Below are 144179 nucleotides of genomic sequence, written 5' to 3'. Positions count from 1 at the left end.
TTTGACCATTTGTAAAGGGTTTTATTCTATATCTTTTCCATGCAGTTGTTTTCAATTCTTGAAAACAATTTTAAAGTACCTGGAAATTTAAACCTCGATCATAATTTGAAAAGACAAGTATCACACTGCTGTATTTAAAATGGACAACCCACAAGGACCTCCTGTACAGTACAGGGAACTCTGCTCAGTGTTTTGTGGAGTCCGGATAGGAGGGGGGTTTGGGGGTGAATGGGCACATGTATGTGAATGACTGAGTCCCTTTGCTGTCCACCTGAAACTATCACAACGCTGTTCATCAGCTCTACTCTAATACGAAATACAAAGTTAAATAAGAAAAGACAAGTACCTAAATATTGACTATGTAAATATTCAAATAAGTGCCATTCATATGGGCAGTAAAATAAGTCAGCATGCTTGGGCATTTTAATGGGTTCCCACATGCTCTCTGAATGATTCAAACTGTCTTGTTAAACAGGCAGATTACAACAGATTTTCAAAAGGGAACACACCGCAAAGTCACAAAACTCTTCTTAACCCTGTGATTTGAACAAGCAGAATCATTTCACAAATGCTGAGACTGTATTCCCAAACACATTCCAGAATGACCTTGGAAATTCAGTGCAATGAATATATTATTTTTGGAGTTTGGGGGAAAGACTTAAAGATAGTTACCAGGGGCCGGGGGAGATAAGAGAGATATTATTTAAGGATACAAATGTGTAGGAATTCCCCAATGGTCCAGTGGTTAGGGGGCTTCCCTGCTGGTTCAGATGGCAAAGAATCCACCTGAAATGCAGGAGACCCAGGTTCCATCCCCGGGTTGGGAAGATTCCCTGGAGAAGGGAATGGCTACCCTCTTTAGGGATCTTCCCTGTAGCTCAGATGGTAAAGAATCTGTTTGCAATGCAGGAGACCCAGGTTCGATCCCTGGGTCGGGAAGATCCTCTGGAGAAGGGAATGGCAATCCACTCCAGTATTCTTGCCTGGAGAATCCCATGGACAGAGGAGTCTGGCGGGCCACAGTTCATGGGGTTGCAAAGAGTCGGACACGACTGAGCGACTAACACCACCACTACTCTCCGCTCTAGTACTCTTGCCTGGAGAATCCCATGGACAAAGGAGCCTTGCGGGCTACAGTCCTTGGGGGCGCAGAGTCAGACACAACTGAATGACTGACACTTTCACTTATTTTTTTCACTTTCCAGTGGTTACGACTTGGCACTTTCACTGCAGGAAGCCCAGGTTGAATCCCTGGTAGGGGAACTAAGATCCCACAGGCCTCCTAGAGTGGCCAAAATAATAATAATAATAATAAAAATTTGCAACTAGTATATAAGTAAGTCCTGGAGATCTAATGCACAGTGTGATGATTATAAATAACAATGTTAATAGTTCAGTCATGTCTGACAACAAATATTTTATTAGAAACATCAAATTTGCTCAGAGACTATATTGTAAATATTCTCACCACAAAAAAAAAGAAATAACTATGTGATGCCATAGAGGTGTCAACTGACACTACAGTGGCAATCGTATTACAATATATATATGGATCAAATCAACATGTTACGCAACTGAAACTTACACAATGTCACATGTCAAATATGTTTCAATTAAGAAAGAAAAAAATCGCACATTTATTTATTTTTTTTTTAATCACTGAGACAGAAGCCATGTGAAAAAGAGAGTTCAACTCCAAAGACTGGACCTAAAATTAAAATTTGTTTTCAATTGCCACCACATTAAATGTATCCATATACACACTTTCCAAATAAACACTCAAAATGAAAGATTGTGAAGGAGCGCTCCATGGACCAATCAAACATCAGCCTTATCGAAAGCAGTTGATTTGTCTGTAAAGACGGAGCTCTCCATGGGAAGTTCCACCAAAGGCTGGAACAAACCGGGCCATTTCGGTAAAAATCGTTGCTGTTCAGTCGCTCAGTCATGTACGACTCTTTGCGACCCCATGGACTACAGCACGCCAGGCCTCCCTGTCCATCACCATCTCCCAGAGTTTGCTTACACTCGTGTCCATTGAGTCAGTGATGCCATCCAACCGTCTCATCCTCTGTCGTCCCCTTCTCCTCCTGCCTTCAATTTGGTAAAAAAATAAAAAGTGATAAACCCACCTGGGAACGATCAAACAGGCTGTGACTTTGCAGGACTAGCAGATGGTCCCCAAAAGGTCACTGCAACCTTTCCCATCTCAGTGAGTGGCAGCTGTGACTTAGGCCAAAACCTGGGAGGCATCTTCCTCTCTCTCTCTAACCCTGCATCCAATCTGTCGGCAAATCCTAAACTTGAAAGCGTATCTCTCTCCTTTGGCACCAGACTGCCTCCATCATGGGTTGCATGCACGCTCCCCGGAAAGGCCTGTCCCAGTTGGTTCTGTCCCCCTGTCACAGGGTCCCCACCTGGCTGAAGCTGACGCCTGAGGTCATGAAGGAGCAGACCTACAAACTGGTCAAGAAGAGCCTGACTCCCTCACGAATCGGGGTGGTCCTCAGAGACTCACATGCTGTTACACAGTACATTCTGTGACAGGCAATAAAATCTTGAGAATTCTTAAGTCTAAAGGACTTGCTCCTGATTTTCCTGAGGATCTCTACCATTTAATTAAGAAAGCCGTTGCGGTTTGAAAGCATCTTGAGAGGAAAAGAAAGGATAAAGATGCTCAATTGCATCTGATTCTGATTGACAGCCCCATTCACTGGTGGGCTGGATATTACAAGACCAAACAAGTCCTTCCCCTCAACCGGAAATACACATCTGCAGCATTTGGCTTGATTGCATAAACTTGTCTGTTGTACTCAAGCAATAAAACTAGAAAGAAAGGGATTTCCCAGGTGGCTCAGTGGTAAAGAATTTGCCTGCCAATGCAGGAGATACGGATTCGATTCCTGGGCCAGGAAGATGCCTCAGAGCTACTAAGCCCAAGCACTACAATTACTGAGCCCATGTGCCACAAGCCTGAACACCCTAGAGTGTAGGCTCCACCACAAAAGAAGCTCCCACAGCGAGGAGCCTTCACACCACAACTGGACTGTCACCTCGCCTAGCAGCAACTAGAGAAAAGTCTGCACAGTAACAAAGACCCAGCACAGCCATAAATAAAATTATTTTTTAAAGGACTAGGAAAAAAAAATGAAAGAAAATATATCCAGAATATGACCACTTCTCACACCTCTATCTGGGCCACCACGGTGTGATGTCTGGATTCTTCCCGAAGCCTGCCCCTGGTCTCCTGACCCCTTCTTACCTATGATATCAGGGATTATTTGTGAGAAAAAATTAATAAGTGAACAAATGATCATGGAAGCAAAACAAGAACTGAAGAGGAATATTCCAAGAATCCTTCCAGTCCCCCTCCCCACGTCCTCCTCTCACCATGAAAAGTAAATAAATAAATAAAGGTGATCTGGGAGAAGAAGGAACCATAATCTTGAGAAAGAGTGGACTTTTCCCCAAAAATTAGATTAACAGTAAACAATAAATGTAGACACTGACTGAGATCTTCTATGTCCCAAGCACCATGAGAATAGCTTTCCCTGCCTCTTCTTGCTTCTTGAAACCAACCCTAGGAGGTACTCACATCTCCTTTTGTGAGTGTCCAACTTTAGTCTTTGGTAACTCTTCTGCCACCAACTGCAACACAGTTCTAGCACGACTAGCCAGTCACTTCCCCATCCCGGCCCACTGCACCCCAAGTTAAAGTCTGGGTCCTCCACAGGACAGCCCTTCCCTCACACCCTGGCCACACTCCTGGGGGGGGTCCCAGGCTATCCACACTTCTGATGACTGGCTACAAATTCAGAGCTTCCCACAACCCCTCGAGTTTAGTAATTCCCCAGGAGGACTCACAGGACCCAGGAAGGTGCTCTACTTACAATCACTGTTTTATTATAAAAGAGCCAGGCCAGGCCCAGCCAAGTGAATGCTCACATAGGCAAAGGTCTGAGAAGTCCAGATGCAGAGCTTCTGTGGTCCTCCCTGTGGTCCTCCCTGTGGTCCTCCCTGTGGACGCAGGCACGCCACCCTCCTGGAACGTCAATGAGATCGCCAGCCACCAAGCTCCATCCAGCCTCAAAGTCCAGAGTTTTTCACCGGAATCTCATTACGTCAGCCTGATAGACTGACTCATTGCCCATGTGGGCAATCAATCTCCCACCTCCCTCCCTCTCTCCCTCTCCCTCCCCACCCCTACCCCTGCCAAGGTCAGACCGACCAGACCCCAACTCTCATCACATGATTGGTCTTTCTTGTGTCCTATCCTTGGGTCATCATAACTCTTAGTATAAACTCAGGTGTGATCCAAGAGGCTCATGAGTAACAAAGGCTCTCCTGTCACCTGGGAAATTCCAAAGATTTAGAGACTCCTTCTTATGAACTAAAAATGAAAGCCAGCCAAACACTTTATTATACAACAGGGTTGTTGTTGTTTAGTCACTAAGTCGTGACCAACTCTTTGCCACACTATGGACTGTAGATAGCTAGGCTCCTCTGTCCATGGGATTCTCCAGGTAAGAACACTGGAGTGGGTTGCCATTTCCTTCTCCAGGGGATCTTCCTGACCCCAATATCAAACTGGTGTCTTCTGCATTGGCAGGCGTATTCTTTACCACTGAGCTACCAGAGAGGCCCCTTGTCTACAACAGGAGTGTCACCTGAATTCTCTTTCAAGGCCCCATTCAGCTGGCAGAAAGGCACCTCAGTCCACTTCCTGGGTAAATTTCCTCCAGGAGCCATTCCTATCTGGGGAGGAGGAGGCTCCTAGGGCCCCCAGGTGACAGGAAAGGAGGGTGCATCTGGGCTTTTGTCACCTCTGCTCCAGCTGCCGGATCATGTAGCCCTTGGCCTTCCAGGGGACATTGTGAGGCTTCTAAAGCAGGGACCACCTATATGCCTGCTGACACCCACAATCTCATTTCTCTCTGGGCACTTGCTGCCTCTGCTAGAATCTGGAGCACGTAGCCAAGCCCCTGTCCTCGTCCAGCCCATAGACCTTTCTCTTAAGACCCATCTGGATTCAGCCAGTGGGGAAGAGGGGTAGAGGACCCTTTTTCTCTCAGGGACCGCAAATATTCATGCACTCACTTCTCCTATTATCCTTTCCCTACAGCCACGAGCATCCTTTTCTAATTCAGAAGCAAGGGGTCTGGGTTCTTACATCATTATCCCTCTCCTAGATCTGAGAGCTACAGCTGCATCAGTTCCATTCCTCACCAAGGATTGGCTTTTGAAACCCAAAGGCCTGTTTTTCATTAGACATCACAGTAGGAAGTTCCTGAAAGCCTATTTGTACCATGGAATCTGCCCCGGAGGAGCAGAAACTGCTTCTGATGCAGAGAGAGACCTAGAGGACGAGAGCCATATGAGGTGGTTCCACGCTGTCCCCAGGCTTCCCTGGTGGCTCAAATGATAAAGAACCTGCCTGCACTAAAGGAGGCCTGGGTTGCATCCCTGGGTTGGGAAGACCACCTGGAGAAAGGAATGGCTACCCATTCCCATATTCTTGCCTGGAGCATTCCATGGACAGAGGAACATGGTGGGCTGCAGTCCATGGAGTCCCAAAGAGTTGGACATGACTGAGTGACCAACACACACACACACACACACACACACACACACTCTTCCCAGGTCAGTGTGATCCACTCCAGTTTTTCTGTGAACTTATCTTTATACTGACCACTGCTAAAATGTACTTAGTCCTCTCTTTTGTTGTTGCTGCTATTCAGCTGCTAAGTTATGCCCGACTCTTTGTGACCCCATGAACTATAGCTTGCCAGGCTCCCCTGTCCTCCACTATTTCCTGGAGTTTGCTCAGATTCATGTTCATTGAGTCAGTGATGCTATCCAACCATCTCATCCTCTGCCACAGCCTTCTCCTCTCTTTCAGTTCAGTTCAGTTGTCGCTCAGTCGTGTCCAACTCCGTGACCCCATGGACTGCAGCATGCCAGGCCTCCCTGTCCATCACCAACTCCTGGAGTTTACTCAGACTCATGTCCATCAAGTCAGTGATGCCATCCAACCACCTCATCCTCTGTCATCCCCTTCTCCTCCCACCTTTACCAGCATCAGGGTCTTTTCCAATGAGTCAGCTCTTCGCATCAGGTGGTCAAAGCATTGGAGTTTCGGCTTCAGCATCAGTCCTTCCAATGAACACCCAGGACTGATCTCCTTTAGGATGGACTGGCTGGATCTCCTTGCAGTCCAAGGGACTCCCAAGAGTCTTCTCCAACACCACAGTTCAAAAGCATCAATTCTTCGGTGCTCAGCTTTCTTCACAGTCCAACTCTCACATCCATACATGACCAGTGGAAAAACCATAGCCTTGACTAGACGGACCTTTGTTGGCAAAGTAATGTCTCTGCTTTTAATATGCTATCTAGGCTGGTCATAACTTTCCTGCCAAGCAAACATCTCTTAGTTTCATGGCTGCAGTCACCATCTGCAGTGACTTTGGAGCCCCAAAAATAAAGTCTGCCACTGTTTCCACTGTTTCCCCATCTATTTCCTCTCTTGAAAGACTAATTTTTTTAACTTTTTTATTTTGTATTGGGGTATAGCCGATTAACATACAGTGTTGGCTATTAATAGTTTTGGGGGAACAGTGAAGGGCCTGAGCCGTATAGATACAGGTATCCATTCTCCCCAAACTCCTCTCCCATCCAGACTGCCGCACAACATTGAGCAGAGTTCCCTGTGCTATATAGCTGGTCCTTGTTCGTTATCCAGTTTAAATACAGCAGTGTGTACATGTCCATCCCAAACTCCCTAACTATGCCTCCCCCCTCCCCAGCCTTCTCTTCTCCCGGCAACCATAAGCTCGTTCTTGAAACCTGTGAGTCTGTTTCTGTTTGTAAAGACTAATATTTTTACACACTTTACATTTTCCAAAGTACTTTCTCCTACCTCGCCTTACCTTGTGAGGTAGCAACTAACTGGTCATCTCCAATGAGAAAATGTGCTCCGGGTCTCAAGTGGCACGTGGAAATGCGCTGAGTTGCAAAAAGCTGCCAGCCGCATCGTGCACTAGCCGAGTGATCAACTCAGTAACTTGCTGAATTGACAGATAATGTATGGAAGTCTTCATCTCCCTGTAGATTCACTAGAGTTCCGTTCCAGTCTTTTCACTGCAGTTAATCCGTTGGCCCAGCACAGCTGTATGTTGGCCCTGCTGCGGCTTCGTGTTTCTGGGTCAAGCACTTGCCCATCACGTTTTTACATATGAACGTGTGAGTTCGGCCCTGTGTATGAGTTTCCCTGTCCTCTCTGTCTGCAGACGGACGTCCTGCCCCTAGTGTGTCTCTGCTTTCGGTGGAGAAGCCAAAATCTGTTCAGACCCAGACTGAGGAATCTATTTCCCAGTTTCTGCAAAGAGTTTTTCTGTGAATTAATTTTCTGACAACTGAACTGGAGCCCCAATAACCAGCAGGACCAGGAGAACTTGAAGGCAAAATGCGATGCTGTTTGGTGCGGAGGATGGGGGATAAACTAGGAGTTTGAAATTAGCATATACAGACTGCTCTATACAAAACAGATAATCAACAAGGACCTACTATATAACATGGGGAACTCTACTCAATACTCTGTAATGACCTATATGGTAAATGAACCTGAAAAAGAATGGATGTATGTATATGCATAATTGAATCACTTTGCTATATACCTAAAATGAACATGATATTGTAAATCAACTATATTCCAAGATAAAATGAAAATAAAATTTCAGAAGAAGAAAAAAAAAGTGCTATGCTGTGGTCCTCTGATCCTGTCGCCTCTGTTGAGCTTACATGGTGTGAGCCCCTGGCTATGCATTGCGGTGCTCATTCAACCTTCATGTTCTGGCCTGTGTGGCCTCCGTAGGGGTTCTGGAACCTCCGATTCAGCCTTGGGCATCACCCCAGGCAGGCCTGCTCTGAGCCTTCCTGTATTTGCACTCCATCTCCCAGCACCACTGGACAAGCCATTGGGTGCCTAATAAAGGGCCTGCCCTGATGATGAATAATGGTGACGTGATGGCGATGGTGATGGTCACAACTGGGAGAAGCTAATGGAGTTAGGCAGGGGATGTGAAACAAAATGGAGAAGGCAATGGCACCCCATTCCAGTACTCTTGCCTCGAAAATCCCATGGACAGAGGAGCCTGGTAGGCTGCAGTCCATGAGGTCACGAAGAGTCGGACACAACAGAGCGACTTCACTTTCACTTTTCACTTTCATGCACTAGAGAAGGAAATGGCAACCCACTCCAGTGTTCTTGCCTGGAGAATCCCAGGGATGGTGGAGCCTGGTGGACTGCCGTCTCTGGGGTCGCACAGAGTCGGACACGACTGAAGCGACTTAGCAGCAGCAGCAGTGAAGCCAAACAGCAAGGCCTCCTGATGCTGAAATTCACACACCTGTTGACTCCTACCTAGGGTGGCATAGAAAAAACCCTCCCAGGAGACAGCCCATCTCTTTATGTCTGTAGAAGAGTATTTTGGAAAGAGTTTCCCAAAAGTGTGCTTCCAGACTCAGGGTACATGAAAGGGATGAGTATATGCCCCTTTTTAAAAAAAGCTGCTTCTAATAACGATTCATCAGAAATCTATAGGAATGAGAGGGTTGTCACTATAGTGCATTTAAGATGGCCATCCTCTCTTCCTGCGCCTCCATTGAGGGGTGGAGTCTATTTCAGCTTCTCCCATTGACTCTGAGCTGGTCTTAAGAGCGGCATTGACCAATAACACAGGGGCGGAGTCACCTGGCACCCATTCCGGGTCCTTTGCTCTCGCTGCTCATCTGCTATGTCATAAGGCGGAGTCCTGGATGGTGAGGCCGTGTAGAGAGAGGACAGGGGGATGAGTGGGTATTTTGGACATTTCAGCCTCAACTGGATGCAGCCACATATATGATCCGATCTGACATTGCCTGGAGCAGAGTAGCCTGCTAAGCCCCTTCTCAGCTCTTAAACCATAGAACCCAGGGAACTAGTATGTTGTTATTGTTTGAAGCCAGCCACTAAATTTTGGGGTGATGTGCTGCACAGAAATACGTCACATGACAACAGGACACTAAAAGAATCCATTGCAAACTCTGCAGAATCAGTGCCTCTAGAGGAACTCCATTAAAAAGCCCTTCCAGTCAGGCCTGGTCCATCTTAGGGACAGATGTGAAGAGCAGTGCAGTCAGAGGAACCTTGGTTCTGGTTGAACTAATTGCCCCTCGGACTCCTAGCCAGGCCCAAGCATTCCCCGGGTATGCACTCAAATATTTATGGTGGCCGGCATATGATATGGATGAATGGAGTGGGTGGAGTGTTTGCAAATCAGTTACACAGGAATGAATATTCTTCACTTCCAAAAGGACCAATGTCTTCGCCCATTTTTCTTGAAAGAGACAGCTTTCCCTGGGTATTCTGTTGTCACTTCTGCTAACGGCATGCATGTTCAGTCACGGAGTTGTGTCCAACCCTTTGCAACCCCTTGGACTGCAACCTGCCAGGCTTCTCTGTCCATGGGGTTTCCCAGGCAAGAATACTGGAGTGGGTTGCCGTTTTCTCCTCCAGGGGATCTTCCTGACCCAACGATGGAATCTGTGTCTCCTGCATTGCAAGTAGATTCTTTACTACTGAGCCACCTGGGAAGCGCAGATCCTGCTAGAGACATATCTCTACCATCAGACAAACAACAGTTCAAGGGCGACTACAAATGACAAATGACCCTGGCTTCAGGCTCAGGGAGGTAATGGGGTGGTGGTGTAGTGGTTACTGTGGTATGCTGCCCAGATGCCCTACGGGATGAACACACTGCTCGGACTGTGGATGCTGGTGGCGCTCTGCAAAGTCATTCTCTGGGAACTGTCCTCAGCTGAAAACTGCCATTTTGCCCAAGGTCACACCCCTTCCTGGGGATAGCCCATGTCCAGGGATGGTCAAAGTGGGATATAAAGTTCTGCCTCCATTCTCTTGAGACACGACAGGCCTGAAAGACCATCTTACCTCCTCCTCTGGGACGGGCCGAGACCTTGGTTGTGACTGATTCACCTCACTGTTATTCAGTTTCTCCAACCAATCCTTTCTCCTTCCTGCCATTACCAGTAACGATCCAGAGTTGTTGTTATCTGTTTGTGACCCCATGGACGATAGCCCACCAGGTTCTTCTGTCTGTGGGATTTCCCAGGCAAGAATACTGGAGGGTTGCCATTACCCTCTCCAGGGGATCTTCCTGAATCAGGGATCAAACCTGCCTCTCTTGCATTGGCATGGGGATTCTTTACCACTGCGCCACATGGGGCGCCCATGTTCTTGAGACCACTCTCCAAAATAATCCTGACTACAAATCCCCCTCTCAGTTGGTTACCCAGGGAGTCCCACTGAAGACAGGTGGAGACTAGAATGAACAGAAGTGGGCAGCTTTCAATGACTTCAGCCATTCTTCCCTGTAAAAAGAGGTTCCAAATATATTTGAGAAACAAGCAGTTAGACAAGATTAAGCGAACACCTTTAAGACTTTTCAGAGTCTTTCACATTAATATAATTTTAAAGTTTCTAAGGAGATTTCCTGTTTCATGTTAAGCAAAATTAATTGATCAGTTTGGTTCAATTCATTCATTTAGTCATGTCCAAATTTTTGCAACCCCATGGACTGCAGCATGCCAGGCCTCCCTGCCCATCACCAACTCCTGGAGGCTACTCAAACTCAATGTCCATTGAGTCAGTGATGCCATCCAACCATCTCATCCTCTGTCGTCCCCTTCTCCTCCTGCCCTCAATGTTTCCCAGCATCAGGGTCTTTTCCAATACGTCAGCTCTTTGCATCAGGTGGCCAAAGTATTGGAGTTGCAGCTTCAGCATCAGTCCTTCCAATGAATTTTCAGGACTGATTTCCATTAGGATGGACTGGTTGGATCTCCTTGCAGTCCAAGGGACTCTCACGAGTCTTCTCCAACACCACAGTTCAAGAGCATCAATTCTTTGGTGTTCAGTTTTCTCTATGGTCTACCTCTCACATTCATACATGACCACTGGAAAAACCATAGCCTTGACTAGATGGACCTTTGTTGGCAAAGTATTGTCTCTGCTTTTTAATATGCTGTCTAGGTTGGTCATAACTTTCCTTCTAAAGAGCAAGCATCTTTTAATTTCATGGCTGCAGTCACCATCTGCACTGATTTAGGAGCCCAAGAAAATAAAGTCTGTCACTGTTTTCATTGTTTCCCCATCTATTTGCCATGAAGTGATGGGACCAGATGACATGACCTTCATTTTTCTTAATGTTGAGCTTTAAGCCAACTTTTTCCACTCTCCTCTTTCACTTTCATCAAGAGGCTCTCTAGTTCCTTTTCACTTTCTGCCATAAGGGTGGTATCATCTGCGTATCTGAGGTTACTGATATTTCTCCCAGCAATCTTGATTCCAGCTTGTGTTTCATCCAGCCTGGCATTCCACATGATGTACTCTGCATATAAGTTAAATAAGCAGGTGACAATATACAGCCTTGATGTACTCCTTTCCCAATTTGGAACCAGTCTGCTGTTCCATGTCCAGTTCTAACTGTTGCTTCTTGACCTGCATACACATTTCTCAGGAGGTAGGTAAAGTGGTCTGGTGTTCCCATCTCTTTAAGAATTTTCCACAGTTTGTTGTGATGTACACAGTCAAAGGCTTTGGTGTAGTCAATAAAGCAGAAGTAGATGTTTTTCTGGAACTCTTACTTTTTCGATGATCCAACAGGTGTTGGCAATTTGATCTCTGGTTTCTCTGCCTTTTCTAAATCCAGTTTGAACATCTAGAAGTTCATGGTTCACATATTTTTGAAGCCTGGCTTGCAGAATTTTGAGCATTACTTTGCTAGCATGTGAGATGAGTGCAATTTTTCAGTAGTTGAAGTATTCTTTGGCATTGTCTTTCTTTGGGATTGGAGTGAAAACAGCTTTTCCAGTCCTGTGGCCACTGCTGACTTTTCCAAATTTGCTGGCATATTGAGTGCAGCACTTTCACAGCATCATCTTTTAGGATTTGAAATAGCTCCACTGGAATTCCATCACCTCCACTAGCTTTGTTCATAGTGATGCTTTCTAAGACCCACTTGACTTCGCATTCCAGGATGTCTGGCTCTAGGTGAGTGATCACACCACTGTGGTTATCTGGGTCATGAAAATGTTTTTTGTATAGTTCTTCTGGGTATTCTCACCACTTAATATCTTCTGCTTCTGTTAGGTCTATACCATTTTTGTCCTTTATTACGCCCCTCTTTGCATGAACTATTCCCTTGATATCTCTAATTTTCTTGAAGAGATCTCTAGTCTTTCCCATTCTACTGTTTTCCTCTATTTCTTTGCACTGATCACTGAGGAAGGCTTTCTTATCTCTCCTTGCTATTCTTTGAAACTCTGCATTCAAATGAGTATATCTTTCCTTTTCTCCTTGGCCTTTCCCTTCTCTTCTTTTCTCAGCTATTTGTAAGGCCTCCTCAGACAACCATCTTGCCTTTTTGCATTTCTTTTTCTTGGGGATGGTCTTGATCACTGCCTCCTGTACAATGTCATGAACCTCCATCCATAGTTCTTTAGGCACTCTGTCTATCAGATCTAATTCCTTGGATCTATTTGTCACTTCCACTGTATAATCATAAGGGATTTGATTTAGGTCATACCTGAATGGTCTAGTGGTTTTCTCTACTTTCTTCAATTTAAGTCTGAATTTGGCAATAAGGAGTTCATGGTATGAGCCACTATCAGCTCCTGGTCTTATTTTTGCTGACCGTATAGAGCTTCTCCATCTTTGGCTGCAAAAAAATATAACCAATCTGATTTCAGTATTGACCATCTGGTGATGTCCACGTGTAGAGTCTTCTCTTGTGTTTGCTATGACTGGTGCATTCTCTTGGCAAAACTCTGTCAGTCTTTGCCCTGCTTCATTTTGTACTCCAAGGCCAAAAATGCCTGTTATTCCAGGTATCTCTTGACTTTCTACTTTTGCATTCTAGTCCCCTGTGATGAAAAGGACATCTTTTTGGGGTGTGAGTTCTAGAAGGTCTTGCAGGTCTTCATAGAACTGTTCAATTTCAGCTTCTTCAGCTTTACTGGTTGGAGCATAGACTTGGATTACTGTGATATTGAATGGTTTGCCTTGGAAATGAACAGAGATCATTCTGTCATTTTTGAGATTGCACCCAAGTACTGTATTTTGGACTCTTTTGTTGACTACTAGAGCTACTCCATTTCTTCTAAGGGATTCTTGCCCACGGTAGTAGATATAATGGTCATCTGAACTAAATTTGCCCAATCCAGTCCATTTTAGTTTACTGATTCCTAAAATGTCAACGTTCACTCTTGCCATCTCCTGCTTGACCACTTCTAATTTACCTTGATTCCTGGACCTGACATTCTAGGTTCCTATGCGATATTGCTCTTTACAGCATCGGACTTTACTTCTATCACCAGTCATATCCACAACTGGGCATTGTTTTTGCTTTGGCTCCGTATCTTCATGCTTTATTTCTCCACTCTTCTCCAGTAGCATATTGGGCACCTACCAGCCTGAGGAGATCATCTTTCAGTGTCATATCTTTTTGCCTTTTCATACTGTTCATGGGGTTCTCAAGGCAGAATACTGAAGTGGTTTGCCATTCTCTTCTCCAGTGGACCACGTTTTGTAAGAACTCTCCACCATGACCTGTCTGTCTTAGGTGGCCCTACACAGCATGGCTCATAGGTTCATTGAATTAGACAAGGCTGTGGTCCATGTGATCAGTTTGATTAGTTTTCTGTGACTGTGGTTTTCATTCTGTCCACCTTCTGACAGAATAAGGTTTATGGAAGCTTCCTGATGGGAGAGACTGACTGTAGGGGAAACTGGGTCTTGTTTTGATGTGCAGGGCCATGCTCAGTAAGTCTTTAATCCAATTTTTTGTTGATGATCAGGGCTGTGTTCCCTCCCTGTTGTTTGAACAACAGCAACAATTGATTAATTAATTGATCTGCTCAATTAATTGATGAAAGAGCCTCTTTTTCATGCATATCATCACTGAACCAGGTCTTGCAAGGTTTCAAGAAAAGTAATAAATCTAGAAGTTTATGTGAAATCTTGTAATATTTAAATGCCAACTTGTTTTTTCATTATCTCATTTGCAATCTCTGAATTCAAGTCTCTACACCAAAGACCATAAGATGTAATTATGAAATATAGCCAACTCCTTGAACTCAGTACGTGAAATCTAGAATCCGTCTGCAATGCAGGAGACTCAGGTTCTTTTTTTTTTTTTTCTGTGGCCCTGAAAAGGGCCTTTAGTTTTTCTAAACGTTTCAAGCTACTTTGCTCAACCACCAAAACCGTAAAGGGTACGGCCCTGACGTTTGAGCGCGTAGACCACATCCATGGCGGTAACAGTCTTGCGCTTAGCGTGCTCCATATAGGTGACCGCGTCCCGGATCACATTTTCCAGAAACACTTTCAGCACCCTACGAGTCTCTTCGTAGATAAGACCAGAGATACGTTTGACGCCTCCATGACGAGCCAGACGCCGGATAGCTGGCTTAGTAATACCCTGAATGTTGTCCCGCAAGACTTTGCGATGGCGCTTAGCACCCCCCTTGCCAAGGCCTTTGCCACCCTTCCCACGACCAGACATGGTTGCTGTCGCAATGAGACTCAGGTTCTATCCCTGGGCTAGGAAGATCCCTTGGAGAAGGGAAAGGCTACCCACTCCAGTATTCTGGCCTGGAGAATTCCATGAACTGCATAGTCCATAAGGTCACAAACAGTTGGACATGACTGAGCAACTTTCACTTTGCTTCGCTTCCCATCCAACCTCTTGAACTCAGTAAGCACAATCTACATACTCCTACATTTCACATTATCTCCTCAAATTCTCAGATGATTGATCAGATGTAAAAAGGGATAGTAATAGGGTTGACCTTTAGGTAGGTTAGCAATTTCATTGTACATCCACTGTTATTATGGACTAATGTTTGTGTCCCTGCTGCCCTGTAGAATTTGTAAGTTGTTGCCCTAAACCCTGATGTGATGGTATTTGGAGGTGGGACCTTTGGAAAGTGACTGGGGTTAAAAAAGTCATGAGGGTGAGGCCCTCATGATGGAATTAGTGCCCTTATAAGAAAAGGAAGAGACACCAGAGAGCTTGTTCTCTCTCCCCACTTGAGCTCACACACAAAGAAGAGAGTCATAGGAGTATGTAACAAGATGGTAGTCCCCTGTAAGTCAAGGAAGGAGACCTCAGGATGAAACTCATCTTGCCAGCACCTTGATCTTGGACTCCTCAGTTTCTAGAATAATGACAAATACATTTCTATTGTTTAAACTACTCAGCCTTTGGTATTTTGTTATAGAAACCCAAGCAGACCAAGAATTGCCTGTCATTATTCTTCATAAGGATGAGGTTATTAGATATCAAATAATATCACCAACTCAATGGACATGAATCTGAGCAAACTTGGGGAGAGAGTGGAGGACAGAGGAGCGTGGCGTGCTGCAGTCCATGTGGTCACAAAGAGTCATATACATGACTTAATGACTAAACAACAACAGTTCTGCATAATTACACTGTATCATGTAAATCCTGGGTCATTTACCCTCTTTGCACACACTGGAAATTCCTGTATCAGAATCTGAGGTGGGTCATCAGGCACAGCTCCTACCTACAGGGTGAAGACACTCCAGCTACTCAGCCTCACCATCCCGCCCGCTTGCCTTGTACTGGTTATTTGAATAGAAAGTCATGCCTTCAAGTCTGAGTGGAACAGAAATGATTGTCCTTGTGAGCCTTTCCCAAGTTGCAGATTGACATGCAAAATAAATATTGCCATTGCTTTCAGCCTCTAGGTTCTGGAGTGATAGCTTACACAGGAACAGACGCCCAGAACAAGAACTCCACAGACAGGAGCATAGCACACAGTGCATTGCAGGGGTGCTGCAGTGGAGGCCTGCGCCACTCCTGCTGGGCAGAGACCCCCAAAGTTCATATCGGGGACACTGGAGCATAGCACACAGTGCATTGCAGGGGTGCTGCAGTGGAGGCCTGCGCCACTCCTGCTGGGCAGAGACCCCCAAAGTTCATATCGGGGACACTGGACACCGCATTCAGTGCTAGAAACTCTGCCAGGGCTGCCCCCAAGGGTCCATGCAGATCACACTTCTTGGTGTCGGGCTGGTCCTGAATCAAACTTCAAGTTGGGACGTTTGATTGGTGGGGCCAGGTCTCAGGTGGCAACGAGAGGCTGGGAAAGCAAGTGTCTGGGTGCTTCCTGGAGGAGGAGCAGACTCAGGGGATGGAGACATCTCCAAACAAGGAGAGGATGCTCAAAAGAGCCCAGGGCCAGAGCGCTCCTGTGGGCACCTCACCCGGAGGCCGTGGCCAGGGACTTAATATGCCTGTGATCTGACACTGTCAAACCAGAGGACCACCACCTCGCAGAACTCTCCCTCAGGGTGAAAAACATGTGTGAGGGTCTGAGCACGAGCCTGGCACAAAGTCAGTGTGCTACAGGTGAGGCTGTCAGAGAGCTGGCGTTATTAGCAGACCCAGGAGACTGTAGCTGATCGAACTCTGTAATTCTCACACTCCCTGTATCAGAATAGCTGTAGGGCTTGTAACTAAGCAGATTCTCAGGCTCTCCCTGGGACTGACTAAATCAGTATGAGGCCGGAGAACTAACATTTTAACCCCTTCTCCAGATGATTCCCTGATGTAGTTAGGCCTTCTCTCCCCAGCATTTGTTCATCCATGCATCCATTTATTCAACCACCAACTCCCAACAGTAAGCTCTAGGCTGTGCGAACAGGACTAGACAGATTTCCAGAAAGTGGGGGTCTGACTGCAAGGTGGATGGTAAGCATGGCTGGTGGAGAGAACAGGTGCTGTGGGAGGAGATGGGGGGGTGGGCGTGCCTCCCACCCTGTGCCTGCTTCTCACGCTTCCCCTGCAGGAAAGACCACCTCTGGCAGCCATGTCCCGGTTCATATCCAGCCACCCCTAAGGCCTGCCTCAGCCCCACGCCAAATTCTTGGGACAAGCATCTGCTGGGCTCACCTGATTGAGGTGTCCTCCTGGGGCTGCAGGAAGTCCACCCTTCTGACCCAGCACCCTGTCATGTCGGAGGAAGAAATCCGCAGATGCGCGACCCATGTAGGTCATCAAGGCCTTTACTCCAAGGTGTGCTCCAGGCACTGTTGTGGCCAGACAAGGAAGAAGGGAAGGTGAGCAGGTGGCTACTGACCAGCTGTGTGACCTCAGCCAAGTTTCCTAACCGCTCTGGTCTCAATGTCTCTTCTCTAGAATGGGATTACTAGTGAAAAAGTGAAGTCTCTCAGCTGTGTCCGACTCTTTGTGACCCAGGCCAGAATACTGGATTGGGTAGCCTTTCCCTTCTCCAGGGATCTTCCCAACCCAGGAATCGTACTGAGGTCTGGTATCTAGTTTGTAGTTGTAGTTTGTAGTTTGTGTTGTGAGGATTAGACAGACTAATGGATACAGTTGACAACCATACTTGCTCACTGAGGGTCATCATTTTGTAAATTATCTCCTTCATCGCTCTGTTTAGTGATACTCTTTCCTTCGTGGCTATTATCACTGTATGACCTAATGATATACATTTGTTCCTTTGCTTGTTTGCTCTCTGCCCTCCTTGGACTGTAAAGTCAATGCAGGCAGAAGTTTATTCTGTTATCACTGAATCCTCAGCACCTAGCACGTGTCAAGCACTTGGTAAACGTTTGCTGAGCAAATTATTGAAGAGGCTGATAATGTCATAGTTAAGATAGGGCTTCAAATAACACTAAGACAAAACAGAATACAGACTTGTGGACTCAGGGCGGGGACGGGAAGGTGGGATGAATGGACAGAGTAGCGTGGAAACATATCCACGACCATATGTGAAAGAGAGAGCCAGTGGGAATTTGTTGTATGACTCAGGGAGCTCAAACTGGTGCTCCATGACTACCTAGAGGGGTGGGATAGGGTGGGAGGTGGGAGGGAGACTAAGAGGAAAAGGACATGTATACCTACGATTGATTCCTGTTGATGAATGGCAGAAACCAACACAGTATTGTAAAACAATTATCCTTCAATTAAAAAATAAATAATAATCCAGAATGCAGGGAGGCTCATGGGAGAGAAACACAAGCTACAGGGTTTCCAGGGCAAGAGAAATAAATCACGTCAACTGAGAATTCTAGGAAAGGCTTTGCAGAAGGGGCATCTTGGGGGAGGTGGATCCCAAAGGGGACAGAGGGTCCCAGGGGATGAAGATGTGCTAGGAGGTCTGACTGGAAGGGGAATTAATAACAGCAAAATCAAGGGAAGGAAAGCCAGAGAAGGCTTAGGAAATGGCCAGGGGTGTCCTTGGGCTGGTCCTCAGGGGCTGGGTGAGGCTGAGGTCACAGAGGCCAGTTGCCACAGTGAGTGGAGATCTGACACAAGAGTCCAGTCGTGTGCTCCGAAGGGTAGAGATGTCCTCTGGGTCCCAGTGCAGGCGCTGTCTGGACCCGACCCTTCCTGTGTGCGCCTGCGAGTTCAGAATAACGATCCATGGCGCCACGGCCACGGCTGAAAAGATCCCAGTAGCTTTTAGTCTTTTCCACTTTTAAGAATGTAAAAAGAGCAGAAGTTGGGTTTTCAGTTCTGATTTCTAAACCACAGAATACATCCCACCTTTAAAGCAATGAAATTGTGAGTTGCTCAGTCGTGTTAGGCTCTTACGACCCCATGGACCGTAGCCCGTCAGGCTCCTCTGTCCATGGGATTCTCCAGGCCAGAATACTGGAGTGGGTTGCCATTCCTTTCTCGAGGGGATCTTTTTAACCCAGGGATCAAACCCACGTCTCCCACATTGCAGGCAGATTCTTTACCGCCTGAGCCACCGAACCTGCCTGTAGAGCAAAGAGGCTCCCCCCAAATTATTCAGCACTGGAACCGAAAAGCACACTTCCAAAATGCCCAGTATGGTTGTTCACCCACACAGAGAGTTTCAAGTTCTACTTGACCAGTCGGAGGAAACTGCCTCCTCAAAGGAACGTGTGAGGGACAGAGTGGGAATGACTCGCATGTGTGTTTTCTCCTACGTCTGAGGGGGAAAACTCAAATCTGTCACTTCTGAGCATATTCACCCAAAGGGACTCTGCATTGTCTGTTTAGAAGGCAATACCAGTACCAGCTTCCTTGCCAACGAACTGATATTCTGACGAGTAGGGTACAAAAAGTATGCCCTTTCCATCAGTGTGTTTAATACCACAGATGCAGTGAAAGTTAAAACAATTACCTACGAATGACTGTGTATGTTTCTGTCATCTAATTAGGTAATCTGCCCAGGTGTTTAGCACCAAGGCCTCTATGCTTTAATTGGAAAAAGTCAAGGACAGAAACTAATTAGCAGCATTAAACCAAACCAGAAGTCTAATGACATTAACCACCAATCACCATTGCAATTGGGAGTCTTTATTGTAAAACATTTTCAAAGTGGGGGAAGGGGGAAAGAGAATGTATTTTTGAACTTTAGAATATTGACTTCTAACCACCAGTTCCTGTTGACTTTGATCCACTCACTCAAAGAAACGGAAAGAATCATGATTACGGAAAAGGCAGTATGGAATAAGTGAATGAGTACCCCTTCCATACTTTTTTTTTTTGGCAAGAAAAAATTAAATACTATTTTAAACTCAATAGCCCCCAGTTCTGTTTATTCATCCTTACCTCCTTCCTGGAGTCCCCTCCAAATAATAGATGATTATCTACCTTCACCTGGAACTTTCAGAGGGCACAAAGAATTTTATGACCTTAACCTCTAAAATTTCCCTTTCGTTCTAGTTTCTATTTCAAATCGAGAGAGGAAAATAACCAAATTCCATCAGAAGAATCCCTAATTTCAAAGTGGCTAATGGATTATTGGGTTTGTAGAAAGAACCACCGGGTTGCTATTATTATGGCCTTTTTCTGTTCATATCTTTGGCTCTTTTCCAGAATGTTTCATTTCTTGTAATGTTTTTTAAGAGAAATGGCAGTTTGAAAACACAGGTAGGGTCAGAGGAGAGTTTTGTTTGGGGTTTTGTTTTATCAGCTAATATAAAATGACATTAGTACTCTGATATCTTAAGTGATTAATTAGATAAAAAGCAAAATGAAAAGGCCCAATCTGAGACGAGGCTGAAGACAAATGAAGCCTGCTCCAAGGATTAGGAAAGTCAAACAGGACCCTACTGTGTTGGAAGGAGTGCATTCTCCTGTTGCTCCTCTGCCCCGCTCTGACCTGGGTTTCGTGACTCTTGCCAGCCAAATCCCTCCCAGTGAGCGCTGACTAACTCAGACTTGGGCCCCGCCAGGAAAAGGAACTTGGACCGTCATTCTGAGACCCACTTCTCCTCTGATTCTCTGTTCCCCATTCCCCACCATCTCTACCCCCACTCCCCCAAACTCCTCCCCAAACTCCCCCTAAATAGAACAAAAGTTAAAGAAGAAGAAGAAAAAAAACTAACTTTTCAATGAATAAAATCTAGGGATGTACATAATTCAGTATCTACCTTTTGGAGGAAAAAAAAATTTTTTTTTTTTTTTTTTAAGTTTTCAACTGCTTTCGCTCTAGAATGAAAATTGACTCTGCTTCGTGAAAACATCCCTGTGTCCCAAGCACTGGCCCTCTAGAGGCTGCGGCTTAGAAACCAGGGTATAAATAAAAGCTGTGTATAAGGTAGTGCTGCGGCCGAGCAGTTGCCTTGGGAGGTGCTGCTGCTTTGGTTTGGGGTTTTTATGTTATTGTTGTTGTTGTTTTGTTTTGTTTTCATTCTCTCTTTGTTTGACACATGCCAGGTTTTTCCAAGCTAGCTACCAAACACAGCTCACGCTGAAGGGTTAAAATAATGGGGTCATTATTGGACTATTCCCGAGAAACGGCCAGAAGAGACGCACAGCCGACTGGCTGCAGCTGCTAGGCGGCCCAATTGCCATCCACAAGGGGACTGGCTTATTGCTATATCACCATCTCCCACCTTGACAAAAAAGAAAAAAAACACACCCATTTCATTTGGACTGTGTACTAAGAATAATTGCCACCAATATTGATTGGCCCTTGGGGACCCAGCTGAATTTAAAAATTGCAGACTGTGAAATCCCAGCTGATATAGCCTCGTGGAGCTTGCTGCTTATTTGTGACATGTTCCTATGTTTAAACTTACCCACAAAAACTGTGAAATTAATATCCTCACGTTGAGTACAATATGGTGACACACCCAGCTGACATGCGCAGCTATTTTTGTTCCTATTGTTTTCATGCTGGCTTCTGTCTGTAAACACAGCAGACCTTTCTGATGATGAAGCATAAGTCCATTTGTTTCCTGGAGTCTCCTTTTCCGACCATTTTCAGGGGTTGGGCCAACACGTGAAGTTTTTCAGTTTCTTTGGCTGCACGTTTCGCTGTAATGAGTCAACGCAGCAGGGTCTCCCGGTGGCCTCTGGCCTGGGGTGAACTGACTGCTCTGGCCCCATTCAGCTTCTCCTTGGCTATGCCTACCTCTAGCACAGGCAGCTTGAAGCTAGACATTCCTGTTAAAAGCAGGGGGGAAGATGTGTTAGTTTGCCTAAATCCACGTAATGAAGGATGACTACGTAGACTTGCACGTACATGGATTGCAAGCTTCAAATATGTCAAGGATGGAAATTTCAAATGTTTCTGAAATGAGTCACAACTAAAAATGAAAAGTTAATCCTACGTATCCTTCCTTCTTACGTCATGAAGATGTACACTTTCAACCAAGCAAAACAAATAAACAACTCTGATGGTGAAATTTTCAGGGCGCCACGGATTGTTACTTCGACATAAATAAAAGCAGCAGAGAACGTGGGCACTCTGTTTTTCTCTGTCTAGAAGCTCTTTGTGTCGTGTGTTATTATCGGAGTTACTGCAAAATTTCATTTTTCTTCGTTGCCATTCCAGTCTCCTTCCTTCCTCATGTAATATACAAATTAAACAAGAAATTTTAAAGAATGTGGGCAATACCATTTTTTTCTAAAAATACATGTAGAAAAAAGAACTGGAAAGAGGTACCCTAAAATTCACAAAGTTCCTCCCTGTCTGGTGTGATTATTATTGTCTTCTTTTTGCTTATCTCTATGTCCTCAATTCCCCACAATATATATGCATCGATATTATACTAAGCAAAGAATTATTTTAAAATATATAACTGCTACAAATAGCATGACTTCTACAGTTAGTGTGCAAATTATATAAAGTTTCTCTTCTAAGCTACTTAATGTGAAAACTATATTCATCAACCAAAAAAAAAACCCCAAACTGGTATCAAACTTCCTACTTAAATATTATGTTTAAAAAATTCACCTGTAAGTTAATTTTTTTCAAATTCATGCTGATATAACCTGAGTTATAAAAATTAAAATGTGGGTAATTAAAATGTAAGTGTTCTTTCTTCTTCTTGTTTACTTTTTTGGTTGGCTGGTTAATTGCTTTTGTTTGATCTTTGGTGGTAGTTTTCCTGTTTTCCATTTTTATGGAGTATTCTACTTTCATCCTGAAGTTTCCATCAAAGAGTACAAGTTTCACATATTTAAGTCCATAACTGATGAGTAGAAAAGCCTGTAGAATGTGAAAAATACAAATGCAATACACACATCAATTTAATTCACAATCCCAAATTTTGAAACTAGTTTTTAGAATTGCAAATCAGTTGACCCAACAGAAATACTCTGGCACACCAAACAAGAGCAGACAGGGGGTCTACGCCTGTTTGCACCTCCAACAAAGCCACAAACTAACATACACAGCAAATTAATTTCTTTTCAGATAGGCCTACTCATGTTCACTGAAAACAGAGCATAAGAAACAAAGATAAAGTATATTCCTAATTACATGGGGAAATTGTCACCTCCAGGGGTACTTTAGAATCCATGTCTTTGCAATTACTTTCAAGCTGAGTTCACAGTGCTGGCATTACTTGTACAAAATACTTCGATCAAAGTTATCCCATTGTCTGGCTCACTCCAGGCCCACCCCAGGACCTGTGACACATACAGAGAAGGATCTAGAAATTCATTACAATAGGCCACCGAGTCCCTGCTGCCAGCCACTGCCCTGAGTCGGGAGAAAGAGAGGAAGTTCTATTTCTAACACCAGCTGTGACCTCTCTTAAGCCGCACTTGTTATTGTGTGGGCTTGTGGTTGTGGCGCAGCTGGGGAGGATAGTGGGAGGATGGAGGGAAGGGATAGTTGGGGAGTTTGGATGGGCATGTGCACACTGCTGTATTTAAAAATGAATAACCAACAAGGACCTACTTTATCGCAGAGGGAACTCTGCTCGATGTTATGTGGCAACCTGAATGGGAGGAAAGTTTGGGAGAGAATGGATACATGTATATGTATGGCTGAGGCCCTTAGCTGTTCACCTGAAACTCACATTATTTGTTAATTGGCTATACTGCTGCTAAGTCACTTCAGTCGTGTCCAACTCTGTGCGACCCCATAAACGGCAGCCCACCAGGCTCCCCCGTCCCTGGGATTCTCCAGGCAAGAACACTGGAGTGGGTTGCCATTTCCTTCTCCAATGCATGAAAGTGAAAAGTGAAAGTGAAGTCGCTCAGTCGTGTCCGACTCTTTGCGACCTCATGGACTGCAGCCTTCCAGGCTCCTCCGTCCATGGGATTTTCCAGGCAAGAGTACTGGAGTGGGTTGCTATTTCCTTCTCCAGAGGACCTTCCCGACCCAGGGATGGAACCTGGGTCTCCTGCATTGTAGACAGATGCTTTACCATCTGAGCCACAAGGGAAGTCCTATTATTATTATGACATTATTATTATTATGATTATAGTTCCACCTCACATCATCAGCCTTAGATGCTGGAGGGTGGGGAAAGTGAAAGTGTTAGTCGCTCAGTCGTGTCCAACTCTGTGAGACCCCATGGACTGTAGCCTGCCAGGTTCCTCTATCCATGGGATTCTCCAGGCAAGAATACTGGAGTGGGCTGTCATTTCCTTCTCCAAGGGATCTTCCAGACCCAGGGATCGAACCCGGGTCTCCTGGATTGCAGGCAGATTCTTTACCATCTGAGCCACCAGGGACTACAGGAGGTTGGGGACCCCTGGTCTCAATGACCCTTAGGGTAAGAGAGCATCACTTTATCCTTTTGACCATGGACGCAGTAGTCAAGTGTTAGATAAGCAGTTGATTAAACAAATGACATTAATTTTGATTAAAAAAGTGTGGAAGGGGTTTCCCTGGTGGCTCAGTGGTAAGGAATCCGCCTGCCAATGCAGGAGATGCGGGTTCAATCCCTCGTCTAGGAAGATCTCAAATGCTGTGGAGCAACCAAGCCCGAGTGCTGCAATTACTGAAGCCCGCGCAGAAACAAAGACCCAGCACAATCAAAATTAAATAAATAAATATCTTTAAAAACGTGGAAGGGTCATGGCTTGACTCTGAGCACAGGTAGAGGGATGTTGTGCCCTGTGTTCTGGGAAGTGGTGGGGCGGGCCCCTGGGCCACTTGCCCCCTTGAAAACAGCACTCAGGAAACGGCAAATGACACGTTGTATAGAGTTTGCCTGCAAATAAATCAGGAGATTCTCCCACAGATACTAGATGGACAAAGGAACGATTGGCAATTTTTTTCCAGTGGGTGATGACTGATAGAGTCACAATGCAATGTGTAACTAGAGGTATTCTAAGACGTGGGTGTTTTGTATTTTGCTTTTTTTGTTTTTACAGGAAAGACTTTTTAGGAGAATTTAGCTCAGAAAATTCTTTTCTGACTGCAGAAGACAGGTTCAGGAGAACCCTGTCCAGCCATCACCCGTGGGGATAACACAACAAGGTCGTGAACAGCCACTGCCTCCCGGGTTCCACTGGCCAAGGCCTGGGAAGCAAGCTGTGGGTTGATGGAGAAAGGAAATAGTGATTCTGCAGAGAAAGCCACCTCCTCCAGCCATGGCCTGCTCTGGGCCCACTGCTCACAGCTAAAATACAGGACACCCAGTCCAATTTGATGGGTATATGTTACATTTCAAATAAATATGTATTATTTATTATGCATATGGCCTGCTCTGGGGCCACTGTTCACAGATACAATACAGGACATCTAGCCCAATTTGATGCGTATATGCTACATTTCAAATAAATATATATTATATATTATGAAATATTATATATAATATATTTCAGATAAATGGCGAAATTTTTTTAGTATGAATATATCCCAAATATGGCATGGGATGTACTAAAATACATATATATACTGTAACTTAGGACAAAGATGTACTAACGCATGTATTAAATTATATATACATATATTATAAAAAGTTAGTATATTATGCCAAAAATTTATTACAGATCTGAAATTCAACCTCAAATTCAATTCAGAAATGCAGGGCATCTTGTCTTTTTATTTGCTAAATCTAGCAACCCTCCCACACAGTGACCCACGTAGTGACTTTAGAAGAGGGCCACAGAGGGTTTTCCCAGCCCCTCCCAGACACGTGCCCACCTTCACCTCCCTCCCCTCTCTGCTCAGAGGCCCGGCTGGTGGGACAGCCCTTCCCTGACCATCCCATATGTCACTGCACCCTTCATTCCCACACTCCCACCTTCTTACCCTGCCTTATTGTCTTCCATAGCTTATCTTCTATGACATGAAAGTGAAAGTGAAAGTCACTCAGTCATGTCCCACTGTTTGTGACCCCATGGACTGCAGCACACCAGGCCTCCCTGTCCATCACCAACTCCTGGAGCTTACTCAAACTCATGTCCATCAAATCAGTGATGCCATCCAAACATCTCATCCTCTGTCGTCCCCCTCTCCTTCTGCCTTCAATCTCTCCCAGCATCAGGGTCTTTTCCAATGAATCAGTTCTTCACGTCAAGTGGCCAAAGTATTGGAGTTTCAGCTTCAATATCAGTCCTTCCAATGAACACCCAGGACTGATCTCCTTTAGGATGGACTGGTTGGATCTCCTTGCCATCCAAGGGACTCTCAAGAGTCTTCTCCAACACCACAGTTCAAAAGCATCAGTTCTTCTGCACTCAGCTTTCTTTATAGTCCAACTCTCACATCCATACACAACCACTGGAAAAACCATAGCCTTGACTAGACGGACCTTTGTTGGCAAAGTAATGTCTCTGCTTTTTAATATGATGTCTATGCTGCTGCTGCTACTAAGTCGCTTCAGTCGTGTCCAACTCTGTGCGACCCCACAGGTGGCAGCCCACCAGGCTCCACTGTCCCTGGGATTCTCCAGGCAAGAACACTGGAGTGGGTTGCCATTGCCTTCTCGAATGCATGAAAGTGAAAAGTGAAAGTGAAGTCGCTCAGTCGTGTCCGACTCTTAGCGACCCCATGGACTATAGCCTATGAGGCTCCTCCGTCCATGGATTTTCCAGGCAAGAGTACTGGAGTGGGGTGCCATTGCCATTGCCATACATGTCTCTATGTCCACGGAACTCTCCAGGCCAGAATTCTGGAGAGGGTAGCCGTTCCTTTCTCCAGGGGAATCTTTCAACCCAGGGATCGAACCTAGGTCTCCCTCGTTGCAGGTGGATTCTTTACCAACTGAGCCACCGTATATATAAGTAAAGTTTATTTTCTACCTCCCATGATCAGCTCCATGAGGCCAAGGTCATGTCATCTTTACTCTCAGCCGTTCAGCCGCATCACAGACCTCACTAAGGATTTACGGAATTACATGAACGGGAGAGATGAAAACAGAGACTAAACTAAGGTAAATGTTTCCAGGCACCTCAGCTCCCTGATAGATGTGTGTCCTAGCCAGCCCTCCTCTAACATTTGTGGGGGCCCAGCTTACCTGCTCCAGTGTTCTTGCCTGGAGAATCCCAGGGACGGGGGAGCCTGGTGGGCTGCCGTCTATGGGGTCACACAGAGTTGGACACGCCTGACGTGACTTAGCAGCAGCAGCAACAGCTTACCTGGGGAACCCGACATGTCAGACACTGTTTCCCTGGGTCCAAGGTGGGCCAGAGGTTCTGCCTTCCTCACCGGCTTCCAGGTGCTGCTGATATAAAAAAGGGTGTCATTTAAGGGCATGTGGCTGGAGGTACAGGAAGATTCTGCAATTTTGTTACATTTTAGGAACCTGCAATAGAAAAACATCTAAGTTCCTTGAGAAAGAATATTTCTCAAAAAAGTAGGAATCCGATCTTCCTGCATACAGTAGACCCCAATTTTATAAAAGAAAACATTTGCTTGCATTAGATTCCCTTATTTCTGAAGGAAAAAAACAAATACAGAACTAATAAACGCCACCTCTCCAAGGTGAATGGGGGAAAAGATGCCACTGTCACTGGGGAGGCTTTTTTTAAAATTTATTTTTTATTAATTTTTATTGGAGTTTAGTTGCTTTACAACACTTAATTTTTACTATACAGCAAAGTGAATCAGCTATATGTTTACATATATCCCCTCTTTTTTTGGATTTCCTTCATGTTTAGGTCACCACAGAGCACTGAGTAGAGTTCTCTGATCTATAAAGCAGGCTCTCACTGTCATCTATTTTATACATTGTATCAATAGTGTATATATGTGAATCCCAATGTCCCAGATCATCCCACGCACACCCTGGGATAATGTCTTCTATTCTGTCAGCATCTCAAGAGAAGTTTTACCTGGTGCCCAGAGCAGGGGCACAGGCCCTGCCTTGAATTCCGAACGCTTGGAGAACCACACTGAGCACACGTAACAAGGCCCTCATGAGAGAGGAGGACTTGCCTCTCTCACTCCCATCAGCTCTCAGTCTCCCTGGAAAGTAAGCAAAAGCTTACTTTAAAAAAAAAAAAAACAAAAAACAGGTGATTTCCACAGAGGAAACCTTCTAAAAGACTGAATTTTGATTCTGTGCGTGCCTGCGGGGATGTTCCTACTATATCCACCCCCGATGTGTTTCACTTGCCATGAATTAGGGAAGGGGCTAAAAATGGCTACCTGGGAAGTATTTTCATTATCAGCCTTCTATCCACGAGCACCTTTTAAAAAACCCACATGTCATCTCAGCTGTGATCATTTAAACAGAAATCGTGTTTACGTTTCCCAAACAAGTCAGTATAGAATACAATTTCACCCACACCAATCATTTTCCTTCTTTCATTTGTGTGGAAGAGAAAAATAAATCATCCATTGAAACACAGATACATACAAATGCCTTGTATAATAAAAAACCAAAATAGATCCAACCTGGCCTGTGATTAGAAATAACAGGCATTTGAAATTCAATGACGATATAACTCTTTGGAAACATCACCAGTTTAGGTATATTCAATGATTCATTCTGTCTTGTTGTAAACACTATTAACTGCTTAATATCATTCGGACCAGGAAACCCTTAGAGAAAATTACAAAAGTGTATCATCTGGGAGACCTGTATCCAGCCTTGCTTCTGTGGTTTGGCTTCAGGAAAGAGTTCTCTATCTCTGGATCTCAATTTCCTTGCTTGGAAAAATGAAAGAATTGAACCAGATTACCTAGCAGTAACTCTATCATTTCATACTGCCTGGAAAATGAGGTGAGGGCATCCCAAGCCATCCTTCCTTGAGAAACAGTGCCACCTCCAGGTCACAATCACCATAGTGGAGAGCTGCTGGGGGGTTGCTCCTCCCGGAGACAGGAGTTGTTCACCAGACCTGCAGAAACCCACCCCACGGTGTCCTTGGGGATGTGATCACACATTTGCAAGTCTGCCAGCTGGGTTAAGATCAATGTGTGTGGACATGGAGCCAAGCTGAGCTAACTGGGCCACAGGGGACAGACGCATGACCTTGGTCTAATTATCACAGCCCCCAGCTCACAAAGTTCACCCACGGAACAATTCCTGGAAAAGAATGCAAGCCAGGAACACACGGGATTAACTAAAGCCCATAAAATAATGATAATGGACACATCTTTTCTGTACGTGATTCCACTTTAGACAGTTTCCACCTGCTCTTATTTTAGCAAGACGTCACGGGGAGAGAGCACTTGTGAACCTTTTATTAAGAAAAATTGTGTGGCGGGCTCCTAAGCAAACACCATTCTTTTCCCGCTCAGCAGAATATTTATCAAGCCACCACTTAATGCCAGCCCAGTGCTAAGGGCTCTCATAGAATTATTTTTATTGAATTTCCACCACAGCCTTTTTGTGGTGGGAATTAAGATCCCTGTGTTTCAGCACAAGGAAATCGAGACTCAGAGAGTCAGAGAAATGACAATTCTAGCCTTCGAGCTTGAAGGTGCAGACACTCGTGTTCACATAGTGCTCCAGAGTAAGGACAGACCACAACCAACCAAGAACGTGACGGCAAACACCCCTTTTCAAGGCTTATCTGTCAGCACAGCGCTGTCCCGCTAAATGTAATCAGCAGTTTGGAAGTAAAGGCAGTTCAAGAACTCAATTTCTTTCTTTAAAGTGTGATCTGCACTCAGAAAACAGCCTTATCTTGGCCAGTCATACTCGGCCCCAGCTCCCTAAGCTGCATGAATGAGGCTCAGTGTAAGGTGTGATATGGTGATTCAAAACGATGACTCCTCTTAGAAATGGAGGACAGAATATTTATAGCAGTCCCTTTGAACCTTCCTACACTGCTGATGGGAATGCAAATTGGTGCAGCCACTATGGAGGACGGAGTGGAAGCTCCTTAAAAAACTAAAAATAGAACTACCATATAATTCAGCAACCCCACTCCTGGACATATATCCAGCTAAAAACATGGTTTGAGAGGATACATGCAACCCCTGCAGTGTTCATAGAGGTACTGCTCACAATATCCAAAACGTGGAAGTGATCTAAATGGCCATCGACAGATAAGTGAATAAAGAAGATGCTGTATGTATACATGAAGAAATATTACTCAGCCGTTAAAAAGAATGAAATGATGTCATTTGCAGCAACATGGATGGACCTAGAATTATCATGCTAAATGACATAAGCCAGACAGAGAAAGACTAATAGCATATGATAGCACTCATATGGGAATCTCAAAAAACAAATAATACAAAGGAACTTGTATACAAAACAGAAGCAGTCTCACAGACCTGGAAAAAGAACTTACGGTTAACTTGTGGGACAAGGGTAGTTAGAGGGATAAATTGCGAGTTTGAGATAGACATGGACACACTGCTATATCTGAAATAAATAACCAACAGGGACCTACTGTATAGCACAGGGAAGTCTGCTCAGTACTCTGTAACAACCTAAATGGGAAAAGAATTTTAAAAAGAATAGATATGTGTGTGTATAGAACTGAATCACTTTTCTGTACTTGTACACCTGAAACTAACACAACATTGTTAATCAACCATACTCCAATATAAAACAAAGATTTTTTTAAAGATTGTCCCTTTGATATTATCCCATCATTCCCTTGGAGAAGGCAATGGCACCCCACTCCAGTACTCTTGCCTGGAAAATCCCATGGACGGAGGAGCTTGGTAGGCTGCAGTCCATGGGGTCGCTAGGAGTCGGACACGACTGAGCGACTTCACTTTCACTTTTCACTTTCATGCATTGGAGAAGGAAATGGCAACCCACTCCAGTGTTCTTGCCTGGAGAATCCCAGGGACGGGGGAGCCTGGTGGGTTGCTGTCTATGGGGTTTCACAGGGTCGGACACGACTGAAGTGATTTAGCAGCAGCAGCAGCAGCAGCAGAATTCCCTAAATTTTCTTGATGGGGAAAGGGGCAGAGCGCCCCCAAGACTGTGGAAAAGCATCGTGGCTAGAAATACCATGTTCCCTTGCATCCCTGAGGAGAGAGGTGCAGAACCCTGACCCAGGGCGAGGTGCTCCAGACTGCATATCTCAAGCTTTCCTGTATTCACACCCGCTGAGATGACTCCAGTTGGAAAGACTGGGTTTTCCAGTCTATCTCTCTGACTACGCTTTACAGAATACTGGGCAATAAATACAAAGTAACTAAATATTTCCTGACGTATTAGTAAAAATATGAATTTTTACTAATATTAGCAAAATATTCATTTTTTTCGAACTCTGACGTTGCAGAAGATTCTTGAGAGTCCCTTGGACTCCAAGGAGATCAAACCAGTCAATCCTAAAGGAAATCAACCTTGAATATTCACTGGAAGGGTTGATGCTGAAGCTAAAGCTGAAGCTGCAATACTTTGGCCACCTGATGTGAAGAGTTGACTCATTAGAAAAGATCCTGATGCTGGGAAAGATAGAAGGCAGAAGGAGAAGGGGATGACAGAGGATGAGATGGTTGGATGGCATCACTGACTCAGTGGACGTGAGCTTCAGCAAGCTCCAGGAGATGGTGAAGGCCAGAGAAGACTGGCATGCTGCAGTCCACGGGATGGCAAAGTGTTGGACTCAACTGAGCAACTGAACAACAACGACAAATATTAGTAACAAAAAAAAAAGTATGATCTATGTGCAGAAAATGGAAATTATGCAAGTTGGGGTGACTTGGCATCTTTGAAGCGGCAATGAAGTTACCTTAGGACAGAGCCCAAGGAAGGAGCCTGGCTGAGGGGGTGAGGGAAGTACTGGTGAACTCTGGATCGTGGGTAGAAGTGGGAACACGTTCAGAAGGAACAAATCAGCAGCGTGGAGTTGACCTTTGGGAAAGGAGAAGTTAAAATATGGCAGCTGAACCACAGGCAGAGGCCAGAAAAAGAAAAATGGCATAAGCAAAAAACTTCTCAGTTTTAAGCATCTCTTCTTATACTTGGAGGAAATTACGTTGTTCAAGGGTTGTGTGATCACCAAGTTACAGCTAATAAGAAATTGAGAACCAAATGCTTGATGGTTGTTGCTGTTGTTGTTCGGTTGCTCAGTTGTGTCTGACTCTTTGCAGCTCCATGGACTGCAGCATGCCAGGCTTCCTTGTCCTTCACCATCTCCCAGAGTTTGTTCAAACTCATGTCTACTGAGTCAATGATGCCATCCAACCATCTCATCCTCTGTCGTCCCCTTCTCCTCCCGCCTTCAATCTTTTCCAGCATGAGGGTCTTTTCCACCTCTTTGCATCAGGTGGCTTAACAGTTGGTATACAGTTTTGTTTTGTTTTTTTTTTTTTGCATGCAATTAGAATGTGTCAGTTCCATGGTGTCTCGGAGGTTAGGGCTGAGAAGGAGGAAACAGAAGGAAGCCAGGGTGGCAGACAGCTAATGGTCATGCCAAAGAGGCAACGACCGAGGATGAACTAGAACAGAAAAGCAGAACTGTGTACAAGACATCTGTCTCTGAGAGAGTATTGTGCTGAGGGCCCCAGCAGCAGCAGCTGTGTCTGAGCTAACCCTGCTTGGAACCAGGTAAGATCTTTCTCAAGCCCCAGTGACGATGATGGTAGATTAACAATTTGTTGTCGTCTGTCAATATCATCCAAGAGTCTAACCTTGCTGGCTTCCTCTTTTCCTTCTTTCCGCTCTTTGACCCACGACCCAAGCTTTCCTTCTACAATTTCTATTCTGCAGGAGGCTAGGACAACAGAGAGTGAATATCAGTTATCACTGTTTGTAAAATAAGGGTTAATAAGCTAGGACAGAGAGTACCGACAGTCGTTTCTGCAGCATCCAGAGCATGGTCGTCAGGGCGTTGTTTTCTGAGACGGCTTTATTTTGTTTGTGGTGGCATCTGGAGGACTGATGTAAGTCCCAGAGAGGTGGAATGTTAGAAATTAAGAGTATGTATCCCCTTTGATGGCTGCAAGTAGTGTGCACAGAAGTGAGTGCTAAATGCATGTTATAATGAAGCCTGCATTCAGGCACAGCTGTTCCCATAGACAGGTCCCTGTGTTTTTGAAAACAGATCCATTCATTCAGCTAACGCATTTAGCTGAACACCTTCTATGTGCTATGTGCTGGGCGTAGGGGGATGACAGCAACAGACCCAGGTCTCAGGTGACTCTAATGGGATGTAAGCAGATGAGGCATTTGGTTGGATCTAGAGGAGATGAGCGGAGAAGGCAATGGCAACCCATTCCAGTGTTCTTGCTTGGAGAATCCCAGGGACGGGGGAGCCTTGTAGGCTGCCATCTATGGGGTCGCACAGAGTCAAACACGACTGAAGCGACTTAGCAGCAGCAGCAGCAGCAGCAGAGGAGATGAGAGCTTATGGAGGGAAATAAGCGATACCTCCCTAAGGGGTAAGGTCAGTGGTTGGAGCGGGGCTTTACCTGGGCAGAGAGTCCAGGACATGTAAAAAGATGAGGACCATTATCTATGAGGAGCAGCTGGTAACTGACCAAGAGGTTTTAGCCCTTTGTGACCCGTCGTATTTTCAGTTCCGTAAACCAGCCAGGCTTCAGGTCCCGCCAGCCCGAAGGTCCCCTTGTGCCAGTTTGGTAAAGACATCTCCTCTGGACTAGGACAACCAAAGAATGGGCATCGTCTCGGGAACTGAGTAAACCCACGTCCCCATACGTGGAATCGAGCCCTGCATGCCATTCCCGAGTCTGCTCTGAGGGAGCTGCTGCCTTAGACATTTGCCCAAGGTGAAAGGCTTCCCCACACCACACCCCCTCTGCCTCCCCTCCCAAGCCTCGCCTTAGAGATGACTGGTAAACCTGCCCAGCCCCTCACAGCTGGAAGTTGCTCCCATTTTTCCAGGTTCATGTCACCCTGTATTTCTCCCTAATTCGCCTCATCACGATTACAGCACGTGTGTGTGTGTGATTGTCCTCCCCATGAGCACATAAGCTCCCAGAAAGAAGGATGTGTGTCCGTCACGCTCATTGCCATAACTCCTGCGTGTGGGCTGCACTCAGTAAATGCTTCCTGAATCTGTGGGTGGTGGAACGGAAGGGAGGCCCAAGTCAGGACTCATTAGAAGCTTCCTTATCCTTCTAAGCAGAATAGCTTGACCACACTCCTCACTCCATGAAGACTGGACATGCCAGGCGGTCCTATTCAAAATGCTGAGTCTACGCATCAGACAGGATCATGGAGACTGAGCCTGGACAGGTTCTGGGCTCTCACCCTCTGTTTTCTTATTTGCTCTCTGAACAGCAGAAGACAACTCTCACTTTGCAGAAATAATCTACAATAGCCAAGTGACCACGGAACACAGGCTGCCAACCGTTTCCATTTCATGGTGTCTGGCCACTACTCGCTTATTTTAAAATTATTAATTGGACACCTACCGTGTGCTACCAATCTAGGGGCTGATCTTTCCATTCTCTTGGTAGCTTTCAGGAACACAATTTGCTTGGGTTGCCCTCTGTTTTGTAGCGATGGAAGAGATGGAGACTTTCACCCTCTAACTGTGATGCACCTGACTTAGTCTCCAGACTTGCTGTCTCATTCATAGAACTTTCCACGAGAAGGAGGGTGAGGTCAGTAGAATGAATCTGACTTACAAGGAATGTGTGTTGAATAACCACAAACCAAGGCCAAACAGTGATTTCCTGCATAGTAAAAAGTACTTGCTTGAGGACTATTTCTAGGAGCACTAACTAGGTTAAAGATTTGCAGTTTCATAAAGGAAGTACTAGAAGAAGATTTTTTGTGATTGCAAACTGATCTTCAATGGGACACCCCGAACGGCCACATCTTCTGTAAGGGGTTGGTGCATAGTCTTTCCCCCCAACTTCCTCCCGAGACTGCCCAGGCAACCCAGCCTTCCCCAGGGCCTCCCCACCCCTTCCTCCACACCTGGCACAATAGGAAAACCCCCCACCCCCAGTTGCTGAATATTTTAATAGCACCCCTACTTATTTTTGGGGCTCCAAAATCACTGCAGATGGTGACTGCAGCCATGAAATTAAAAGATGCTTACTCTTTGGAAGAAAAGTTATGACCAACCTAAACAGCATATTAAAAAGCAGAGACTTTACTTTGTCAACAAAGGTCCATCTAGTCAAGGCTATGGTTTTTCCTGTGGTCATGTATGGATGTGAGAGTTGGACTGTGAAGAAAGCTGAGCGCCGAAGAATTGATGCTTTTGAACTGTGGTGTTGGAGAAGACTCTTGAGAGTCCCTTGGATGGCAAGGAGATCCAATCAGTCCATCCTAAAGGAAATCAGTCCTGGGTGTTCATTGGAAGGACTGATGTTGAGGCTGAAACTCCAATATTTTGGCCACCTGATGTGAAGAGCTGACTCATTTCAAGACCCTGATGCTGGGAGGGATTGGGGGGGAGGAGAAGGGGATGACAGATGATGAGATGGTTGGATGGCATCACCGACTCAATGGACATGGTTTTGGGTGGACCCTGGGAGTTGGTGATGGACAGGGAGGCCTGGCATGCTGCAGTTCATGGGGTCGCAAAGAGTCAGACACAACTGAGTGACTGAACTGAACTGAACTGAACTTACAGGTGAAGGAATCTGTAAAGAATTCGATGAGGATTCTATATTCTTGATTCTATAAAGGATGCTGTAAAGAAGCATCTAAATACTTGGTTCTTAATTCTATGGTGTCCAAACATGAAATGCATTGTTTTCAGGGCATTTGGTGTTTATCACAGCAGAGGGAGCCCTTCCCTAGCTTAAAGGATGCTACAGACACGAACAAGATGGCTACTTAGCTGGCCAGCTGCCCAAACGGCGTACCACAGACTGGGCAGTCTAAACAACAGACATTTATTTGCTCCGTTCCGAAGGCCAGAAGTCTGAAATTAAGGTGTCAGCAGGGTTGATTTCCCCTGAAGTCTCTCTCCTTGGCTTGTAGATGACTATCTACTCCCTGTGTCCTCACAGGGGCTTCCCTGTGTGTGTCCTAATTTCCTCCTATTGGGCACCAGTTGTATTATATTAGGGCCCAGTCTACTGACTTCATTTTCCCTTAATCACCTCTTCAGAGGCCCTGTTTCTAAACACAGTCACATTCTGACGTCCTGGGGGTTCGGACTTTGACGTATGAATTTGGAGCGGGGTGGAGTGGGGTGGGGGGGAGGGATACAATTCAGCCCTTAACAGCTAGCCATCCTGCTTTCGGTTTTGTTATTGCCAGGAGAAATATCAATAACCTCAGATATGCAGATGACACCACCCTTATGGCAGAAAGTGAAGAACTGAAAAGCCTCTTGATGAAAGTAAAAGAGGAAAGTGAAAAAGTTGGCTTAAAGCTCAACATTCAGAAAACGAAGATCATGGCATCCAGTCCCATCACTTCATGGGAAATAGATGGGGAAACAGTGGAAACAGTGTCAGACTTTATTTTGGGGGCTCCAAAATCACTGCAGATGGTGATTGCAGCCATGAAATTAAAAGACGCTTACTCCTTGGAAGGAAAGTTTGACCAACCTAGATAGCATATTGAAAAGCAGAGACGTTACTTTGCCAACAAAGGTCCGTCTAGTCAAGGCTATGGTTTTTCCAGTGGTCATGTATGGATGTGAGAGTTGGACTGTGAAGAAGGCTGAGTGCCGAAGAATTGATGCTTTTGAACTGTGGTGTTGGAGAAGACTCTTGAGAGTCCCTTGGACTGCAAGGAGATCCAACCAGTCCATTCTGAAGGAGATCAGCCCTGGCATTTCTTTGGAAGGAATGATGCTAAAGCTGAAACTCCAGTACTTTGGCCACCTCATTCGAAGAGTTGACTCGTTGGAAAAGACTCTGATGCTGGGAGGGATTGGGGGCAGGAGGAGAAGGGGACGGCAGAGGATGAGATGGCTGGATGGCATCACTGACTCGATGGAGGTGAGTCTGAGTGAACTCCAGGAGTTGGTGATGGACAGGGAGGCCTGGCGTGCTGCGATTCATGGGGTCGCAAAGAGTTGGACATGACTGAGCGACTGAACTGAACTGAACTGAAAAATAATTTTAATATTTTAATACATTATTAAACTATATCTCTTTATACATTACATATGTATTACATATGGATGCATCTAAGTCACTTTAGTCATGTCTGACTCTATGCGACCCCATGGACTGTAGCCCACCAGGCTCCTCTGTCCATGGGATTTCCCAGGCAAGAATACTGGAGTGGGGTGCCATGCCCTTCTCCAGAGGATCTTCCCAACACAGAGATCAAACCCACATCTCTGGCAGCACCTCCATTATAGGCAGATTCTTCACTATTGAGCCACCAGGGAAGACCATATGTTATATATATTACATATTATATATTCATTTTGTTTATATTACATATGCATGTGTGCATGCTTCAGTTGACTCTGTGTGACTCCATCAACCACAGCCTGCCAGGCTCCTCTGTCCATGGGATTCTTAAGCCAAGAATACTGGAGTAGGTTGCTGTGCCCTCCTCCAGGGGATCTTCCCAACCCAGGGATCGAACCTGTGTCTATTCAGTCTACTTCATTTGCAGGTGGGTTTTTACCATTAAGGCCACCTGGGAAGCCCACTTAATATATATTAAAAATAAATACGTGCATTAAAATTTTCATTGCTTTCTAAAAATTAAATCACCTACGCTGTTTTTACTCCCATAATGATGAACCTGTGGGTCAAAGGTCTTCACCCCACCACCATATTGGCAAGCATCAATGGTGTGCTCAAATTAATATAAAGCCCAGACCCAGTCACTCTTAGGAAAGCCACGCAAGTTCCCGTATCTAAAGATACAGAAGAAAGCAAGTTCAGGACACAAGCAGGGCAGCTGGCGGTCATCTGTGGAGGCCCAGTCGGGTTCCTGACTCACCAAATGGGGAGTTGCAGATGGTAAGGCCAGGGTGGTAAGCGCCACTGCGGACATCCTCAAGCCCAGTCTCGGGGACTCTCTCTTCCCTCCCGACTCCCCCTTCCCTACCCATGCTCCCCCTAAGGCTGGAACAGTTCTGCTGCTTGGCTAGCCTGGGGTGACACAAGAAGCTTCACTGAGCCTGGGGTGGCCTCATTCATCCTGCAGTTAGACCATAGCAACCTGCCTACAATGGAGCGCCCTCGCTCCCCAGGCAAATGGAGTCCAATAATACACCCTTAATTTAGAGCCTCTGAGAAGGAACAAAGGCAGGGACAGGTGTCCTGGGTGGTCAAGCTAACTGGTCCCTAGGCCCACCTTGGGTCCCACCCTGCCATCTTAAACTGTGATCTACCCAGTCTAAAGAGTTATCTTAAGGATAACAAATGCCTCCAAAGTCATCTTACTAAGCAATCAGTTCATTGCAAACAAACATCATTAGAAAGATTCTGTATATACAGCTTTATGCCTCCATGTATCAGAGACTTCATGCAAAATACACCATTACCAGGGGCTTACCTGGTGGCTCAGATAGTAAAGCATCTGCCTGCAATGAGGGAGACCTGGGTTTGATCCCTGGGTTGAGAAGATCCCCTGGAGAAGGAAATGGCAACCCACTCCAGTACTCTTGCCTGGAAAATCCCATGGATGGAGGAGCCTGGTAAGCTACAGTCCAGGGGGTCGCGAAGAGTCAGACACAACTGAACAACTTCACTTTCACTTTCACTACTACTATCCCAAATATGACCTGAAAAGAACAATCCTCTGCTAAAAGCAGGGGTGCTGCTCAGCTTTGCCTCTTTGTGACCCCGTGGACTATAGCCCACCAGGCTCCTCTGTCCACAAGATTTTTCAGACAAGAATACTAGAGTGGGTTGCCATTTCCTTCTCCAGGGGATCTTAGGATTCTTTGCTAAAAGTGCCCTTGGTGTACCATAAGGTTACTTGTACTTACTGGGCACATCAGGACATTGGAGGTAGAGCTTAATTGTTATAAAAGATGGAAAGCTAGGGAACTTCCCTGGTGGTTCAGTGGTTAAGAATCCACCTTCCAAGGCAGGGGACAAGGGTTCCATTCCTGGTCGGGGAACTGGATCCCGCAGGGCAGCTAAGCCCGCCTGCCACAACAAAGATCCCATGTGCTGCAACTAAGACCCAACACAGCCCAAAATATAAATAAATTAATTAATAAAAAAGATGAAAAACTAGAGTCTGGGTCCGGAGGCAGGGCAGTCTTTCCAAACCCTCAGGGCTGTGGGATGAGGGGCAGGTCCAGTGAAGTGAGAGGGGAGCGCTGAGTCAAGGCTGGTTCCCTCAACCGTGCATTCTAGACCCCAGAAGTCGGCTAGGACCCCGTGCCTCTGCAGGTCCATGTGTGGTGGGCTCAGGCCCGTCACTGTCATGACCTTTGAGGTCAGCCCACTGGGCCTGCATCCTTAGAGTTCTCTGAGCTCTGTCTGAGCAATCTGCTCACACAAAAAAAGCCCTTAAGGATAACAAATGCCTCCAAAGTCATCTTACTAAGCATTTCAGAAAGAATCATGGCAGAAGATGAAGGGCTCAGTGGTTCCATCACAAAATCCACAGCAAACAGCCTCACAACACGTGCTTTGAAATATTGATTCTCCAGTGCCCTGCAGGGGGGTGGGTGGGGTGTTCCTCTCTGATGTCCGAGTGCCCCCCGTCTCCCCACTTCTCACACACTGTGCACACCCCATTGGAGCCCCATCTTCCATCCTGGAGCTCCCCCACCTCCAGGCTACCTCGAAGCCTATCCAGCTCCACAGTGGCACTTGCAGAGAAAGCCAGCTCTCCCCAGCCCCCAGGCCACCTACCATTCTCCACCCCACCTGGGGGCTCACCCAAGTGAAGTGAAGTGAAAGTCGCTCAGTCGTGTCCGACTCTTTGCGCCCCCATGGACTATAGAGCCCATATAATTCTCCAGGCCAGAATACTGGAGTGGGTAAGCCGTTCCCTTCTCCAGGGGATCTTCCCAGCCCAGGGATCGAACCCAGGTCTCCTGCATTGCAGGTGGATTCTTCTGAGCCACAAAGGAAGCCACCAGGGGGCTCACCCAAACCTTCCCTTTAAAGATCAGCTTAGGTTACGTACAGCTTTTACATTTTCTGTTCTCTTAACAACCCATCTAACCATCAAATGTCTGCTACATTGTGGTCACAGAGGGAACTCTGGAGCCAAACCCTAAAGTTAGAATCCTGGCTTGACTACTTACTGTGTGACTTTGAGCCAATTACTTAACCTCTCTGGGCCTTTGTTTTCTCATCTGTAAAATGAGGAGAGTGATAACAGCATCTGAATCTTCTTTTAAATTACATTTTTTATTTAATTTTTAAAAATTTTAGACCATTGTCTAAGATTACTTTCAATTTACAGTTATTACACAGTATATTTCCTGTGTTGTATAAAACATAACACATCTTTGAAACTGTCTTATAGCCCCTCCCCAGCAGTTCCTGGCTCTTTGGGTTGAAGTGAAGGGAGGACTTAGCATGTGACAGGCTTGTGCAGCAAGGCCCATGTGGAGTAAGAGTGTCTGGAGACCGCTGTGTGGCAGGCACACAGCAGAGGGACAAGTCAATACTCCACGTGGTGTTAGCTATGTTCCTGAAAGTGTGGCATTCCCTCGGCTTTACGACTGAAAAGAAATGCACAAACCGAAAAACTGAGAATTATGTTTCATTTGGGGTTCTCCAGTGGCTCAGCAGTAAAGAATCTGCCTGCAAAGCAGGAGATGCTGGTTCAATCCCTGGGTCAGGAAGATCCCCTTGAGGAGGGCGTGGCAACCCACTCCAGCATTCTTGCCTGGAGAATTCCATGGACAGAGGAGCCTAGCACGCTATAGTCAGAGATCACAAAGAATCGGACACGACTGAAGCAACTCAGCATGCACACATAGGAAGTAAAGCTTGCTACTGCACAACTGGAACAGGCACAGCATTTGAAGAGAATAAAGCTTTCCCCTCTTTAAAAAAATAATAGGGCATTCCAAATACAAAATAGGGACTAGCCTTTCCAAGTGGCTAGGGCCCTGGAAATTCAAGTTCACTAGCCTTATGGTGCAAATAATCAATAATCAATCTCTAATAAGGAACAGAAGAAAGTTTTATTTGAGCCAAACTGAGGATGGTAGCCCTGGAGGCAGCCTCTTGGTAGCTCTGAGAAATTGATGCGTAGAATCATGGTCGTCAGCAAATTCATACCTTATCAGAACAAAGGACATACATCTAACGTGACAAGGAACATTCCTTTGAGGTTTCAAAAGAGACAACTTTTTACAGAATTGTGTGAATCTGGACAGATGTTTCATTTCTGCAACTAATCGGTGAAATAGAATGAATGCTAAATTTTTCATATTAGAAGCTCCAGTCTGCTTTGGATCCATAAATACTCATTGCCAGTATAACTTTAGTTCAACAAAAGGATTGTATTGTATGAAGAGCCGATGAAAAAAATCCCCCTATAACATTTTTTAAAGAAAATACTTGTTGCGTAAAGAAAAATGTTGTATAAGCTATAAATTTTTTTATTTAATTTTTTTTAAAAAAGAGACTGCTTACTACATATACAGTGAGCTGGCTGGGCCCTAGTGTCTGGGAAGGGAGTCTTATCTTCAGGGGACTGTTAACATGGACACATAGGAAGGGGGTCATTTATCCTCTCACCAAACTGGACATTCTTGACCTTGATGGTTAGAGACGTGCTGTGTACATTTGACAGGCCTTGAGTCAGGCCGTTCTAGTTCATACAAAGTTCAGGCCAAACCACATATTAATGTAAGACAGAATGACTTCCCATAATCCAATACTTGAACATTTTCCCCATCAGACTTGAGGTAAAGTCACTTCTGATTACATCCTAATACATTCATGTCACATACACTGTGCATGCGCGCACACACACACACACACACACCCACACCATTCACCACATATACATACACACATACTGCCACACACCATTCACCACACACACACACACACACCATTCACCACACACACACACATAAAATACACACACCACATACACCATTCACTACATGCACACATATACTCCCCTACACCATATACCACACACACACACCATTCACCCCATTACATGCATACATGTACTCCCACACACCATACGCCACACACATACTATACCACACATAAAATACACCACACACACCATTCACCACATATACACACACACTCTCACACACCATTTACTACACACACTACACTCACACACCACACACCATTCACCACATACACACACACCATACCACACATAAAATACACACACCACATACACCATTCACTACATGCACACATATACTCCCCTACACCATATACCACACACACATACCATTCACCCCATTACATACATACATGTACTCCCACACACCATACGCCACACACATGCTATACCACACACAAAATACACCACACACACCATTCACCACACATACATACATACTCCCACACACCATCTACTACACACACCACACTCACACACCACACACCACACACCACTCACCACATACACACACACCATACCACACATAAACTACACACACCACACACGCCATTCACCACCCATACATACACACACATACTCCCACATACCACTTACCACACACACCACACTCACACACCACACACCACACACCATTCACCACATACACACACACCATACCACACATAAAATACACACACCACACACGCCATTCACCACCCATACATACACATACATACTCCCACACACCATTTACCATACACACCACAATCACACACCACACACCACTCACCACATACACACACACCATACCACACATAAACTACAGACACCACACACACCATTCACCACATACACATACACACATATTCCCACATGCCATATACCACACGCACTCCCACACACCATTTACCACACACACACACACCACTCACTGCATGTACACCATGCACTGCGCACTTCAAACAGGTCAATACTTGTCCTTACTATGTACAATGTACTCTGCTATTTTCCACTCCATTTCTTGTTTTTTTTTTCTGATGTTATCTGAGACTCACTAAATTGATTTCATAACCCACAAATAGGTCCTGAACCAGACTTTGGAAAAACAAACTTGGAAGGAAGCAGAGGAAACCCACAGGTTGCTGTGAGGTGAACGTTGATCTGCTGGCTGGCTGGGCTCCCAGGGCAGCCTGGGTCACAGCTGTGGCACACGGGCACCCCCTCCCCACGGTGGCTGCCCCAGCCAAGAATGGGCAGGGGCAGAGCCTCCCAGCTGACCAGGACAGTTGGTGGCGGGGGCGGGGGGTGGTCCTTCATCACATTCGCCTAGCTAATTTTAACCTAAGCTGTAAACTCCCCATTTTTGTTTTTAATCACCCCCTCACACGAAGTGGCCTGTGGGTTTCCTCTGGGGTTCCCCTATGGCTCAGCAATTAAAGAATCTGCCTGCAGTGCAGGAAACATAGGAGACATGGGTTCAGTCCCTGGGTGGGAAAGATCCCCTGGAGGAGGAAAACGGCAACCCACTCCAGTATTCTTGCCTGGAGAATTCCATGGACAGAGGAGCCTGGTGGGCTACAGTCCATGGGGTCGCGAGGGTCGGACACGACTGAGGGACTAAGCGTGCACGCCTGTGGGTTGCCTTTGCCTTCCACCAAATCAATGTTTTACAGATTACAGCCTGGAGTCAATTAGCGGATCATGAAATCACTGTAGTGAGTCTCAGGCAGTAGGAAAGAAGAAATGGAATAGAATAGCACATTTGCCACGTAGTAAGGACAAGTTCTGACTGGTATGAGGTGTTTCTACTATTAATATAACTTTTATTCAAACTAGCTATTAAATAAGTGAAACTATAAATGCAGGACAGAGAGAATCGGTCACATCCAGTGATTCAGACATAGAAACACAGAGTGGAGCAACTCTGGAAACTACAGCCTGAAATGTAAAGAGAATATCCAACTCCCACAGCTGTAACTAAATCTGCCAGATGATGACTCATCGAGAGCACAGTACTTTGGTTTTGGGATGATTTTTTTTTCCTAGAAAATATTCAGTCCAACAGATGATTCTGAAACAGGAGGGAAGCAGGTAAGATACAGCCTTTGAAAGACTGACACAGCCCTAGGACATAACATAAACTAATTAGAACCAAATGGGTCCAAGACGGCGGATGAGTCAACTTCCACTAGACTGTGAGCCTCGGTGTATGCTCACTGTAACACATCAGCAAGCTGGATGACAGACCCACAGGCACCGCAACAGTTCCAAGGTCAGCTGTCAAAGACCAAAAAGTGGGCAGTGACCCAGTTCCTGGAAATCTCCACCCCCTTCCCCAAGGAGCTGGAATAATCCTCCCACTCATTAGCCTATGAAGTTGCAAGTAGTGTAAGCGTAAGTCGCTCAGAAGTGTCTGACTTTTTGCAGCCCCATGGAGGCCAGGCTCCTCTGTCCATGGATTCCCCAGACAAGAATACTGGAGTGGGTTGCCCTTCCCTTCTCCAGGGGATCTTTCCGGCCCAGGGGTCAAAAGCGGTCTCCTGCATTGCAGGTAAATTCTTTACCATTGAGCCACCAGGAAAGCCCTGAGGGGGAAGCACTGAGCCTATGAAGTTACCCAACCCATAAAAGCTAACCACACCATATTTCAAGGCTGCTCTCACCTTCTGAGATGTCCCCCACTCTGTCTGTGGGGTGTGCTTCTCTCTAAACAAATCTACTTCTTGCCTATCTCTTTGTCTCTCACTGGATTCTTTCTGTGGTAAGACTTCAAGGATCTGAGCTTCATTAGGCCCTGAAACCAGGTGTGTGATCTCAGTTGGAAGACTGTGGGTTTTGGCTGAGTTCAGGTCTTCGCCACGTGGGTTTGAGTCCTAAACTGAGTTCTGTCTGGATTTGAGTCCCCGCACATGAGTTGAAGTCCCAATCTGAGGTGAACGGTTTCAATGCCTCTTGTTTCCAACCGACCTAAGTAGAACTGGGCTCACAGTCATGAAATGATTCATGCTTCACAGAGCCACTTCAAAAGCCCGCAGGCCAAGGTCATTCTTTGCTCTTCTTAGACGCCTGTCTGGGCAGCCAGCCACTGCTCAAAAACATGTAGGAACTCCACCTCTGGAATTTCCCTCAATGCTTAGAGAACTCCTGATACTCTGACTGGGTTGACATGGCTTCTGGGACTGATCCTGTCTCTGCCTATCACCCTGGGGCAAGTGGACTAGAGTCCAGCTTTCTTCCGTAGATAATGCCTAACAAAGATGGTCAAGCCCTCTCCCCCCGACCTCCACTCTCATGATGGAAAAATGAGCTCACAGGTCAAAAGAGCAAAAGACATTTGATAAGCATAACAATTTCCAAAACAAACACTGGATTACAGATTCCATCAGAAACAGAGATGTTGTTAAAATCCAAGAAGTTAGGTTTGGAAGGCATCACCGACTCAAACGGACATCAGTTTGAGCAAACTCAGGGAGATAGTGAAGGACAAGAAGGAGCCTGGCGTGCTGCTGTCCGTGGGGTCACAAAGAGTTGGACATGACTGAGCGACTGAACAACAACAAATAAATTATCGAGAAATAAGGGATGAGGGGCAGTTAAAGATGGAGGTGTAAGAAAATACTGAACTTCCCACATTTCATAGACACAGGAAATTTACAGATGAAGATGAATCAATTCCCTTCGGAAAAAATCTGAAAACTGGCTGAACAACTCCTCCACAACAAAGGGTAAACAAGGCACAAGAAGTTGGGAGAGGCAAGGATGTGGTCTCACCAAAATCCCCACGCTTGGTGCGGAGACCCACCGTCAGGACGGAGTCTCACAAATAACAGAGCTTCTCCCTGAGGAGTGAAGCGGCTCTGCCCACATCAGGCACCCTGACCTTGGGACCAATCTCTGGTGGCCTCAGCCCAAAATACCTTCCAGTGGGGCTTGGGTTCCCAGCCAGAGACTAAGGCCTAGTCTTGGTGGTTAGAGTACCAAATTCTAGCCATTAGACCTGTGGTCAATGACGAGAGCCTTGGCCCCTCAGCTCTGCAGGAAAAAAAGTCCACAAAGACAGAAAGTAGGGAAGCAAGTAAATATTAGGAGGAAAAAGTGTACAGTACGTGTGGATAGACATACAGGCAGACTCGGAGAGAGAGTCACTGAATCGCACCCTTGTGGCTGTTTGAATTACTTTTATGGGGCATTTCTTCCAGATTTCCTTTGGCGAATCATTTTTGATTTGCCCTGGTCACAGTTCATATTTGGGATATCTCAAGATCATCCCATGTGTGCAGTCCGCTCTTAGCCAAAGTGGATATTACTGCAAAGGCCTGTGGGTAGCTTAGCATCACTTGACATCCCTCCCTTTTTGACCTCCAAGGAGCCCTTCTGCGCATGTGTGGTCGGGGAGGTCTTCTGGCTTCTCAAGAATGAGAAATATGTGGTCTGGGCAGTGCCCAGCCTCCTCTCTCAATTGTCCTGCTATTCTCATCTTACCTTTTCATACTGTTCATGGGGTTCTCAAAGTAAGAATACTGGAGTGGTTGGTCATTCCCTTCTCCAGTGGACCATGTTTTGTCAGGGAAAACTACTAGATCTTCAGGTATGACCTAAATCAAATCCCTTACGATTATCTAGTGGAAGTGACAAATAGATTCAAGGGATTAGATCTGATAGACAGAGCGCCTGAAGAACTATGGACGGAGGTTCGTACAGGAGGCTGTGACCAAAACCATCCCAAAGAAAAAGAAAAGCAAGAAGGCAAAGTGGTTCTCTGAGGAGGCTTTACAAATAACTGAGAAAACAAGAGAAGTGAAAGGCAAGGGAGAAAGGGAAAGATCCGCCCAACTGAATGCAGAGTTCCAGAGAATAGCAAGGAAAGATAAAAAGCCTGCTTAAGTGAACAATGCAAAGAAACAGAGGAAAACAACAGAAAGACTAGAGATCTCTTCAAGAAAATTGGAGAGATCATGGGAACATTTCATGCAAGGATGGGCACAATAAAGAACAGAAACTGTGACGACCTAACAGGAGCAAAAGAGATTAAGAAGAAGTGGCAGGAATACACAGAAGAACAATACAAAAAAGGTCTTAATGACCTGGATAACCACAATGGTGTTACCACTTACCTGAGCCAGACATCCTGGAGCTTGAAGTCAAGTGGGCCTTAAAAAGCATTACAACTAACAAAGCTAGTGGAAGTAATGGGATTCCAGCTGAGCTGTTTCAAATCCTAAAATATGAAGCTGTTAAAGTGCTGCACTCAGTTTAGTTAAGTCGCTCAGTCGTGTCCGACTCTCTGCGACCCCATGAATTGCAGCACCCCAGGCCTCCCTGTCCATCACCAACTCCCAGAGTTCGCTCAGACTCACATCCATCGAGTCAGTGATGCCATCCAGCCATCTCATCCTCTGTCGTCCCCTTCTCCTCCTGCCCCCCATCCCTCCCAGCATCAGAGTCTTTTCCAATGAGTCAACTCTTCACATGAGGTGGCCAAAGTACTGGAGTTTCAGCTGTATTCAATATGTCAGCAAATTTGGAAAAGTCAGCAGTGGCCACAGGACTGAAACAGATCAGTTTTCATTACAATCCCAAAGAAAGACAGTGGCAAAGAATGTTCAAACTACCACACAATTGCATGCATTTCACATGTTAGCAAAGTATTGCTCAAAATCCTTCAAGCTAGGCTTCATCAGTATGTGAACCAAGAACCTCCAGATGTACAAGTTGATTTAGAAAAGACAGAGGAATCAGAGATCAAATTGCCAACATTAGTTGGATCATAGAGAAAGCAAAGCAATTCCAGAAAAACATCTACCTTCGCTTCATTGACTACAGTAAAGCCTTTAACTGTGTGGATCACAACAAACTGTGGAATATTCTTCAAGAGATGGGAGTACCAGACCACTTGGCCTGCCTCCTGAGAAACCTGTATGTCGGTCAAAAAGCAACAGTTAGAATCGTACATGGCACAACTGATTGGTTCTAAAGTGGAAAAAGAGTACATCAAGACTGAACATTGTCACCCTGCTTATTTAACTTATATGCAAAAGTACATTATGCCAAATGCTGGACTGGATGACTCACCAGCTGGAATCAAGATTGATGGGAGAAATATCAATAATCTCAGATCTGCAGATGACACCACCCTTATGGCAGAAAGCAAAAGAAACTAAAGAGCCTCTTAAGGAAGAGGAGAGAGTGCAAGAGGAGAGAGAAAAAGCTGGCTTAAAACTCAACATTCAAAAAATTAAGGTCATGACATCTGATTTCATCACTTCTTGGCAAATAGAAGGGATAAAGTGAAAACAGTGACAGATTTTATTTTCTTGGACTCTAAAATTACTGCCGATTGTGATTGCAGCCATGAAATTAAAAGATGCTTATTCCTTGGAAGATAAGCTATTACAAACCTAGACAGTGTATTAAAAAGCAGAGACATCACCTTGCCCACAAAGGTCCATCTAGTCAAAGCTATGCTTTTTCCAGTAGTCATATATGGATATCAGAGTTGTATCATAAAGAAGATTAAGCACTGAAGAATTGATGCTTTTGAATTGTGGTGCTGGAGAAGACTCTCAGGAGTCTGTTAGACTGCAAGGAGATGAAGCCAGTCAATTCTAAAGGAAATCAACCCTGAATATTCATTAGAAAGGCTGGACTGATACTGAAGCTGAAGCTCCAATATTTGTCCACCTAATGCGAGGAGCCAACTCACTAGAAAACGCCCTGATGCTGGGAATGATTGAGGGCAGGAGGAGAAGGCGGACTGAATCCGCCTACAATGCAGGATACCCCGGTTAGATTCCTGGGTTGGGAAGATCTGCTGGAGAAGAGAAAAAGCTACCCATTTCAGTATTTTGGCCTGGAGAACTAATCCATGGGATCGCAAAGAGTCAGACAGGACTGAGCGACTTTCACTTTCATTTTGGAACTCCCCAGGTGGCGCTAGTGGTAAAGAACTCTGTCTGCCAATGCAGGAGACTTGGGTCCAATTCCTGGGTCAGGAAGATCCCCTGGAGAAGGAAATGGCAACCCACTCCAGTATTCTTGCCTGGAGAATTCCATGGATACGGGAGCCTGGCGGGCTACAGTCCATGGAGTTGCAAAGAGTCGGACACAACTGAAGACACTTAGCACAGGAGAAGGAGTGGCAGAGGTTGTGTTGGTTAGACAGCATCACCAACTAAGCCGACATAAATTTGAGCAGCCTCCTGGCGACAGTGAAGGACAGGGAAGCCTGGAAAGCTGCGGTTCACAAGGTCACAAAGAGTTGAACAGGACTTACTAACTAAACAACAGCAAACTTACATTGTACGATAATTATATCTCAATGAAACTGGATAAATACTAAAAACAAAATAAAATAACTAATTGATTTGAAGCAGGACAAATATGGACCCATGATAAGAGAATGTCATGAACTGGAGTTGGTGATGGACAGGGAGACCTGGCGTGCTGCAGTTCATGGGGTCACAAAGGGTCGGACACAACCAAGCGACTGAACTGAACTGAACTGAACTGAATGATTATGATTATTTATTCCCACTCAGTGTACCTTGGATCTAATTTAAAATGAAGCAGAAAAGAAAGAATACTTTTAAAATGAAAGAACATGCAGAATAAAAAAGCAGGGCAGGGGAAGCCCTTGGTTTCCAGATAGCATCAAAGAAGCAGTGACTGATTTCTTCAAGACAAACTCATCACCCTGGAAAACTTCCAAAATGTAAGAGGAAATTAGCATTGATTCTTAGAAAAGCTCCCCTGTCCATGGTATTCTCCAGTCTAAGAATACGGGAGTGGGTTGCCATGCTGTCCTCCAGGAGATCTTCCCAACCCAGGGACTGAACTTGAGTCTCAAGTCTACTGCATTGACGGGCGGGTTCTTTACTACCAGCGTAGGAACCCCTAGTCTGAACATATCTGGAGAGATTGGCTGTCACTTCCACGCACTCAGACCTCAGGCTCTCTGGTTTTGTATTGCCTCCGCCTTCCCAGTGCTTCTGCATCCTTTCCATCAACCTTCAAATACACTTATGGCTCTCCCATTTGGGGGACAGAAAGGCTAAGAGTGAAGCCGGACCTCTCTCCTCCCTACAGCCAACACTTGCAGCACTAGCTCCGTCCCACGCCTTCCCAGCAAAACTTCTCGCAAACCGGTCCCCTCCATTCTCGATCTCGGCCCTAAGCCCACGCTTTCACCCTCCACTGGGCAACACGTGTGCTCCGCCAGGTCACAGGAGACTGCTCAGCGCCTGACTCTCCTGACATTTTGGTGCCCTTTAACTCTGGGCCACTTCCTCTGTGCATCCTCTTCCCCTGGCAGCTGGGACAGCACCCTGATTTTTTTGTCATCTCCCTGACTCTCCTCTCCTGTCTCATCCACAGGCTCAACTTTCTCTGCTGTCCCCTACATGTTAAATGTTGCTTGTGGCTCTGTCTTCATGTCCCTGGGTCCTACTCCCTCATCTCTCTGGAGTAGCCCATTTGCTCTCGGGGCATCGGTTGCCCTTATTACACCATTGCTGCTGTTGTTTCTCAGACAATAAGTCGTGTTTGACTCTTTAAGACTCCATGGACTATGGCACACCAGGCTCCTCTGTCCTCCACTGTCTCCCAGAACTTGCTCAAGCTCCTGTCCATGATGATGCCATCCAACCATGTCATCCTCTGTCACCCCCTTCTCCTCCTGCCCTCAGTCTTTCTCAGCATCAGGGTCTTTTCTAATGAGTAGGCTCTTCGCATCAAGTAGCCAAAGTATTGGAGCTTCAGCTTCAGCATCAGTCCTTCCAACGAATATTCAGGATTTGTTTCCTTTTGGATTGACTGGTTTGATCTGGTTCTAGTGATCGTGGAGGCTGGTGTCCTGCAGATTTAGGGAAGAGATGATGTTGCCGCTTGAGTGCGAAAGCATTCTAAAGGCAGAATTCCTTCTTCCCCAAGGGACTTTCAGTCTTTCCTCTTAAGGCTTTCAAATGACTGGATTGGACCCATCCTCATGATGGAGGGTGATCTGCTTTACTCAGAGTCTACTGATTTAAATATGAATCACATCTTTAAAAGTACCTTCATACTATATCTAGACTGAGATTTAATGTAAAGCTAGGTACCATGACCTATGTGAATAATCAAAAAACAATCTATAATAAGAATAGAAAAGAGTTTTCTGAGTCAAATCAAAGACTAGCCTGGAAACTATTTTCCTAGATTAATCTGAGAAGCTGCTCCAGAGAAGCCTGGTTTTTCAGCACAGTCTTATATCTTGTCTGAGCAAAGGAGATTAAATAAATTAGGGATATATTTCTCCAAGGTAAAAGACACACACACAGATGAGCACACATACAGCAAGTCAGCCTGGTCTTGGCACCTGGGAAGGTTGTCTTAGCATCAAAGGAGCACCAGCATTGGTGTCCCGGGATGAGATGCATTTCGTCTTTATTCTTTAACATGGACGTTCTTTAGTTTTTCTTTCTGATGCCCTTTTCTCTAATAATTAAAGCATATGTACAATGTATGTTTGATAGACCACAAACAGATTGTTTTAGTCAGCATAAAATTCAAGATAACTCATGAATAAGTCAGAATGACTTCCGTATATCTCACTATGTGAACATTTATTTATCACCCACCATAGCCTGGGTACCTTAACCATCACACGTACCATCTTAGAAAATGGTACCACCGAATGTAAATTGGTACAGTGGCTATGGAGAACAGTATTGGAAGTTCCTTATGAAACTAGAAATAGAGTTATCATATGATGCTGCAACCCTATTCCTGGGCACATATACAGAGAGAACCATAATTTGAAAAGATAGACGCACTCCAATGTCCACTGAAGCACTAATGACAGTAACCAGAACACAGAAACAACCTAAATGTCCACTGACAGAGGGACGGATAAGGAAGATGTGGTACATACATACAGTGGAATACTGCTGCTGCTGCTAAGGCGGTTCAGTCGTGTCCATAGACGGCCCACCAGGCTCCCCGTCCCTGGGATTCTCCAGGCAAGAACACTGCAGTGGGTTGCCATTTCCTTCTCCAATACATGAAAGTGAAAAGTGAAAGTGAAGCTGCTCAGTCGTGCCGACTCTTAGCGACCCCATGGACTGCAGCCCACCAGGCTCCTCCATCCATGGGATTTTCCAGGCAAGAGTACTGGAGTGGGGTGCCATTGCCTTCTCCCACAATGGAATACGACTCAACCACAAAAAAAGAACAAAACAATGCCATTTGCACCGACATGGATGGATCTAGAGATTGTCATACCGAGTGAAGTAAGTCACAGAAAGATGAATGTCATGTGATACTGCATACATGTAAAATCTAAAAAATGGCACCAGTGAATTAACTTACAAAACAGAAACAGTGCAGACATTACAGGTACAGAAAACAAACCTATGGTTACCAGGGGTGGCAAGTGAGGGGAGGGATGGATTGGGAGGTGGAGACTGACATATACACACTACTCTATACAGAATAGGTAGCTAGTAAAGACATACTGTAGAGCCCAAGGGCTTCCCTGGGGACTCAGATGGTAAAGAATCTACCTGCAATGCGGGAAATGTGGGTTCCATCCCTGGTTTGGGAAGGTTCCCTGGAGGAGGGAAAGGCTACCCACTCCAGTATTCTTTTCTGGAGAATCCCCATGGACAGGTAGTCTGACAGGCTACAGTCCATGGGGTCACAAAGATTCAGATATGACTTAACACAGGGAATTCTACTCAATATTCCATAATGACCTAATGGGAAAATATGTAAAAAAGAAGGAATATATGTATATGTTTAACTGACTCACTTTGCTCTATACCTAAACCAATACAACACTGTAAATCAACTATACTCCAATAAAAATGTTTAAAAAAGAAAAGAAAATGGCACCACCAAACGAGAGATGTCTAATCTAGGATGCTGGGGGTTTGCCTTGTCTTCTAATGTAACCCTCAGTCCACACAGTCAATCTAGCACCCAGTTCTATTTATTCTTCTTCCTAATATTTCTAATCCATCCCTACTGCCAAAATCCTGGTCCAGCAAGAACCTCTGCACTGCACTCTGCATCCAGTCTCTCCTTCTTTAGATCTGTCCTAGACACAGCAAGGAGAGAACTTGTTAGTCTGTAAACTGGATTGTGCTAATTTCCTGCTCTGGACTCACCACGAAGGCCACGGCTGTCACACAAATTGAAACAGGCGTGATCTCTCACTGACTCAGACATCACAAATGGTGTTATTGGTGTGTGTTTCCAGAGTGGAGAACTCATGGTAAAGTTCTGAACAAAACAAAGCACAAGCTTCACTCAATTTACACAGCAGTTACATTTCTGGGAAATTCAATTATATTAAAACTATATGTCTAAGTCTGCTCAGGCTGGTATAACAGTATGCCATAGACGGAATGGTTTAAACAGCACGTCTTTATTTCTCATGGTTCTGGAAGCTGGCAGCCCACAATCCAGGTTCTGATGAGTACGGTTGCTGGGGAAAGTCTTTCTCTTCTTGTTGTTTAGTCACTAAGTCGGGCCCAGGTTTTTTGCAACCCCATGTCTGCCCGCAGGCTCCTCTGTCCATGGGATCCCGCAGGCAGGAATACTGAAGTGGGTTGCCATTTCCTTCTCCAGGGGATCTTCCCGACCAGGGATCAAACCCATGTCTCCTGCATTGGCAGGCGAATCCTTTACCACTGAGTCACCCAGGAAGCCCCTTCTTCTTCTTAAGAGGGCACTAAGCCCATCAAGAGGGCTCATAGCATTTGTCTTGGGGCCTCTTTCTTTTTCTTTTTTACTATTTACTTATTTATATATTTAGCTGTGCCGGGTCTTGTTGTGGTACTTGGGATCTTTCATCTTTGTTGCAGCATGGAAACTCTTAGTTGCAGTCCATGGGATCTGGCTCCTTGACCAGGGATCCAACCTGGGCCCCCTGCTTTGGGAGCAGAGTCTTAGCCACTGGACCACCAGGGAAGAAGTCCCTGTCTTGGAGTTTCTTATAGCCTCCCTCTGTGAACACTGATGGAATTCTCCCTGGGACCTAGGATTGAGTCCAGGCACCTTGATCTGCCAGCCTCATATGAGCGCCCTGTCTTCCTGGGCTTCTCTCCTAGAAAGGCAGGGTCTCCTGGATATCCATCAGCTTTCTGTGCACAGAGTTCTCCCAACACATGGTCAGGAGCCATTGGGAGAGTTAGGGTACATGAGAAAACAATGAGGTTTAGGCTTTAAAAAAATCAATCTACATTTCATTTATGTAGTAATTCACTAAATGATACATTTAGTAATGCATATGCAAAATTAATTCATTGCCACAATACAAAGTCTCAGGAGTCTTTAGGAATCACGTGGTCTATCAGCATGTTCTAGATGAGCGAGTTGTCTCAAATTCCCCGCTTTCTTTTTTCTTTCCTTTCCAGCCTTGGTGGCTCCCATTTCCCAAGCAAGCCTGGGGGATGATGTCAACCCCACTCAACCGCAGTGGCCACAGGGCCCCGGCATACTACCCCACTACCCCATGCAGGTGTGTAAGGGTGTGCGTGTGGACAGAGCCAAGCCCTAGGGGGTAGTGCTGGCTTAAAAAGAGGGTGAAGGAGGAAGGAAATGATTCACTCCGAGAACCGGACGTGGGGAAAGAGGGTCATGTGCTTATGGTCTAGTCCCCTAGCTGAGGTTGGGTGACAGAGGCCGCCCACTCTGCACGAGTCACACGGGGCCCCGAGGTGTCAGGCTGCAGTGCTCTGAACAATTAGCGGAGGCAACCTGCAGCTGGGTTGAAAGAAGCAAGCCCCTCGCTACCTCACTTCCTCCACCTGCCTGGGCGAAGGTGGGCAGCTGCATGGAGAGGCTAAATGTGGTCAAACTACCCAGGCTTGGGGTTTCTGGCCCGAGACCCAGGGGAGGAACTGACCCCCAACACGCTCACACGTGCAGCTCTGAGGGAGAATTCGCAGTGCACTGTGGGCGAGCATCGAGACTCTCGGTCTGGAGTCACCGAGCCCAAGCTAGAACTCAGCATTCAACCACACGAGTCAACTTGACCGAGGCTGAAACCAGAATCCCGTTCTCTGACTCCCTGATTTCCCATTCTTTCCACTGAACTCTTCCCCACGCCGAGGAGAGCAGAGAGGTGTAGGGCTGTGGGGTTTTATGAAAGGAAAGATCCTTCACAGATCCCCTCCCGTCTGGAAGCCTTTGACATGTTAAGAGTACTCCATGTTCAGAAATTCTCTGTCTACAAACCACCTTCATGACCCTGTTCACACACCTTGTTTTCAGCAGATGACTTTGCCTGACAACTTCTGCTTTTTGTAGAAGTTGTCAGGCACTCTGTTATCTTTGCCACCAAGTCTACCCACTATGCCTTCCTTTCTCCTGTTACGAAAGACCTTTAAGGGGTCCCCTCCACCTAAGACAGGCCTCCGCCACTCCCAGTGTTCCTCCTATCTCAACAATCTCACTCTTTATCTCTTCCCCACAATTGATTTACCACTCTCTATGGGACCATTTTCAATAGACTGTGAAAACATATAGTATTCTTCCGCCTTAAAAACAAAGTGAACTCAAGTGAAAGTCACTCAATTGCGTCAAACTCTTTGTGACCCCAGGGATTATAGAGTCCATGAAATTCTCTAAGCCACAATACTGGAGTTGGTAGCCTTTCCCTTCTCCAGGGGATCTTCCCAACTCAGGGATCGAACCCAGGTCTCCTGCATTGCAGGCAGATTCTTTACCAGCTGAGCCACAAGGGAAGCCCCATCTTAAAAATACCCATCCCTTAAAACAGCAATGAGATAGCACTACACACCCACTAAAATGGCTAACATGCGAAACACTCACAGCAGCAAATGCTGGTGAAGATGTGAGGATGTGCAGAAGTGAAAACTCTCATTCATTGCTGATGGGAGTGCAAGATGGTATGGCCACCTTGGAAGACCATTTGGTAGTTTCTCCCAAAACTAAACATAACTCTTAAAATATGATCCAGCAATTGCAATCTTTGACATTCACCCGTGAGTTGGAAATCTTCACACCAAAACCTAATAGCCACAAAACATGGATGTGGATAGCAGCTGTATTCATAATTACCAAAATCTGGAAGCAATCAATATGTCTTTGAATAGGTGAATGGATAAACAAATTGTGGTACAAATGGTGGAATATTACTCAGCACTAAAAAAGGTACTATCAAGTCACAACAAGATGTGGAGAAACCTTAAATGAATGTTGCTGAGTAAAAGAAGCCAGTCTGAAAATGCTAGGAACTATGCGATCCCAATTGTATGTGATACTAGAAAAAGCAAAACTTTGGAGACAGTAAAAAGATCAGTGGTTGCCGGGACTACAGAGGAGAAAATGATGAACAAATGGAACACTGGGCACTTTTAGAAACTATTCTGTGTGATACTCTAACGATGAATACATATCATACCTTTGTTACAACTCTACAGAATGTACAGCAGGGAAAAAAGGTACAGCATGAACAGTAAGTCCTAATATAAACTAGGGACTTCAGTTGATAACAATGTATCAACCAAAGCATAATAGGCTCACCAAGTATAACATAGTCGTGTTGGACTCTATGCAACCCCATGGACGTAGCCTACCAGGCTCCTCTGTCCATGGGATTTTCCAGGCAAGGGTACTGGAGTGGGGTGCCATTTCCTTCTCCAGGGGATCTTCCCAGCCCAGGGATCCAACCAGGTCTCCCACCCTGCAGGCAGGCCAGGGCAGCCCAATTATAACACATGTACCACATTGTTACAAGATGTTACTAGAGGAAACTGGAGGGAGGGGAAATAAGAGGTTCCATTCTGAAGAGCCTGTTCCTAAGTCCAATTTGTTCATAAGTCCAACAAAGTTAGTCTAGGTACCCAACTAACCCTTGGCTTTAACGTACTGTACTATGATAGGTTTGTGATGCTTTTCACATAAATAATACATAAAAAAATAAACACAAAAAATAAAGAAAAAAATTTAGTCTTACAGTATGGTACTCTGAAAAGTGCCCGCTACATCACCACTGCTTTTACACTTGCTTCTGGACATTCTGGGCTCAACATAAAGACTCTGCACTTCTGTGCTCTATACAGTTGCTGTTCTTGTTCAGGCACAAGTCGGATCTGACTCTGCAACGCCATGCACCACAACCCACCAGGCTCCTCTGTCCGTGGGGTTCTCCCAGCAAGAATAATGAGGTGGATTCCCATCACCTTCTCCAGGGGATCTTCCTAGACGAGGGATCCAAACTGTGTCTCCTGCATGAGCAGGAGGATTCTTTACCACTCAGCCAGCAGGGAAGCCCGCTCTGTACAATACTGTGCAGGAAAGCACACAGAGCACCACCACTTGTAGGAGGTGCACGCGCGTGGCGGTGCACACCAGACACACGAACTAACATGTGATTGGAGGTGGCAACGCACGTTCACGTCTTTGAAAGTTTGCAGCTTGAAGGAGACTTACTGTAAATCTAAAACTGCAGTTATTTTTGTTTGTTTAGAGTTTGTACCACCACCACCCCAACTTCCCCACCCACTGGAACATAAGCCCAGAGAACAGCAGGAACTCAGCCTGTGTCATATACATTAAGTCCCCTACGTACGGATGAATCCTGTTCATTTGTAAGTCCAGTTTGCTTGGGTAAGTCCAGCAAAGTTAGCCTAGGTACATAAAAAACAAAAAATACACACATAGAAAAACAAAGAAAATGTTTTTAGTCTTACAGTACATTACTTTGCCAACAAAGTAATGTAGTCAAAATCTACAAATCTAGTCAAAACTATGGTTTTTCTCGTAGTCATGTATGGATGTGAGACTTGGACTAAAGAAAGCTGATCACTGAAGAATTGATGCTTTTGAACTGTGGTGTTGGAGAAGACTCTTGAGAATCCCTTGGACTGCAAGGAGATCCAACCAGTCCATCCTAAGGGAGATTAGTCTTGAATATTCATTAGAAGGACTGATGCTGAAGCATAAACTCCAATCTTTTGGCCACCTGATGCGAAGAGCTGACTCATTGGAAAAGACCCAGATGTTGGGAAAGATTGAAGGCAGGAGAAGAAAGGGATCACAGAGGATGAGATGGTTGGATGGCATCACCGACTCAGTGGACATGAGTTTGAGTAGGCTCCAGGAGTTGGTGATGGACAGGGAGGCCTGGCGTGCTGCAGTCCATGGGGTCGCAGCAAGTCCAAAGAGTTGGACATGACTGAGCAACTGAACTGAACTGACAGTACCTTGAAAATTACAGAAGTACTGGCTACATCCTCACTGCTTTCACAATCGCGTCCAGGCATCCTGGGCTTGACATAAACATAGTGTATTACTATACGCTATAGTACTGTACAGTGAAGCACAAAAAAGCACAATCATGCAGCAACATATACCAGACATATGACTAGACATGTGAACACACATTTGAGTCTTTGAAAGTTCACAGCTTGAAGGTTTGTATGTAGGGGACTGACTGTTCTGTGCTGTCTCTGAAACTTACAACAGGGCTTGGCATCAGTGAATATTCCTGAATAAATGAACAAATGTGTATTTTTAAACATATAGTAGACTTTATAGGAATATAGAGCATATAGTGGGGATTCCCAGGTGTCTCAGAAGTAAAGAATCTGCCTGCCAGTACAGGAGACACAGGAAACTTGGGTTCAATCCCTGGGTTAGGAAGATCCCCTGGAGGAGGAAATGGCAAGCCACTCCAGCATTCTTGCCTGGAGAATCCCAGGGACAGAGGAGCCAGGCTCCATGGGGTCACAAAGAGTCAGACATGACTGAGCGATTGAGCATGCACATGTTAACAGAAATTACAAAAAAAAAACCCCAAAAACCCAGGGAAGGCTGTCTCTTTAAAGAAAAATGGGAGGAAACATCGGTCCACAGATCATATAGGACAGAGAGGTCCCATAGTCCCCTTCCCCTCCACACAGTTTCCCCATCTTTAACATCTTGCACTAGTGTGGTACATTTGTGAGAACTGATGAGCCAATATTGATACATTGGTATTAACCACATGTTATAACAGTCACATTAGAACTCTCTATGTGTCTTATACAGCTCTATGGGTTTTGATGAAGGTGCAATATCATGTACCCACCTAGGCTAAGAATTCCAAATTCTCAATCCTAGTCTGGTTCTCAAGCCTACTTTGTCTCTTCAGATTGTGTTTTCCTGCCTTCTGGCATGCCTCATACTTTTTGTAGAGAGCTGGACATGATGTGTCAGATAACAGGAGCTGAGATAAATAATCATTCACTGTGAAGCACCATGCTTATCTGGCTAAGAGTTTGTTGTTTAATGTTTGCTGCACCTATAGGTGTCTGATGCTTTCATTTTATCCCGTGTCCTCGTGTTTTGTCTTCCCCGTTGCCTCTGGGTTTCCCTACAAGCTCCTTCTTAAATAGAGTTGTAATCCACTGGAGTCCTATGGGTGTGGTGAAAGGTTTTGTGGAGGGGAAACATTCAGTAACCTCAAAGTTAAATTTCAGAGCCTGTTTCTCTTTTTAATGAGCCTGAACCTCTGGACTGTGACCTTCAGAGGAGCTTCCTAGCCTCTGCCCTGCTAGGTTTTTTTCTCCCCTAATGTCAGAAAAGCTTGCAGGGACTGGGTTGTCTAACTGTCTTTGAGCTGGGTCAAACTGGTGTTGTTGTTGCTGTTGTATAGTCACTCAACTGTGTCCAACTCTTTTTTGACTCCCTGGACTGTAGTCCACCAAGCTCCTCTGTCCACGGGATTCTCCAGGCAAGCATACTGGAGTGGGTTGCCATGTCCTACTCCAGAGGAACCTTCCCAACCCAGGATCAAACCCTCCCTCTGGCCAAATAGGAAGGAAGCTTTCTCTGTTGTTCACCATGAGAACCTGGTGGGACACCTGTGAAAAAAGCTCAAGAAAGCACAAGGACTCCACTAAAACTGGGTCTCAAGGAGTTTCTGACTCTCAAGCTATTAGTCAAGTATGGTTTGCTTTCCTGTTTCCTGAGGCTTCTGTTCCTTGTCCACTGATTCTCTGAGTCGCATTCTGACATCCTCTTATGATCATCTCTGTGCATTTCATATGGAGAGGCATTAGCAAATGTTAGTTTATTTGATGGATGAAAATTTTCCTTTTAATTATCTACAAAAGTATGAAACACCTTTGTTAGAAAGCTGAAAGTGAAAGTGAATGCTCAATTAGAATAACCAATATAGTAAGTATATTCTTTCCTTCTCTTTCAAAAGGATTTTAACATTTACATTTCAGTAGCCTTAATGTTTCGGAGAAGGCCATGGCACCCCACTCCAGTACTCTTGACTGGAAAATCCCATGGATGGAGGAGCCTGGTAGGCGGCAGTCCATGGGGTCGCTAAGAGTCAGATAGGACTAAGCAACTTCACTTTCACTTTTCACTTTCATGCATTCGAGAAGGAAATGGCAACCCACTCCAGTGTTCTTGCCTAGAGAACCCCAGGGACGGCGGAGCCTGGTGGGCTGCCGTCTATGGGGTCGCACAGAGTCGGACATGACTGAAGTGACTTAGCAGCAGCAGCAGCAGCAGCAGCAGCAGCAGCTTTAATGTTTAAAATATACATGTGTTTTATTGTAAATTACCTCATATTCTAATTTGGAAATTGACAGGATATAAATAATAGGTAAACAAAACAATGAGGGACTGCCTTGCCTCTCTACCTGCCCCCAAACACATTGATCAGTGGTTGTTCAGTCACTAAGTCTTGTCTGACTCTTTGCAATGCCATAAACTGCAGCACACCAGTCTTCCCTGTCCTTCACTACCTCCCTAAGTTTGCTCAAACTCATGTCCATTGAGTCAGTGATGCCATTCAACCATCTTATCCTCTGTTGCCCCCTTCTCTTTCCGTCCCCAATCTTTCCCAGCATCAGGGTCTTTCCCAGTGAGTCAGTTCTTTGCATCAGGTAGCCAAAGGATTGGAGCTTCACCTTCATCATCAGTCCTTCCAATGAATATTCAGGGTTGATTCCCTTTAGGATTGACTGGTTTGATCTAGCACCACAGTTCGATAGGCAACCAGAAGTCAAGGGGCAAGACCCACAGAGAATGGGGAGCCAATAGTTGCAATGTAGACACAGGACTGCTTGAGCCTGGAACTATACCAAGCCTTTACAACTCAATGGTATTTTTATCCCAGTTTTATTGATTGGAAAATTATGATCTGAGCAGTTTTGTAGAACTTTGTGGGGGAGGAGTGCAGGAGAGAATTCATTACCTCTTTTTTTCACTATTCACTCTTTTATTCATTCATTCAACACATTTTTATTGAATGGATTAAATTGAGTGCATTGTTCTAAGTGCACTGTCCTAGCCCCTGAGGATACAACCGCCAAAATCCTTCGTCTCTTTTTTTGGGTTCCCAAATCACTGCAGATGGTGACTACAGCCATGAAATTAAAAGACGCTTGCTCCTTGGAAGAAAAGCCATGACCAACCTAGATGGCATATTAAAAAGCAGAGACATTACTTTGCCAACAAAGGTCCATCTAGTCAAAGCTATGGTTTTCCAGTAGTCATGTATGGATGTGAGAGCTGGACTATAAAGAAAGCTGAGCGGTGAAGCATTGATGCTTTTAAACTGTGGTGTTGGAGAAGACTCTTGAGAGTCCCTTGGATTGCAAGGAAATCAAACCAGTCAATCCTAAAGGGAATATTCATTGGAAGGACTGATGCTGAATCTGAAGCTCCAATACTTCGGCCAACCTGATGCAAAGAACTGACTCATTGGAAAAGACCCTGATGCTGGAAAAGAGTGAAGGCGGGAGGAGAAGGGGACGACAGAGGATGAGACGGTTAGATGGCATCACTGACTTGATTGAGTTTGAGCAAGCTCCAGGAGTTGGTGATAGACAGGGAAGCCTGGCGTGCTGTAGTCCATGGGTTCTCAAAGAGTTGGACACGACTAAGTGACTGAACTAAACTTTCCCTATAGAGCTTACATGGGTGGGGGCAGAAGGCATGGTCTTAGTAAAGTGTGCCTGCATGCTAAGTCGCTTCAGTCATGTCGGACTCTTTGCAACCTACTCGACCATAGCCTGCTAGGCACTTCTGTCTGTTGGATTCTCCAGGTGAGAATACTGGACTGAGTTGCCATTTCCTCTTCCAGGGGATCTTTCAAACGCAGGGATCCAAAGTCTCCCATGGCTCCTGCATTGCCGGCAGATTCTTTATGGCTGAGCCATCCCAGAATGTTCAGTTCAGTTCAGGAAGTTCACGTACTGTTGAAACCTGGCTTGGAGAATTTTAGCATTAACTTGCTAGCGTGTGAGATGAGGGCAACTGCGAGGTAGTTTGAACATTCTTTGACATTGCCTTTTTTGGGGATTGGAATGAAAATTGACCTTTTCCAGTCCTGTGGCCACTGCTGAGTTTTCCAAATTTGCTGGCATATTTAGTGCAGCACTTTCACAGCATCATCTTTCAGGATTTGAAAGAGCTCAACTGGAATTTCATCACACCTCCACTACCTTTGTTCGTGGTGATGCTTCCTAAGGCCCACTTGACTTCACATTGCAGGATGTCTGGCTCTAGGTGAGTGATCACACCATTGTGGTTATCTGGGTCATGATACAGTTTTTGTACAGTTCTTCTGTGTATTCTTGCCACCTCTTAATATTTTCTGCTTCTGTTAGGTCCATACCATTTCTGTCCTTTATTGTGCCCATCTTTGCATGAAATATTCCCTTGGTATCTCTACGTTTCTTGAAGAGATCTCTAGTCTTTCCTATTCTATTGTTTTCCTCTATTTCTTTGCATTGATCACCGAGGAAGGCTTTCTTCTCTCTCCTTGCTCTTCTTTGGAACTCTGCATTCAAATGGGTATATCTTTCCTTTTCTCCTTTGCCTTTAGCTACTCTTCTTTTCTCAGCTATTTGTAAGGCTTCCTCAGACAGCCATTTTGCTTTTTTGCATTTCTTTTTCTTGGGGATGGTCTTGATCCCTGCCCCCTGTACAATGTCATGAACCTCTATCCATAGTTCTTCAGGCACTCTGTCTATCAGATCTAATGCCTTGAATCTTTGTCATTTCCACTGTAAGGGATTTGATTTAGGTCATACCTGAATGGTCTAGTGGTTTTCCCTACTTTCTTCAATGTAAGTCTGAATTTGACAATAAAGAGTTCATTATCTGAGCCAAGGTCAGCTCCTGGTCTTGTTTTTTGCTGACTGTATGGAGCTTCTCCGTCTTTGGTTTCAAAGAATATAATCAATTTGATTTTGGTATTGATCATCTGGTGATTTCCATGTGTAGAGTCTTCTCTTGTGTTGTTGGAAGAGGGTGTTTGCTATGACCTGTGTGTTCTCTCGGAAAAACTCTAGCCTTTGCCCTGTTATTAACTTCATTAGCCTTGCACTGCAAGGCCAAATTTGCCTTTTACTCCAGGTATCTCTTGACTTCCTACTTTTGCATTCCAGTCCCCTGTGATGAAAAGGACATCTTTTGGGGGTGTTAGCTCTAGAAGGTCTCGCAGGTCTTCATAGGACCGTTCAACTTCAGCTTTTCAGCATTTACTGGTCGGGGCATAGATTTGGATTACTGTGATGTGGAACGGTTTGCCTTGGAAAGGAACAGACATCATTCTGGCCCCAGGGTGTACACGCGGGTAAAGTATAAGCCCCGGTGGCTCCGCCCGCGCGGTATCCGAAAGCAGCCGGGCGCGCGCACCAGCGCCGGAGACTTGCTCCACCTCTCTGGGCGGAGACCCCGAGATCCATCCGGGGCGCCCCGGGTGCGGAGGCTGCGGGCCACCCCTACTCCCCTTCTGCTACCCTTTGCCCGGCGCCGGCGGTCCCTGCGGAAGGGGCCAACAGCAGCCCGCATCGGGGTCACGAGCGCCGAGCCGGGGTGCGGAGGGGCGGCGGCGGAGTCCGGCTGAAGCGGGTGGGCCCGAGGCTGGCACCCGGAGGGCAGCGGCGAGGCCACACTGCCAAGGTAACGCGGGCCGGCGTGGGCGGCGGGGATCACGGTGCGGGGGAGGCTGGGGAGGGCACCGGGCGACACCGTCTCTGCGCCGCCGTTTCCCGGAATCCCTCTCCTGAAGCCTATCTGCCCGGGACTCCTCCTACCGCCTGCGCCCCGGATCGCAGGGTTTTTCCGCGCGCGACACCGCACCCCTGCCCGGGGGCGTCCCCTCTCCAAGCTCCCCGCAGCCCTGGAGGGTTCCTGAGGAGCATCCACTGACTGTCCCCTGCGGCCGCGCTGCCCTCGGCCCTGTCCGGGCGTCCTCCGTTCATCGCCCCCCACGCAGCCCCCAGGGACCCGCACCTGACCTCCCACAAGGGCCCTGGCCGCTTAGAGGTGAGAGTCAAATTCCTTAGGGTCCACAGCGCCCTGCAAAACTGGGTTAACGGCTCGGGTCTCCGGTTCGGGGTCTTCCGTCCGCCCTCCAGCAGAACACAAGGTTAGGCATAGTTTGTCCCCGCGCCGGAGAGGAGTACGGAGGGACCCCCGAAGCTGAATGGTCCTACGGCCTTACAAACCCATCGCTTGGAAGCTGGAGTGGGGACAGGGCGATGGACAGCGTCGCGGAGACAGGAGTGGACGCGCGTCCGGGGTCGGGAGGGAGTGAGGAACCGGGTGCGAGTCGACGCTTCACGTTTCGACTCTGACCGATGGAACTAGTTAAACCCAGTTAGGAGTTGGATCCTTCAACCCACTTAACGTAGCGAACGATGGCTGTGAGGAACTCTAGCTATCCTGTCTCTCTTTGTGTCTCTTTCTCTTTCTCTTTTAATATTTGTTTGATCTCCTTGCATTTGTTTGGCAAAAAAAAAAGTCTTAGAAACTGAGTGGAACGAGGTAGGAGTTGCGGAGGCAGGTGCTGCCAGAGTCCTGGAGTCCCAGCCCCGCCTACCCGCTCCTGGTCTCAGGCAAACTGACCCCGAGACCAACTGGGCTGCCACCTGCCCCGCATCTTGGCCAGGTTTCAAAGTACCCGCCTTCTGCTGTCCTGACTGGGAGAGGACAGGGGTGAAAGCAAAACCGCAGCAAAATTTGCTCTAAAGAAAACATCCATCAGTGTGCCCTTAGTTGGTAAGATTTGACCTCTTTGTGGCAGAAAGTGAACTTCAGAGTTCTCTAGTCCATGAGTTGGATCATCAAAAATCTGTGTGACTCTTTTATCCTTACCTGTATTTCTTCTAATGTTTCTCATGTATTTATTTCAAACTTAAAGACAATCTGCCTGAGATTTGGTTCCGGAAATGTGACACCTGGTAATTTACCTTAAAAAAAAAAAAAAAAAATAGAGGAAGAATCATTGCCTGGAGGTACTGTCTTGAAAGTGAAACTTTTATTAAAATGTATTTTCCATCCTCCTCCACTTGCATACACAGAGCATGTTGGACTTCCTGTGACATTTACAAATCTTCAAAATGTTGTAGTCTGAAGCATGTGTATTCTTTGATGGCCAATCATATTTTACCAAAAGTAAGACACAATGATGGATATAAGGTGTACTTTAAAAACTTTTATGTCACTGGGTAGGAAAAACCACTGTCAATTATGGTATGTGATGCCACCATACAGAGCACCCTGATCTCACAGATGTTCAGATGTCAGAAGGAAGTGTGTGTTTTATAATTTGTGAGATAGGCTCTCTTGGCAGAGCTTGATGATACTTTTCCCTGAGAACTTTTCATTGCTTCAAAGAATGAAACTGGTGGTGTGCAGTTCAGGAAGAATAAATGAAAACAGTTTGCTGGGAGAGCAGTTGGCCAAAGTAAGGGTGGTAAGAAGTGGAATAAGGAGAATATGAAAGAGGGAAAGAGAGAGGGAGAGAGAGACATGGATGGATGTTGGGTAGGGAGTAGTTCAGAACCATTGAGAATCTTTTCAAGAACCAGCAGGAAAATGAATTCATTCAGTATCCCCATGAGCCAGGGTTTAACAAACTGGTACATGGGAGAGTTATTCTTAAACCTTGTTTTTCTGAAACACTGTTGTTTTAATTCTGAGGTTTTTTTAAATATATTTAAAATTTGAGTGTATCCGACCACCAGAAAAAAAAATGGTAGGGAATCCACAAAAATCCTAAAAGTGTTCCCTAATAAATAAGAAAGAACGAAACCATGAGTTTTAGCATGACTTCAGATCAGATCAGATCAGTTGCTCAGTCGTGTCTGACTCTGCGACCCCATGAATCGCAGCACGCCAGGCCTCCCTGTCCATCACCAACTCCTGGAGTTCACCCAGACTCACGTCCATCAAGTCAGTGATGCCATCCAGCCATCTCATCCTCCGTCGTCCCCTTCTTGCCCCAAATCCCTCCCAGCATCAGAGTCTTTTCCAATGAGTCAACTCTTTACATGAGGTGGCCAAAGTACTGGAGTTTCAGCTTTAGCATCATTCCTTCCAAAGAAATCCCAGGGCTGATCTCCTTCAGAATGGACTGGTTGGATCTCCTTGCAGTCCAAGGGACTCGCAAGAGTCTTCCCCAACACCACAGTTCAAAAGCATCAATTCTTTGGCGCTCAGCTTTCTTCACAGTCCAACTCTCACATCTATACATGCTGTTTCCTTTTCGGACAAAGGAGCAGCAGGCGCTTTCTGCTCAGGGGTGGGAGGGAAATATACTTGGGGTGGGGGGGGGTGCTGTACAGGACAGGAGAAGCCAGCACCAGAGTCAGGGGACCCCACAAAGGCCCCATGGTTGACCCACCCCTCCTCGACCATGCCTGCAGGACAGTTAACCGGGTGTTCCAGGAGGAAGCAGAGCCCAGACTACACTTCCTTGATAGGCGCGCCCACATCCCAGCACCTATGCCTTGGGCTAGAGAAGCTGCCCAGGCTTCACAGAACAAACTGGAATCAGGCACAGTTTTTAAAAGGAGGTCAGGATTTCACTCCACTGTATCACAATTGCAGGAGACAAAGGAATCAAAGTATGAATGAGGTAAGCAGAAATGGTGTGAAAAAAAAGAAAGGAAAGAATATGATAATTTGCAGGATTAGTCACTCAGTTGTGTTCGACTGTTTGTGACTCCATGCACTCTAGCCCACTAGGCTCCTCTGTCCATGGAATTTCCAGGCAAGAATACTGGAGTGGGTAGCCATTCCCTTCTCCGGGGGATCTTCCTGACCCAGGGATCAAACCCCGGTCTCATGCACTGCAGGCAGATTCTTTACCACCTGAGCCACCAATGATAGCTTGCAGGAATCTTACTAAAAAGAAAATATTACTCTTGGGACAGAAGGCCATTTTTTACAATAGCTTTTTGTTATTGTTGTTGTTTAGTTGTTTAGTTGTGTCTGACTCTTCTGCAACCCCACGGACTAAAGCCTGCCAGGCTCCTCTGTCCATGGGATTCTCCAGGCAAGAATACTGGAGTGGGTTGCCATGTCCTACTCCAGGGGAATCTTCCCAACACAGGGGTCAAACCCAGGTCTCCTGCTTTGCAGACAAATTCTTTACCATCTGAACCACCACAATAGCTTTAGATCCTTCAAAAATTGATTTAAAAATATGAATTCAATAAAAGAAACTCAAAGATAAGAAAAATTTTAATTGAGATGAAAAGAAGATTGCAGACTTACAGGAATACACTGAAGATCATTGAAACATATTACAGAAGAAAAAAGAGGAAAAAATAGAATAGATCCTGCTGAAAGTAAAAATATTTTAACAGAGGAAAGGCTCTTAATTCCAAAAATTCAGAGACAAACGTGAAGTCATTTATTAAGAATCCGATGTGGAAGACAGATAAAGCACAGTCAGGCATTAGGATACTTGAGTTTCCTGACATAGTGAAACCAACAAATGGGACTGAAAATGCAAACAAAAATGAGATAAATTTTATTGAAATGAAGAAAAAATGGTCTTTAGGCCAAAAGAGCATGACATTTTCCAGGAAATTTTCATATAGGAATGCTTAGTATCTTCAGTAGTTTAAATGCAAAGGAAAAGAATTATTATTATTTAGGAATTGAAAAAAGAGTAAATAAAGGAGAGAAAAATCACATCAAGTTGCTCTCAGATGTCTTCAGGGCTGTGCTAGATGCCAGAGGACGATGGTTCCCAGGGAAAAGTTCTAGGGAAAGAAACTTTTTCCCAAGAGGGTGTGTCATCTAGCTAGAAGATGTCATTCAGATTGAAAGTCAACAGAAAGGGGCTTCTTCAAAAGAACAAAGGAAATTCAGCACCCATGAGCCCTTATGGAAAAAACAAACTGCTGGAGAATAAAATCCAGCAAATAGTAAATAAAGAGAGAAGTCAAAGTAAAGAACTCAGGCACCAAGAACTCATGATATAAAGGACTGTTGGCCACAATAGAGAGTCCAAGTGCCATAATGAAGACCCAGCACAGCCAAAAAAAAGAAAAGGACTGTTGATGAGTATTTATGTAAATGTGGAATTAATATAAAACATCTTTGGAAATTGTGGAATAAAATGTGATTATTACGCAACTCTAGGTACACACACACACAAAAAAAGTGATCAGGTAGGGGCAGAAGAGGAAGATGGAAGGAAATATGAGAGTGGGCCCTATAGTTCTCATCTTTGAAGGCGTGGATCAGTAAACAGAGATGTGAATATTGTATTCCAACTTCCAATGCCTTTGTAATTTTTTTAACTTTGGAGGGATATTTTAGGGAGTTATTCTTTCTTATGAAAATAATTGAAATGTCAACAATTGTTCTGCCTTTGCTTCAGTTTTTTTCCAAGTAAAATTAAATTTAGACAAAAATACCCTGTGTGTGTGTGTGTGTGTGTGTGCTGCATGTGTGCTGCGTGTGTACATAGAAAGATCTCTGGGATTATGTTGTTCATTAATGTAAATGATAGAACTATCTGGATACTGATATTTTACTTTTATGCCTTATTTTTATTATTTTTTTTTAATGAGTGAGTTGAACTATTCTTACCAAAACAAGAAGTAAACCAGAAACAAATATGCCAAGACATTAACAATGGTTGATGCCTGGTAGTAAAAACAAAGATGCTTGTTACTTTCTTCTTTGTGCTTTTTTGTATTTTTCTTTAATTTCAGGGGGAGGGGGGATATATGTCATTTTATTTGTAGAGTTTTTCTGAATCCATTCATTCACTGACCAGCAAAGATGTGCCAGGTGTCAGGCTGTGCCGGACAGAAGAAACAACACAGTTCTGCTCTCTACCCGGAGAATAGCAGGCAGCAAGTTCTGTGAGGGTTGTCTGTCTGTCTGTCTGTCTTTGTTAGGAGGAGTTGGAACTCAAAGAGTCACTTTGCCACAGTAGCATCTGTTTGAGCTGGGCCTTGAAAATTAGTAGTGTTTGTCTGGGGATCAGTGACAAGGACTGTTGGGGGCGGGAGGAAGGGAGAGGGGGTCGTGGTGATAGGAGGTTCAGAGCAGGTGTGATTTGTGGCTCAGAGTTCAGAGCGAGACACTTGTGTGGCCACTTGAACAGTGGTGTTGGAGAAGACTCTTGAGAATCCCTTGGACTGCAAAGAGATCCAACCAGTCCATCCTAAAGGAGATCAGTCCTGGGTGTTCTTTAGAAGGAATGATGCTAAAGCTGAAACTCCAGTATTTGGCCACCTCATGTGAAGAGTTGACTCATTGGAAAAGACTCTGATGCTGGGAGGGATTCGGGGCAAGAAGGGGACGACGGAGGATGAGATGGCTGGATGGCATCACTGACTCGATGGACGTGAGTCTGGGTGAACTCCGGGAGTTGGTGATGGACAGGGAGGCCTGGCGTGCTGCAGTCCATGGGGTCACAAAGAGTCGGACACGACTGAGTGACTAAACTGAAACTAGATCTAAATGCAAATATAAAAGCATTTAAGCCTGATGGTGAATCACCAAATAATAATACAGAGTTGGCATTTCCTAGCACATCTTGGGAGAATTCCTAGAAGTAGGTGGAAGCAGTAAACTCAGGCCCAGACTCAGGAGGGGAGCAAAGAGGAAGAGAGGGTTCCCATGGGCACACAGCCAGGGCCAGTGCCACTGCCCACAGCTGCCGGGGACCCTTCTGCCCTGGCAGCCCTGGGCACACATGCACTTGAACTTGAAGGCTGCCCACAACCCTCAACTGCTAGCCACCAGCCTGAGATGGACTCTGGACAAGGCAAACCCTGAGTCTCCCCTTTCCAAGGATCTGCCATCCCAACCCATAGCATGCTGGCAGACAGTGAAGAGTCTTTAAACCTCTGCTCCTGGCCCTGCTATGTACCCCGATCAAGACTGACCTTGACATTTAGCTCCCGCCAGACCAGGTAGCCACCCACTAGGCAAGGCGGGCCAGGGATAGCTTCCACTCTGCCTGGCCCAGCCTCCCTGCACACACGCCAGGAGGGCATCAATGCACCATGATTCAAGATGGCCACAGGAGAGCAATAAACCAAGGGTGGGACCCTTCTTGTGTGCTGGGCCCCTAGGGTAGCTGAAGCCGGCTCTGGCTGCAGAGATAAGAGTAACCAGAGCTTTAGGAAGGCTGAGCTGCTTGGAGTCAGAAAGTTTTAAAGAGCTTCATGAACAGTTCCAGGCGGGATGCCAAGATGGGAAATTAGATTTTCCAAGGAAGCAAGAATCTGCTATCAGAAATCTAATTGGCAGTGGAGTATGAGTCACCAGGAACAAAGAAAGGGAGGCAACGTCCTGTGGCCCAGAGCAAGAGAGAGGGATTCTAGTTGTGTGGTTGTGTGTGTGTACTTTCAACTGCTGAGGAGAGGGAAGCTTCTGCAGAGGCAGAACAAGAGCAGAAATGTGCCGCCATCAGAACAAAACAGAGAGACCAGAGGCCACAGGACAAGTGGTCAGGAAGAAGCGAGTCACCCCCAAGGTGGTATTCCACGGTCTTGGTGCTCCCAGCATCTAGAGAACATCCACGACCAGGCAAGCCCTCTGCTGAGGAGTGATGATGGCAGATAACATCGCATGTCATAAAGACATCTCTGTGGTTGTTCTAATGATGGTACACTTCCCAGATGGCTCAGTGGTAAAGAATCTGCCCGCCAATGTAGGAGATGCAGGGGTTGTGGGTTCCATCCCTGGGTGGGGAAGATCCCCTCGAGGAGGAAATGGCAACCCACTCCAGTATTCTTGCCTGGAGAATCCCTTGGACAGAGGGGCCTGGTGGGCTACAGTTCAGGAGGTCGTGAAGAGTCAGACACTACCAAGCATGCACATGTCATGGGAAAAGTTGAGGTGCCTGGATAGCTCATGGGTGGCAGGTGGCAATTTTGACTTGGAGTCTTTGGGCTTGATAGCGTGATAGTCGAGCGGACTTTTTAATGTATTCTTAGCTTGAATTCACGTCTGCTACTCGGGGGTCATTTTTCACTTTGACTTGGGGCTTGGTGCTACCCCAGTGTTTGTGGGGACAGGAGAACACCCAGTAGTCTGGATGGAGACAGAGATCTGGGGGAGAGAAGGAATGAGACCGACTGGGGGCTCCGTAAAATGTTTCAAGACTTCCTTTCTCACCTTGGAGTGAAGAAGACTAACTTACTCAAAATGCAGATGCTAAGAAAGAAAATACCTTTAAGTCTAAAAGCTCAGAAGTTTCCGTTAAAAAAGAAAAAAAAAGCCGTACAGGCAAATCAAAGGACAAGTGACAATGGCGGAGAAAAATAAAAAAAGATGTGACTCGTATCACAGAGGGCCAGTTTGCCTCGTACTTAAAAAGTTCCTTCAAAGTGATGTGAAGAAAGAAGTCTTAAAAAGAGGGGATATATGTATACGTATAACTGATTCACTTTACTGTACAACAGAAACTAACACAGCATTGTAAAGCATTTATATTCCAAAACAAAAATTTAAGAATCAATGTAAAAAAAAAAAAAGCAACGACTCAAAGATAGACAGTTAACTCAAAAGGAAACACCTCTGCCATATATGCTCGGTCTTACTTAGAATAAGAGAAGTACAGAATTAATATAAGTCTGAAGACAACTTGGCATTTGATTTTGAATTTGAATTTTGAATTTGAATTTTGGCATGAATTTGATTTTCAGAAATCCAAGAGCTTGATAGTTATCATTATCATAATCATTATTTATCATTATCATTCCCTACAAGCTCTTTCTTTGTGGGGAAGCAGAAATTCTCACACACTGCAAGAGGTTGTGCAAACCACTACAGCCGTAAGGGCGAGAGTGTGGCCATCTCTATCAAAGCTGCAAATGCAAGGATGTCCCTGGTGGACCAGTGGTTAAGACTCCGTGCTTTCATTGCAGAGAGGCTTTCATTGCAGAGGGCCAGGGTTCTATCCCTGGTCGGGGACTAAGATCTCACAAGCCTTACATTTAGTGAAGCCAAAAAAAAACCACAAAGACGTGCATGGTCACTTTGTGCCTGGTCTCTTCTGTCTGCCCCTGCAAACCAAGCCTCCACCTTCCCCACCTTTTACTGTGCCTTGGGATCCCATCTTGTATAGGTACAGCCACCAGCTGCCTTGTCCTATGGCTTCGATTGGAGTCAACCAATGGGGAGCCCCAAGGGAGGAGAGGGAAGACAGTGAGGAATATCTGTGCTCCTCACGCTGGACTCTCTCCTTTCTAATTCCAGGCTTGGGACGTTCCCTCTGTACCTCAAGCCCACGATGATAACAGCCCTCACTGCTGTTACTTTCAGATGCTACGCTCATCCTTATGGTTGGCCTGTAGCCTGCTCACACATTTGTATTAAATAGTCCCTTGATGAAAATCTTCCTTAACTTAGCCAGAGTTGAATGTGTTCTTACCTGCCGGGACCCTGACTGAACCCCCTTTGGCCTAGCAGTACTATTTCTGGGAAGCTTTCTCATACTTAGACTTGACATGCTCAGAATGAGGCATTTTCAAGAGAATCCATTGCAGAAACAGTTGGAAGTCACTCAAATGTTCTTTGTGGTGACTAGTCATATAAATCACGGTACGTCCACAGAGTAGACTATATGTAACTACATTAAAAAAAAAAAAAAGAAAGAAATTCTCTTTGGTGCAGATACAGAAAGAGCTCCCAAATTTATTTTTAAGTGGAAAAAAGCAGGAATTAGACAGGCAGTGTATATGCTACGTGTGTACTAAGTCGCTTGAATTGTGTCCCACTCTGACCCCATGGACTGTAGCCCACCAGGCTCCTCTGTCCATGGGGATTTCCAGGCAAGAGTGCTGGAGTGGGTTGCCATGCCCTCCTCGACCCTTGGGTCAAGAAGATCTCTCTTCTGTCTCCTACACTGGCAAGCAGGTTCTCTACCACTAGCGTCACCTGCTATCTCCGATTTAGAAAAATAGGGTTGGGGAGAATAAGAATACATTTTTGTATTTGCTTATGCATGAAGGTGAACATGAACTTGGGCAAACTCCGGGAGACAGTGAGGGGCAGGGAGGCCTGGCGTGCTGCCATCCATAGGGTCTCAAAGAGTTGGACATGACCAGGCGACTGAACAACAACATGTATGAAGATATTCTGAAGGACTAACCAAAAAATAAAAATAGTTTTCCAAAGGGAGCAAGACACTTCAAAATTTGCTTTTTCATATATTTAAATTTTTGGAACCAAATGGCTATTGGTCCCACAAGCTGAGATAAAGCTCCTTGTGTAAATGGGGTGAATGATCCAGCTCCCAGAAGGGCAGAGAGGAAACCTGGAATCAGGAATTTCCTGCTGGGGACTTCCCTGGTGGCCCAGTGGTTAAGAATCCACCTTGCAATTCAGGGGATGCAGTTTTAATCCCTGATCAGGGAGCTAAGATCCCACCCACATGCCACAGGGCAATGAAGCCCACAGACCTCAACTACTGAGTCCAAGGGACACAACTAAAGAGTCCGTATGCTGCAACGAGATAAATCCCACGCGCCACAAGTAAGACCCAGGTCACTTCAGTTCAGTTGCTCATATGTGTTCTTCCCATCGCGTGGCCAAAGTATTGGAGCTTCAGCTTCAGCATCAGTCCTTCCAATGAACGTTCAGGACTGATTTCCTTTAGGATGGACTAGTTGGATCTCCTTGCCATCCAAGGGACTCTCAACAGTCTTCTCCAACACCACAGTTCAAAAGCATCAATTCTTTGGTGCTCAGCTTTCTTCATGGTCCAACTCTTATATCCATACACGATTAATGGGAAAACCAAAGCTTTGACTAGACAGACCTTTGTCAGCAAAGTAATACCTCTGGTTTTTAATATGCTGTGTAGGTTAGTCATAGCTTTTCTTCCAAGAAGCAAGCATCTTTTAATTTCATGGCTGCAGTCACCATCTGCAGTGATTTTGGAGCCCCCAAAAAATAAAGTCTGTCACTGATTCCATTTTTTCCCCATCTATTTGCCATGAAATGATGGGACCAGATGCCATGATCTTAGTTTTCTGAATGTTGAGTTTTAAGCCAACTTTTTCACTCTCCTCTTTCACCTTCACCAAGAGGCTCTTTAGTTCTTCTTCGCTTTCTGCCATGAGGGTGGTGTCATCTGCATATCTGATATTGATATCTCTCCCGGCAATCTTGATTCCAGCTTGTGCTTCTTCCAGCCCAGCATTTCGTGTGATGTACTCTGCATATAAGTTAAATAAGCAGGGTGACAATATACAGCCTTGAAGTACTGCTTTCCCAATTTGGAACCAGTCTGTTGTTCCATGTCCAGTTTTAACTGTTGCTTCTTGACCTGCATACAGATTGTCTTTGTCTGTTGTCTTTGCAGTTTAATTAGGTACTTCAGAATTCTGATCACCTAATATTGATTTCTTTTCAGATGTGAAAGGAAAGGAAGGACACATAAAACAACAAAAATGCTTTTGAGCCAGAATGTGTCAGCGATTGGACCACTGAATTTGTATCCCATGGGTGAGTGTCACTTTTTCTCACAGCTCCATCTACAGGGATCCTGTTAGGAAGTAGCCAGTTGATTTCCTGGCCCTGAGGACACAGTATGAGCTGCCCAATGTCAAGAGCCAAGTGGAACTTAGATAGGAATTCTGTGTTGATGGTTTGATATACAATGGGTTTCTGTTCTACTGGTGTTTTAGGAAAACAACTAAATAATCATAGGCTTGAGGCTCAATAATGAAGGGAGCTAGCTTCATTGTAATTTGAAGAGGAATTCCCCTTAATACTCTCATTCTAATCCAGGGTGGAGTTTATCACTCCATTCCTATATTTGGAAAGAGGCCAGACCCCTAGGACTTCCCTGGCAGCTCAGTGGTTAAGAATTTACCTGCCAATGCAGGAGACCTGGGTTCAATCCCCGGGTCGGGCAAACTGTAGGACAATATCTATGTATCCTAAGTGTAAAGAACGATTTCTTAAAGCTTATAAAGCACACATCATGACCAAAAAAGGTGTTCTATGAAAATTAAATGTTTTTCTATTCAACAAAGGGTAATAATGAGATAACAGATCAGGAGAATATATTTCAGTTCAGTTTAGTCAGTTCAGTTGCTCAATCATGTCCGACTCTTTGCGACCCCATGAACTGCAACACACCAGGCCTCCTTGTCCATCACCAACTCCCAGAGTTCACCCAAACCCATGTCCATTGAGTCAGTGATGCCATCCAACCATCTCATCCTCTGTCATCCACTTCTCCTCCTGCCCCCAATCCCTCCCAGCATCAGAGTCTTTTCAAATGAGTCATTCTTCACATGAGGTGGCCAAAGTATCTGATCTCCTTTAGAACGGACTGTTTGGATCTCCTCACAGTCCAAGGGACTCTCAAGAGTCTTATCCAACACCATAGTTCAAAAGCATCAATTCTTTGGCACTCAGCTTTCTTCACAGTCCAACTCTCACATCCATACATGACCACAGGAAAAACCATAGCCTTGACTAGACGGACCTTTGTTGGCAAAGCAATGTCTCTGCTTTTGAATATGTTATCTAGGTTGGTCATAACTTTCCTTCCAAGGAGTCAGCAAGCATCTTTTAATTTCATGGCTGCAATCACCATCTGCAGTGATTTTGGAGCCCCCAGAAATAAAGTCTGACACTGTTTCCACTGTTTCCCCATCTATTTCCCATGAAGTGATGGGACCAGATGCCATGATCTTAGTTTTCTGAATGTTGAGCTTTAAGCCAACTTTTTCACTCTCCTCTTTCACCTTCACCAAGAGGCTCTTTAGTTCTTCTTCACTTTCTGCCATAAGTGTGGTGTCATCTGCATATCTGAGGTTATTGATATTTCTCCCGGCAATCTTGATTCCAGCCTGTGCTGAATGGGAAAGACTAGAGATGTCTTTAAGAAAATTAGAGATACCAAGGGAACATTTCATGCAAAGATGGGCTCGATAAAGGACAGAAATTGGTAGGGACCTAACAGAAGCAGACGATATTAAGAAGAGGTGGCAAGAATACACAGAAGAACTGTACAAAAAAAAATCTTCATGACTCAGATAATCACGATGGTGTGATCACTTACCTAGAGCCAGACATCCTGGAATGTGAAGTCAAGTGGGCCTTAGAAAGCATCACTATGAACAAAGCTAGTGGAGGTGATGGAATTCCAGTTGAGCTATTTCAAATCCTGAAGGATGATGCTGTGAAAGTGCTGCACTCAATATGCCAGCAAATTTGGAAAACTCAGCAGTGGCCACAGGACTGGAAAAGGTCAGTTTTCATTCCAATCCCAAAGAAAGGCAATGCCAAAGAATGCTCAAACTACCGCACAATTGCACTCATCTCACACGCTAGTAAAGTAATGCTCAAAATTCTCCAAGCCAGGCTTCAGCAATATGTGAACCATGATGTGCAACCTGGATTTAGGAAAGGCAGAGGAACCAGAGATCAAATCGCCAATATCCGCTGGATCTTGAAAAAGCAAGAGAGTTCCAGATAAACATCTATTTCTGCTTTATTGACTATGCCAAAGCCTTTGACTGTGTGGATCACAATAAACTGTGGAAAATTCTGAAAGAAATGGGAATACCAGACCACCTGACCTGCCTCTTGAGAAACCTGTATGCAGGTCAGGAAGCAACAGTTAGAACTGGACATGGAACCACAGACTGGTTCCAAATAGGAAAAGGAATACATCAAGGCTGTATACTGTCACTCTACTTATTTAACTTTTATGCAGAGTACATCATGAGAAATGTTGGGCTGGAAGAAGCACAGGCTGGAACCAAGATTGCCAGGAGAAATATCAATAACCTCAGATATCTCAAACCTCTCCAAAAAATTCCACCTGGAATAGATCCCCTGGAGAAGGATACAGCAACCCATTCCAGTATTCTTGCCTGGAAGATCCCATGGACAGAGGAGCCTGGCAGGCTACAGTCCATGGGGTCACAAAAAGTCAGACATGACTTAATAACTAAATAACAAAAAACTCCTATCTCCCTCCTCATCACAAAACCAAAATGTCACCCCTGAACTTTGGTTTCCACATTTCATTTATTATCATTTTTTTTCCATCACCCTATTCATTTGTGCCTTCTCTTTACCTTTGTTTTGGTTCTATTTCAGTATCACTGTGTCATCTGTTCCATAGTTTACCAGTAAGGGATCCATGGTTGGGACACTTCTCCCCCAAGAAATGTCATGCATTGGGAAGGATGTGACAGTGAGCACAGTAGGGCCTCAGCTACTAAAATACGCCAACCCTGCCCTCCCACTTCTGAGTCGTGGTGACATCAGAAAACAAATGAGAATCCCCCTTCCCTTCACCGAGACCTTTCTCCCTCCACCAACCTTGGTAAATATCTTCGCCTCGGAAGTTTTAAAATTAGCAACATGCTTATTCACATTCTGAGAATTGTTCCAGAGGGATGACTGCTTCTCAGGATGGTTCCCCAACCAGCCAACCCTCATTACTAGTATCAGTTCCCAAACAGCTTATATTGGATCCGCTGAGGACGAAACATCCTTGGAAGATGCACTGCTGATACCATCAACTCTTTAAGATCATTTTGCGTGCTCATTCAGTCGTATCCAACTCTGTGACCCCCATGGACTATAACCCGCCAGGCTCCTCTGTCCATGGAATTTTCTAGGCAAGAATACTGGAGTGGGGTGCCATTTTCTACTCCAGGAGGTCTTCCCAACCCAGGGATCAAACCTAAGTCTCCTATGTCTCTTGCATTGGCAGGTGGATTCTTTACCACCTGGGAAGCCCAGAACCATTTACTTGACCCTTTTTCTTTAGCACAAGAAAGTCTTAGTCCAATATTAATACACGTGTGTGGAAGAATGCCAGACTCAGAGCGACAGTCATAAATTGAGCCTGGAGAGAGTATTGTTTGCTTTTCTAACATGTTTTTCTTCTTTCCAGTGCACATCAGCCTCGTGTTTGGTATTTCGTATGTTGCGCCTGGTAAGAGATTTTCTTGACTTAACAAAATTTTGTCTAAGGGTGTGAGTGGGGGAGCAACCATATAGAAGTCAAAAAATGTGGGAAATTGGATTTCTGAGTCCAAATCTGTTGCCATTTTGTTTGAATCTTTTTCCCCAAATACTTTCTCTGTAGAAGGAGAATTTAGCCAATTCTGATTTTCACATTTGTCTCATAAAACTATTACAGGAAATTAACACTAGAGTTAATTTTTAAACCCCTTAAAGGAATTGTTCTTGTGGTTGTCGTTTAGTCGCTCAGTCGTTCGATTCTTTTGTGACCCCATGGACTGTAGCCCACCAGACTCTTCTGTGTATGGGATTCTCCAGGCAAGAATACTGGAGTGGGTTGCCACTTCTCCCCCAGGGATCTTCCCGACCCAGGGATTGAACCAGGGTTTCCTACGTTGGCAGGTGGGTTCTTTCCCATTGAGCCACCAGGGAAGCCCCTTAAAAATATATCCAGCTCTCAATATTCTCACTAATAGAAGAATGAGGAGACTGTGCCAAACAAAAAAATCTTCCAGAAATCATTTCTCTTTAATTTACAATTTTCTACCTGTTACCTGGTACCTGGTACCAGATAAGAGAAAATACGTTTTTTTAAACTAAATTTCTTGTCTACATATAAACCTTCCCACAAAACTTCGCTATGGGTTAAATATGTATCCAGCCTTGTGATGAGCACTGGGGGATGAAGACTTAGCAACCAAGAGGTAAAGGTCCTAACCACAGGAAACTAAGATGCTCTTTTAAATTTTAACCATATAAGGCAGAGTTGACAAATGTAACTGTAAGGTTTCCTTTGCCACTGCCACATCCCAGCTGAGTTGCATAACTCAACTTCTCAATTTCACAGTCTGTGAAATGGGTCTGTGAGTCAAATCTACTCCAGCATAGGCATGGGGATGAAATGCCTGGAAAGATCCAATCTGGGCACACAGTCTTCACCTCCCCTGTGTGATGGGGAACAAGCACAGTAGGAAATTCATGGGAAGGAAAGCTTGCCATGGGCTGAGCTATGTAGGGGGGACCAGAGGAGGGGTTGAGGATTGACTTGAGAGCATGAGGTAGCCCGGGATAACATAGATCATTTTGATCCAAATTGCTGCTGCGAGCCTGTGATAATTGGGTGAGCCCAAATTCTGGTTTCCCTTGTAGCTCAGTGAGTAAAGAATCTGCCTGCAATGCAAGAGTCCCAGGTTCGATCCCTGGATTGGGAAGATCCCTTGGAGAAGGAAATGGCAACCCACTCCAAATGCCTGGAGAATCCCATGGACAGAGGAGCCTGGTGGGCTACAGTCCATGGGTTGCAAGAGTCGGATATGAATTAACCGCTTAAAGCACTACCACCAAATTCTCTTTACACGGTGCTGAGTTCCTGTATATTACTTGTATTAGCTCATTTCTAGTGTTCAACAAAACCATTTCCTTTGGGTTTCCAAGATCCCAGCCCTCTTGGAGGGGCTTCTCTGCTAGAAATGTGGGAGTTCAGATCCCAAGGGACAGTTTGAACCATGGCCAAGATAACAACACTGGGTTCCAGATTTCAATCTTTTTTTTTTTTTTTTTAACTTCTGTTCCCTTTAGTTCTTTCAGATGAACATTGCACTTTAAAGATGAGATTCCGAAATTTCCAGTCAGTCTTATCATGGGAATTAAAAAACCATTCAATTGTACCAACTCACTATACATTATGGTACACAATCATGAGGTAGGTTTGACATTCTGTTTTTCTCTTGCTAATTTATATCATGTTCCTATTATGTGGAGAGTAGGGAAGAGGTGACCTTACTTGTCATAGAGCTTTTCTCTCTCTCTCCCCCTCACTCAGCCCCTCTCAGTCTCAGTGTTTTATTCAGAGCTTTAAAAGTCCAAGACAAAAGACTCCTCCATTTTTTAATTGCACTGAATGCCTGAACACCCCAAAGTTATTTTTGACACACTTGTACTTAGAGAACCAATGCCAATTTCTACAGTCAAAGCCTCAGATGCAAAATAATTATCGTCATTATTCACAATCACTTCCCTAGTTCAGTAAGTCTGGGCATTGAAAGTGCTGCATCGTTCTGAGGACAGAAGTCCAAAGACCTGCTGACCATATTGATAGGTTATATTTACTCCTCTCTACTCAGGGAGGCACACGGGACATCAGAAACCCACCTGGTCCCGACGAGGACAGGCCCAGGTCCAAAGTCTGGCTCGGTCACTAACCAGCTGTGGCCCTCGGCACAGAGCTCAGCCTCCTTGTGCCGATCCTCCTGCTCAGGGGTGGCTGCAGGGAGTCATGCCTAATGGACGGTGTCCTCTTCGGCTCTCTTATTCCCACATCCAACAATCACACTCCTAAGCCTTACTTTGGTCCAGTTGCCCCTCGGAGTGTCCTTAGTTGGCTGTTCATCTTATTGCTCTTACTGCTGCTATCTGACCTGCTGAAGGACCTCTGGTGGGTGTCTCTTAGTTGTTGGTGTTCAGTCGCTAGGTCATGTCTGACTCTGCCACCCCACGGATTGCCACATGCCAGGCTTTCCTGTCCTTCACTATCTTCTGGAGTTTGCTCGAGTCCTGTGAGTCCGGGATGCTATCTAACCATCTCATCCTCTGCCGCCCTCTTCTCCCTCAATCTTTGCCAGCATCAAGGTCTTTTCCAACGAGTTGGCTCCTCGCATCAGGTGACCTTAGTCCTTTCAATGAATATTCAGGGTTGGTTTCCTTTAGGATTGGGTTTCTCTTTGTTACCTGCTAACACTGTAAGTTTCTCCCTGCCTTAGGCAGTCACGTGTATCATCCACCTGCCTTTCTGAAGCTCAAGAGAGCAGATGTCTGTGTTCGCCCCATATAGGCTGACTTAGGACCAGACCGTGACATCCTCAATCTGAGAAAGAAGGAGTCTCAGGGAGGGGCAGTCATGATTGTCCTGTAGAATTAAAGAGATCTGGGGCCTCTTCCATGAACACCCAACATTTGCTAATTCATTCACCCAGCAAATATTTACTGAGCACCTACCACATGCCAGGGGTAACACTCGGAACCCAGATCCCTGTTTTCTTGGGGCAGACATTCCAAAAGTAGGCAGAGGTCTCAGTCAGCAAAGATATAACAAGCCAGGTGGGGGCAAGTGGTATGAAGAAAGATAAAGACAGGAAAGAGGGATCAAGAGAGAGGGGTAAGGTGTTCCACTTGAAATAAGGGGGTGAGAGCCGGTGACAACATGGAGATACTTCCCTTTGCTGTCCGCCTGAAACTGTCACAGCATTGTTAATCACCTGTGCTCCCATACAAAATAAAATGTTTAAAATTTCAAAATTAAAGGAAAGAAAACCCACAAGGGACCTTTGAGAGCAGAGCCACACAGGAACATGCAATCGGGGCTTCGGGTTAATGGACCCTCATCACATACAGGCTAACACTTTCTTTGACCATCTCTTTGCCTTTCAAAGTAAACGAGAAGATATGAAGGTCGTCAAGGACTGTATAAACGTCACAAGATCGTTTTGTGACCTCACAGACGTGTGGGTAAACACGACGGACATGTACATCCCCCAGGTGGTTGGATTCAGAGAGAATGCAAAGCTGGTCATTTGTATGGGCTCTTTCTTCCTGGCGCCAGACAGTGAGTTTGTCTTGTTTATTACCTTCATCATCATCGCTAAGCACATCGTTACTTGCTTTGCCATAAAGCAAGAAGTTCTGTAAAGGTGTTTTAGACGCAGGGCTGGGTTCACCTCCCAGCCCTGCTACCTCCTATCTCTGTCACCCTGGAGTGGTTACTTGGCTTCTCTGAGCCTCCGTTTTCTTCTCCAAAAAAGTGGAATGATAACCTGTTCTTTGACAATAAGGGCTCTCTGTGCCTGTATAAGGCCGTCACTCAGGCAGGAGCAGCTGCTACGTTTTTTTGAAGCTATTATTCATTAAAGTATAGTTGATTTAGAATGCTGTGTTCACTTCTGATATACAGTAGCTGCTACTTTTTGCTTTGTTTCACAGCCTGACAGGAAGTGTGGAACGGGGTTCAGAAAGGCCTGTGTCTGAGCTGTCATAACTTTGGGGGTCTGTGTTTTCCTTAATACCGCAGCCCCTCCCCCAGATCAGATCCCAGTAGCGCTGGCATGTGTGAGCACCCAGGTGTGTGTGCACACGGGGCCCAGAGAGAGAAGCCTGGATGCCAGGAGTAGGCGTGCCCACTCTTCCTTTCCCTACCGTGGGAGGCGGCTCCTTCTGGCCTTTGTGTTAACAGCTCCAGAGCAGCTGGCAGTGGCTCTCTGCCAGACTCCATCACATCTCTGGTATCCTGATCTTGCAGAGGGCTTTGCAGGCAGCTCAGTGGTAAAGCATCTGCCTGCCAAGCAGGAGACATGGGTTTGATCCCTGGCTTGGGAAGATCCCCTGGGGAAGGAAATGGCAGCCCACTCCCGTATTCTTGCCTGGAGAATCCCATGGGCAGAGGAGCCTGGTGGGCTACAGTCCATGGGGTTCCAAAGAGTCAGACGTGCCTGAATGACTCAGCAGCAAAAGGAGCCATGTTAAAGGCTGTGTGGGTGTGCACGCACACTCATCTGTGCTTCCAAAGTGATGATAGCTGAATCCCATGGAGCAAACTTGGATACTTAGAGATTCTCGGAATTGTGGGACTGCGTGTTTGTGTACGTGTCCTCGTAGAAAAGAAAGAAAAGCCCAACTTATAGAACATGGTACTCAGACTACTCAGACCATTGAAGAATGTATATTAACACAGTTATGAGATATCTTTTTTCAAGACTCAAATGGTAAATATAAAAAGTAAGTAAATACCCAGACTTAGAAGAAATGCAGAGAATATAGCTTGACACAGTCTTTCCGAAGGTATTTGGCAGTATGTGTTGAAAACCTTAACCTGGGCTTGCTCTAATCCCAAATTCCTCCAAGAATTTGTCCTAAAGAAATGATTACAGCCAAATGCAAAGACTGAGCTCTGTTAATACTCACTGATATGCAGATTCCATTCAGAAAAATTAGAGCCAATCTAACTGTTTAAAAGAGTGAATCAATCTTTTGAAGACTGAGAAAAAAACTTCACCCTTTTTGAGCCATATATGGTCTCTGTCACATAGCCTTAATTCATTCACAACCCTTTCAAAAATAAAAACCATTCTCAACTTTCAGGCTGTGCAAAATCTAACCCACAGGCCCTAGTTTGCCAGCTCATAGGCAAACATGCATTTAATATGTTTATGAAATAAGTGAAAATATACACCATGTAAAACAGTATGATTTAATTTTAGTTTCGGTACATGTGTACACTAGTTCAGTTTTATATGTGTGCGTGTATTTATCCACATACTGCATACACAAAAGAGGATTAACCGCATTCAAAGACAATTGCCTGTCTGTATTTTCTGATATTTCTGCAATGGTTATGTATTGTTATTATATTATTATTAGATGAGAAGTCATTTTTCACTCTTATGTTTCGAATACAACCTGAAAATTGTGAAATACTTTCACCCCAAAATCTGTCCTCCATTTCTTGTGGTAATAGTAAACAAATCACTTCACTTTTACTGTTCTCAGTTTTTCACCAAATAAAATATGCATATATATAACCCATGCCTCGAGGGCCACAGGAAATCAAAAAGAGAGCTGTAAAGAGGTATGGTTGTATCAGGACAATGGTTATCATTACGGTTATGCTATTTATTGATTAACCTTGGGGTTTATTTCATTTTCTAAACAGAGCCTTTGGACCCACCAGAGTTTGAGATTGTTGGTTTTACAAACCACATCAGTGTGAATGTGAAATTTCAATTCGACAGTCCCGGGATACTAAGTGAAGAATTACAGTTTTACTTAGCATTTATTGAAGAGCATGCAGGGAACAGTGTTAAGAGGGTAAGTGGTCAAAACAGTTCTGACTTGGCAATGAATACATTGCTAAAAGACACCTGTGATGATTTGGACAATCAAAACCGAAGGGTCTGGGCTTCATTGCTTTTGAGTTCAGGAAAGACGTCTCCAGGGTTTTCTATAAAGGGGAGTAGGGAGATGCTATGATAGCTGGAAGGGGAAGTGGGGTCTATGGAGGGACTTTTTAGATGGAAGAAATGACAGCAAGTCCCTATGCGGAGGGAATGTCCCAGGTGGTAAGGGGAGTGGGGGAGGGGAGTGATGTTCTGGAGATGAGTGGGCAGACTGTCATGACCTTGGGCAGGGGTTGACCTTGGCTCTGAGCAGGAACTACCCATCTGAGTCATAGTGGGGGAGGCGGAGTCCACGGCCGCCAAGGGGGAAGGAGCTTCCAGTGAAACAGGAAGCAAGCGTTGCAGACTGCAGATCACATGATGACCACAAAGATCATCCCATGTGTGGGACCCAGAGTTCTGGTGCCCAGCTACGCTTTGGTGGTTTCCCTTCCAGGCCAGAGCACTCCCACCAGGGCACTTCTGCTCCGTCCCGCCATGCATGACCTTTAAGTTTATTGCGGGGTGGGGTGAGAAAAAAAAATTCCTCTTCCTTCCAAATAGAAACTTGCAGAAAAATATTATAGAATGCTGTATTTGAGCTGGTGGAAAGCTTCATTTATTAAACCTTTGGTAAGAATGTACTTTAAAGACTATAAACCATTCTACAAAAGTTATTTTTCATGAAAGAACCTCTTCAGATCATCTCTTTAATTCCAAAATGGAACAGAAGTAGCCAGGGAAGAAGAGGCAAGGTGTTTTTAGGGAAAGGACAGGGAAATTAGACCTCAGCTTCAGTTCTGCCACAGAACTGTGTGGCCTTGAGGAGGTTACTAAACCACTCTGAGCTACAGTTTCCTCATCTGGAGAACGGGAATAATGCCTACTTTTCAGACTCTTTTGATCATCAGATGAATTAATATATATGAAAGCAGTTTCTGAAGTGTAGATTCATATCATTAATGAAGTAGGATAATCTTATTTTCTGATTTTTGCAAGGTGATCTTGAGTAACATCACCTTACAAAAATGACATCCTGGAGACCTTTATTCCTCATTGGGTCTTTTTCTCCTCATTTGTCAAAGGAAGTTGCTAGACTAGATTTCATGGTTAAAGATGTGTGTGTTTATACATGTGCATGTAATTTTGAATAAATCATTTGCCTGAGTAACTTATAAATAACTTTTTCTTGCCAAGCCTATGATATTTCTATCTGTGTTTTTAAGATTTGAAGACCAATTCTCAAAGACTCTCTTAGGGCTTGCCTCTAAACGAAATTCTCACTTAATGTCTTACTGATGTTTTTTTCTCTTTTGCACATTTTTACAGCATCAACCCCAAATAACTGGAAACATCACCAAAAATTTCAATTATGTCATCGACAAGTTAATTCCAAACACAAACTACTGTATATCCGTTTATTTTGAGCCTAAAGATCCAAGAAAAATAAACAGATCTCCCTTAAAATGTACCCTCTTTCGACCCAGACGAGAATCAGGTATGACAGTTTTTGAAAATTCATGGTTTGCTTAATCTGAAAATCGCAAAGCACTAATGATATTTCATCCGACAAGGCACATCACAGAGATGTCTTCTGTTGGTCAGACTCTACCATGTGGTAGAGCTGCTTTTATGTTGCCATCCCATGGGGACAGTCAGGTAACTTCCACTTCAGGAGGCTAAAGTGGAAATGATTTATTTCTGGGGCAGGATCGGGTTCAGTTCTGTGTGGCCTTGGTTTGGCCGTTATTCAAGTCAAGTGTTGGAGGAGGCTTGGTTCCTGAAGCAACTGCCTGCAGAGGTGCCAAAGGGTAGGACGACAGTCGCAGTGAGGTCCACAGACATGGCCTGGCTCTCCAGAAGGTTGGCTGTAACTCATGGATGAAAATGGAACTTGCCAGTGTGGATGAGCTGGTCACGGATGAAGGCTGAAAGCCCTTCTGTGGCCAACGCGTCAAAACAGCATACAACCTCCTCCCCGAACCTTCCTTCGAATGGAGGAATTTGCAGGAAGGACAGTCAGCCTTAGGAACATCCACTGCTCATTATTTTCTCAGGAAGCCAATTGTTTTGCCCAGAGTGAAAATCTATGAAAATCTCCCCCAAAGAAGCCTTTCTGAATTTCCCAATCCCAGTGAGAGTTTCTTTAGTGCTCTGATTTACCAGAGTCAAAATAAGATGAGATTTAGAAGGGAGTGACTGTAAGTGTGATGGCTTCTTTGCGGATGAAGTGAGCTCCACTAATGAGCAGCTGACATGTCAAGTTGCCTGGTGTTTGCTATAACTCCAGGCAGTGTGAGTTTATTCACCAGTGTTACTCAGAATCAAATGATACACAGATCAATTTTAAAGGAAAAACTATTTCACAGCTTTAACTTAAATGTAATGTCCGTTACATATGGGTAAAACTTTGCCCATATTTAACTCAACATTAAAAAAACTAAGATCGTGGCATCCAGTCCCATCACTTTATGGTAAATAGGTGGGGAAACAGTGGAAACAGTGACAGACTTTACTTTCTTGGGCTCCAAAATCACTGTGGATGGTGACTGCAGCCATGAAATTAAAAGATGCTTGCTCCTTGAAAGAAAAGCTATGACCAACCTAGCAGCTGACAGAGGTCCGTATAGTCAAAGCTGTGGTTTCTCCAGTAGTCATGTACGGATATGACAGTTGGACCACTAAGAAGACTGAATGCTGAAGAATTGATGCTTTCAAATTATGGTGCTGGAGAAGACTCTTGAGAGTCCCTTGGACAGCAAGGGGGTCAAACCAGTCAATCCTAAAGGAAATCAACCCTGAATATTCATTGGAAGGACTGGTGCTGAAACGGAAGCTCCTATCCTTTGGCCACCTGATTTGAAGAGCCAACTCATTGGAAAAGACCTTGATGCTGGGAAAGATTGAGGGAAAGAGAAGGGGACAATAGAGGATGAGATGGTTGGATGGCATCCAACTATTGGACATGAGTTTGAGCAGACTCTGGGAGACAGTGAGTGAAGGACAGGGAAGTCTGGCGTGCCATAGTTCATGAGGTCGCAAAGAGTTGGACATGACTTAGCAACTGAACAAACCTAAAACTGCATATAGTCTCTTCATGCCTATGGCTCTTATAAAAACGTAAACCCAAAATGAATGAACATAATTTGCGTCCTAACACCAATTCCTGGTATATTATAAAAGATTATAACTCAGGAACAGGCAGAAGGAAGAGATACACAGGGCAAAACAATAGGCTTCCTGAGAAAATAATGAGCAGTAGATGTTCATATCCGTTGACATTTGGAAAGTTCCCCTGGCAACCAACCCTGTGATGTAGAGGGTTGGAACTATCAGCCCCACCCCTTGACTTCTGGGGAGGAGAGAAGGGCTAGAGGTTGAAGTGACCACCAGTGGCCAAGAATTTAATTGGTCATGTCTATATAACGAGTCCTTCTTAAAAACCATAAATGATGGGGTTTGGAGAACTCCCAAGTTGGTGAACATACTGAGATGCTGGGAGGATGGCGTGCCCAGAGACGGCACAGAAGTCCAAGCTCCATCCCGCATACCTGGCCCTGTGTATCTCTTCCTTCTGCCTGTTCCTGAGTTATAATCTTTTATAATATACCAGGAATCTAGGGAGTAAACTGTTTTCATGAGTTCTGTGAGCCATTCTAGCAAATCATCAAAGCCCATAGATAGCCCTGTGGGTTCTGCACTAACTCCTGGTACTATCAGAAACGAGTCGAATCTCTGGACACCTAGTTGATGTTGAGAATTGGTGTTAGGACACAAATTATGTTCATTCATTTTGGGTTTCACATAAACCAAGTGAAGTTCAGAGGGGCTTGTTCTGAATAACAAAAAAAGCTCCTTTCACTTTCTTTGCTCTTTTTAGGAATTTCTAAGGGTTTCAGACTTGAGGACAAAGACCAAATATGTACTTCTTATTATAAATCAGAGTGTCACAGCAATAAAAACTCAGATTAGAAATAGGACATGACGGACCGTGGTTGGCTGAAACTCAGTCTGCCCTTAGGTGAACCTGCTCCTGCTGCTGCTGCTAAGTCGCTTCAGTCGTGTCTGACCCTGTATGACCCCATAGACGGCAGCCCACCAGGCTCTGCCATCCCTGGGATTCTCCAGGCAAGAACACTGGAGTGGGTTGCCATTTCCTTCTCCAAGGCATGAATGTGAAAAATGAAAGTGAAGTCGCTCAGTCGTGCCTGACTCTTAGCGACCCCATGGACTGCAGCCTACCAGGCTCCTCCATCCATGGGATTTTCCAGGCAAGAGGACTGGAGTGGGGTGCCACTGCCTGACCAAAGGCACTGGAAGGTGATGTCCTTGCTCTGTGGTGACTCAGTGTCTCCCCTGACTCTTCCCTGTTTCACCTGCTAAGAATGGTCATATGGCAACATGCTGGCCCATCGCTTCATGCTTCCGTGGTAGGAACACATCACTTTGTATACTTCAGCGTCTGTTCTTTTATCATTACATGAGACAGTTAAGGTACAGGTATGCCTCGCTATCCAAATATTTCATGCCACAATTCTTGTCTGAAACTTCAGGAACCAAGTAGGTTCAGATCATGTGACCCCTCTCACTGTGTAAACTGGCCATGTGAGCCACCCTCAACCAGCTAAACCCAGGGACCAGGTAGGTTTGGATGGTGGGGGATTCTTAAAGGGTGAGCTAGAACCAGAGTTAAGTTACTGGGATATCAGTGGTAAAACACTGATATCTTAAAGCAGTATTGATAAACGGGGATTTATTCCAGAGAAATGGAGAAATGCCTCCCTCTTGTCAAATCTTAAACTAATCAGCTGACTTTTTTTCAGTAAGTTCCCCAGGGAAAGGTGTCCTTATCCATTTGACAAATGTTTATTGGGGCCCACTATGGGCCAGATACTCTTCTAGATACTGGGGATACAGCAGTGAATAAAACAGATAAAAATTCCTTAGTTTATAGAGTTTACATTGGGAGACAAAAGAACAAGATTCAAAAAAATAAAATATGTATTGTGTTAAGGGATGGTTAAGTATAATACTATAATACTCTGGAGAAAAATTAAGCAGAAAGGGCAGGGGAGGGGTAATGTCTGGTAAAGGATGGTCAGTTCAGTCAGTCAGTTCAGTCACTCAGTCGTGTCCGACTCTTTGCAACCCCATGAATCGCAGCACACCAGGCCTCCCTGTCCATCACCAACTCCCGGAGTTCACCCAAACCTATGTCCATCGAGTCGGTGATGTCGTCCCCTTCTCCTCCTGCCCCCAATCCCTCCCAGCATCAGGGTCTTTTCCAATGAGTCAACTCTTCGCATCAGGTAGCCAGAGTACTGGAGTTTCAGCTTTAGCATCAGTCCTTCCAATGAACACCCAGGACTGATCTCCTTTAGGATGGACTGGTTGGATCTCCTTGCAGTCCAAGGGACTCTCAAGAGTCTTCTCCAACACCACAGTTCAAAAGCATCAATTCTTCGGCACTCAGCTTTCTTCACAGCCCAACTCTCACATCCATACATGACCACTGGAAAAACCATAGCCTTATTAAGTTAAATAAGCAGGGTGACAATATACAGCCTTAACATACTTCTTTTCCTATTTGGAACCAGTCCTAACTGGTTCTAACCAGTTAGATTAGCCCATGTCCAGTTCTAACTGCTGCTTCTTGACCTGCATACAGATTTCTCAAGAGGTAGATCAGGTGGTCTGGTATTCCCATCTCTTTCATAATTTTCCACAGTTTATTGTGACCCACACAGTCAAAGGCTTTGGCATAGTCAATAAAGCAGAAATAGATGTTTTTCTGGAACTCTCTTGCTTTTTTGATGATCCGTCAGATGTTGGCAATTTGATCTCTGGTTCCTCTGCCTTTTCTAAAACCAGCTTGAACATCTGGTAGGTCTCTTTAACTTGAATATATGTATATAAAATTTGACTGCATTGAGTCTTAGTTGCAGTGCATGGTTGCCCCATGGCATGTAGAATCTTCCCAGACCAGGGACTGAGTCTACATCCCCTGCATGGCAAGGCAGATTCTTTACCACTGGACCACCAGGGAAGCCCCAGGTCTCTTTTAAATAGGGTGGTGTCATGTTTACATTCCCTGGAAGCAGAGCCAAAATAGAAATTCTAGTTCAAGGGACTCAGAGGGGTGGGACCCACGGGTCAAGATCCCATGACATCATATTGCTCCTCCAAAGAAACCGCGTAGGTTCACAGAATCCTCTTCAGGAATGTAAGCTCTATACATGTAAGGATTTTGTATTATAAAGGTGTGCCTTTATGACTAGATCTGATTCTATAGCTGCCATTGATATGACACATCTTCATTCTTTTTTTTTAATTTTTATTGGAATATAGTTGATTTGTAATATTACTCTAGTTTCAAGTATACAGCAAAGTGAATTGATTATACATATGTATATATACACTCTTTTTCAGATTCGTTCCCCGTATAGGTCACTACAGAGTATTGAGAAGAGTTCCCTGTGCGTTATAGTAGGTCTTTATTAGTTAGCTACGTTATATATAGTAATGTGTATATGTCGATCCCAGTTTATCCCTCTCCCACCTCCCCCTTGGTAACCATAAGTTTGTTTTTTACGTCTGTGAATCTATTCTGTTCTGTGAATAAGTTTTATTTGCACTATTTTTTTAGATTCCACATATAAGCGATATCATATATTTGTCTTTTTCTATATGACTTACTTCACTCAGTATGACAATCTCTAGATCCATCTGTGTTGCTACAAATGACATTATTTCATCCTTTTTTATGGCTTGGTAATATTCCATTGTATATATGTACCACAGTCTTCTTTATCCATTCCTCGGTGGATGGACATTTAGGTTGCACCATGTCCTGGTGATTGTAAATAGTGCTGAAGTGAACACTGGTGCATATATCTCTGTGTACATGCCCAGGAGTGGGACTGTTGGATCATATAGTAGCTCTATTTTTAGTTTTGTAAGGAACCTCCATACTGTTCTCCTTAAGTTTGTACCAGTCTGCATTCTCACCTGCAGTGTAGGATGGTTCCCTTCTCTCCACACCCTCTGCAGCATTTATTATTTGTAAATTTTCTTGATGATGGCCCATTCATTCTTGATGGGAATGAAAGGGGTTCATGAGTCTTCTGCCGTCTAAGGGCTCAGATCTTCACCGAGTTTCTTTCTGTCCATTCTTTAACCTTTTAAAAGACATTAGAAAGATATGAGCCATCTTTAGTTGTTTTTCTCCTGTATTGTTTTGCTTGAGGCTGTGGTTATAGGATTAATATTAATAAAAGATTTTCTGGATATTAAAGACAGCCTTAATTCTATAAGTACTGATTTCTTCTCAGCCTAGTTGGACTTACAGGAAAAAGCTGTTTACATTCAGAAAATTGAAATTTTCGAAAAGTTATTTTGACAAAAAGCTAAAGGAGAACTCATAACTGGACAAAACAAGATCTACCACACCCCAGTTCTGGGTTCTGGCATGGCCAGAGTCCAGCTTCCAAGTGACCCGATTGTCATCTTCAGACAAACTCCCTTTTTCAACTCCCTCTGGAGACCTGGCTAGTATGACTCAGAAACAGTTTTTTGTTTTTTCGTTTTTTTTTTTTTTTTTGGATAATTTATATTTAAATGGTCACATGTGGCTAAACCACCACATTATTGGACAATGCAGTCATAAAGAATAATTATCAACTGGAAGAAATTTTACTTTTAGAAACTGAATTTTAACATTTTTTAAAAATGTATACTTGGATTACTTTCCATTCTTTGATATTAAACAGTAGATTTTCCAACTTTTGCCCCCATAATAAACCCTTCCACCACCAGATTAATATACATTTGTTCCCAACTGTGAGTGTTCAGTGGATTTACTCTTAAATAAAGCCATTTAATTTTTCATCAACAGAGTCATCAGAATCTGCTACAATAGGAGGAATAATTACTCTGTTTTTAATAACTGCTGTCTTCATAAGCACTGTAATGATACTGAAACGGATTGGCTATATATGCTTAAGAAATGATTTCCCCAAAGTTTTGGTATGTATTTTTTTTTCATTTCTACCTTTATTTTTCATTTTGACTTAAGAATTTTTATTATATACTTAAATATCTTCATAGAAGAAACCCTATTTTCTCAAAGCATCAAGGTGTTGTATCACTCTGGGTTCTTTACCATTCCTATAAACCTATATATTGCATTTTCTGCTTTCTTTTCATACTTTGTCCACATATGATTTTCCATCGTCACAGTGTTCCATTGTTATTAATGTCTCCTTTTTCCTTAATCATTTCTCAGCTGTCGGGCATTTGGATTGACTTCCTTTTCATTATTTCTTTTCCTTTCATTTCTTCGGCCATTAGGAGTAACACAATGAACATTTTAATACAGGTTGTCATTTTAGTTTGGATTACTTATGTGGAATATATACACAGAGTGAATATATCTTATATGAAAATATAAAGAACTGATTTATAATGCTAGTGTCAACATCATGGTGTACAGCTTTCTCCAAAGCTTTGCCTACATTGATTAATCTTTTTTTTCTACTTGTACTCATTTATCATAGTATAACGGTCCCCCAGGGGTCTCTTATGTGTGTCCTTCGTAAGTGGAACCAGCCACTTGGTCTTGTGTTTTCTCTGTGTTTCATGAGGCATATTCTTCCCGCTCAGAATCTTTGGCACTCAACCAAGTCTAGGTACTGATCTTACATATTTCTAACACCTCCTCACATGTTTTGATTCAACCACTTTGCCCATCATTTTTCATTTTCCCTGTCCTGTCACTTTCCTTCTGCATTAGAAGATATTCAGATAGTTCCTTCTACATTAGAAGATATTCTATGTTTGAACTCATTCACCTTCTATTTTTTAAATAGCCACAAATAAATCTCTCTCTACAGGTGGTAAAAGTATAGTCCTTTTTTTTATTCTTTTGTTTCTTTAAATGTTTTTAATTGAAGTATAGTTTATTTGCAATGCTGTGTTCAAGCATTCAGAAACTGATTCAGTTTAATAATATATATATATAAGAATTTGAAAAAGAATATATATAATTTCTTTTTCAGATTCTTTTCCATTATAGCTTATTACAAGATATTGAATATAGCTCCCTGTGCTATACAATAAGTCCTTATTGTTTACCTACTTTTATACAGTAATGAAAAAGTAAAGTGAAAGTGTGAGTCGCTCAGTCATGTCTGACTCTTTGTGACCCCACGGACTGTAGCCCATCAGGATTCTCTAAGTTCATTTGTATCATTTTTTTTTCCGATTCCACAAATAAGTGATAGCGTATGATATCTGTCTTTCTCTCTGACTTAATATGTCTTTCTCCACTTAATATGATAGTCTCTAGGTCCATCCAAGTCTTTGCAACTGGCATTATTTCACTCTTTGTTATGACTGCTCTTCTCTTCTTTTTCTTGTTCTTGTTTGTTTAGGTTGAGTTGGGGGATGGACTGTTTGGGAGGAGGGGTGCTTGTGGAGTTTTTCATTATAATTAGTATTTGAACCTAGGTGGCATTTGGCTGTGGCTTACGAGAAGTAAATGGCTCTGTGTTGGATTTTATCCATACTGTGATCCCTGTCGTGGCTTTTTTTTTTTTTTTTATCTATCAGTATAACTTAATCTTTTGTAGCTTTAACAGTATATCTTTTTGAGTTTTTTATGTTACTGTTCAGTTGCAGGCTTACTCTCAGCCTCCACTCCAACTCTTCCGTTGGCCATGTATAGCTGTGGCTTTGAGCTCTTAGATAAATCCCACTCCAACTGATGTTTCTCATGCAGCCTTGAGATATAAAAACCCCTAGCACTACACCCATCATGTCCTGGATAATTTTCTGCCTGAATTACCTAAACTCATTACTAACCCTTCTCCCAGGTCTCCCTGGGTTTTTCCTGTCCTTAAAATGAACCCAAATTATATGCCAATTATATTTATACCAGTTATTATGTTATCTCCAAGTAATGAAAGCAAGTATAGTTATCTTGTGTCTGTCTGCTATTTCTCCAGTAAAAAGTGTTGCTCTGTGTTTAAGTACAAACTCTAGGAACAGTAAAACAGAACACCCTAGGTCTAGTATGTTTGTGTATGTATGTCTAAACAAGAACAGAAGTTAAAAATTTTAAACTGTCTTTTCTTTTCTCCTCCTCTCCCCCCACCGCCTTCCCCCTTCTCTTCTTTTCCTCCTCCTACACCTCCTCTTTTGCATTTAACAAATATGTGTTGTGTATTTACTGTATATCCACATGTGCTGGGTGCTGGGGATCTAGAGGTGAATAAAACAAACAAAAAAGATGCCCTTGTGGGGGTTAAAGTCTGAAAAATGGGGGCAGAGACAATGATCATTATTAGATGATACGACTGGCTAAGTAAGAAATTCAGAATCTAGGGATGAGGTATTAGGACTAATAAGTTGAGCCACATTAGCCACTTATTTAGACTAATAAGTTTGTTACACACAAAGTAATCAACATAAAAACGCTGCTTTTTATACCCTAGCAACAGTCACTTAAAAATAAATATGTTTTTCTATTAAGTTGCTTTTCAACATCCAAGAAATTGAGTGCACAAGTCATAGCAAAAAACTGAATTTTCACGAACTCAACAAACCCACATAAGTCACATCCAGATCAAGAAAGAAAACATGACCAACCCCCTCCAGAAGTCTCTCTTCCACGTCTCAGTCACTGCCCACACCCAGGATAACCACTCTCTACACTCTAACAGCATAGATTAGTCTTACCTGGTTTTGACCTTAGAATCATACAGTTCAATGGAATCATGCAATTTAAGTGAAATCATACAGTTTTTAAAACGTCATTACAATAGTAATAAAAATATTTTTTAAAGTATTTAAGGAAGAAATCTAACAGAAGATGTCACAAGCCCATTGTGGAGAAAATTATCAAACCCTGTTGAAAGGCATTAACAAAGATCTAGTCAAATGGGGAGCCCAGAGACAGACTCACATATGTGGAAACAAGGTTAGGCTTAGGGTTTTGTAGGAATTGCTGTGGGGAAAGGATTGAGGTCAGTAAATGCTACCCATGTGGGGAAAAATGAAATCAGATTCCTACCTCACACTATACACAAACATCAGTTTCAGGCATATTAAAGACTGTAATATGAACAGCAAAACTATTAAAAGTTTTAGAAGGGCATATAGGAGTCATACTTAAAGATAAGGAAGATTCAGCAGAAACCATGGAGAAAGAAAATTGACATACCTTCTTAAATTAAGATGGAAATTTTCTTTCCATTAAATGTCATCATAACAAGAGTAAAACGTTAAACCACAGACTAGGAGAAAATCCATGCAGCATAAACAATCAACAAATAATTAACATCTAGGTTCTATAAGTGCTCACTCAGTCGTGTTCAACGCTTTGTGGCCCCATGGACTATAGCCTGCCAGGCTCCTCTGTCCATGGAATTTTCCTGGCAAGAATACTGGAGCAGGTTACCATTTCCTACTCCAGGGGATCTTCCCAACCCAGGGATCGAATCCACATCTCTTCTGTCTCTGGCACTGGCAGGCAGGTTCTTTACTACTAGGGCCACGTGGGAAGCCCAAGGTTATACAAACAGCCCCTATAAATAAATAAGAAAAATTACGAAACAACCCAATAGAACAATTCATCCTAAGGCTGTATCTGAATAGAGTCAGGGAAAAGTAGGCTTGTCACATTGGGCAGCTTGACCAAGACAATGGAAAGGAGAAGGATGCTGATGATGATTCACGGTTTGCAAAGGGAATCTCACGACCACCCTCCTCACCATGACCTCATTGTAGCCAGTCTCCTTAGCCCACCTCACCTGTTGTATCTTGAAGGTGCTGGGTTAGAGCAACCTCCAGTCTCTCTGTTCCTTCTCAACTCTGACCTTTTAGGGGTCACCTGCATCTCTAAGGTCCTCCAGTCCAGGGACCTCTGACCCCAGTGGGATCAGCTCCCTAGAATCTCTCCTTACTCACAGTTTCCTGACACCCATAAGAATGTCAGCAATCCGGAGGTGAAATCTATCCAGTTGAAATCTATCCATCTATCAAAACTACTGACGGATAGATTCCCCTAACAAGCAAGAAGCAGCAAGGGGACAGCAGTGGGAAGGAGTGGGCCAGTCTCTACTGCAGGCAGCCTCCTAGTTTGAAACCCAGCCTCCACCACTGAGTGTTCCTTGCAACTTGGGCAAGTTTCTTAACCTCTCTGCATTGTAAAGTGGAGCAAGACTAGTAAGCCTACTTTATAGAGAAGTCGTGAGGATGAAATGAATTATAACGTGTAGTTTACTAAAAGCAGTACTCCGCAAACAGTAAACCCTGTGTAACTGTCCGCTATTGTTGTAGTTGCTGTCATCATCTTCATGGCCACCTTTCCCATCTCTGTGCAGTTAGTTAACTCCATTAAGTTTTAAGATGTCAAAAAGATAGAGAACAAACACTCAGGACTGATCATTCTCTCTCTCTTTTTTTGTTTTTCTTTAAAGAATTTTTATAAACTGTCAGTCTGGGTGTTTGCCGAGCTGCCCCCGTTGGAAAAAGTGGCTACCGTGGAAGTCATTCACGTCAACAGGAAGAAGAAAGTGTGGAATTATAATTATGACGATGAAAATGACATCGAAAATGAGGCAGCTCCCCACTTAATTTCAGGTGGTTACACCAAGCATGGACTAACGGGCAAGCTGTGTCCAACTTCCACCACTTCACCCAGCTTGGAGGACTGCAGCTTGGAGGACTGCAGTGAGCCCAGTGCTGAGGAGCCGTATCTGCCTGAGCCCAAGGGGGACGCCGAGACCCCCATGGCACCAGGGCCCGGCCCCTGGCAGTCGGAAGGCACAAGTGGGGGCTACCAGACGAGAGGGACTCTGTGGCAGGACCCCACTTCCGAGGAGGACAGTGACTCCACGGAGGGGTCTGAGGGCAGAATCGTCTTCAACGTGAATTTGAACTCTGTGTGTGTAAGAGCCCTTGAGGATGACAAGGACTCAGAAGTCACTCTAATGTCCCCATCTTGTCCAGAAGAGAGAGTCGAGCTGGAGGACCTCAACGAGACAGAATCAAGCGTTTTGGTGGCCAGTGAAGAAGGGACACAGCTGCCCTTCACCAACCCCTCTACGGAGTGCCCGAGGCCCCAAGATGCTCCTTCTGATAAAAGTGACACTTCCGAGTCAGATGTTGACATGGGGGATGGGTATATAGTAAGACAAGTGAATCTAAAAAAATTTAATTAACTTGGACACACGCTGCCTCTGGACATCACCCCCCACCCCCAGCACCTGCACTTGCTCCTTTGGGGCCTCTGAGTGTTCTCCCTGGGGAGGAGTAGGACACTGGTGACATCATCTATGCAAATGCTCACTCTGTGGGGAGGGGAGGTGGGAAACAGAGCATTCTGCTATTATTCAGTGCACTGTTTACCTGTTCAAGGCAATTTGCCTTGATGGGGAAAATGCCCTGCCTGTTCCCTTTCCTGTCATGGATGTCTAATGATTCTGCATCATGTTTTCCAGAGTAAAGAACAAAGTTCCCTGTGGTTTTCAGGCGATGTTCCAGGGCCCTGTAAGATTTCTGGGAAATTATTAAATCGGGTCAGTGTGGAGTAGGGAGAGAAAAGGAAGACATTCAGCAGAGTTCATAGCAGGAGCAGTCAGCAGTGGTTTTTTTTTTCCCCCACAGGCTTGAGGAAAGACCAGAAAAGCCACAGAAAAAGAGAAGGGAGGATGGGCAGTTAGAAAGCAAGGACACGCACGAGGAAACAGAAGCACATGCTCTGGGTTGGGATTGGAAAAAAGGAAGCCCCAACCAAGTCTGGGGCACCCCTAGATAATATTGTGTCGCCTACACTCTTGAGAATTCAACTCTCAGCCCTCCTCAATCTAAGTGAGGAAGACAGACACACACACACATAATAACTCTGGTGCCAGACAGGTGACTAATAGAGAAACATTTGCATAAGGGAGAGGGACAGGGTCTGTGTCATATTTTAAGATATAATTTTGTACAGTGGTTGGTAAAAAATAAAACATACTTTTTAATATAAACTTGGAAATGTTTCCACATTTGTTTCTTATTAGACAGGAGATATATGCAGCAGATGTGTAGTTCTGCTGGCATCTCTGGGTTACACAAAACTCCCTCTACTTCGTGGCCTCTGGGAGCCAAAGGGACCTTCTGCCTCCCTGAGCTCGTGTTCCTGTGGAATGTTCTAGCGACAGAAGTCAGCCAGTGTCTTGCATCACCTAGTACTTACCCTGCTCTGGGTTTTCCAACCTCATCACTGCTACTAACGCATTGAAAAGGAGGAAATTAAGCCTTTGTCAGCAGTCTTGTGAGAGAAATGATTCTGGTCACGTTAATGACTTGGTTCTCTGTTGCCGCTTATCCCTGAGGGGAGAGGGGAGTTAAAGTAAAGAAGATCCTCTCAAGCTAGATTTGCTAATGGAATGCTTTAAAATCAGTTTATTTGCGGGGGAGAGGCGATCATAGAGACTGCAACTGTTCACTGGAGAAAATTTGGGGAATACGGTACAGTGTTAAGAAAAACCCGAGTCGTTGGGAAAGACCCTGATGCTGGGAAAGATTGAAGGCAGGAGGAGAAGGGGATGACAGAGGATGAGATGGTTGGATGGCATCATTGACTCGATGGACATGGGTTTGGGTGGACTCCAGGAGTTGGTGATGGACAGGGAGGCCTGGTGTACTGCAGCTCATGGGGTCACAAAGAGTCAGACACGATTGAGCGACTGAACTGAACTGAACTGAACACTATATGAGTTAGCATTTACCTGGACAAAAACTAATATAACAGCAAGAAGGGAGGGAAAAATATATTTTAAAAAAAGAGAGACAGAGGATGAATTAGAATTAGCTCAAAATGAATTGCTGTATTTTCTGATAGACCTCTGTATTCCCAAATATTGAAGATCATTCCTCATCTTCTTTGAATAAAGTACAAAGCAGGAAAAACAGAAGGAAAAAAAAAAAAAAACCATCACCACCCTTAATCCCACCACCCAGATACCAACTCTGGGTTGGCTCTGTGTTAGTCCATCAGTCGTATCCGACTCTTTTGAGACCCTACGGACTGCAGCCCCCCAGGCTCCTCTGTCCACGGAATTCTCAAGGCAAGAATCCTGGAGTGGGTGGATGGCCATGCCCTTCGCCAAGGGGATCTTTCTGACCCAGGAAGCAAACCCGGGTCTCCTGCGTTGCAGGCACATTCTTTACTATATGGAGTGTATTCATTTAACTTGAGGGCTCCTTTCAAAGCATGCGTTTAATGTAATCGGGGACACTGCATGTACAGTTTCGCACCCTGTTTTACTAACGGTGTTTTCCACTCACCCGCAGGGGAAAAGTCCCCTTTCACCTCCTTTTCTGCCACAGTCAGGCGGCTGACAGCGGCCCCTGGAGCAGGGAGCGAGAGGCGGGGCCCAGACGGGGGCGGGCCCTGCAGGGCGGGGCCTCTATCGCCCCGCCCCTCCCCCGGTTCCCGGAAGCAGCCTCGGAGTTGGCAGGCGGGCGCGCGTACGTGCGACCCCGGCGTAAGGGGTCGGGGGGTGTGCCCCGGTGCCTGGCGGCTGTCCGCGGGGCTCCCCGGCTGGAGCGCCCTCCTGGGTCCCGGCGCGACTATGGCGCGCAGCCTCCGGAGCTGGGTGGGCGGCTGCCTCCTGATGTCAGGTGAGGGGTCTGCGGGGAGGGGACGCCGGGTAGCCTCCGGGGCGTCGGTTCGACCCCCGGGGCTGCCCGCGCTGGGACCCCGTCTCGCCTGTGGCGCTGCGTCCCGACTGGAGGAAGTGAGTGCGGGAAGCGGGAGGCGTGGCTACGACGCCGGGCAGCGTTGACCCCCAAAGACAACCCCCCCGCCCTCCCCCGAGCACACCCCCAGAGGCGCACTCAAAGTTTAAGTTCCTGGGCGGGCTGTTAGGCCCAGCACTCCAAAGTCTGAATTCTGCCCCTCAACTCCTACAGCTCTAGGGCTCCTGAGTTCTAAATCCAGTGAAACCTTTCCTGTCCTGCTCCAAACTGTGTGTGTGTTAGTCACTCAGTCGTGTCCGACTCTTTGCGACCCCATAAACTGGGGCCCGCCAGGCTTCTCTAGCGGTTCATGGAATTCTCCAGGCAAGAATACTGGAGTGGGTTGCCATTCCCTCCTCCAGGGGATCTTCCCGACCCAGGGATTGAACCCTGGTCTCCTGCATCGCAGGCAGATTCTTTACCACTTGGGCTACAGGATAGTCCGCCAAACTGCCTGCCCAGGTTCAAATAACACTATGGATCCCTCCTTCCTTTCTGATGGATCTCTCATTCTCCGGTTTCCCTCCCACCTATATCAGGCTGTTTCTCCCTGGGATTCTCCACCTCTGTCAGCCAAGTTCATACCCAGTTCTCTTCTCTCGTTCTCCTACACTACTACCTCTCTGGGGGCTACCAGCAGAACTTTGACATTAAATACCAACTCTGGGCTTCCCTGGTGGCTCAGATGGTAAAGAATCTGCCTGCAATGCAGGAGATCCAGGTTCCATCCCTGGGAGGGGAAGATCCCCTGGAGAATGAAATTGCAACCCACTCCAGTATTCTTACCTGGAGAATTCCTTGGACAAAGGAGCCTGGCCAGCTGCAGTCCATGGGGTGCCAAGGAGTCTTAACACTGTGGCGGGACTAACACTAACACTGGACTTCCCTGGTGGCTTGGTGATAAAGAATTTATCTTGCCAATGCAGGAGGTGTAGGTTTGATCCCTGGTCAGGGAAGATCCCCTGGAGTAGTAAATGGCAACCCACTCCAGCAATCTTGCCTGGGAAATCCCATGGTTAGAAGGAGCCTGGTGGGCTACAGTCCATGGGGTTGCAGAAGAGTCGGACACAACTTAGTGACTGAACAACAACAACATGGGCTCGTGACTTTCAAATTTCTATCTGTTGGTGCTAGTTGGGTGATGGTCCAGTGGCAGTTATTATACTCTTCTCTGTACTTCTGTGTATGTTTGGCATTTTCTGTTAAAAAGTTTAACAACTATTTCTATCTCTAGCTCAAATCTACCCTCTGTGCCCCAGGCTTATTCATCCAGCTGTCTCTGACATTCCTACTTATGTATCCTTCAGTATCTCAAACCTAATGCAAATCCTAAAATTGTTGTTTTTGTTCAGTTGTGTCTGACTCTTTGCAACCCCATGGACTGCAGCACACCAGGCTTCTCTTTCCTTTCCTTTGCTGTCTCCTGGAGTTTGCTCAAACTTATGTCCATTGAGTTGGTGATGCCATCCAACCATCTCATCCTCTGTCGTCCCCTTCTCCTGTCTTCAATCTTTCCCAGCATCAGGGTCTTTTCCGATGAGTCAGTTCCTTGCATCAGGCGGCCAAAGTATTAGAGCTTCAACTTCAGCAACAGTCCTCTCAGTGAATATTTGGTGGTGTTTGATTTCCACCCCCAGCCCCAGTCAGAGCATAAGGTGCTTAAGCAGGGAGTGGCTATTAACATCTACTTCTTCACACCGAATGTATCAGGAAGTCTAAAGTTTATACATCTGGAAATAGATTTAAAATCTACCCCCTAACACCTTTCTGTTGTTGTTTTAGTCACTCAGTCATGTCCTACTCTTTGGTGACCCCATGGACGGTAGCCCACCAGGCTCCTTCTGTCCATGGGATTTCCCAGGCGAGAATACTGGAGTGGATTGCCATTTCTTTCTCCAGGGGATCTTCTTGACCCAGGGATCAAACCCACGTTTCCTACATTGGCAGGTAGATTCCTTACCACTGAGCCACTTGGAAAGCCCTCACACCTTTCTGCCACCACCCAAATTCCAGGTCACCTCATCCATCCCCACGTCTCTATTGCTGTCCTCCCCTTAGCAATTTCTTCTCTTCAAATACCATCTCAGACTCCTCAGCACTGCTAAAGCGTGTCTCCCTCTCCCACAAGCCCATGTGAAGACTTTGAGCCAGAGTACATGACCTGAGTATTGGACATGGTTATTTTCTTGGGCAACTATTTTGAGAAAGAGAGTTGCCAACTTTTTTCCCTTTATGTTTACAGCATTAGGAATGGTTCCACCTCCTGAAAATGTCAGAATGAATTCAGTTAATTTCAAGAATATTCTACGATGGGAGTCACCTGCTTTTCCCAAGGGGAATCTGACGTTCACAGCTCAGTACCAAAGGCAAGTCTGGGCCGCTCTTGGCAGGAGGGCACCAAAGGATGGTGGCCTTGGCAGGGCTGGTCACTGGGCTGGACCAAGGAGAGAGCCTGACTGCTGTCACCCAAGTGACCATAACAGCCCAGGGAGAGCATTTCCCCTGGCCTTTTTCATTCTGTCCCAGAATTCTTGTGAAAGCTCTGTTCCCTGAAAACAGACAGTAAAATCCTTTCTCCTGTTTCTTGTGATGGTTCATGGTGTGACAGACATTTTAGCCTATAGATCGTGGGTGTCATCAGCCACCAAGGCAGCTTGCTGCAATGTGAACTTATCAGGCTTATCACTGTTGATGTTTTTTAAGAGAAAAATGCCAATGATGAGACCATCTTCCAGTTATTAGAGTAGTATTGCTGAAAATGAGAGTGTTAGTTGCTTAGTTGTGGACAACTCTGTGCCACTCCATGGACTGTAGCCCCCAGGCTCCTCTGTCCATGGAATTCTCCAGGCAAGAATACTGGAGTGAATAACCATTCTCTTCTCCAGTGGATCTTGCCGACCCAGGGATCGAACCCAAGTTGCCTACATTGCAGCCAGATTCTTTACCGTCTGAGCCACCAGGGAGGCCCAGAGTAATATTGCTTAAAGCCAACAGTTTGTAAGTGGGAGTTATCCAAGAAAACCGAGGTATGCAAAGCAGGCAGGAAGCCCCTTGCTAGCTTACCACTCACCCGCCTAGGTTATAAACTGCATACCTCAGTGCTGGGAGGTACAGATCATTTGCATAGTGGGTGCTCAGCTACTCTGAGGTGGTGTCCCGAAACTGAGTTGTAAGAGAGCTGCTGGCTGTTGAAAGCTGTCTCCTCTGAAGACAGCAGAGGCTTAAGAAGAAAGGGTGAGTGTGACCTCAGTGATGTTCCGAGCTCCCAGGACCTGCCCTCCCTGTCAGTTTCTCCCTGTGCTGGGCCTGCCACCATATGTCACAGGCTGGGCTGCAGGTGACGCATCTTTGTGACGGGTGCAAAACAGCAACAGGAGGCCAAAGGGCAGTGAGCCGCACACCTGCTTCCTGTGTGGCTCAGAAACAGATAAAGGCAGATACACGCCCTCAGTGAGCTGGGAGGGGGTGCAGACACCCTCCGTGAGCCGGGAGAGATGCAAGTCTCAGATGCTTTGATCCTACACTCCTCGTTTTACCACCATATCCAGAGCTTGCTGAGTCAAAGAAGAAGGAGAAAGATAAATAAGATCACCTTTGTTTACACTTTTTTTTTAACTTTTTAGTTCAAAATAATTCCCAAGTAATAAAACATTTCAAAATATCAAGTATAATGCAGAAAACTTCCAAATAGCCTATATCCACATTCACCAGTTTTTAAGGTCTGCCATAGTGTCTCTAGCAGAGACATTACTTTGCCAACAAAGGTCCGTCTAGTCAAGGCTATGGTCTTTCCAGTGGTCATGTATGGAAGTGAGAGTTGGACTGTGAAGAAAGCTGAGTGCTGAAGAATTGATGCTTTTGAACTGTGGTGTTGGAGAAGACTCTTGAGAGTCCCTTGGACTGCAAGGAGATCCAACCAGTCCATTCTGAAGGAGATCAGCCCTGGGATTTCTTTGGAAGGACTGATGCTAAAGCTGAAACTCCAGGACTTTGGCCACCTCATGCAAAGAGTTGACTCATTGGAAAAGACTGATGCTGGGAGGGGTTGGGGGCAGGAGGAGAAGGGGACGACAGAGGATGAGATGGCTGGATGGCATCACCGACTCGATGGACACGAATCTGAGTGAACTCCGGGAGTTGGTGATGGACAGGGAGGCCTGGCGTGCTGTGATTCATGGGGTCGCAAAGAGTCGGACACGACTGAGCGACTGAACTGAACTGAACTGAACTGATAGTGTCCCTGTCCTACATAATGCCTTCTGCCCCTTGATATGTCATTGTGTGTTTCATAAGAGCAAGGATAACCTTTTACATTACTGCAGCAGCAGCATCAAGATTTGGCAGTTTCGCCAGTGGTGCTGTCCTGGCATCTCAGTCCATGTTCCAGTTTTGTCAGTCTCCCCGAGGACTTAAGATGGGTCAGCCGGAGACTTAATTTTTTTCCCATGCTGTGTATTTTCTAGCCTTGATTGGTTAATTTCATCTCTGTGTTTTCTCCACTCTGTCTTGATAGCTCTGGGGGTTTCGTTGTGGAAAATTAGCTTTCCTCTCTGTCTCTCTCTCTCCCTATAGTGTATTTCTTATTGTTCTGTTCTTTGTTTCTTTGCCATTGGAGTAGAAGGGTTTGGTTTTAGATGTTTGTCTTTTAGATGAGAGCTGCAAATAACTAAGAGTGAAACCTGGATTCCAGTCTCCTGAGCATAGATGTGTAGACCGAGCCGGGCCTCTGCTGGGGAAAACAAAACATACGCTGGGTGTGGAAGAAATTTGACCCTGAAAAATGTGTTTACCCTTCTATGGCTCTAGAAAACATTTGATTAGAATTCAGCCTGAGTGGTCACACAGCGCAAATTCTCATTGTCTGTGTGCATTGCATAGGGGTGGCCAAGGGTGGGGCTTCAGAGAATGTACTGGTGGTTTTAATATGGAAACATCTAAAACAGCTAGGTGTAAATACAGGGAACAGATCACATTAACTACTTAATGGAAAGAAAGGTATGTGTAGATACTATTTAAAAATGACCTAATGAAAGGGAAGTCACTGCAGAATAACCTGAAAGACTCTGTGTTCTGCTCAATTGATGCTTTAGTTTAAATGTATGGAAGAAATGGCTACATGTGGGAAAAGCCCCTTCAAGGAATGACCCCTGGATTTTCCCAATGATGGGATGTTAAGCAGCCATAAAAAGTTGATTGATTGAGAAAGTGTTTATGGCCTATTTAGTGAAACAAGCAGACAGTAAGCCCAATTATCTCTGCCTCCTGAGAGTGGGGTGGAGTGTGCAGGTGGTGCTCTGAAGTCAAGCAGACCTGAGTTCCATGAGCGAGTTTCTAGACTTTCCACCCTGTTCCTTGTCTGTAGAATAAGGGTGATGTCATTTCTGCCCGCCTGTGAAAATTCAGTGAGGTAGTACTGTTGAAGTAGCACACTGCTGGACACCTGCATGCTGACAAATGTTGGTTGTTACTATTTTTATCACCTTCGTTGTCACCTCTGAGAGCAGCTAGATTGTTTTTGGCACCAAGGCAGGAGGGTGCCAATCAGACAAAATTCTTACTTTTTGCAAGACAAGATCCTGGATTTCCTTACATCAGGTGGCACTGATTATAGTTCCTGAGGCTATTATGAGGTTAAGTTACATCCCTTTCCTTCCACACCATGTTTCTGCCACCCTCCCTCTAGGTGTTGGCCTGGAGATCTGAGACCAGTGAGTTCTTTTTATAATTTTTCCAGCATAATTGAGCCATAGTCACATATAAGGCATTATTTGAAATCGTTGTGATATACCTATTTTGGCTAATGTGTGTATATCAACATTTCACAAACTATGCCCCACAACTTTCAGAGATACATAATCAAAAAGGGAAGCTTTCTTGGTCAAATATGTTGAATACTCAACCCCTTTTTGGAGAAAGCAATGGCAACCCATTCCAGTACTCTTGCCTGGAAAATCCCATGGACAGAGGAGCCTGGTAGGCTGCAATCCATGGTGTCACTAAGGGTCAGACACGACTGAGTGACTTCACTTTCACTTTTCACTTTCATGCATTGGAGAAGGAAATGGCAACCCACTCCAGTGTTCTTGCCTGGAGAATCCCAGGGACGGAGAGCCTGGTGGGCTGCCGTCTATGAGGTCGCACAGAGTCAGACACGACTGAAGCGACTTAGTAGCAGCAGCACAGTGTTCCTGCCTGGAGAATCCCAGGGACGGGGGAGCCTGATGGGCTGCCGTCTATGGGGTCGCACAGAGTCAGACACGACTGAAGCGACTTAGCAGCAGCAGCAGCAGCAACCCCTTTTTGGAAAGACACGTGCTCTGAGAAGTTCTGTTGAGAAGAGACATCTTTTCATGTTTCACCTTGTTTTTGCCCCAGATTGTTTGACCATGGGATGGATTATTTTTGAAATGTCTTAATGATACGTCAAGGATCATTAAGGTCCCACGGAGCACAGTTTAGAAAATGCACGTATACAATGACAACCTCAGAGAGACTGAAACTGAGACCCCCAGCCACCAGGAGTGGTTGGCCAGACCTCCAGGAGCTCCCTGGTGGCTCAGCTGGTGAAGAATCCGCCTGCCATGTGGGAGACCTGGGTTCAGTCCCTGGGTTGGGAAGATCCCCTGGAGAAAGGAACGGCTACCCACTCCAGTATTCTGGCCTTGAGAATAACATAGACTGTATAGTCCGTGGGGTTGCAGAGTCAGACACAAGTGAGTGACTTTCACCAGAAGCTCAAGAATTCCAAGGTCCATTCCCTTTCGTATCTAAAATGCTGCCTGACTAGCTGTGCTTATGGGCAGGCATGGAATCCAGGCAGTGTCCAAGCAAGTCAGAAGCAAGGTCAAGGGCCTGCTTTCCTGCTTCTGAAGCCTGAACAAGACTTCTTCTGTTTTAATTTCCCAAATAGAATTCTCATGATTTTTTTTTCTCTGATTTTGTAGTTACAGGAAATTCCAAGATACATGCACGAGTATTTTGTTGACGGAATGCGATTTCTCAAGTCTTTCCAAGTATGGTGACCACACCTTGAGAGTCAGGGCTGAATTTGCTGATGAGAGTTCAGAGTGGATAAACATCACCTTCTGTCCTGTGGATGACAGTAAGCCGCCTTAGTTTTCATCTCATTGTCATGTCATCACCCTGCCTTGATTATTTCCCCCTTGGTTGGCCCATGGGCAGAAATTCTTTGAGTGCCCACCAAGTGGATGGCCTTGGATGAGGAGCAAAGGGGTTGTAACAAAGAAGGCTGTGACCTTAAGGGAGTTTGTGGGAGAGACAGGCCAGGATCAGCATAAGGCAGAAAACACAGTACAGGTTTCTGCTTCTGCAGTGAGCAGACTTACAGGTTCCTGACTGGTTCCAGATCCTATCTTAGGGCCATTTATGGAAGTTCTCTTTAGCAACTGATGCCAAATATCAGTAGATATGCGGTTTGCCCCAAGGCCACAGGGGTGATGAGCAAGCAGCACAGGAATTCACACCCAGGCTTCCTCTGTGGCAGGGCTTTCAGCAATGACAACCCCGCATCCGATATTTGCCTCTTGAAGTTTATATGATGGGAGAGTGTTTCAAAATGTCATGTGAACCTATTTATACTTGCTTCGGTAAAACACATGATGAATGTTCTTATCTGGTCTTCAACTTCTAGCAGAGTAGAAATAGGGTAGAATGCTAACCCAGGCCTATTCGCAGGCCCCCAAATGTAACAGTCCCCACACAAGAAGACAAGGTATAACTCAAACAGCATGATTGCCAGGGGCCATTCATGATTCATTCCATAGTTCTTATTGAGCACCTTCTGTGTGCCAGCACCTACTGTGTGCTGAAGCTACCGTGGTGAACAAGACTAAAACCCCTGCCCCCGTGAAATGTACATTCCAATCGGGAAGATAGACGATAAATAGACAGGTACGTATTTTATGACAGATACTGACCGTGGCTCTAAAGAAAATAAAGTAAGATGCCAGGACAGGGAGTGGTGGGAGTGCTTTTTACATAGCATGGTGAGACAGTTCTCTCTGAGGTGGCAGCAATTGGCCAGAGACCCAAATGAGTTGAAGGAACGCATCATGTGAATGTCTTGTAAAAGAGCTTTGGGGAGAGGGGAGTAGTTTCAGACTTTGTTGGAAAATGTATTTGTTGGAAAGTGGTTTAATTATATAGGTTAAACACTAAAAATAGAAATACCATCTCTTGCTTCCAACCCAGCAATGGAAATAAAGAAAACTCAACCCAACCAAAAAAATAAGTAAATAAAAGGGAGGTGGGAAGAGGAATGAGCCATTAAAAACAAAAAAAAGCAGTCCTTACAGAAAACACAAAGTAATGTAGTTGGAGTAATTGCAAATATATCAGAAATCACAATAAATATAAAAGGACCAAACCTGATTAATAAAGGCAAAGGTAATAAGGTTTTTTTTGTTGTTTTAAGAAACAAAATCTAACTGTTCTTAGCCACATCGGTCAACATCACCACAGTGGTGTATCAAGGACAGAGTATTTCAGTAGCCCAGTTGGGCTGCCCAGTTACGAAAAGTAAATGTTGATGTTTTTAACATGGGAATTTTGATTGTCATTTTGCTTTGTTCTCGTCCTCAGCCACTATCGGACCTCCCAGAATGCAAGTAGAAGCACTTGCTAATTCTTTACATGTGCGTTTCTTTGCCCCAAGAATCGAGAATGAACCTGAACCGTGGACCATGAGGAACATTTATAACTCATGGACTTACCATGTGCAATATTGGAAAAATGGCTCTGATGAAAAGGTAAGTGCAGTGAATCATGCACATTGCAGAGGCCAGCTCCCTGTCCCTTGCTCAGCTGGAGCATGGCTGGAGGTCATGATGATGGAGAAAAGCTTTGCCAGGTGGCAGCACCTTATGGTCCAGAGGCTCTCAGGCCTGGTCCTTTGAGCTCCAGAAGCTACCCATTCTGGGGGTGACTGGTATGTCTGGTCACACTTCCTGGGCTTCAAGGGCAGACTTCCTGGGTGGTCTGGTGCAGGAGAACAAGCCTTTCTCTCCCCAGAGGGAAATTGCTGGAGAAGGCCAAGCTGACTCAGCAGCTGGCTGGGGGAACTTGGGGTCACCAGAATCAAGTGACCAGTGAATGACTACTGTTTCATGGCATGAGGGCCCACATACACCACAGAACAGTCAAGTCCATGGTCAGGGCAGCCCCAGCCCTGGATGAATGGTGGGTGTCACATTTTATAGGACTCACCCCACCTCTCCCCACTGCTTTCTTCCTCTTTCAGGAACAGTGCTTTTCAAAACATGAGCTGGGAGTGGAAAGACCCTGCTGGCATGTTGCCCCTGCCACTGTGTGACTCTGGTCACATTCTTGACCTCAGCTTCTCAGGTCTGAAAAATGGGCATATAACCCATTTCATTAATAAAGTGGGGATAATAACCTACTTTGGGGCTTCCCTGGTGGCTCAGCAGTAAAGAATCTGCCTGCAATGGAGGAGACCTGGGTTCGATCCCTGGGTCAGGAAGCCCCCCTGGAGGAGGCCATGGCAACCCGTTCTTAGTACCCTTGCCTGGATAATCCTATTGACAGAGAAGTCTGGCAGGCTGCAGTCCATAGGGCCGCACAGAGTCAGACACGACTGATGCATCTAAGCAGCAGCAATAACTTACTTCACAGGGTTGTTGAGGAATTTAATGACATATGAAAAAGTAAAAAGAAAGGTAAACGTGTCCCATTGCCTGAACAATGTGTTATGGGTCAACATGTGAGATTGCCTTCCCCTTGTGTAGACAGGTTAAAATGCTGTTTTCATTCATCTTTGATCACCTTTTAATTCTTTCAGTGCTTCTGAGCCAAATGTCATTTCTGGTCCTAAACTGACTTACATATATGTTATGTAAGTTATGTTACATATATGTTATCTCCTCTACATTAAATCACTTAATGCTCATGCATTTGGCAAGAACAGGTCACCCATATGTATCATCTGAAGTGAAAGTCGCTCAGTCATGTCCGACACTTTGCAACCTCATGACTATATAGTCCATGGAATTCTCCAGGCCAGAATAATGGAGTGGGTAGCCTTTCCCTTCTCCAGGGAATCTTCCCAACCCAGAGATCAAACCCAGGTCTCCTGCATTGCAGGCGGATTCTTTACCAGCTGAGCCACAAGGGAAGCCCAAGAATACTGGTGTGGGTAGCCTATCCTTTATCCAGTGGATCTTCCCAACCCTTGCCAGGAATCGAAACGGGGTCTGCTGAATTGCAGGCAGATTCTTTACCAGCTGAGCTACCTGGGAATCCTGTATTGTCTGAGGAATGATGTAATTAAATTTATATCTACATACTCTGTAGTCCCCCAAAATCTCAAGTTAATTTTCCCCAAAAAAGGCTCCGTTGTGATCAATTCATAACGTATACAAATATCAGATCACACTGTTGTACACCTGAAACCATTAAGATATTGTGTATAAACTACACTTCGATTTTTTTAAATGCTTTGTTAAATGATACAGGATATCTGCCTTCTTCACAGGAAAGATGATTTTGCTTATAATCAAGACCCTGGGATTTCATGTACCTAGGAAGCAATACAGAACAATAAGTTTTATGATCACTTGTTGAACACAGGGGTCCCTGCTAAACTCTGAGATACAAAGATAACTCCTGGAGCTAGCAGCCTACTGTGATTTTTTTTTTTTTTTAATTGGAGGCTAATTACTTTACAATATTGTAGTGGTTTTTGCCATACATTGACATGAATCAGCCGGGGGTGTACATGTGTTCCCCATCCTAAGAATCAGATTCCACAGTTACCCAGGGCCTGAGTGCCTCCTGCCCCAGGCACGAAGCGCAAACCTAGTCTATCTTTAGCTTCTTATCTAGAATATGCCCTCAGGACTGGCATCTGGTTACACGTTTGTCCCTTCCTTCTGCCTGGGGTTTGAAGACTTCGGTGTGAACACACAGAGATCTGGAAAGGCTGCATGCTCCCCAGTGCACGTCTCTCACCAGCGCCTGCAGGGCCACCTTTGCCAGTTTATCTTGCTATCAACTCAATGTTTTGTCTCTTTACCCCTATCCCCACCCTCACCCTTCTGGTAATTCACGTGTTGAACTCCAATCCCCAGTGTGATGGTGTTAGGAGGTAGATCATAAAGATGGAGCCCTTGTGAATGGTCTTAGCACCCTTTGAAAGGAGGCCCCAGAGAGCTCCCTCACCCCTTCCACCTCTTGGGGAGGACTCAGCAAGAAAACCTAGTTATGAACCAGGAACCTCCTGAGAGGCCAGATCTGCTGGTGCTTTCATCTTGGACTTCCCAGTATCCAGAGCTGTGGGAAAGAAATGTGTGTCAATAAGCCACCCAGTCTTCTGCATTCTATTTACAGCAGCCTGAAAGAAATAGGATTAAATGGTTCCCTTTTAGAATGCAGGTGTCTCTGAGAGAGTGCCACCAGTTCGGGTCCCTGAGCTAAAAACATTAAAAGCTTCTAGAAATTCTTTCTTCCTGGCGGGAGACAGCAGGGAGATAAAACCAGAAGTTGGGGCTTCCCTGGTGGTCCAGTGGTGAAGAATCGGCCTTGCAATGCAAAGGACATGGGTTCCATCCCTGGTCCAGGAAGACCCCACGTGCTGTGGAGCAACTAAACCATTTGCCACAACTCCTGAAGCCCGTGTGTCCTGGAGCCTGTGCTCCACGAGAGAAGCCACTGCGGTGAGAAGCCCGTTCACCTCAACGCAGAGTAACCCCAGCTTGCCAGAACTAGAGAAAGCCTGAGCACAGCAACAAAGACCATCACAGCAAAAATATAAATAAATCTTTTTAAAAAAAAAGAAAAAGAAGAAGCTGTCCAGAAGTTAAAAAAGAAAAAAGACTTCACATCTTTTCTCTATCTACTTTTGACGTGTCAGCCTCTGAGTTTAGCCTTGAAAAAAATGCATTGAAAGGTTTTCGAGATAATTGGGTTTCTGGAAATGAAAGCCAGGGATTTTTGTTTTTATTTCTGTTTTTAATCATTAGAAGTTATACTATACTCTTCATGTTTCAATTGGTAAAATCCAGTTCTTGCCTTCAGTGAGCTCAGCTTCTAATACAACAAAAGAAAAGAGACAAGCTATCAGCAAACCCAGCACCCAAAGAAAAGTAAACAATTACTAAAGTAAAAACAGAGTCTTTGTTCAGTTTCTATTGAAACTCCTATTCACATGGCAAATTTTTCATAAGGCCCTTTTATAAGGAATTTGTAACCGTGCTGGAAATACAGGCTGTATGTATGTACTCTTTTAATTCCCTTTATTTTGCTGGAAACTATTGTTACCAACTCCATGCTCACTCTGCTCACCACACAACACGCCAGTAAATCAGAGACAAGATATTGAGCCAAGGAAAAATGACTTTATTTGAAAAACCAGAAAACCGAAAAGATGGCAGACTAATCTCTCAAAAATAAACTTCTTATCAGGCTCTGGACGCCAGGTTCTTTTATAGAGTAGAGAGGGAGAGGAAGTGAGGAAGTAAAAAGGCTATTAATCTTGCAAGTATCTCCTGGAATGGCCAACCTTGGAGGGGTTGGGGGAGGGTGTGTGTTCATTTCTTCCTTCCTATAGTCAGCTGTTCACAGGTGGACAGCATCCTGAATAAAGAAAGACACTTTGGTTTAATAGTAAAGGAGAGGGGCAGGGTACCCGCAGGCAGGCCATTATGTATAAATAGTATGCTCGTAGTGAACAAAAACAAATAGTATCCTCGTAGGAAGCAAAGGTTATAGTCAAAGAAACAGATGCAATGTGGAGTCAGATTTTCTTCTTCCCTGCAACACTATTTTGGTTTCTCAAATTCAGAAATATGTCATCAATTATGATATATTCAAATTAAACTAAGATGAGTCTGGGATGGCCCCACCAGAGGCAGGCTATGGTGTATATCCTTGAGGTGAGATGAGCCGCTCGGGGAGGGCAGCCCAGGTGCGTGAATGGAGAAGTGATTCAGAGGAGAACCCCAGGCAGCTAGGGCCAGAAATCACATTGGGTCTTACTGTAGATGGCTGGTGTGTTCGTTTGCCAGGGCTGCAGTAACCAAGTACCATAAACTGGATGGATGAAGCAATAGAAATGTGTCGTCTTGAGGTTCTGAAGGCTAGAAGTCCAAGATCAAGGTGTCAGCAGGATTGGTTCCTTCTAAGGACCAAGAGGAAGGATCTGTTCCAGGCCTCCCACCCAGCTCCTGGTGGGTGCTGGCCAATTTTGGATCCTTTAGTATATAGAGGCATCAGCCCAATCCCTGCCTTCATCTTTATGTGGCATTCTGTGTGCCCGTCTGTGTCTAAATGTCCTCTTCTTTTAAGGACACCAGTCATACTGGATTGGGGCCCATGCTAATAACCTCATTTACGTTGATTACATCTAAAAAGACCTTCTGTCTAACCAAGTCACTTTTGAAAGTACTAGGGTTTTAGGATTTTGATGTAAGAATTTGGGAGGACAAAATTCAACCCATACAACTGGTTTATCTTTAAAAAAAGAAAAAAAGAATGCGGGATGGTTTGCATATCATTTAAACTAGGGAATTCAGGGAATAAAGCAGTTTGCCAGGACCATGGTCAGTCCTTTCCCTTCCCCCTCCTCCCCACTTAGAATGAACTCAGGGTCACCTGAGGTGACGTGGGAAGAGCATCTGCTTCCTTTATCCTCCTATTTTGAGCCTGAAGTAAAGATTATAACCAGTAAGTGGCAGGTGGCGGGGTGGGGTGGGGCGATGGGAAATGATGTCCCTTCACTGCTGAGGCATGTTCTTAATTTTTTCTCTGTTACTAGTTTTTAATTTCTGGTCAGTATGACTTCGAGTTCCTCCGAAATCTTGAGTCACAGACAACTTATTGTGTTCGAGTTCGAGGGTTTCTTTCTGATCGGAACAAAGCTGGAGAATGGAGTGAGCCTGTCTGCGAGCAAACAACCATTGACGGTGAGTCTTGAGACGCACCATCTGCAGCTCTGTGTCTCTGAGCACCCCCCTTTTTTTTTTACATGTGGGTAATGGTGGTGGGGCCCCATGCTGCAAGGCTTGTGAAATCTGCATTCCCCAAACAGGGACTGAACCCGTGTCTCCTACAGTAGAGCAGGGTCCTAACCCCTGGACCGCCAGGGAATTCCCTCCTCTGAGCATCTTAAGTGGCTTTAGAGACTTCCACCGAGTGTGCCGGCTGAAAGGCTCCTTGGAGATTATCACCCAGCTCAAACTCCAGTTCATCTCTGACTGGTCCACCAGCTCAGATGCATACAAGGAGGTCTGATCCTGGCTCTTTTCATTTATGGAGTCCCTTTGGAAAGCAAAGCAGTGATCTGGGGATTGCAGAATACAGAGGAGAGCAATTGTAATAAAAGAATTCCCTCTGGAGTTTGAGGGAGACTGGAAGCCTGTATTTGTACGGCTGGGTCGCTGTCCTGTGCAGCTGAAACTGTCACAACATGGTTAATTGGCTATGAAAGTGAAAGTGAAGTCGCTCAGTCGTGTCCGACTCTTTGCGACCCCATGGACTGTAGCCTATCAGGCTCCTCCGTCCATGGGATTTTCCAGGCAAGAGTGCTGGAGTGGGGTGCCGTTTCCTTCTCCAGGGTATCTTCCTGATCCAGGAATCGAACCCAGGTCTCCCGCATTGCAGGCAGACGCTTTACCGTCAGAGCCACCAAGGAAGCCAATAATTGGCTATACTCCAATATAAAATAAAAGGTCTGAAAACAAAAAGCAACAAGAATGATGCCCAGCAACTGAGTATTCATATGCAAAAAAAAAGTATTTCCTCCAGAGAGAGGGGAAAACTTTCCATCTTCTGTGTCACTGCAGTCCCGAGGCCGCTGTGTTGCTGCCGTCATGATACTTCATCACTTCAGCTTATCAAGTTCTTCCCGAATGTGGGTTTTTGTCATTGGACGTATTTCTTGCCCAATTTTGCGTTGTCTTATCAAAGAAAAACTGATTTGCTAGGAAGAGCTTCAGGATCTTTACCAGTTTGTGGTTTAAACCGTTGGTGTGTCCAGGATATGCCTTTCTCTAGACCCCTTAACTACTTAATGGTCACCAATCCATAGGAACACACTGGACTGTTTTGTAAGCTGTTGTGTTTGACTGTCCGCAAAGTCACCGTGAAAGACTTTTTGGCAAATCTCAGCTGAAATCAACACCCCGTGCCACGTGCTTATTGTGCCAGCTGTGTCCCATGAGCGCTTATGAAGCGTTTCTCAGAACAAGAGCCCTGTGGTCAGATGGGCCTGGACACGAAGGCTCACCCCATCTCCCTCTCAAAAAAAACACGCTATATATGAGCATTTTTAGCACATTTGATCTTTCAGTACCTTTTTTGAGAAGGAGCATTTCCAAGAACACAGCTTGAGAAAAACAAGCCCACAATAGAATGGGAAAGACAAGATATATATTCAAGAAAATTGGAGACATCAAGGGAATATTTCATGCAAGGATGGGCACAGTAAAGGACAGAAACAGCAAGGACCTCACAGAAGCAGAAGAGATGAAGAAGAGGTGGCAAGAATACATAGAAGACCTGTACAAAAAAGATCTTCATGACTGGGATAACCACCATGGTGTGATCGCTCACCTAGAGCCAGACATCCTGGAGTGTGAAGTCGAGTGGGCCTTAGGAAGCTTTACTACTAACAAAGCTAGTGGAGGTGATAGAATTCCAGCTGAGCTGTTTCAAATCCTAAAAGATGATGCTGTGAAAGTGCTGCACTCAATATGTCAGCAAATTTGGAAAAGTCAGCAGTGGCCACAGGACTGGAAAAGGTGAGTTTTCATTCCAGTCCCAAAGAAGGACAATGCCAAAGAATGTTCCAGCTACTGTACAGTTGTGTTCATTTCACACCCCAGTAAGGTTATGCTCAAAATCCTTCAAGCTAGACTTCAGCAGTATGCGAACCAAGAATTTCCAGATGTACAAGCTGGGTTTAGATAAAGCAGACGAACCAGAGATCAAATTGCCAGCATACATTGGATCATAGAGAAAGCAAGGGAATTTCAGAAAAACATCTACTTCACTGACTATGCAAAGCCTTTGACTGTGTGGATCACAACAAACTGTGGAAAATTCTTCAAGAGATGGGAATACTGGACCACCTTACCTGAGAAACGTGTATGCTGATCAAGAAGCAGCAGTTAGAACCAGACATGGAACAACTAACTGGTTCAAAATTGGGGAAGAAGCATGTCAAGACTGTATATTGTCACCCTGCTTCTTTAATTTATATGCAGAGTATATCATGTGAAATGCTAGGCTGGATGAATCACAAGCAGGAATCAAGATTTCTGGGAGAAGTATCAACAACCTCAGATATGCAGATGATATCACTCTAATGACAGAAAGTGAAGAGAAACCACAGAGCCTCTTTATGAGGGTGAAAGAGGAAAATGGAAAAAGCTGGCTTGAAACTCAGCCTTCAGAAAACTAAGATCACGGCATCCAGTCCCATCACTTCATGGCAAATGGATGGGGAAAAAGTGGAAACAATGACAGATTTTATTTTCTTGGGCTCCAAAATCACTGCAGATGGTGACTGCAGCCATGAATTTAAAAGACGCCTCCCTGGTGGCTTAGATGGTAAAGAATCCGCCTGCAGTGCAAGAGACCTGGGTTGGAAAGAACCCCTGGAGGAGGGCATGGCAACCCACTCCAGTATTTTTGCCTGGAGAATCCCCATGGACAGAGTAGCCTAGCCAGCTACAGTCCTTGGGGTCACAAAGAGTCAAACATGACTGAGCATTTAAGCACAACGCAGCACAGCTCCTTGGAAGAAAAGCTATGACAAACCTAGACAACATATTAAAAAGCAGAAACATTAGCTTGCCGACAAAGGTCTGGATAGTCAAAGCTATGGTTTTTCCAGTAGTCATGTATGGATGTGAGAATTGGACCATAAAGAAGGCTGAGTGCCAAAGAATTGATGCTTCTAAATTATGGTGCCTGTGAAGACTCTTGAGAGTCCCTTGGACTGCAAGGAGATCCAACCAGTCAATCCTAAAGGAAATTAACCCTGACTATTCATTAGAAGGACTGATGCTGAAGCCAAAACTCCAATGCTTTGGCCGCCTGATGCCAAGAGCTGACTCATTGGAAAAGACCCTGATGGTGGGAAAGATTAAGGGCAGGAAGAGAAGGCACTGCAGAGGATGTGATGATTAGATAACATCCCCAAGTCAGTGAACATGAATTTGAGCAAATTCTGGGAGATAGGGAAAGACAGGGAAACCTAGCATGCTGCAGTCCATAGAATCTCAAAGAGTCAAGCACAACTTTGCCATAATTTCAGCCTTCCCTAGTGGCTCAGTGATAAAGAATCTGCCTGCCAGTGCAAGAGATGCATGTTTGATCCCTGGGTTGGGAAGATCCTGGGAGAAGGAAATGGCAACCTGCTCCAGTTATTCTTGCCTGGGACATCCCTTGAACAGAGGAGCCTGGTGGGCCATAGTCCAGAGGGTCACAAAAGAGTCGGACACAACTTAGTGACTAAACAACAAACAACAAGTAGCCACTTAACGATCCATTTTTGTATTTTTTTCTGGACACTTACCAGCCTGGAGTCTCCTGATTGAGGTTTCTTTCCCTTGTTTTCTAGTTGAACAAAGTTACTTGCCCAAATCCAGAAATCTCTCATCTCACCTGGTCACGTGATCTTTCCAGTGTCATCCAAAAGTATTCTGCAGTAATATTAAGCACGGTTTCTCAGGATGACAGAGCCGCATAGAAGATGGAGTCTTGCTGTCTCTCTAGAGGGGATTCCCTGCCTCTCTGTTTTTTCTGTAGCCTCCAGCTAGTGCCGAGGCACTGCTGTCCAAGGCTAAGTTCCACCTGCCTGTGTTCCACCTTGTGGCTGAGCCTCTCAGCAAGTGCCTCTAAATAACAAAAGCCTGCCTTAATAAAAACCAAAAAAAAAGCCTTTTTTTTTGGCTGCCCCGCAAGGCTTGTGGGATCTTCGTTCCCCAACCAGGGATTGAACCCAGGCTCTTGGCAGTGAAAGCGCAGAGTCCTACCCACTGGCCCACCAGAGAACTTCCAGAAGCCTACCTTTTTATTCCACTTGTGAATCATTTGTACTTGAATGAGAATTCTGTGCCCTGGGAGCACCCATCATGTTTAAATCACTAGAATCCTGACTTTGGGATCTTCGCTCTTTCCTCTTAAACACCTGCCAACTGCTTTCTCCAGGCCTGAGTACGTGCCTGGTTCCGTGTCCCATCCTTCCCTGCTGTGAATTCCAACACAGTGAGTGACTTGGGGCAGATCCTGAACTGCCCACTGCCTCCGTTGACTCATCTACAAGATGAGAGTAATCAAAGGTGTCACCCAGGACAGTGCCAGGCACAGAGTCAGCCCGCAATACAGGTTAGGTGTCATTACTGTTATTAATAAGGACATTATTCACATCATACTTTTAGGGACTTCCCTGATGCTCCAGTGGTTAAAAATCCACCTTCCATTTCAGGCAATGCAGGTTTGATCCCTGGTTGGGGAATGAGGATCCCACGTGCTACAGGGCAGCTTAGCCCTTGAGCTACAACTACTGAGCCCATGTACTCTAGAGCCCTGCAACTAATACCTGACAGCCAAATAAATAAAAATTTTTTAAAAATAAAATCACACCTTTAAATATTACTTAAGGCTTATGTCATGAAACATGGCATGAGGCACACACTTGGACCAAAAAGAAAAGTATTTCAAATATCTTCTAACTCTAAACGATCACTCATTAACTAACAAAATCCAGACATTTTATAAAAGAAAATAGCCGACTGAAAACCTGCTTTGGTCAAACATCAGTTTAGGGTTTTGTTTGTTTGTTTGTTTAAATGTAGTTCTGTTGAAACCTCACAAGTTTTCAGTGAAAGTGTGGAAAGGTTCTTTTCCCTTTTCCCAGAAGGAAGGTGAAGGTTCAGAGAGATGAAGTAACTTGCCGGAAGTCAGCTCAACCAGTAAATAACAGGAAGTAACATCTCCACCCATGCCTACAGATTGATCCCATACAGAAGCCACGGCAAGACTTGCCCGAGGGTGAGACAGGAAAAGGGAGCTCACCTGAGGCATGACCAGCCAGACTGAGGCAAGTTAAGAGCTTCACACAGAGAGTGTTGGTTACTAGTTCAGTTCAGTACCAGATTCTTCCGCAAGTCACAGTCTGTATAAAGCAGTATCCCCTCTCCTTCCCTGGGTTCAATCCCTGGGTCGGGAATATCCCCTGGAGAAGGAAATGGCAACCCACTCTAGTATTCTTACCTGAAGAATCCCATGGACGGTGGAGCCTGGTGGGCTACAGGCCAGGGGTCGCAAAGAGTCGGACACGACTGAGCGACTTAACTGTCTTTCTAACTTTCTCTCCTTCCCCATTCCCCCTTCTTGGTAAGTCACAAAAGCATCTTTTAAATTTTATTACCATCAACCGATTGTGCCCATGGAATAATGTCCTGTGTAAGATGCTGAAACCTCTGGGTTGGAGGCCCAAGGAGACCCAGGAGCTGCCCCCAGGGGAATCATCACAGTGTCACCAACTGTGCCAGGGTGGGGCCCAGGAGTCAATGTTTAATGAATATTTAATGAGTAATTCTGATGTATGGCAAATTAGAGAGCCACAGAAATATTAAGTGGAAAGATAGAGAGATGAGTAGATGGGTCCTAGAACTTCCTCCAGAGCTGGGACGTCAGATCACAAGCTGACCTACCATCATCAGCTCTCATAAAGCCTGGGGGCCACCCCCACCAGTTCCCTTGCCCCACGACCCTGTATCCACCCAGAAAACCCATCTGAGTTGAATCTGCTAAAGGCATCACCACTTGATTCTAGTAACTGAAATGAGAATTCATAGGGTGCAGGGATAAGGAGTGAGTTCCCTGAACTCGGCCAGGGCACATCCTGGACAGGCTGCAAGGTCACTGCCCGTGTTAATCACAGTGCAAGAGGGGGCAGCAGGCCTGTCCAGCCTCTTCCCCATGACGGGTGCCCTCATCATTCACTAGATGTTTAAGGAGTGTCTATGGCCACGCAGTGTGCCAAGTGCTGGGAGAGGCCAGTAGGGGGCCTGCCGTCCAGGTGGCTCCAAGACTGTGTGCCCATCAGGGTTCTTTGATCTGCCCTGGGGAAGTAAGAGTTGACACTTTGCTGCAATCCCCATAGAGGGACCTGCTCTTCCAGGGCAGGGTTCATTCTCCTGGCCTCTCTCAGCACCAAATGCTTTCAGTTTGCATCAGGAGGGTGGTGCTGGCTGACAGGGCTGGTCACAGGGAGGCCAGGAGGGCAGTTGGCAAAGGGGCCTGGTGCTAAATGAGGGGAGCTGGGCCACCAAGCTTGACTCCCTGGAGACAGTCCAAGATAAAGCTGGACATCAGTTAAGGTGGTAAAAACAGATTTGATTCATTTCGTGACTGGAGGAGAGGAAAGAGCTGATAGGGCATTTTAAAGACAGAATTGGGAATCGGGATGAAAAGAGATCGGGGTCACAGAAGTGACAGATGACCGAAACTGGGTGGATGCATGGGGTGGTGGTAATGCACTTAGGCTGTTCTCTGCGTCTGCTGCTAACTGGGTTTTATCACCTGCGGTGTTCTTCCCACTGGGACTCTGAGACAGAGACTCTTCCTCTGTCACGATGCTCCATCCTGATGATGACATGTCAAAGGATTGGCTTCCAGATCCTTGAGAAAGACACTCCTGGATTGTAGGAGCTAATTTAGGTCTCACTGGGAGAGAGGAAGGCTTTCTAGCCCTGAGCTTTTTAGGAAATGCACTAAGAAAGGAACGTCAGGAGTTGGTAGAACAAAGGTGGATTCTTTCGGTAGCCTTTTCCAGACAAGAGCTCCCAGAGGTGCTGGGAAGGGAGGGGGCCACCTGGAGATCAGCTTTAGGCTGCTGGGCACCGCACTAGCGTTAGGGGAGGTCTCTGCGCACAGGTAGTCGGGGGGGGGTCCCCTGTGCAGTTCTCAGTACAAAATGCTGTAGCACGTGTGTGTACTTGGGCTCTGGAGCCCAGGGAGCCCCATTTTCTGCTGATGGAACATCAGAACATGGAGCTGATAGCTCCCCTGTGGGTAGATAGTAGGGATCAGAGTTCGTGCAGCTGCTGCTTTTTGGGGCATATCAGCATTCATGCCCCAGAAACCCAACTTGGAGGATGGTAGGAAAGGGTGAGACTTGAAAACCTCCAGATCCTCAAATAGCTGCTGTGTTTCCTTCTGAGACACACCTGTGCCCCCCACCCCAGCCCCGCCCCAGCGGTAAGGGGTTACCATTAGAAGGGTGAAAAGAGCATTAAGGTCACCATCACCCAAGCCGGGCATGACGCAAATATGACCCAGCCCTTTATTCCTGCAGAAACCACCCCGTCCTGGATGGTGGCCAGCGTCCTGGCAGCCTCCGTGTGCGCCGCTCTCCTGCTACTGCTCGGCTGCTTCTTCCTGCTGCGGTGTGTTTACAGGAAGGCAAGGCACGCCTTCCCCCCGAGGAATTCTCTTCCGCAGCACCTGAAAGAGGTAGGCAGCGGCATGGAGCCAGCTGTGGGTGCGTAAGAAGACGCTGACCTTTACAGTCAGAGCCGCCTAACTCAGCCCGGCGTGGTTTCTTGGAGGATGACACAAGTCTTGCGTGCAGGTCCCGTTCCTGGTGCCCTTCCAGATAAGTCTGAGCTCAGGGAACAGCTCTATAGGGAGGGGGCGGGGGGCAGAGGTTTTGTTCCTAAAAGCCCTCCCTCCAGCCTGGATGTTTGTTCCTTCCCTGACCTTCCATGCCTGGAGCCCCAAGTCATCAGAGAGCCAAGGGGCTGGTCCCGGAGCAGAAAGGGACCAAGCCAAGCTCAGAGCAGAAAAGATGGGAAAGAGGGGAGAACAGCCAGGGACAGTGGAGGGGCAGGAGCAGTGTCAGAGTGGGGAGTGTCTGAGAGCGACTGAAATTACAGGATGTGTGTCCCAGGCTTTAGGAAAGCAGTTCTTTTTTTTCCTCCAGAAAAGTGGAAAAACAAAAAAAAAAGGAACGTGAAAGTTGCTCAGTCATGTCCAACTCTTTGTGACCCCATGGACTATACAGTCATAGAATTCTCCAGGCCAGAATACTGGAGTGGGTAGCCTTTCCCTTCTCCAGGGGATCTTCCCAACCCAGGGATGGAACCCAGGTCTCTCACATTGCAGGCAGATTCTTTACCAGCTGAGCCACCAGGGAAGCCCAAGAATACTGGAGTAGGTAGCCTTATCCCTTCTCCAGGGGATCTGCCCAACCCAGGAATTGAACCGGGGTCTCCTGCATTGCAGGTGGATTTTTTACCAACTGAACTACAGGAAAGCTACTTTCAAAACGTTTGGGTAGAAGAAAGAATGTACCTGGATAGAGCCTGTAGGACAGAAGTGGCTTTAAGAAATGAAATCTTATATTCTCATTAGAAATGAAGTGAAAGGAAATGTGAAGTGAAGCCCGCGTCTCCCCTGGGCTGGGTGTGGGCTCCCCCAGGAAGGAGGCACAGTTCGGATGGAGCAGTTCCTTCAGCTCAGGGAACCTCCCAGGGTAGGGGGTGGGGGGACCCCCACTCCCAGCAGCCGAGGGAGCAAGCCCCTACTTCCTAAAGATTGGGGTGAGGGTGGTACATCGCAGCGTCCACTGCAGCCTACACGTAAACCGCTAGGACCCAGGGGTGCAGCTTCTCTAAGAGCCGAGTCGATCTCCCCCCCCGGGGAAGGTTACAAGAGGAAGGTTAAGGGAACAGGGGCCAGCCCCGCCACTGCAGCTGGTCAAAGGCGCAAGTGACACCCGTGGCCTCACTGCTCTGCTGTCTCTTCTCGCCTGACCAGCCGCTGCCGACCTGCCAGGGGCGATTCAGACCCTCCACTCTGCGAGGACTGAGCCCCTGGTCACAGGACACCAGAGACCCCGGCTCTTGTGCTTCTCCACGTGCCATGAGAATTGGGCAGGAGTCGCCCCTCCCCCCGGGCCCCATCATGTAGCAGCAGCCTTTTCTCCTCCTGATGACCCAAGTAGTGACTCCCGACTGCATTCCTGGCCGGCTAATTTTTTGGCACAAGGATCCTGACGTGAGAAGGTGGCAGCTATAACTTATAGTTTGATGGAATCCCTAATGTGTCCTCTCGTGGGAACGTCCCTCTCTGGGATAATAACTGTTTTAGGCTTTGTAACCAAGACTGAGGTAGTGTGCGGTTGTTGGTCTTTAGTCACTAAGTCGTGTCCAACTCTTTTGCAACCCCATGGACTGTAGCTTGCCAGGCTCTTCTGTCCATGGGATTTTCCAGGCAAAATAATGGAGAAGGTTGCTGTTTCCTTCTCCAGAGGATCTTCCCAACCCAGGGATCTAACCTGTGTCTCCTGTATTGGCAGGCAGATTCTTTACCTATGAGCCACCACGGGAGCCCCAAGATATTACATACTTATATAACCTTTGCCTTTAGCTTCTCTTCTTTTCTCAGCTGTTTGTAAGGCCTCCTCAGACAACCATTTTGCCTTTTTGCATTTCTTTTTCTTGGGGATGGTCTTGATCCCTACCTCCTGTATAATGTCATGAACCTCTGTCCATAGTTCTTCAGGCACTCTATCAGATCTAATCCCTTGAATCTATTTGTCACTTCCTCTGTATAATCGTAAGGGGTTTGATTTAGGTCCTACCTGAATGGTCTAGTGGTTTTCCCTACTTTCTTCAATTTAAGTCTGAATTTGGCAATAAGGAGAAAAGAAGAGAAGCTAAAGGCAACGGTGTAAATGAAAGATATACACATTTGAATGCAGAGGTCCAAAGAATAGCAAGGCAAGAAAAGAAAGCCTTCCTCACTAATCAATACAAAGAAATAGAGGAAAACAATAGAATGGGAAAGAATAGAATGAGAGATCTCTTCAGGAAAATTAGAGATTTTCTAATTTCTAAATGCAAGGGAACATTTCATGCAAAGATGGGCACAATAAAGGAGAGAAGTGATATGGACCCAACAAAAGCAGACGATATTAAGAAGAGGTGGCAAGAATACACAGAACTATACAAAAAAGATCTTGATGACCCAGATAACCACAATGGTGTGATCACTCACTAAAGCCAGACACCCTGGAATGCGAAGGCAAGTGGGCCTTAGGAAGCATCACTATGAACAAAGCTAGTAGAGGTGATGGAATTCCAGTTGAGCTATTTCACATCCTAAAAGATGATGCTGTTAAAGTGCTGCACTCAATATGCCAGCAAATTTGGAAAACTCAGCAGTGGCCACAGGACTGGAAAAGGTCAGTTTCCATTCCAATCCCAAAGAAGGGCAATGCCAAAGAATGCTCAAACTACCGCACAATTGCACTCATCTCACACGCTAGCTAAGTAATGCTCAGAATTCTCCAAGCCAGGCTTCAACAGTAGGTGAACTGTGAACTTCCAGATATTCAAGCTAGATTTAGGAAAGGCAGAGGAACCAGAGAGCAAACTGCCAACATCCACTGGATCATGGAAAAAGCAAGAGAGTTCCAGAAAACCATCTACTTCTGCTTTATTGATTATGCTAAAGCCTTTGCCTGTGTGGATCACAACAAACTGTGGAAAATTCTGAAAGAGATGGGAATACCAGACCACCTAACCTGCCTCTTGAGAAACCTGTATGCAGGTCAGGAAGCAACAGACAGAATTGGATATGGAACAACAGACTGGTTCCAAATAGGAAAAGGAGTACGTTAAGGCTGTATATTGTCACCCTACTTATTTAACTTAATATGTAGAGCACATCATGCGAAATGCTAGGCTGAATGAAGCACAAACTAGAATCAAGATTGCTGGGATAAATATCAATAACCTTAGATACACAGATGATACCACCCTTATTTATGGCAGAAAGTAAAGAAGAACTAAAGAGCCTCTTGATGAAAGTGAAAGAGCAGAGTGAAAAAGTTGGCTTAAAACTCAGCATTCAGAAAACTAAGATCATGGCATCTGGTCCCATCACTTCATGGCAAATAGATGGGGAAACAGTGGAAACAGTGACAGGCTTTATATTTTTGGCTCCAAAATTACTGCAGATGGTGACTGCAGCCATGAAATTAAAAGACTCTTGCTCCTTGGAAGAAAAGTTATGACCAACCTAGAAAGCATATTGAAAAGCAGAGACATTATTTGGCCAACAAAGGTCCATCTAGTCAAGGCTATGGTTTTTCCAGTGGTCATGGATGGATGTGAGAGTTGAACCATAAAGAAAGTGGAATGCCAAAGAATTGATGCTTTTGAACTGTGGTGTTGGAGAAGACTCTTGAGAGTCCCTTGGACTGCAAGGAGATCCAACCAGTCCATCCTAAAGGAGATCAGTCCTGAATATTCATTGGAAGGACTGATGCTGAAGCTGAAATCACAATACTTTGGTTACATGATTTGAAGAACCGACTCACTGGAAAAGACACTGAGGCTGGGAAAGACTGAAGGCAGGAGGAGAAGGGGACAACAGAGGATGACCTGGCTGGATGGCATCACCGACTCAATGTACATGGGTTTGGGTAAACTCCAGGAGGTGGTGATGGACAGGGAGGCCTGGCATGCTGCAGTCCATGGGGTCGCAAAGAGTCGGACACGACTGAGTGACTGAACTGAACTGAGCCACTAAGCATGCATGCACAGTTTTGTCAAAAGTGAAAAGGAGCAGGGACTTCCTTGGTAGTCCAGTAGTTAGGACTCCATACTTCTACTGCAGGGGACACAGATCCCATCCTTGGTCGGGGAACTAAGATCCTGCATGACATGAGGCATGGCCAAGAAAACCAAAGCAAAACACAAAACAACAACAGATAGCTCGCAGGAACAAGCTGTAAGCGCAAGGAGCTCAACTCAGGCTCTGCGATGACAAAGGTGGATAGGATGGGGAGGGGAAGGAGGCCCAAGAGGGAAGGGAAGATACATAAATGTATGTATGTATACATATAGCTGATTCACTTCACTGTACAGCAGAAACTAACACCACATTGTAAGGCAATTAGACTCCAATCAGTAAATAACAAACAGAAAGGAACAGCTGAAATTAATATTAATAATACATTTTATGCAATGCAGTATATCCAAAATATCATTTCAACATGGAATCAGTAATTTTTTTCATTTGTCGAAACATCTACATTCTTTTTTTTTCATACAAAGTCCTCAAAATCTGGTGTGTGTTTTACCTCTCAGCACACGTAGAGTCAGACCGGCCACATTCCATGTGGCTGGTGGCTGCCGTACTGAATGGCACAGGGCTGAAGGCTGAACAGAGGGACACTCGGGGTGCTGGGGAGCACAGGAGAGTGACTTATTCCAAGGCACAGGTATCCCAAGCCGGCTTCCTCAAGGCAAGGATGCTCCAGGCAGCATCGGGACCATCCCTAAGTCTCCCTCCGGGTTTACAAGAGGAACTGTCAGAGGAGGACCTGTGATCACTAAGCAAAGGAGGTGCAGATTTATTGTCGAATTTTTTAAATTGTGGTAAAACACGCATAACACAAAATTTGCCACCATATGCAGTTTTCAGCGTACACTTCAGTGGTATTGAGTAAAGAGACATTGTTGTGCAACCCTCCTCACCCTCCATCCTCAGAACCTGTTTCGTCTCACAAAACAAACCGGATCCACTAAACAGAAGTCTCCCCCTCCCTTCTCCCCCAGCCGCTGGCCACCACCGTTACTCTCTGTCTGTGAATTTGCCTAGTCTAAGTACCTCATGTAAGTGGAATCATGCCCTGTTTGTCCTCGTGTGTCTGGCGTATTTCACCTAGCATAAGGTTCCTCGACAATGTGGTATGTATTAGAACTTCATTACATTTTGAGGCTGAAAAATTTGCATTATATGGATAGACTACATTCTGTCGGGTTGGCCAAAAGGTTTGTTTGGATTTTTCTGGAAGACATAACAAAAACCCAAACAAATGTTTGGCCAACACAATATCTGTCCAGTCATACGTGGATGGGGTTTCCCAGGTGGTAAAGAATCCACGTGCCAATGCAAGAGACCTAGGAGACGTGGGTTTGATATCTAGGAAGAAACTGATCCATGCGAAGATCCCCTGGAGGAGGGCATGGTAGCCCACTCCAGTGTTCTTGCCTGGAGAATCCCCTTGGACAGAGGAGCCTGCGGGCCGCAGTCCGTGGGGTCGCACAGAGCCGGGCACAACTGAAGCGACTGAGCGCACACACGTATGTGTGGGTGGGCACTTGGCCCACTCCCACCTTTGGCTCTCGTGAATTATGGACTCTGAAGACAGGGGGATGTATTAATGTATCTCTCTGAGACACCGCTTTCAGTTCTCTCGGGTGTATACCCAGAAGTGGAATTGCTGGTTCATACGGTAATTCTGGTTTTAATTTTGTGAGGAACTGTCATACTCTTATTACATTTTTTTAAAAACAGCATTTTCCAGCCAGGAGTTCTGTAGAAAATTGTGAGCCCAGAAAAAGAAGTGGGAAAATTTGTTAATTAACTGTTTTTTTTCCCTCCGTGCAGTTTATGAGCCACCCTCATCACAGCACTCTTCTCTTATTCTCCTTCCCACTGTCTGATGAGAATGAAGTCTTTGACAAACTGAGCGTCATCACAGAAGTGTCTGAAAGCTGCAAGCTGAACCCTGGGGCCGGCTGCGGTCTCACGACCTGACGTGGGCAGGGGTCCTTCCAGCTGATGTCCAAGGAGGGAGCACACTCAGCCGGGCGCAGCGACCCCCTCCTTGTCCTGTCTCCCCCCAAGGGCAGTCAGAGCAGCCAGCCAGGGCGGGCCGAGACCGCCTGAGTAAACCCCAGATGGAGAGCTCACGCAGACGCCGGGGCAGCGTCCACACTGCCAAGGAGCTGGACTCCAAATGCTCATGTGGCAAAACCTTGGGAACTTGCCACTTTTTAGAGGCCTTAATGATTTGAAAAAAAAGTTGGCCACTGTGATTTCCCTGATGGTCCATCCCAGTGGTTAAAAGACTCCATGCTTCCAATGCAGGGGGCACAGGTTCCATCCTTGGTTGAAAAACTAAGATCCCACATATCACATGATGTGGCCAGGAAAAAAAAAAAACAAAGGTTGAGGTTGGCCACCGGAGATATGATTCTCAGGTATGATTCTCCTGTGTATTCACTAATATAAAAAGGTTTTAGGGAATTCCCCAGCAGGTCCAGTGGTTAGGACTCCATGCTTTCACAGCCGAGGGCCGAGGTTCAGTCCCTGGTCACGGAACTCAGACCTCACAAGCCATGTGGCAAAAAAACAAAACCACCAAAAAAAAAAGTTTTAAATGGTTAGAAACAAAAATATATAAAATGAGGAAGAAAGACCAAGGCACCGTGGAATCTGAGAGTGCCGACATGCTGACGGGAGAAATGGCGTCGACTCAGAAGTCGCGATCACCAAGCACTGTACAGAGTGCAGACTCTGGATTCTCAGGGACACTTGGACTGGGTTTATTTTTCTATGCAGACACGTTTCGTATAATGCTGGTGCTCAATTAAAGCCTTATTCTCTATTTAGTCCACGTGCGTTAAATGGCACTCCATCTGTGTGGCTGTTAGAGTGAACCAGGTCTCATATGCTGTCTTTACTGTTGACTCATTCAGTGGATATTCCTCAGTCCCCGCTTGGCAGTCAGCCAGGGACTGTGCCAGGCACAGGGGCCCAACAGCAACTGGGAAGCTTCAGAAAATAGAAGGCCCTCAGCTTTGAATTCCAGGCTTGCCAGGTGGCTCCGTGGTAAAGAACCCGCCCGTCAATGCCAGAGATGCAGGAGACGCAAGTTCGATCCCTGGGTCGGGAAGATCCCCTGGAGGAGGAAATGGCAACCCACTCCAGTATTCTTGCCTGGAGAATCCCATGGAGAGGAGAGCCTGGCAGGCTACAGTCCATGGGGTCACAAAGAGTCAGACAGAACTGAGCAGCTGAGCACGCATGCATCAGCTTTGAATTCCACCTCAGACGCTTAACAGTTTCCTCATCTGTACATGAAGATGAAAAGACCCAAGGATTAGTGACACTCAGTGAAAAATGCCCACCCCGGTGCCATCACATAGCATTCACTCAATAAATGGTAACTCATCATCTCATGGGTATGACTGACTTCACAAACCTAGGTCAGCAACAAATGTCCCTTCCTCTGGGCCAGGTTGCTCAATCAAAGTTCCCCAAAATAAAAAAACATTTTTTGAAGTAATTTGACTTTTTTTTTAAATGGAAACAACATGGGGGGAAGGTCAAAAGTTTGTTGACCTGTTCAGTGTTTTTAAACTATGTTCAGTGATGGGAGGGAGCAATCACCACGTTCTGGTTTCTCAGCCCCTGACTCGGGTTTGGAGCTAGTCTTAACGACAGGGGAGAAGTCAGTTCCCTTCCCCAGTTCAGCTCATCATCGCTGAAGGAGGCGTGACAGGAAGGCCATCAAGTTCTATGCACATGAATGTCTCTGACTTGGGAGAGAAGGAAAGGAATATTCCTTTATTGCCCATTATTCATCCAGTCCTTGCCTAAAGCCCTTCACGTGTCTCAGGAGTCTCCATCTTGGAAAGTGTGAACGCTTCTCCCTTTTTAGGGGCTTAAAATGCCACCTGATCCTTTGCAGCCCCCTAGCTGCCGGGCTTTGAGTTGGGAGACGGGGAGGGGCGTGCAGGGCAGCAGTAGAGGCCAGGGTTCCAGTGGAAGCATCCAGTAGCCTGGGAGACTCGGCACCAGCAGTTAAGTGTTGAAAGGGTTAGTCGATCAGTTGTATCCAACTCTTTACGACCCTATGGACTGTAGGCCACCAGGCTCCTCTGTCCACGGGATTCTCCAGGCAAGAATACTGGAGCAGGTTGCCATTCCCTTTCGTAGGGGATCTTCCAGACCCAGGGATTGAATCCAGGTCTCTGACACCGCAGGTAGATTCTTTGCTGGGTTTGGTTTGGACATTGTTCCTGCCTTCGCCTCCCAAGGCTGTTCCTCCAACCCTTCCTGAGATTCTGTGAGCTCCCCCAAATCAGGCTGAGACACTCATTTTAGCCAGTCAGTTGCTAATGGTTGCAGCTAAAACCCTGAGCAGGCTTCCCAAAGCGAAGCAGAATAGATACGGATTTTGCAGTCCTAAAAGCCCACCCAGGTGGGCATAGAGGTACGACAGGAGTGAGCCATCTCTGTGTGGTTCCCCAGCAGAGGGACTGACAGCAGCGCTCATCCTCTAGGGCTGGGAGGTCCTGGGGGGCTTCAAGGGGACCAGCTGAAGCCTGAGACTGACTAGCTGGAGACCGCAAGGGTAACAGCCTCCTACCAAGTATGGGGGAATTCAAAGCCCATATGTGCATGCTCAGCTGCTCAGTTCTGTCTGACTCTTTGTGACCCCATGGACCATAGCCTGCCAGGCTCCCCCTCCATGGGATTCTCCAGGCAAGAATACTGGAGTGGGTTGCCATTTCCTTCTCCAAGGGATCTATCTTCCCAACCCAGGGATCGAAGCTGTGTCTCCCACGTCTCCTCCTACCACAGTGCAGCTAAGATGAGGGCAGAGAAGGGCACAGGCCCTCTTGGGCCAGGAGCTGACCCCTGAGCTACTGCCTACCCTGCCCTGAATACGGTGTTGTGGGGGTGGAATCAGAGACATCTCAGGGACCAGGGTCTCTAGCCACACTGGGGGATGCGCTGTCTGTTTGCACACCTCACACACACACACCCCTGTCTCCCACCACTGATGACGGATGTCTGCCCAAGTCGCCCTCGTATTCGCCACCCTCCTCACGACTCCGTGTGTCTCTTGGCCGCCTCTTTCATGAGGAAATATTGCTCATGTCTCTGCACAATGAATAGGAGGGGGACATGTCTACCATTTGGCCCCCAAGATGTCAGCAATCTTAGGGAATCTCATCTAGGCTTCCCTGTCCCATAGTATGGCCACTTCCCTGACCCTCAGACGAAGTCAAGTAGAATGCTGGACATAACGTTTAAAAACACAACATTTCAAATGAACCCTAGTGAGGAAGGAAGGAATATGCCACCTTTCACCCTGGAGGGCAGTCAGCAAACCCTGTAGGATTTCAGCCCCTTGCAAGGACTCAGGGGACAGAAGACAAGACTAGGGGCTCACCCAAGGTGGGGTGGAAAGGACACCTCCCCATAAGTCTGAAATCCCAAAGCGCATCCCCTCCCCTGTGTAAGTGTGAACTAGGAATAAATGAATCTCATCCCACTCCCGTATCAGTTTCCTGCCATAAGAAAGTGTCATAAGTTGGTGACTTAAAGCCACAGAAACTTACTCTCTCACAGCTCTGGACTTCAGGAGTCCAAAGTCAGTATCACTAGGCTGAATTCAAGGTGCCAGAAAAGTCTTCAAAGGTTCTAGGGGACAGTCTGCTCCAGCCTTTTCCAAATGCCAGCAGTCTTTGGCTTGCATCAGTATCACTGCTATCTCTGCCTGTATTCAGATCACTTTTTCTTCCTCTGTTTGGTTCTCTCCTTCTGCCTGTCTCTTTATTATAGAGACACCTGTGGTTGCATTTTAAGGCCCACCCAGGCATCACCGACTCAATGGACATGGGTTTGGGTAAACTCCGGGAGTTGGTGATGGACAGGGAGGCCTGGCATGCTGCAGTTCATGGGGTCACAGAGAGTCAGACACGACTGAGCGACTGAACTGAACAGAACTGAACAGGTAATTATCCAGGATAACTTACCCAACTCAAGATCTTTAATTTAATCACATCTGCAAAGACCCCTTTTCCAAATAGGTCACATTCACAGATGCCAGAGACTAGGACCCAGTGCCTTTGAGTGTCGTGATTCAGCTGATACCTTTGTCGTTATTCAGCGGGTACCTTTGAGTGTAGTTATTCAGCCTACTAGGGACTGCAAGTGAGCCTTTTTGATTTCAGTGTTGTTTCTGATTGGAGAGGCAAAGTAGTATCTTTCCTGAGAAGTTATAATCTCAAAAGAAAACATCACAAGGAAAAGCCAGCAGAAACAGCAGGCAGCTGGGCCTGATCCACCAAGACTTCAGATGCCGACATAAACGGTCCAAGGAAAGAGAGCACGCAGAGTGCAGTCAAATAAATGTAAGAAGCATTGATAGCATCAGGATGGCACAAGAGGCCGAGTGATTCCCAGGAACCCAAATCCCAGTGGCTTGGAGAACAAAGACTTCTTTCTCACACATTTTGTGTGTGGCTGGCAATCAACTGAGGGTCTGTTCTTTTCTCAGTGATGTCTTTATTCTAGAATCTAGGCTGAAGGACCTGCCAAATGGGGACAGAACTACCAGACCACAATCGTCCTCAGAGCTTCTGCTGAACATGGAGCATGTCACTGCCCTCCACTTCCTATGGCCAGAAGCTTGGCCAAGTCCAATGTTAGTAGAATGGGGACATGTGCGCCTTCCCTGGGAAGAGTCAGGACTGTATGATTCCCTCACAAGGACGAGAGAGAATAATTGGGAGCAATAAGTAAAAGCTGCTGCAGACTAAGTTTCAAATGGATTTGGTGACGGGGTGAGGGCATGGTAGAGGAGGTGCTAAATAGATCTCTGGAAATGAAAATTATGATACAGTTGCTTGAACAATGCAGATTCGAATCGTGCAGTTCCACTTATACACAGATTTTTTTCATTAAATACATACCATAATGTTACACAGTCAGTGGTTGTGGAACCACAGCTATGAGAGCAAACTGTAAACTTATATGTGAATTTCAGTCACCCTAATCGCCACATTGTTCAAGGGTCAACCGTAACTGACATTTAAAAGTCAGAGAATGGGCTTAACAGCAAATTAGGAAAACTGAAATTTTTAATGTAAGTAAATTGGGCAGAAACGGGAGCATAAGAGTCAGGATTCAGACAGAGTCAATGAGAAGCGAGACATTTCCATTGTTAGGGAATTGACTCATGGAATTGCGGAGGCTGGCAAGTCTAAAGTCGAGCAGACTGACAGCCAGAGACCAGGGAAGGGTTGATGTTTCAGCTGAGTCCAAAGGCAATATGGAGACATAATTACTCCTTCCTCTGGGGACCTCAGTCTTTTTCTCTCTCAAGGCCTTCAACTGATTGGAAGAGACCCACTCACATGATAAAGAGTAACCTGCTTTACTCAAAGCCTTCTAATTTAAATGCCAACCTCATATTAAAAATAACATCTTCACAGCAACATTCACTGGTATTTGATCAGATATTTGAGTATCTGAAGTAATTATCAAGAATGCATTAACATAAGGATGGGAAATATGAGAGGGGCTTCCCAGGTGGCGCTAGTGGTAAAAAACCTGCCTGCCAATGCAGGAGACATAGGACACATGGACTCGATCCCTGAGTGGGAAGATACCCTGGAGAAGGGCATGGCAACCCATGCCAGTAATCTTGCCTGGAAAATCCCATGGACAGAGGAGCCTGATAGGCTACAGTCCATAGGGTTGCAAAGAGTCAGATACGACTGAAGTGACTTAGCACACACGCATACGAGAATAGAATGAGAGGATCTATTACATGTCTAATCACAGTCTTTTTATTTTTTTTGGACTCCAAAATCACTGCAGATGGTGACTGCAGCCATGAAATAAAAAGACGCTTACTCCTTGGAAGGAAAGTTATGACCAACCTAGACAGCATATTAAAAAACAGAGACATTACTTTGCCAAGAAAGGTCCGTCTAGTCAAGGCTATGGGTTTTCCAGTAGTCATGTATGGATGTGAGAGATGGTCTATAAAGAAAGCTGAGCGCAGAAGAATTGATGTTTTGAACCGTGGTGTTGGAGAAGACTCTTGAGAGTCCCTTGGACTGCAAGGAAGACTCTTGAGAGTCCCTTAGACTGTTGGAAAAGACTGTTGAGTGTCCCTTGGACTGCAAGTCCAACCAGTCCATCCTAAAGGAGATCAGTCCTGGGTGTTCATTGGAAGGACTGATGCTGAAGCTGAAACTCCAATACTTTGGCCACCTGACCTGAAGAACTGACTCATTTGAAAAGACCCTGATGCTGGGAAAGATTGAAGGTGGGAGGAGAAGGGGATGGCAGAGGATGAGATGATTGGATGGCATCACCAACTCAATGGACATGAGTTTGGGTGGACTCCGACAGTTGGTGATGGACAGGGAAGCCTGGCATGGTGCAGTCCATGGGGTCACAAAGAGTCGGACACGACTGAGTGACTGAACTGACTGAACTGAATCACAGTCTCAGGAGGAGAGGTGAGAAAGGATGAGGCAAAAGGAGTATTTCAATATTTGAAAAGATAATGACTGATGAAAGACACCAGTCTACAAGCTCAGGACAACAAATCCCTAGCTGGACAAAGAAGAAGAAATCACATCAGGGCAAAACTTGCTGTTGTTCAGTTACTAAGTCGTGTCTGACTCTTTGCAACCCATGGACTGCAGCATGCCAGGCTCCTCTGTCTTCTACTATCTCCCAGAGTTTGCTCAAATTCATGTTCATTGAGTTGGTAATGCTATCTAACTTTCTCATCCTCTGCCGCCCTCTTCTCCTTTTGCCTTCAGTCTTGCCCTGCATCAAGGTCTTTTCCAATGGTTGACTCTTTGCATCACATGACCAAAGCATTGGAGCTTCACCTTAAGTATCATTCCTTCCAATAAATATTCAGGGTTGATTTTCTTGAGGATTGACTGGTTTGATCTCCCTGCAGTCCAGGGAACTCTCAAAAATCTTCTCCAGTACTACATTCAAAAGCATCAGTTCTTTAGCACTCAGCTTTCTTTATGGTCCAACTCTCATGATGACTGGAAAAACCATAGCTTTCACTATCTGGACCTTTGTCAGCAAAATGATGCTTTTTAATATGCTGTCTCAGTGGGTCAGATGGTAAAGAATCTGCCTGCAATGCTGAAGACCCGGGTTAGATCCCTGGGTCAGGAAGATCCCCTGGAGAAGGGAACAGCAACCCACTCTAGAATTCTTGCCTGGAGAATCCCATGGACAGAGGAGCATGGTGAGCTACAGTCCATAGAGTCCCAAAGAGTCAGACACAACTGAGTGACTAACACACACGCTTTGGCTTCCCTGGTGGCTCAGCTGGTAAAGAATCCATCTGCAATGCAGGAGACTGGGTTCGATCCCTGGGTTGGGAAGGTCCCCTGAAGAAAGGAACAGCTACCCATTCCATTATTCTGGCCTGGAGAATTCCACGGACTATATAGTCCATGGGATCGCAAAGAGTCAGACATGACTGAGTGACTTTCACAGACTTGTCATGGCTTTCCTTCCAAGGAGCAAGTGTCTCTATTTCATGGCTGCAGTCATCATCTTGTCGTGGCAAAGGGGCTTGCATAACTCAGTGAGGCTCTGAGTATGCGGTGCAGGCCCACCGAAGATGGACGGGTCACAGTGAAGAGTTCTGACAAAACGTGGTCCACTGGAGGACGAAATGGCAGCCCACTCCAGTATTCCTGCCACAAGAACCCTGTGGAGAGTATGAAAAGGCAAAAAGATATGACACCTAAAGATAAGTCCCTTATGTTGGAAGGTTTCCAACGTGATACTAGGGAAGAGCAAAGGGCAATTACTAATAGCTCCAGAAAGAATGAAGCAACTGGGCCAAAGCAGAAATGACACTCAGTTGTGGACGTGTTTGGTGGTGAAAGTAAAGTCGGATGCTATACAGAACAATATGGCATAGGAACCTGAAATGTTAGGTTCATGAATCAAGGTAAATTGGAGACTGTCAAGCAGGAGATGGCAAGATTGATCATTGACATCTTAGGAATCAGTGAACCAAAATGAATGGGAATGGGCAAATTTAATTCAAGGTGAAACTGCAGGGCCTCAAAAACAGAGAAGGCATATTATCTTCAAAGAAAAGATAATTAAATTATGGATGATGATCTCAGCAGTAACGAAGTCAAAGAGTGGTAGTATACCTTTCAAGTGCACTAACATTTTTGTCAACTTTGAATTATAAGACTGAAAAAATATCTTTCCGGAAAAGGGATAAAATAAAGACTCAGACAAACAAAAGTCAATGATATTTGACATTAAAAGATCAAATAAAGATCTAAGGGATATATTTCAGACAGAAGGAAACCATTCCCAGATGGAAATTATGATACATAAGAAGAAATACAGGAAAGAAACTGGTAAATACATGAGCAAATCTAAACAACTATTTTCTGTATAAAACAATAACAATATATCCTGGGTTTAAAATAAAATACAGGGAGGAAAACAACTGAAAATGAAATGTTTTAAGATCCTGTTTTGTTTCAGAGGAGAATAAGATGAATCTGAGGTATGGGTAAGTTAAGTATCATAAAATTTCTAGAGTCACCTCAATTCTAGAGAAGTGGTTCTTAACTGGGGAGGTGTTTTACTGAAAGTTTTACTTTTGTTTTAGGTTCAAAGGATTTGTTAACAAAAGAAACCACTTGTAACACACAAACAATTTCAATTTTCTAAAAAAGATCACTTGACTTAATTTCAACATACAGTCTTTAAAAGAAGAGAAATGGAAGCAATAGAAAAGAGTAACAGCACATACATTACCAAATTGGGCTGACCTACATCCAGACTTTAAAACAGTACTGGGAAGTCCCTGGTTAACAGCAATCTGGAATCCCAACCAGGAAAAGGTCCCAGGCAGTGCATCCACTCTGTGGCTGAGACATCAAATTACAGTTCCAGGGGTTCCCACTCATAATCCCAGGTCACAAACTGATACTGACTTCAATCTTTCAGGAAAAGAGATAAAAAAGAATCAGACAAACAAAAGTTGATGACATTTGACATCAAAAGACCTTTTTAGAGAAAGATCTCTGGGATATATTTAAGGCAGAAAAAAAACATTCCCAGATGGAAGTTATGATATGTAAGAAGAAATATAGGAAAGGAAAAAAAGAAAGTAATACAGGAAAGAAACTGGTAGATATATGAGCAAATCTAAACAACTATTTTCTGTATAATATATCTTGGGTTTAAACTAAAACACAGGGAGGAGAACAACTGAGGATGAAACATTTCAAAGTCTAATTAATATTGACTTTAACATTTTTACAACGCTGTTTGTTTTATCTTGTGAGTCATAGGATTTCTTTAAACTCCCGGCATGACTGGCCAAACCTCCAGGGGTTCAAGAATTCCAAGTCCTACTTCCTTTCTCATCTAAAGTGCTGCCTGACTAGCTATGCTTGCGGGCAGGCATGGAATCTGGGCAGTGTCCAGGAAGGTCAGAACCAAGGTCAGAGGCCTGCTCTCCTGCTTCTGCTTCTGACTGCACTTTCCTACAGGCACTTCTGGCCCCACCCTGCAAGACTTCCTTCATTTTAATTTCCCTCATAGGATGGGACAGATTTGTCTCCCACAGGACATTTCCCTCATAGGATGGGACAGAAGTGTCTCCCACAACACTTCTGGTTGTCTCAACTGACATCAAGGGAGTAGCAGCCAGGCTTTGTAATAAATACTTTACATTGATTATCTTACTTATTCTTTGGGCCCAAACCCTACACAGGACCCTCTGAAGCCCTGTAAGGAAAGCCCGAGGCAGGCTGCAGGGCTGCACTGAGAGTTCAACCCTCATGTGTAATGAGGGCTGTGGCTCAGGCCCTGCCAGGGCTCAGGGTAGATTCTGTGGCCTTGCCAAGTCTCTGGAGCCCAGTTCTCTTGAGAAGGATATGGGCAATCTAACTGCTAAGGCTGCAAGCTTTGCAGCTAGGAAGTGAAGAAGGAGGGGAGAACCTCACTGGTGAGAAAATGTCCAAGAATTCTGAGATCAGAAAGGGATTCAGCAGGTCATCTTGTGGGCCCCCATGAAGACACCATAGCAGAAACATATGTCAGGTTTGTTTGAAAGACCCCCTGAGAGAAGCCAGCTTGAGCCAACTTCCCGTCACCCCATCCCCAGGCTTCCCCTTGCCAGCTTCTTCTGGAAGAAAAAGAGAAGAGTTCACTGTGCTTCCTTACTGGGACTTCCAATCCTTCTCTCCAAGACCAGATCAGCCTCTCAGTCACCCTGTTCTTCCTCACCATTGTGGTTCTCAGCCATAGCTGCCATTGCAGCCACATGGCGAGCTTTAGAAGTGTCAATGCCAGGCCTTGCTCTAAATTAGAACACTCTGGGGTGGGATTCAGGTGTCCTGGGTATTAAAGCTTTCCCAGGTTTTTTCCAGGGAGTGTGCAACCAAGGTGCAGATCGCTGCTCTGCCAGAGAAGGTGTGAGAGATGGTAATTAACTGTTATCCTGCACTCCTGTCTGTTTTCCTGTTCTCTTGTCTTTAATACCCAGCTAAAGGGTCCACCAGGGCTCCCCAGATGGCTCAGCAGTAAAGAATCTACCTACCAGTGCAGGAGATGTGGGTTAGATCCTTGGATCAGAAAGATCCCCTGGAGATGGAAACAGCAACCCACTCTGGTATTCTTGCCTGGGAAATCCCATGGGCAGAGGAGTCTGGCAAGCTACAGTTCATGGGGTCACCAAGAAGTCAGACACAAGTCAGTGAATAAACAACAACAACAAAAGGTCTACCCATCACCTTCTGCTTTTACAGGAAGATCAGAAATTATTCAGAGTTAGGAACATCTCAGGGAAATATGTTCATGGCCGAAAATTTTTCCTCCTCCCAGCACTGCTCCAGGCTTCTGAGCTTCTCACCACTGGTCATCTGGGAAGTAATTCTCCCTGCTGCTACCCCTTTCTCTATGCTGGCACTTGACACAGACCTACTACTAAGAAGGGTCTGTTGAAATAATAGATAATAAAAATGTAAACCGAAACCTTGAGTACCTGACAGCTACACTGCAAATCAGATAGAAACTCATTAACACATGCAGATTAAATAGAGCTAATTCTGTTTAAATAAGTTAACAAAACACCAAAACACAGGCAAGAGAAAAATAAAATCAGTGAAATCAGGTAAAGAAAAAGGTTATATTCTCTTCTGTCTACTTTTAAATTGAGTTGAAGTTGTTTTTCACCTTCAACTGCACATCAGAAGTCACAAAATTTTACAGTATCTCAGTTCTATTCCCCATTTTTAATATTTTTACTTCTTGTTGCCAATTTTTGCTTCTTATGCCAAAATAAGATTAGCCCTTATTTTAGTTAGCAGCAGAAGAGTGGGTTAGAAATCAAACCCTCAGTGGCAAACTTTGTTTTAATGTCAAAAGCCATCTTTGAGCACAAGGACAAATAATGGAATATTTTCACCAAGTGAGCTTTTAAAATTTAGCTCTTTAGAAGAAAAAAAATGGAGAAATGTGATAAGGATGGACCAAATACCCAGGAAGAAACTTAAGGGTTTTAAAAATAAATAAATAATAACAAGTTTTTTTAAAGTTCTGTTTCAAAAGAGAGAGAAGATAGCAAAGTAAGAAGACCCTGAGCTCACCTACTCCCATGGACACACCCAAATTACAACTATTTACAGAGCAGCTATCGATGACAAAAACCTATGACCCAGAAATCCCACCACTGGGCATATACCCTGAGAAAACCATAATTCACAAAGACACATGCACCTCAATGTTCATTGCAGCACTATGTACAATAGCCAGGACACGGAAGCAAGCTAAATGTCCATCGACAGATGAACAGGTAAAGAAGACGTGGTACATACACAGAATGGACAAAGGAAGGCTATCGGGTCATTTGTAGAGACGTGGATAGACCTAGGGCCTGTCATACAGAGTGAAGTAAGTCAGAAAGAGAACAACAAATTTGTGTGTTAACATATATATGTAGAATCTAGAAAAATGGTACAGATGAACCTATTTGCAGGGCAGGAATAGAGATGTAGATGTAGAGAACTGATGGGTGGACATGGGGTGGGAGTTGATGAATTGGGAGATTAGGACTGATGTATGTACACTGCCCTGTGCAAAACAGATTAGCTAGTGGGAACCTGCTATATGGCTCAGGGAACTCAGCTCAACGCTCTATGATGACCTAGATGAGTGGGATGGCAGGAAGGTGGGAGGAAGGTCCAAGAGGGAGGGGGTATATGGATACATATAGCTGATCCATTTCACTGTCCAGCAGAAACTAACACAATATTGTAAAGCAACTATATCACAATTTTTAAAAAAAAGGTACTTGGAGACAAATGAAAAGAGAGACCAATGATCAAAAATCTATGGGACCCTGCAAAAGCCATTCAAAGAGGGACATTTACAGCACTAAATCCTACCTCAAGAAACAAGAAAAATCTCAAATAAACAGCCTAAAGTTATACTTAAAGGAACTAGAAAAAGAATAAAGAAACCTTAGTAGGAGGAAAGAACTATTAAAGATCCTAGCAGATACATTTTAAAAGTTTTTCTTTGAGAAGATAAAATTGATCAACCTTTAGGCAAACTCATCAAGAAAAATAGAGAGGGCAAAAATCAGTAAACCCAGGCATGAAAGAAGAGAAGTTATGACCAACACCACAGAAATGCAAGGCATCATAAGAGATTGCTACAGACAATTTTATGCCAATAAAATGGACAACCTAGAAGGAATACATAAATTCCTATAAATGTACAATGTCCCAAGACTGAATCACTAAGAAATAGAAAATATGAGCCAACTGATTACCAGTAATGAAACTGAGTCACTAATCAATAAACTTCCAACAAACAAAAGTCCAGGACCAGGTGGCTTCAAAGTTAAATTCTATCAAACATTTAAAGAAGTGTTAATGCCTAGCCTTCTCAAAATAGTCCACAAAATTGAAGAGGAAGGAACACTTTCAAACTCGTTCTCCGAGGCCAGCATCATCTAAATACCAAAACCAGACAAAGACACCACACAAACAAAAATTAAAGGTCAATACCCTGATGATGGAGAAGGCAATGGCACCCCACTCCAGTACTCTTGCCTGGAAAATCCCATGGGTGGAGGAGCCTGGTAGGCTGCAGTCCATGGGGTCGCGAAGAGTCGGACACGACTGAGCGACTTCACTTTCACTTTTTACTTTCATGCATTGGAGAAGGAAATGGCAACCTACTCTAGTGTTCTTGCCTGGAGAATCCAAGGGACAGGGGAGCCTGGTGGGCTGCTGTCTATGGGGTCGCACAGAGTCAGACACGACTGAAGCGACTTAGCAGCAGCAGCAGCAGCATCCCTGATAAACATAAATGCAAAAATCCTCAACAAAATATTAGCAAGCTGAATTCAGCAATATATTAAAAGGATTCTACACCAAGACCAAGTGGGGTTTATGCCAGGGATACAGGAATGTTTCAATACCTGTAAATCGATACGGTATACTACATTAGCAAGTTGAAGAATAATAATCATATCATTTCAATAGATGCAGAAAAAGCTTTTTACAAAATTCAACATCCATTCATGATAAAAATTGTCAACAAAGTGAGTATAGAAGGAATATTATTGTGTAACCACTAAGTTCATCCGATTCTTTTGCAACCCCATGGACTATAGCCTGCCAGGCTCTTCTGTCCATGGGAATTCCCAGGCAAGAATACTGGAGTGGGTTGTCATTTCCTTCTTCAGGGGATCTTCCTGACCCAGGGATCAAATCTGCATCTCCTGCATTGGCAGGCGGATTCTTACTGCTGAGCCACCAGGGTGGCTGTAGAGGGAGTATACCTCAATGTTATAAAGGTCATACATGATAAACCCACAGCTACCATCATATTTAATGATGAAAAGCTGAAATCATTTCCTCTGCAATCAGGAACAAGAAAAGTATGCCAACTCTCACCACTTTCATTCAACATGAAATTCCAAGCCTCAGCAATCAGATAAGGAAAAAAAATAGAAGGAATCCAGTTGGAGAGGAAGGAGTAAAACTGGCTGTTTGTAGACAACATGATATCATACATAGAAAATCCTCAGGCTGGCACCAAAAAAAATACTAGACCTCATCAGTGAATTCAGTACAATGATGCAAAATCAATACACAGAAATCTATTGTATTTCTATACACTAACAACAAACTATCAGAAAGAGAAATTCAGAAAACAAACCCAACATTGTAACAAATTCAATAAAGATTTTACAAATGGTCCGCATCAAAAAATAAAAATCTTTTTAAAAAGAGAAATATTTCTCTGTAAAGGTCTTTAGTGGATTGATGGGCCCTGAAGATTAGAGGACTTTAAATCAGCAGAAGTCTCAGCAAGCATCTAGTAGCCCCTTTGTTATCCTAAGTGCTAGGGAAGACAAGGATCTGGTCCCACCACTCTAATAACCAACACTGTGAAAAACCAATGCTGTGAAAAGTCTGGCAGTTCATCAAAGAAATACACATAAAATTGTCATATGACCTAACAATTCCAGTCCTGGTTATACAACCAAGGGAACTGAAACTACAGATCTACACAAAGACCAGCTCTACACAAATATGCATAGCAGTGTTATTCACACTAGTCAGAAAGTGGAGACAGCCCACTTGTCCATGAGATGATGAATGGATACATGAAATGTGCTAAACCACACAAGGAATAGTATGCAGCAATGAAATGAGTATCCCTACATGCACTTGACCTTGCCACTTGACCCAGATGCCACATAAACCTTGAAAACATGCTAAGTGAGAGAAGCCAGTCACAAAGGGTCACAAAGGTTTGATATCTTTCCACTTCTATGAATTGTCCAGAATAGGCAAATCCATTGACACAGAAAGTGCTGGGGTTGCGGGGCAGAAGAGGAGAAGAATGGGGAGTGGCTACTCATGGATAGGGGACCTCTTTTGGGGTGATAAAAATGTTCTGCAATAAGATAGTGATGATGGCCATCATGTATTTATGAATATACAAAAACTGTTGAATCCTACATTTTAGATGGGTGAATTATATGGTACTTGAATTATATCTCAGTAAAGGTGTTATTTATTTCTTGTTAAGTGCTGAACTTGCAGAACACACAGGATGCCAGGGCAGGACTGAGGAGGGCTGCTTACGTGACTTAAAGGTTGCCTGAGAGCTTCCTGTGTTCTTTGTACTGATATCACCAGCATCACTTCTTTGCACAGCTTCCTGGAGCCGCCTGGCATTGTCATTAGTCACAAAAGCTTCCACTGGTTATAAAAAATAGAAACCATCTGTGTGTTGTTTCCTTGTTTTATTTGGCAAATGCAATCTGTTGTCATTCCTTAAGGTTGTTTTCTTAGCCACGAGTTCTACATAGTATTTCTAGAAGGCTAGAACAAGAAGGGGGAAATATTAATTTAAAAAATCGAAGTATAACTGACCTACTATGCTATGTTAGTTCCAGGTGTACAACATGGGGATTCAATATTTCGATACATTGCAAAGTGATCACCATGATAGATCTAGCTGCCATGACCATGCAGAGTTATTACAATATTATTGACTGTATTTCCCATGATGTGCATTTCATCCCCAAGACTCATTTATTTTGTAACTGGAAATTTCTACCTCTCAGTTACCCCTACGTATTTTATTCATCCCCACAGCCCCTCCCTTCTAGAAACGACCTCTTTGTTCTCTGCATCTGTGAGTGTATTCCTGTTCCTGTTTTTATTATGTTTGTTCTTTTGTTAAGTTTTTTAGATTCTACATCATACGACATTTGTCTGTCTTTGTCTAACTCATTTTACTTAGCCTAATATCCTCTAGTTCCATCCATGTTGTAAAAGACGGTAAGATTTTATTCCTTCTGTGGATAAGTGATATTCCATTGCATATTTACCACACCATCTTTATCCATTCATCTACTGATTGTTTCCATATCTTGACTACAAATAATGCTGTGGTGAACATAGAGGTCTGTATATCTTTTCAAATTAGTGTTTTTCTTTTCTTTGGAAAAAATACCCAGAAGTGAAATTCCTGTATTATATGGTAGTTCTATTTGTAATTTTTTGAAAAAACTCCAGACTGTTTTCCATAATGCCTATACCAGCTTACCTGCCTGTCAACAGTACACAGTTCAGTTCAGTTCAGTTCAGTCGCTCAGTCGTGTCCGACTCTTGGTGACTCCATGAATCGCAGCACGCCAGGCCTCCCTGTCCATCACCAACTCCCGGAATTCACTCAAACTCATGTCCATCGAGTCAGTGATGCCATCCAGCCATCTCATCCTCTGTCGTCCCCTTCTCCTCCTGCCCCTAATCCCTCCCAGCATCAGAGTCTTTTCCAATGAGTCAACTCTTCTCATGAGGGGGCCAAAGTACTGGAGTTTCAGCTTCAGCATCAACCCTTCCAAAGAAATCCCAGGGCTGATCTCCTTCAGAATGGACTGGTTGGATCTCCTTGCAGTCCAAGGGACTCTCAAGAGTTTTCCAACACCACAGTTCAAAATCATCCATTCTTTGGTGCTCAGCCTTCTTCACAGTCCAACTCTCACATCCATACACAACCACTGGAAAAACCATAGCCTTGACTAGATGAACCTTTGTTGGCAAAGTAATGTCTCTGCTTTTCAATATGCTATCTGGGTTGGTCATAACTTTCCTTCCAAGGAGTAAGCGTCTTTTAATTTCATGGCTGCAGTCACCATCTGCAGTGATTTTGGAGCCCCCAAAAATAAAGTCTGACACTGTTTCCACTGTTTCCCCATCTATTTCGCATGAAGTGATGGGACCAGATGCCATGATCTTCGTTTTCTGAATGTTGAGCTTTAAGCCAACTTTTTCACTCTCCTCTTTCACTTTCATCAAGAGGCTTTTTAGTTCTTCTTCACTTTCTGCCATAAGGGTGGTGTCATCTGCATATCTGAGGTTATTGATATTTCTCCCGGCAATCTTGATTCCAGCTTGTGCTTCTTCCAGCCCAGTGTTTCTCATGATGTA

General features: G+C 45.1%; 3 protein-coding genes and 1 pseudogene across 7 annotated transcripts; 3 read left to right on the top strand and 1 right to left on the bottom strand.

The window, feature by feature from the left end:
- Positions 1-2346: 2346 nt before the first annotated feature.
- LOC113898362 lies at positions 2347-2798 on the top strand (annotated as a pseudogene).
- An 11508-nt stretch (positions 2799-14306) lies between these two features.
- LOC113898356 (histone H4-like) lies at positions 14307-14618 on the bottom strand. Its single transcript, XM_027551393.1, has one exon. The coding sequence runs from the start codon at positions 14616-14618 to the stop codon at positions 14307-14309; it is 312 nt and encodes a 103-aa protein (XP_027407194.1).
- Positions 14619-63294: 48676 nt separating this feature from the next.
- Positions 63295-97784, top strand: IFNAR2 (interferon alpha and beta receptor subunit 2). 4 transcript variants are annotated; one of them, XM_027525420.1, is made up of 9 exons: positions 63295-63520; positions 74244-74335; positions 77757-77798; positions 79406-79529; positions 81256-81428; positions 83529-83683; positions 85081-85249; positions 91646-91776; positions 96231-97784. In XM_027525420.1, exons 2-9 carry the CDS (start codon positions 74281-74283, stop codon positions 96972-96974), a joined length of 1593 nt encoding a protein of 530 aa, XP_027381221.1. In that variant the 5' UTR covers positions 63295-63520; positions 74244-74280; the 3' UTR covers positions 96975-97784. The 4 variants fall into 4 exon arrangements, with proteins under 4 accessions (XP_027381221.1, XP_027383327.1, XP_027382519.1 ...); XM_027525956.1 differs by lacking the exon at positions 63295-63520 and adding an exon at positions 63724-63886 and having other exon boundaries at positions 96231-96974; XM_027527526.1 differs by lacking the exon at positions 91646-91776 and having other exon boundaries at positions 63329-63520; positions 96231-96315.
- A 1443-nt stretch (positions 97785-99227) lies between these two features.
- Positions 99228-128677, top strand: IL10RB (interleukin 10 receptor subunit beta). 2 transcript variants are annotated; one of them, XM_027523673.1, is made up of 7 exons: positions 99228-99423; positions 101783-101906; positions 106485-106642; positions 108142-108308; positions 113330-113477; positions 120884-121041; positions 126994-128677. In XM_027523673.1, exons 1-7 carry the CDS (start codon positions 99375-99377, stop codon positions 127141-127143), a joined length of 954 nt encoding a protein of 317 aa, XP_027379474.1. In that variant the 5' UTR covers positions 99228-99374; the 3' UTR covers positions 127144-128677. The 2 variants fall into 2 exon arrangements, with proteins under 2 accessions (XP_027379474.1, XP_027380227.1); XM_027524426.1 differs by lacking the exons at positions 120884-121041; positions 126994-128677 and adding an exon at positions 113603-113915 and having other exon boundaries at positions 99244-99423.
- The last annotated feature ends 15502 nt before the right edge of the window (positions 128678-144179 follow it).

This window comes from Bos indicus x Bos taurus, chromosome 1, assembly GCF_003369695.1.
Source record: "Bos indicus x Bos taurus breed Angus x Brahman F1 hybrid chromosome 1, Bos_hybrid_MaternalHap_v2.0, whole genome shotgun sequence".
Classification (NCBI taxonomy): Eukaryota; Metazoa; Chordata; class Mammalia; order Artiodactyla; family Bovidae; genus Bos; species Bos indicus x Bos taurus.
This window is presented reverse-complemented; position numbering and strand designations above follow the sequence as displayed.

Coding starts and splice junctions, on each gene's coding strand:
- IL10RB (XM_027523673.1), top strand. CDS start 99,375: ATGGCGCGCAGCCTCCGGAGCTGGGTGGGCGGCTGCCTCCTGATGTCA. Junction 99,424..101,782: donor CGGCTGCCTCCTGATGTCAG/GTGAGGGGTCTG, acceptor TTATGTTTACAG/CATTAGGAATGGTTCCACCT. Junction 121,042..126,993: donor TTCCGCAGCACCTGAAAGAG/GTAGGCAGCGGC, acceptor CCCTCCGTGCAG/TTTATGAGCCACCCTCATCA.
- IFNAR2 (XM_027525420.1), top strand. CDS start 74,281: ATGCTTTTGAGCCAGAATGTGTCAGCGATTGGACCACTGAATTTGTAT. Junction 77,799..79,405: donor TATTTCGTATGTTGCGCCTG/GTAAGAGATTTT, acceptor TGTTCCCTTTAG/TTCTTTCAGATGAACATTGC. Junction 83,684..85,080: donor CAGGGAACAGTGTTAAGAGG/GTAAGTGGTCAA, acceptor ACATTTTTACAG/CATCAACCCCAAATAACTGG.
- LOC113898356 (XM_027551393.1), bottom strand. CDS start 14,618: ATGTCTGGTCGTGGGAAGGGTGGCAAAGGCCTTGGCAAGGGGGGTGCT.